Source organism: Fistularia commersonii, chromosome 19 (genome assembly GCF_037954325.1).
Source record: "Fistularia commersonii isolate RoL2024-O1a breed Wild chromosome 19, RoL_Fcom_v1.0, whole genome shotgun sequence".
Taxonomy (NCBI): Eukaryota; Metazoa; Chordata; class Actinopteri; order Syngnathiformes; family Fistulariidae; genus Fistularia; species Fistularia commersonii.
Genome location: NC_141302.1, coordinates 6938708 through 7051672, shown reverse-complemented (window position 1 = coordinate 7051672; position 112965 = coordinate 6938708). Strand labels below are relative to the sequence as shown.

Here is a 112965-nt window from a genome sequence, read left to right as displayed (position 1 = left end):
GAGTTGCCGTGGGTGGACGTGCCCAAAACACCTTTTACCCCGGAAGCATCCTCGCCAGATATTCGAACCCAACAACTCACTCCTCTCCATTGCAATGGAGCTCAACTCCAAGCTCATCCACCAGATATCTGTACTCCTCAAACAAGGTTAAAGACAGCCACCCTGTGAAGAAAACTCATTCAACAGATCAGAGACCTTGTTCTTGGAATCGCCCAAAACTCGAGACCATAGTGTAAGAGTAGGAACACTGGCTGGTGAATTGTAAACTTTCCACTGGCCTGCCTGTCAAATTTACACTCCATCTGACTCGCTCCTAAACAAGACCTTGAAAGCCTTGACAGACTTGACTGCCATCGCCAGCCCAAACCCCGCCGGGTGTGGTCGGGCCACTGGACCACCACAAACACAGGCAAAAGCAGAGAAGCTTTCCTGGAGGTCTCCGCAGCGCGGCGGTCCCCAACATTTTTACGACATGTAGCGGGTTTATGTTGTATTTTCATCGACCGAACTTTGGGGTGGGGTTGATAAATGCCACGACATAAAGCCATACCGTATAAAAGCAAACTCACCGGGCTTCCGGCGGAAGAGGTTCACCTATCACGATAAACCTGTACTTTTAGTAGGACTCCTGGAGTTATCTTTGAAAAGCAGCTTTCCTTTTCTGGGAAGTCGAAGGCTCTTTTTTGTCCCGTCACTGCACCCTTTTCCCACCTTTTCAAAGCATCTCAGCGAAGACGTCTGTTTTATTTCGTCTGTTTCATTTCGGCTAGCAGGTAGGCTAAATGGTTTGCGTTTGTATGTCACGTGACCGAGGCAAGCGTCTTGACAGGTGTCAATAAAGGGAGCGGTCGGATGTATCTGAGGAAGTCCGGCTAAAATAAAATAAAATAAAATAAAATAAAATAAAATAAAATAAAATAAAGTAAAATAAAATAAAATGTGGTCATCAATTGAGTAATTCTATAGTTGGTTGTTGAAATATTATTTCAAGACAATTGCATACTAGAAATGTATGTTAACAATTTGCTGCTATTCAAAATAGGCCATCATTTTCTAACAGGTTATAGATCAGGAATCAGTGTTAATGATTTAGATGTGGATATGATAAAAATGATAATGGTATTTGTATCAGTAAGACCTTATCAGTTCCCATTCTTCTGTAGTTCTCCACCAGCAGCCTGAACTCCCGCTGTCCACACATGGTTTCACAGTGAGAAATTTTAATTGATCAACAAGAAGTGATTTTATTCCCTTAATTTATTGGTGACATTTCAAACTCACACGCTAAATCTGCAGTCATGTTGTTCAGTTAAGAAATGCCCTGGATGTAGCCATGGGAACGAACCAAAGCACTTCATTAAAAGGCAGAATGTAGTGATTGTGAGCAGCCATTGTGTGTAGGAGCATATCTGTTGCTAGCTAACCAGAATGACTGGTCTTTTTCCTCAAGCAAAAGCCATGGTTGTCAGCAAACGCTCCTCTGTTAAATAAAAGCGGCCCTCGGCTTGGACTGGGGACATGTTCTGAGGTGTGTTGGGGCCACACAATCAGTATTCTCCCTGTGTTCAAGGCAGCAGCTCTGAGTTCAGCTTTCCCCTCAAGAATGCAGTTCACTAATAACTCTAACTGAATAGCAACTGCATCGCTTTAAACATTCCTATTATCTTAACTATTGGTGCATTTACCCAATGCAAATGAACAAACCATCTTGAAAGCCGATTGGAAAATTATCTGAAAATAGCTTCCTGATGCAACAACAACCAATGTGGTGTGAGGGCTAAAATAAAAAAGACACACATGGACAGAGAGGAACTGCAGTCAATTGAGGACATGATCTCACTTTACACTTTGGCATTTTGAAATTTCATGTTTTATATAGAAATAATGAATGAGTGATCAAATGAAGCTACGTGACCTGCGAAGAGACGTAACAAGCAACTGTAGAGCAAGCTGGTTAGAAATCATTAGTTTGCCAAAATTGGAATTGAACTTAACCACAGAAAAGCCAAAAAGAGGGTGTTTATTTGTTATGGGAATGAATACGTAAAGAATAACATGTTATAGTTAAATAGTTGCAGCATAAATATTTTAAAATTACATTTAAATTACACGTGAGATGTTTTGGAGATTAGGTCAGAGAAGCCAGACTGAGATAGTTGGGTCATGTACAGAGGAGGGATTGTGAATATATTGGTAGAACGATGGTGAAGTTGGAACTGCCAGGCAGGAGGTCTAGAGGAAGACCAAAGAGAAGATTTATGGATGGAGTGAAAGAGGACATGAAGTTAGTTGTTGGGAGAGAAGAGGACAGAGAGAAAAGGGTTAGATGGAGGAGGTTGATTCACTGTGGTGACCCCTGAAGGAACAAGCTGAAAGTAAAAGAAGAAAAATATGAAGTGATCTTTTAGCTACCTTTCTTCTATCACTGGACCATCAGTTGGACCTTAACCACATGTTATCTTTATTGGCAATTTATTGCAATTCATTTGTTTTATATTTTGAATGTGTTGCAAGAACCTACATTTTACAAAATATTTTTCATTTGAAAAGATCACAATTGCATATTTCTTAATTTGGTCATCAATCATACCTTAATGAAACAGTTACTACAGTGTCCAGGAGTTACAGTTTTTTGAGAAGAAAAAAATAATGTTACACTTTAACAGTGCCAACCTAGATGGATACCTCAATACTTACATATTACTGTTTGTTACAGCCAATTCAAGCCAATTAAACCTTCCGATTTCTAAAACTTCAGAGTTGACTCAATTCTCTTATTATATTGCATTACATTAAAATTACTTATTATAAAATTACAGTGGCTATTACATGGTAATGGAAAGGTGTTTATCAAGTTATTCTCAGACCCATTATTATCGATCTGTTGCACACAACCAGCTCGGGTGAGAAATTGTAGCAAATAGCCACAAAGAAGGGAATAAAACCCACAAACACTGGTATGTCCCTTTAACTTGGGACAAAAGAATTTCTCTTCTGGGTCGCTAAGCATTTCAGCTCCATTTGTCGGATAGAAACTCATTTTCATGCCAGGCACAAACAGAAACAGTGAAAAGACTGAGGGACAGAAAGGGGCTCAGTTGACTAAGTGCCATACAAACATCCCACCCTCTCCCCCTCCTCTCCTGCAGAACACTGCCCCAGTGTTCCACCGTGCCGGACCTACCGAGGGGATCTGCCCACTTGCCCTCCAGTTATTTATCAGCGTATCCTCGAGGTCGCGCAGCAATCGCCCTACATTTGGCACAGCCTTTAAATGGCTACATCAGCAGACAGATAATCAGTGAGATAAAGAGCATCTCGCATGCCAACTCAAGGGGCAGGAGGGTAGTGTATATATAAATGCAGGTCAATGAGCATTCACGGTCCCACAGTCTGCTAGTTCTTCATCAGTGGCTACTTTCAATCTGACCCGCCTGCAGCAGCCATGGCTTTCAGTGGAACCTGGAAGGTGGACCGAAGTGAGAACTATGACAAGTTCATGGAGCAAATGGGTGAGTCTGAGTCGTCGGTGCTTAACGTGCCACCGATGTCATGCATCACCTCAGCACTGTCTATCAGCTGGCCTTACGATGTGGTTTTAGTGTGTGCTTCATGGTTTGACGTAACCTCAGGGAAGTTTTACAGCCGGTGCTAAACCAAGAACTCATCAAGGAGAAAATATTTTTGTGGACTTTGATGCATTGCAGCACCTGTGATCCCTTTCATTCCGAGGTTTATTCCCTCTTCTTTCTTAAAACTTCACAAAGGCATCAACATCATGAAGCGAAAACTGGCTGAGCATGACAACTTGAAGATCACCATTGAGCAGACTGGAAACAAGTTCCATATCAAAGAGTGCAGCACCTTCCGCAGCATAGACATCGATTTCACCCTGGGAACCCCCTTCAACTACAGCCTGGCAGACGGCACAGACGTTTCAGTGAGTGCTCTTTGAAGAGGCCCGGTTCCTCCACTCACTGCTACCGCCAGACATGGTTTGAATATGGAAAATAAGCGTATTAAGACTAATTTTGATGGATTCATTTCTACTGGGGAAAGTTAGCAAACTTCAGTTGGATGCAAAAGTTTCAGTGAATAATCATCACCACATGTACAAGTGGATGAACATAAAACAAATCTTCATTTTCCTCCAGGGTGCGTGGGAGTTGGAAGGCGACACGCTGAAAGGCAAGTTCACCAGGAAAGACAACAACAAGGTCTTGACTACAACTAGAACTCTGGTGGGCGGGGAGCTTGTACAGGTCAGTGGGCCTACATTTGTCTTATCATTTCTAATCTAACTCGAAATATGCTAATTCCTTTTTCTTGAAATTAAAGTCTCCATAACATACGCACATATTGTGTCTCTCCCGCAGAGCTACAACTATGAAGGAGTGGATGCAAAGAGAATCTTCAAGAAGCAGTAACCTTGAGTCTGAAATTTGTATTATTATAAGATGTGATGTAGATTTAAGTGTTGATTTTCTAACACTTTATATACCTCAAGAAAAAGTTTCACAACCAGACCCAAGCAGTCTGCATGAGAACAGAAGGAGAACTAATGGCTTTTGTGGCTGATCAGGCAGGTGGAAAAGTAAAATCCTTTGTATCTGAGAAACGACTAAACCTTTGGAAAGAAACCAAAATGGTGACAGGAAAGTTCCAAAAACAAAAATTATACATTTTCTCACGAGCATTACGCTAAGAGATGCAAAATTGCTTTAACATTTGGTTTGGTTTGTAAAAAAAAATTGAGTTATTTCCTGGATCCCAGAATCAAGATATTATTCATTTCAACAGTACAATAAATGTGATTGGCGCTATCTTGAGCATGGGTTTTCCAAATCTTGAATCAAATTGCGCTAAAGTTGCTTTCAGAATTCAATACAATCCATGATAAGAATTAAGAGAAACGGTCTGTATTAACCATCATTGTTCAAATGAATGAATAAATAAATAAATAAATAAATAAAATATTGCATATAAACTTGTTATGCACCAAAAAACAGTTGGAAATTGCCTTCCTGCCCGATATTATCATAAGTCATCTGAGGAAATAGAGATTAGGCATTATTTTGGTGCTAAAGGGACTATAACCACACTGTACATGTGTATTGCAATGACAATAAACTGAAAAAAAAGTTAACTTTGGCACCTTCAAGCAGCTGTTGTATAAAAAAAAGGGTGTTTTAAATGAGTCATTAAATATGGAGAGTAATTCAATTTGCACTAATGGCACTAGTGGTCTGTAGCAATAAAGGAAATGTTATGTTCGTTTGACTCAGTGTCTCTTTTTGGTTATGGTTTTCATTTTGTGTTTGTATGTTTGTGCATTTGTGTGTGTGTGTGTGTGTGTGTGTGAGAGAGAGAGAGAGAGTGTGTGTGTGTGTAGTCCTGAGGTAGAAATGTGCCAAAACGATGATCATTATCTTATCAAGCAATCACAATCAAGCACACAGGTCGTGGCTTGGAAAGTACAGTAATGGACTATATTATTTCCAAATTACAGTCTTGATTGCAATAAAAGCAAGTCTGTGATGCAGCATTCTAGAAACATACTGGGATCATATGACGAAAGGGTCTTGTGCTCTCATGTGCGGCAGCCAACAGAAACACACTGTGGTGGAAATGGGGTTTTCTCACATGATGGGATTGTGGATATCTGGTGGATAATGATGTTCATTCATTGGCAAAGGGACCTCATGATCTTCCATTGGGCTGCTTAATGTGAGAGGGGCAAAAATTAGGAGCATATGTGTGCATTGAGTTTACAAGGCCTCGGGAGGGCGCTGTGCACATATTTTTATTGGATGCTTCTTGTCTGGACTTGTATGGAAAAGGTTTTTCAATAAACCCGAGGAGGCCGTAGATGACAATTGCAAGGGTTTCATTGAAACTGCTGACTGATACTTGTATTTTGGATTTTATTACATTTAGTATTTTAATAATCCCTTTTGCTATCTTGAGGGAAGCTTTGTGAATATGATTTTGCAAAGTGCTGTATAAATAATGCGGTTTTCATGATATGCATTCATATGAATGCTTATGGTATCAGTTCTAGATACTTATATTCTGCAGTAAGTGAATAGAGGGAGAAAAAATAATTTGAAAAAAAAAAAGGCTTCATATCCACAGAAATCAATGCAAAAGTTATTTTGTCCCTTTGTTCATAAGAGATTGACATGTTTTGATCCTGATTAGTGAAGGTATTTTTATTTCCATTTCAAACAGATGAGATGACTGGCCAAATATCTAAGTAGCAGAGCTGACAAGCACAGCATTAATCACTTTGTTTTCCTCTGCTTATTGTTCTTTTCCAATAATAGCCCCGTTGGTTTTGTTGATTTATGAAGATAAAAAAATTTGAAGGCTTTGTACCCTTTTTTGTATGCTCTCCCTTCACTGTAGGAGCAAAAGGTAGAGGCAAGGGTGCTGGACAGCTGGTCCCAAAGAAGAGAAATACACAGAAAAGTTAATTATTAAACTATTATGATGAATAGAATGTATACAAAGAGGAGTATGACATTAGGGCTGCAAAATAAATCAAAGGGAAGTGAAACAAAGGGTGTCACACGGATCAGAGGAAGGAAGACAATGATCTCTGAGGGGTTTTTTTAAAGCAGCACTGACACACAGGCCCCATGTGTTGCCGGCAGATGAGCTTTTGCCACGCCCAACCGCAAGACCTGGAGAGGCACCTTCAGAGACCAGGAAGCACAGTGTTGCCACAATACCACCACAACAAAGCTGTTTTTCAATCACAGCTCTTCCTTTATGTCGCATACAAATAAAGACAGACTGAGCCACATTAAGCTCTGCAGAGTCTGAGTGACTTGAATAAATTAACAATGTTTCGGGGCGATAATGGAAAATAATGCCATATAATGAAACAGCTACATAGATAGATCTTTACCTGTTGAGTGCAATGATTATTTTAAGGAGTGACAGAGATATACTTTTGTGCACTAACAAACTTTTATGTCTTTTAGATAAATCCCTCCATGTATTTTAAATTGATAGCATCCAGCCACTGTGATACTGCTAGAAATTAAATTTTACTGTCAAACATATAAAACAAATCCTACCCCTTTAAGGTTTGAATGAATCCTGAGTTATTCCTTACATTCATTGATGGAGTCAGAGTTTCCACACGAATAACAGAACGATGCAGAATTCCTAAACCAGGTGTGGGTGTGTCATGCAGATAAAAGTAAAGGGACCCTCTTCTCTTAAGACACACCTGGGCAGCCTGAAATGCCATTCAATGAAGGCCCCTGCTGGGCCCTGAGTGGCATCCCTTTCATGGAGGTATATTCGCACCGAGCACGAGGCTAATCCGGCCGAATCACGATTGCTTTGAACACTGCTTTCCCTTAAATCCATCCAATGAAGACCTCAGGGACCAATCAGATGCTCCCGGACTGCGATGACTCCTCCAAAATTTGGCTTGTGGGCCTATTTCCTGTGTTTGACTGTGTTTAGTAGCTTTTAATGAAAGCTCTATTGATATGTGATTTTTTTTTTAAATGTAAATGTAACTTTTATAAATGCATTATAAAATTCTACCCACCATTCAACCATTTAGTACCATGAGATAGAAATTTCCTAATTCATGCTTTTTCTTCATAATTTCTGGGAAATTATAAATAAGAATTTTCCATTCAACTGTAACATAGCTATATGTTTATTTTTCATTATATATTTACTGATTTAATGATCCAAGGGTTTGCTGGTTTTATACTCATAACCATAACCTAACCCTAACCCTTAGACCACAGAATTGCACATATAAAATACATTAAAATAAAATGAAAAAAAATAAATCACTCTACTGTTAATATTTAGTGTGATTATGATATCAAAAAATGTGCACAAACTTTATTGAGGTTTATTGTTGAATTGTATTGTATGTATTGTATTGTATTGTATTGTATTGTATTGTATTGTATTGTATTGTATTGTTGTACCTTTTTTTTTGTTGTATTCATTTTTCTGGCCAATTTTTTGCCATAGTGAAGTTATGAACCTTATAACAAAAGCATATAATAACTAATAACCACAACATTTCAATAAAGGCATTTCGTCCTCTAATTCAGCTTGATTGACATCAAGACAGCTGTGTCCTTTCTGTTATCTAACTCTTATTACTTATTACTTAATGCTTATACAGGGAACTATTCTGGTTTGACACTTAATGTTGCTTTATGGGACACTGTAATATCAAAATATAGCCATTGGGTGGCAGTGGTAAAATCCTTCCTGTGGAGCCGCTTCCTTTCTATGACATCATCTCTCAGTGAAGTTATCATATGACACACACCCTGTTTGCAAGAATAATTGGGTTTGAACTCAAGTTATTAAGGAAATAACTCTTCCACCCCCACTTTTGGACTCCAAATGTGGCCTGCAGCAGTGTGAAAGAAGAGGACGGGTGGGAGAGTTCTCTTTCAGTGTTTTGATTGCTGTGAGACTGAGGGGGCGCGGGGCTCACATAAGGGAGGTGGATCAGAGAGGAGGTGGGAAATAGTAAGAGGTGAATGGTAGAAGGACAGAAGACCAGAGGAGCCTCTTCCCCCCCTGCTGTGAAATCAAATTCGCTGACACACTCTGAGGTCGGCGGCAAATCCGGAATGTCACATTAGACACGAGGAGTTTCAGGGCTTTGGTTGGGCAACAGTTCTAAGAAGACAACCCTCTGTTGACCATGTTTAGGAAATGACTGTGCAGACATTCACACAGACACATGCAGGCCTTTCACTGATGAGTCACCGGTTACAGGGTGTTGATTACAGTTTGTGAAAATGCCTGCAGAGACTCTGTGGCTATTTCAGATTAATGGCTGGATGCAAGTACATGTTTTCTTGCAGCGTCTACTCACATGGTGTACATCTCCTTTAGACCTAGTCCGTTTTTATTTGAAATGGTCTAGGCTGCATAATAGCTCTACATAGAAACTACTGAAGATAAAATCAGTGGATTATTTTTAATAAATGGGAAAGATTTCCTGGAAAGATGCATTTCTTTTGGGTTTCAATTTTTTTTTCTTTTTTACACTTTGGGCACCACAACAGAAACTCCATTCACTTCCATTCTAATTAAGAGAAAGCAAATGTCTGGGGGCAAGAAAGCTTTTTACCATCATCCAGTAGATCAAGATAGAAATTAATTTGAGAGGTTCTGCAAACAAAACATGAATAAATTATAACATTTTTGGAGGCTGTTGTGGCAAAATGTGAAACTTGATTTTGTGTATGAATGTCCAATTGGCATGTGTCTGTGTGTGTTTAATGGGATTACAATTACATGAATTATGAATTATAGTTTCACCCAGGTGCAGAAAGGATTGCCCATAAATCAGTGGTCTCAATTTCATTCTCCTGTGTGTGCATGTCTGTGTCTTCACACTGACAACATGTTAGGCAACATGTATCCATATTCAATACGGATGAACTGGATTTTTTTTTTTTTTGATGAATGCAAATTTTACCTTGTTTTTTCATGCATGAGCTCAGTCACCATATCATGCCAGGAAATAGTCTGGCCCTTACCTTTCAACTTGACATTTTTCACATTCAGATTTGTGGTTTACCAATGAGATACTGAGGTTCTGCTGAACACTTACTTTTCAGGGATGGCATTTCATGTCAGAGGTTGACAGGTGTATTTCTTTTTACCTTGAGTGTAATTCAGACATATACTTATGGCAATTTATATGTACAATTACTTCTTCCTAAATGTTTTGACTTAGATGGGTTCAAGAGTTATCTCTCATATTTTGTCCCTTTTCTTCATTCTCCACTTTGATTTCATCTGTTCTTTTTTTATTGCTTTACTATAAAAAAAAAAAAATATTATCAGAAAATGAAACAACTACCCAGTTGCCACCCAAGGATGCTTGTCTGGCCTCCAGCTACTGGATGGAGATGGAATCACACTTTTAATTGACTTGTCACAGGGAGAAATACAATTTCTTATTGTTGCCAGCTGGGCAGATGCTCACACACTCGCATGGATTTTTTTTATCCCACGCCCATAGCCACGCTTTTACACACTACTTCACTCTGTTCTGACACTGTTGTGTGAAAACCACCAGCTATGGACAGGTGTGTTTCTTGCGGGAAGTCAGTATGTTGCTTATGTGGGAGCAGAAGAGAGAGAAACTAAATTGGCTGTGGCCTCTGTCTCCGAAGCGGGCGGCCCTTGGGTTAGATGGGCTATTCTTATAGAGGGCAGTGATGGGTCTGACGCTCCCTTGATACGCAAACCACTTTATAGGATCCCACATGGTGTTTTGACGGGCTCCTGGGATCATGAGCGAGGTGTTATCATATGACAAATGTGAGAAAGGAAGAAAAATTGCACTTTCTTTTGAGGTAAGAGGCTATTTTGACAGCAGCAACGCCAAAATCATGTCTGTATTTGGTTTTCAATGTTATCTTTTGTCTTCTTGGAAATAAAACCTTGAAGGCCAATCACTAAAAAAATCGACATCTTCGGTATATTGTGGAGATAGAGAAAATGACAAACATGATCGGGAGTTATTGAATGGCTAATTTAAGTTGTTTTTTTTTCCCAGATTTCTACATCATTTTCTTGGAATTTTCAGATGACCTGCAGCTGCATTTTCAAAAAAACACCAAAATAACATGGTTATCTTTTAGCATTTTCTTGGAATTGATTGTGATTTGAAACTGATTTTCAATGAACGCTCTGTGATTAAATTTCTTCTTTTTTTTTTTTGATAATTTCTTGGAATTTTTAAATTTCAGGGGGCCTTTTAGAAATTGCTGCCACGATTCTTGTCATGGTCTTGTTTGAAAGACTATTAGTGTAGAGTCAATAAATTTAGGTTTGTAACAAAGACAGGCCAGACATTTATTGGTCTCTTGATATATATGGTAATGCTGTGTAGTGAAATTTGCAACACTTGAAAGTCTATATGTCTATAATAGTATAATACTGTTAAACAATGTTATATTTATGTGTCCAAAGATTAATCATCTATCCTCTATCAACCAATTCGGATAGAAAAAAGAAAAATGTAATCATGACACTAGACATGATGTCAATCTTTAATGGCGGATGGCCTGCAACGTCTTCATTTAACATTTTCATAAAACCTTCGCGTCTCGATCACCTTTTTTTTGTTTCTAACAAACAAACATAAAAAAAACCTCTGCAATTCACCGAAATACAGTTTCTCCTTACAGTGGCAGAAATACATAAATATCAACAGTACTGTATGCATTAAGAAAAAGAAAAGAGCACACACATGCCATGAACATGCACAGGACATACAGGTACCAAAACTGTTTACAGAGAGGGGGGTTTCTATGACAAAAGGAGGGATCATCATATTCACGTCTAGGAACTTCTGTACCGTACTGCTGGCAAAATACAAAAAGATCCATTAGTTCAAATGGCATGTTTTTCTCTGGATTTCACAGTGAATTACTTAGTAGGTAAAACAGTATTCATATATTACATACAGTACGTTCCAATCAGTCAGATACAAACACAAAAAGAAGCTAGAAAATTACCAAATGAATATACTTACAATAATACTTACATTGAATTATATGGTGGGCATCTTCTATGAACTTTAAAAACCCATAAAAACACACACACACACACACACACGCACGCCTTATAAATACTTGTTCTAATAAATTTGGTGCCACACGTGGCTTAAAAATGCCTGTAAAAGCAGAAAAAGAAATTACTTGATATGATGTGCATATTATTATTACTATTATTATTCATTACAAACACTAACTTTATGTTCCAACAAGTCCAATAAGATTGTACACACCTGGGCTAAATAAGAGAAGATTTTTATATCTCAAGTTTTGATTGTCACATCACTTTGAAATGTGACGAAACCTCATCAAAGAGCACAACAATCAAGGTTTGTTTTAGTCAGACATGAATGATGATGTTGGCGTCAAAATTTTACAGAAATATGATCACTCGATGATATGTCATACTGCAAGGACATTATTGCAGACCCACAAAGATTACAAAAGTTTTTTGTTGTTTTTTTTTTCCCCCTCCACTCCGATAATTACTATGTAAATTCACGTTTTACAAATCAAATTGGCTCCCTAAAAATAGACAAAAGAGAGATTGCTTAAAGTAAGTATCCTTTCAGAAGCACAGTTGCTCTTTGGAGTGACACCAAAGGAGACATGCAGCAAAAATAATGTCATACTTCATAAGAAATCAGGTTTAGGACTACAAAGCAGTCAAAATGGAATAATTCCACTAGCCTAAATAGCTCTCCAGTGTAAAAAAAAAATGCCTTTGGTCTTTTGTTTCTCTATACTGTGCTACTGTCTGCCTGCTACACAATGAAGGAGCAACTTCTTATTATAGTCGGGCTCAGTTTGCCATGTATCGCAATCTCAGGGGTCGCTCTTGCTTCACCAGTCATGGCTTACTCCAGTCAATACCTTTTTTAAACACATTTGATTACCTCAAATTTTATGATGAACCAGATGCAGTTTTGTCAATCGATGACAAACGCTGCACCGGACCAGACGAGGTGAGACAAAGGAGTAATGTATTTCTTTCTTCTGTTTGAGACACACACAGGCGAATCCGCACAGTATGGCGAAAAGACAAGAGCAAAGCTACATGACTGCTTTGGTATAGCAGGGCGACTCGGGGCTTGTGTCAACACAGTACATTTCTCTGGCATCCTTGGATTAAACTCTCATTTCCATTTTCTTCTCAGAGTTCTTCTGGAAAGGTTTTGGCCAGTTTCTTCAAGTCGAACAGCCTTTGCTTACTGTTATCATGAAATCTGGGTGTGTTTGTGTTCTCACAGCTCAGGCTATTGTTATGCAAACACTTACTAGATAGTTAAGGAATAGTTTTCAGCAGCAGTTTTGTGGCCTCTTTCATGAAGTAGAAAGCTTTTAAAAGAGGAAGGTGGGCCTCGGCAGGTGGGTTTCAAAATATCACAGAGTTGCCACCGAACAGCTTTCTGCTTAAACAACTGAAATTATAGTATAGTAAATTGTGTGTGGTAAAAAAGTCCAAATCAATGATACAAAGGTGCTAACTTGGACATAGAACATCACAAAAATTGGTTGAAGGTTCAGGGATTTTGCGACTTGTAGTGCACAGTATAGTCAAAGGTATCTCAAAATAGATCCAGGGTATAATTTTTTTCCTCTTAATTGCCAAATGATTCCCCAAATATTCATTAAAAAAAACTTTATCAAAACACAAAATCCAGGAAAAGTCCTATATGGACACAAGCCCTTCATGCTTTATCATGTTATAAAACCGGAGAGGCAAACAAAGTGAAAATTGATATTGCGCTACCGTCACACACAGAAGCACAGCATGAACCAATCAAACACATTTCAAACATAGTCTTGATTACAAAAATACATTTTTGTATTTCTTTAAAATATCTAAAAATGTACAACATTGTTTTTTTGCAAAGTCATGCTTCAACATGTATTTAATAATCATAATAACATGAATATGAATGATATACAGAATAGTAATAATTATAGTCATATAATAACATCATCTAGGAGTGCTTTAGCCACACTTCCATACGTCTGGCCTTGCAAAGTGGCTGCATAAGTATGTTTGCATTCCTTTAGTGGGCTGTCTTTTCACTTGCATATACAGAATGCAATGCAGTCAACTGGCAAACTTTGCCCCGTGTGCCTGGTACCTTTCATGAGGTGTCAGAGGAGGTGTAGCTAAAGCGCTGCCGGTAAATCTTGAGTATGTAACGGTATAAAAAAAGAGATGGAGGGACTGGATTGGGGAGGGGGAGTCTCGATGTGTGATGGAGGCAGAGGTCTAGTGTATCCTGAGGCCGGTGTGGCTGCTGCTGCCTATGAGAGGAAAATTGACAAAAAAAAAAGGGGGTGAGGGTGTCATGGTCACTGCATGAGACGCCTTAAAAGACACAAACATGTTGACCCATTAAATACCACACAAAAGGGTAGATTTAAGGCTAGGCATTGCAGGATAAAATTACTCAAATGATAAAAGCGCAAGATTAAATGTCTGCTCAGGTGTAGAAAATCATGCCAGCTGTGCAACTAAAATAAATTGATTGTTTCTTCTAACTTTTGCTTAAATACCTGCATGTCCAAGTATGTGAAAGCAATGTGACACAGTATCTCTGATTTAAACTTAAATCAGAATATAGGACAATGTATATAGAATAATAACCTAATAACATATGAACTGGACATTAGTCGCTGAATATTTAGAAAAATATGAGGTTCTTGATTTTATTGATTCATTAACTTTTAGTTATGACTTACTAATATATTTAATGTTTTCAAATTATTTTGTTCCATACTTATAGTTAGGTCATGAGAGAGATGAGAGATGAGATCAACTTTATTTATCCCGAAGAAAATTGTTGTGCCAGAGTTTCAAGTAAAAACATAACAGTAATAGATAATAGTAGAGAGGAGGAAGAATAAGAAATACAATGAAAATGACATGAAATACATGAAAATGAAATACAATGATACAATGACATGGTTTGTCGATTTATTGTAAACTCTCAGTGATGCATTTCGTCTTCACATATGATCACTTACCGACAGGTACGCTGCTACGAGAGTTTGAATCAGCCCTCCTCTTTTTTTTAATTGGACAAGAGGGGCAATCGGCAACGCCCGTCACAGCCGGCCACGGCCACCATCACACATCAGGAACCTGAGGACACATGGGAAATAGCTTGGCTGATCTGGCTGAACTGCAACTGACTCCTTTTTGTTTTTTAGAAATGTGTTACCGCTACTTCCTGGGAAATTGAAATTGATATTTTTTGCCCTTAATAGTAAAAAAAAAAAAGAATACGAGAAAAAGCAGAAATAGCTATATACTCATTTTAGCTCCCAAGTCTAGGTCAACCTCCAAATACATGGGATACAACACATCCCATAATGGAAGTCCATCTTCTGTTCGGTCCCCACTGTCTCAAAGCTCCCTACTGAACCACTCAGGACATTATATAAGGTTTATCAGTCCGTGCAGTTCTCTGTGACTTGATTCTGACATTCAAAACGAATTGAAGTCCCCCCTTTAAAAAAAGACAGTTCTGCCAGCTTTTGTGAACTATCTCAAGCTCAAGCACAGCTGTGACAAACAAGATGTCAGATGAGACGATCTCTTAAAACCGTGTCAAGCCTCTTCCTGATTATGTCTCCCATGATCTCCTTGCACTCTCTCCACCACTGGCAGACCAAAGTGAAAGGTCACCATCCAGACCTGCTCACCCTACCCCAGATGTATCGCCAAAATTAGATGTCTCTGGGAGACTCTGGTAACTCTGGTGCTGGGGGAGGGTGTAACAATAAACAATTAGTAAACCAAACATGACCTTAAGAGAATGAAAGAGAGAGAGAGAGAGAGACTTCGGCAGGGAAAAAGGGTTGGAAACTGTTTCCTGTTGAGAAGGCAGTGCGTGTTTAGGGGGCACGGCAGGCCCAGCTAATGCCCTGTTGCGCATTCAATCAACGGTGAGGGAATCGATGCACTCTCCAGACGCTTGGCTAAGCTGATGCGACGCATACTTCCAGACCACCCTATTTGTTCTGGCTGGGACACCAAGGTTAAAGATTGGGTTGATCATTGAACATGTCGGTGTGGATTAGGGAAAGGTTTAGTGATTTGTAGGCTTAATGTGTTACATCCAAGAACCCCAGCCTGGGCACATAATGTGAGATAGGTAAACAAGCACTGTTTGGGAATGTGGGAGGTTGCTACCTCTCTCTACAATGTGTGCGCTGCTGTCTCTTTCCTCTCTCTCTCTCTCTCTCTCTCTCTCTCTCTCTCTCTCTCTCTCTCTCTCTCTCTCTCTCTCTCTCTCGCTTTGTAACTCTTCATGTAGAAAATGTTCCTGCCTGGTTTATCACAGAGCATTGATCTTGTGCCGCAAATGAAGAGTAGAGAAACCCCAAATGTAAGCTTTTGACATGCACAGTCAATAGTAAAAATAGTAAAAAATAAATCATACTTCAATCCATTTACTGCAAATGACCCCACTATAATTTAATACAATAAAATATGTAATTTAATACAAGTGAGCACGTTTTGGGAAATGTAATGATTCTTTCCCCAAGTATTACTGGCATCCATTTATGGTATTAAATCCATTAAGAGACCCTTAAATGATATAGGAGTTGGATATTCCATAATGTTGATTATCCAGATTCTGTCAAGACTCTTAGTGAAAAATCATTTCAAACAGATGCATCAGCAGCAGAGTACAGATTGAAGCTCAAACAGCAAAGACGTCATTAAAAAACATGATCTATGAAACAATCATATGACTAATAATCATCAGTTAAGGCAATTGTTAGCCCCGAGTCTAAAGAAATTTGTGAACAAGAACTACCCAGCGATGCAAGCTAGGACATTCATTTCACATTTTTCCCTTACCCTAAGTGCTCAGTGTAAAAAAATAGCTTTTGACATTTCTCACTTTTCAAAACAGAGTACAGGGTACACTTGATATAAAGTTAAGGTGCTAAAACTCATTTGTTTCTCTAAGATCTGTCTACCTGTGCAGCATGGAAAAGGACCCCATCTGAAGCCCCTTTAATCCGGAGGAAAGCCTTTAGGGCCCTGGCTGTGTTTCTCACATACCAGCAATAGCATGTGAAGTTGGGTGGTGATGAATGCAGCTACTGACATGTATCCTGCTCCAGAGACATGGCGACAAATCACAATTTAGCCATACTGTATGCTGTGTGTGTGTTAGTAGGCGGTAAAAGAATAAAGTGCCACTTCCTTATTAATAAAAAGGGCCTCAGCTGGTACTCAGCGCTTAAGGAGTTACACCTATGTTGTACAGGAACCATCGGTTTTGTCAGGCTATTGGTCAAAAAATTGCTTGGGGCAAACAGCCAGATTACACACACAGATACGCACACGTACACGCACACAACGCAAGTATGCATGATAGGGGTACACACACACTACACTCCTTGACCATGTGTTGTCAGATGGAAAATCCGGATTACCTTTCCTTTCAGTTCACTGGGCATTAATGTCCACTATTAGGTTGTCTTTGGAACCAGCCCTGTACCAGAGCATGCATGTCAAATACAATTCAGCTTCACACACATTAAGATGAATGGCCAGCCTAACACTCTTGGTGGAATACAATAACAAAAACCGTACAATATCCAGTCTCTGGTTGAATACTTGTAAACTGTTTGAACTTGCCTAAAATAATGTTTTAAAATTGGGACTTCACTTATCAAACATGATGTCAGGAGATTAGAGAGCCTCATTACCAGGCATGACTAAAGACCTTGGGCACTTCTTGAACAATCCTTTTGGCTGTTCACACACTCAGTTCTAAGTCTCCCACAGATACACCACATATTCTGACCATGACTGGTCCACCTTAATATGATGCCCAGACAACCGCTGATGAACCGTAACTGTACAGCTTAGAGCCTCTTTGATTGTCAATTGTTAAGGGCTGCTGTTACTAGACACCATTAGCGCGACTAAGAATTGACAAATGCTGATTGTAAAAAGCACTTCTGAAGCAGAAAGTGTACAATAGTATTCGGCTCAGACTGCTTTTCTCTGCTTTTCTCTGTCACCTTGATTCAGGCTCATTCTTGCTGAATTCCTGCAAAAATGGTTTCAAAGTGTTTCATGAAAAAAGTAACATACCTGTCACAGTGCACACTGCTATCCATTGAACTGTTTTTCTTGCATAACCGTATCTAGTTTACAAAGAAGTTAGCTAAAAAAAAAACAAGGTCACATACAGCTTGAGTTTACTGGAAAGGCTGTATTACCAGAGGGACAGAGAGACCAGTGTGATATCATAATACAACAGGCCTTATTATTAATCTGTTGATAATAATAGCATCTGTTTAAATATTTTATTTAAACAGACGCTATTAACTATTGTGAGACTTTATTAATTAATGTAGACCAAAAAATATGTAGTATTATTATACTGTGTTGTGTTCACCTTCCTGGCTGCATTACTTTCTCCAGACATATTACACGGTTTGGTGTTATGCCTGCATTCAGGAAATCCAAATTAGTATCATCAGAGGAACAATAAAAATTCTTTGTTGCCAAATCGAATCTCTCTCATGACCAAACAAAAATGGCCAGAATTTAAAGAATAAAAACATAATAATGACGCTTCCCTATAGATTTTTGCAACATTTGTAGTTACTCTCAACGTTAAATAAGTTATTCGGGGCAAGGCACAGTCATAAAGCATTTTGAGATTAACATAAAATGTAATATTTGATGTGCAACCCACAGTTTCCTCAAACACCATTGTTCAGAGGAGTGAGTGGAAATCTTGAAAACACCCACCTAAAACCTGAACAAATAAAGCTGCGGTTGTTGAATGTTGCAGGTGTTGCATGTGTGTACAACTCCTACTCCAGTTGCCTAGAATGATACCAATACTCTAACTGGATGTCTTAGCCTCACTTCAACCTCCATTGAAAGCCGGATGTTGGGATGTTGTTGTTTCGGTGAGGGGGCTTATACCCACTGGGGTAGCCTGACCTGCCAAATGACTTCTTCCTGGTTTGAGAGGAGTAATTATTCCCTCTTCGCCCCTCCCTTCTCTTTATCCCCCTCCGATTGAGACACAAACCAGAAAACAAAAAGCAACAGCCTTTTTTTTTTTCTCATGTTGTATGTTTCAGTTCTGGAATATAAAGACTTCATCTGGGATGATAGATTGGTAGGGTCGTCCGAGGACTAGCACCAATCAGCAGCTTGATGAATGTTAGCCTCCATGCTAGTATTGCCACACACCCACTCCAAACTAACTCCCTGAGGGGTTGAGAGAACATGTTCCTTCCTGTCCTGAGATGTTGGAGGGAGTGTACTGGTGACAGTGTGACTGGCGCCGATTGGAAAAACACACACATACAGACAGACACGCACACGCGCACACACACACACACACACACACACACATATATACACACACAAAGCCAGCCAACAAAGATACACAGAATAGCAGGGGATTTGTTGTGCTCTGTGGTTTTGTTTTTGTGCAAGCACAACAGCGTTCTGAATCACAGAGCGAGACGCACATGTTCTGTGCAGCTCATGCATGGTTATATTCATGTACTTATCAAAACACCACTTATTAGAGGCCAAATACTCTGTTTGCAATCTGCAGCTCCACTAAAATGAATTTTTCTGTCATTTATATCAAATAAAGCCCCATATTAATGATTTTAATAAAGTTTCATAAAAATGTCCCTTCCAGCAGTATTCAGGTATTTCAGCAGTTCATGGAAAAAAAAAAAAATCATATTTACGACCTGAGGAACATCATTCCCTATCTATCATTTTTTCCTATAAGTACCACTATGTACAGCACCATTATGTGAAAGCTGTTGGGAGATTAAAAAATGCATTTCATCCTGTCAGGCTTTGACAAAATGATAAACATTTTCTAATATTTTCTAGCTAGTGCCAGCTCTATAGCAGGAGAAAACTCAGGGTTTATTATGACAATGGCATAGCATCTAGCAACAAATAAAACAATAATAAACCTCAACGTCCGCTCCAAGAAAAACAGATCACAGGTCTCCCACTGGTAGGAAGTTTTGTGGACACATTCATTTCTCTTTATCCAGCAGACAAACTATGTAGCGAAAGAAACATTTCTACATAATTATGTGCCATATTTTTTTTCCCAAAGAAATGACAGTTCACAGTGAATAGGACGTTTCATGGAGCTAATTCAATCAAAATGTCCAAAGTATCAAAGTTTGATCTGAGTTTTCATAAAGTGAAAAAACAAATAAAACCAATATTTGCATTTCCTCGACAATGACAATACACATTTTTGGTCAACAATGGAGAGAATAAATTAAGTATGAAATATTTACTTAATGGAAACCAAAGAGAGGTAAAAGGAAACAATCAGAATTTGGATGAATCGACCATAAAGCTCGATTGTTGTCTGCTGTATGATTAAATAAGCAACCTGATTGCTGTAAGGTTTTGCAAAACTTCATCCTATGAACTAGGCTTTTTTAAACCTCCACCATCAAGCTTTGTTAAATAAATGTCCTGGTTAAATAAAAGCACAAGCAATACACAAATAATCATGTGAAGAAATATCTTTAAAAAGAATTTCATGCATTGTTTCCAGAGGACCACGGGCCTCTACCAAACTCAAGAAAGTGAATTAAAACATTACTTTGTCACACAAAAAGTAAAATGTAACTGTGACTGTCATATTGTCGAAATAGCTCCACCAATACCGTTATCCAGTTTTGAGATTAAACCTAAGAGCTTCTGTGTCTTTAAATGGTACATGAGTGCTAAATGGGCTGAGATGGGCTGACAGTATGTTGCTACAGATGGCTCTCAAGCTATAGCCAGCATCAGCTCCATACCCGTTTAAGAAAATGGGCCTTGTAATGTGTTTCTAAAATCTATTGACGTTACTGGGAAAATACCCCTTCTCCGATTATGCTGACTTACAGCAGATAAAACCTTAATTTATCTTGCCTTAGGTCATCTAAACACAATTTTGCACAACCACCTCATATGCAGCCTTCCTTTATCCTCATTTTTGTATTCATATTTGAATGTAAATTTAAGTTTAAGTTTTTTTGTATTGTGTCGAAAAGCTATGTCCTCCTTTTTCGGAGCAGAAAGTTAATGTGGAAAATATTAAGAATCATGCCAATAATCCTGTTCAGCAATGGTATTGGTGTCATTTAATATGATCAAATTCCCATCTCCAGTTCAGTAATATGTTTAGCCGGACAGGAAGCTTGTGGCTAAATCAATGTCTATTCTGTGTTCAGATTAGATGAGACGGGTTTTTTGTTTATACTCTTGACAGTGACATGATGAAACTTCCAAAAAGCTATGAAATCCTTCTTTTAGGAGGTGAATTAAAGTATTTGGCAAACAAAGAAAAAAAGCAACATTTAAATATCAAAGTCAGGGAGCATTTGAAAGCTCGAATACAGTCTGGAACAGCACTCTTTATGAACTTCAGAAGGTTCAAGGAAAGTTGAGCTTGTGTTTAATTTTAAAAATCCTGTTCATTTCACCAGCCATACACATATCAAATAGACTTTGAGTGACACACAGTGCTGAACTTGGCTGAAGTTACATCACTGTATCGGGAATCATGTAAATCAGTGTTCGATGTAATGGCAAAGGTAATGTGGTAGAGTTAAGAACCATTACTTGTCAAAGTATATTTGGCTTTTATAATTGCTCGGCTCTAGTAGCTATATCTAGTAGCTGTATCTGTCTTCCTAAAGCATTGGAATTGAAGCTTGTTTTCTATTCTGTTTGACTCGCTGCTTTTGATGCATCAGATCAATCGTCAAATCAGTGGGATAAGTCGCCCCTCTGTACCCTCTGATATGAGTGGGGAAAATAATGGCGTTTCCCATTGAATTGCATCTTTCATCTCTTAGGATCCTGAGACAAATACTGGCATCTTTCATTGACCACTTAAGTTTGACACTCCCCCATGGTTTCCAACACGTTAATTCGTTTCACATTATTAAGGCATATCTATGTGTTTGACATAGTCAAGCAGACAAGTAATTACTTTGTAGTTTGACAGTTAGCTGTACGGGGGGTTATTTCAAGGGATTTTTGAGGGGGGAAAGAGTGTGTTCACTGAATAAACACACTGCGATGGGAATGGCATAACCCCAATTATATTCCGGACATTTGTTTGGGAATATCTTTCGTGAATTTCTCTGCTTATTTAAATTGTGTCATAATATTTACGTAAGTATTTTCACAGCATGCCACAATGTACTCTTCTTTGTCAGTGTAGGGCATGGGGCTCTGTGTGTGCAGGCTTGCTTGCGTACATACATACATGTGTGTGTGTGTGTGTGTGTGTGTGTGTGTGTGTGTGTGTGTGTGCGTGTGTTACTCACACATACTTCAGCAGAACTGCCTTGACTTCCATCCCTGAGGAGTTCCATCTGCAGGTGGGAGCCAACGAATCTAAACACACAGTAGCGCACACAAACTGTATGACTATATAAGGTCATGTGCATTTTTGCTTTTAATTCCACTCACTTTTAGATCAGTACCTTTGAATGTATTTCACAGTTACACTGTGACATTTCTTTGACTTTTTGGCACACTATCTACAATTCCAATTCCTTTAAGAATTACCTTTGCAATAGATAAGTTGCTAATATTGATATACAGGCATATGCATGCATGCGTTTGTGTGTATGTGTGTGTGTGTGTGTGTGTGTGTGTGTGTGTGTGTGTGTGTGTGCGCGCGCATGTGTGTATACTGTCAGTGATATCACTGTTTGCTCACAAACTTGACACTCAAAGATGCGCACTTAGCAGATTCCACTTGAGCTTATTTTAAATTCTGACATCATTTCATGTCTTAAGAACCTTTATACTTAAAAGACCCGTCTTGGAATCTGTATTCCACAAATGGAAATAGTGCTGGTAGAAAGAAAGGAGCAAGAGAATAAATAACACAAGGTAGTGTATCCCTTTGAGCTTCCTAAAATAAATTTCTAACCACTTCAGGTCATTGCAAGCCAATCAGTTTCAGTTGACACCAAACAGTCTTCATGAGAAGAATTTCAAGAGATCAATAATGAACTCTTGTGTGAACTCACAGTGGAGCTGTGTAGATTAGAGGACCTCGAGAAACTGGATCACGCTTGGTAGAAAAAAAGGGGTTGAATTAGTGGAGAAGGCGATGGTCAAATGATGATGCAAAACAGCTGAAGCTTTCATTTGCACTGGATCGAACAGCTAATTGGAATCCTTCAAGCGACAGTGCCATAACATAGTTTTCGAAAAAAGATTGATGAATAAAAAAAGCGAACTGGTGAGTGATGTTTTTCTTTTTTCATCTTTGTTTTGGATTATTAATTTAAGAGATGATGAAGGAATTAGTCAACATGGTTTCATTTTGTTTCCAAAAAGTATTGTGAGAGCAGTAAAAGGTCAAGCTTTAGATTTACACACCTCCTGTGCAAACAGCACTCTTGTTCACAGTATAATCAACAAAGTGTTAAAAATGTTTGTCTGACAGAGAAAAAAAAAGAAAAAAGAAAAAAAACAAAACAAACAACATGGCGGTGCTGACACTCAAGTGCATCGGTGGGATGGAGCGGTGAATGATTTCCAGGCTGAGAAGCAGTTTTTGGATGGTGATGTCAGAAGTAGGTGAGGGGACTGTTGTGATTGTGATGGGAGAAAGGAGGAAAGGATAGGAGGGTTACCTGAGCGTGGAGCGAGGAGGGGTAGGTGAAAGCGGGTGGGAGGGCTGGCGACAGCTCCGCCGGGTACAGCGGGTATGATGCCCACACGTCTGGGCTGCTGGGATATAGAGCAGGCACTGTGAGCTCATCTGTGAAAAGAAGAAGAGGAGGAGTGGAGTGAGGAGAGTGGGTAGTGAATGGGTGGGGGGGTTTGGAGAGACAGGGTGGAGGTGATGGCGGTGGATGACGGGAATGCACACTATGTATGACATCTGAGCAAGTTTCCCTTTGTTTATTTTTAAGTAACTAGCATATCAAAGTTTGTTAAGCCCCTCCTCCGAGCCGTTATTGTCCGATCATAGCTAAGCAACCATAATTGGCCCCTCAAGCCATGTTAAATAAGGGCTATCTTCAAAATTACAACAAAAAAGGTCTAGTGAATGAATTTAAGTATGTTTATTTTTAGTCATGTCTATGTAAACAGACTACTTCATACAATGATAAGTATGAAGTTATTTCCTTAAGGAAACCATATTAGTTGGCAGATTAACATAATTATCTCTGTCTAATGCAGCACCTAGCCCATTCAGAAATGCAGATCATTACAGCAGCATCTTACATTTTTACTTATGTATTCTTTATATCTAACTTCCAACTGCTAAGATTCAGAGTTGTGTTATCAGTGTTGTCACTGTTGTCCATGCAGGAAATATGGACGTATAGCCGGTAGGTTCAGCCATTGGACCGTATGCTGGATTTGGGCATCAATGTTGGTTAAAAGCCTCCAAGTCAGAGCACTAAAATTAGACTGTTGCCACACACAAAATCTATCAGACTCGGTTTATATTTCTGCTGGTAAAGCAAATGGTGCAGATGAAACTTATGCCTTAACCTTAAAAATGACAAAAATAAAGTTGTACTGTGAGGAGTAACAGTAATTTAGCTGTTGTGTCTATTGCTGAGCCAGGCAGAGGCTGACCTGAGTAAGACCTTTAAAAGGAAGATTAAGTAGGAAGATTGGGGCTTAGCAAACAAGTATACAACATAAAAGTTGCACTTATCTACTTAAAATCAGAAGGTAATGAGAGGAAACTATCCAAGATGTGATATTTTATACAGAATCAGTGAGTGAGTGTGATACAGTTCCATGGTGTGTCCGTGAGGGGGAAATGTAACAGTGCACAGCGGTACAGTGTGAGTGCACATGTAGAAATGCAGAAGAAAAAACAAAAACAACAGTCAGTGGAACACAGGCTCGCAAGCCACCATCTCCTGGTAAACAATTTATCAAACAACAATCAGAAACATGGCAGATTTAAACATTTCTTATCAGATAATGACAGCAATTTTTCTTTTCTTCAGGTGATTACGTCATGGTTTCATAAATCGTTTCCTTCCATTTTCCACCGGGGCCCCAAGTACACACCCTTTCTCTGGCAAAACAAGATCTAAGATAAGACCAGTTTGGACATTCAGGAATAATGTACAACCGCAGCTGGTCTATGTTCAACTATCAATGACTGATTCTCACAGAATCTCTAACTCCAGAAAAATATTTAACATAAAGGGTAAAAGGTACAGACTTGTATTAGCAAATTCCAAACACACCTTGTACTCAATGGCCTCGTGTCCAAAGAATTAAAACAATTGTTCATGACATTATTAATCATTTATTTTTAAAAGGTCATGTCCGCAGAAAGATAAACGTACATAGCACGTGTTTGGTTTTTTTTCTGTAATTGGGCAGTAAAATCGCAAGCTGTTTATCTGTTTATCTGGAGATCTTCAAACATAACTATCTGGTTATGACAAAAAAATGTATCAACTGTCAGTCTCTTGGCCAAAGGATGTAGTAATCGAGATAGATAAAACGTAAGACAAGCTGGTGGACATATTGATAGAGGACTCACATGGGTCTCTGCTAATAAACTGGGGCCCAGGACTCTGCTGGGAAGGAGGGGGGTTGGGGGTGCCAACCAGCTTGTTCTTGGCCATCTTGGTGTTGGCTTTGGCGAACTCCAGCCGAAGGGTCTGGGGGATCTCTGGATCAAATCGGACCCCCTGTGGTCAAGATAGAGATCAGCAAAAATATGGTTTCCGATTTAGTGTTTCTCTAAATACTAAAGAGAACATTGAAAAAAAAGTTATCTTGTTTAATTACGAGGATTTCAATAATCAAGGTTTTTTAGTGGAAAATTCAGATATTATATGCCTGAAATACAGTCAGTATTCAAAACAAATTATACAGTAAATTTTCCAACCAAGTTCCTTAACATAGAAACACAGTATTCTTCAGGGACAGTTCTGTATTATATTGTCGAGTTTGAGTGTAAATTATCAACTACTCCAGATACCAGTTTGGTATGGTGTGTACCATTGTTAGTATTGACTCAAACTGAAATCAGATACCAAGAATAAATTGACAAAGATAGTGAGTGAATCTTCTTAATGTGCTATTAAGTTTCTGTGGAGCATGAGTGCCTCTGTCTGCCATAATAACACATGCAGACATACTTTAAGCTTCATGCTTTGATGGTTTCGTACCAAAATGCATGTTTGCATTTCTTAAATCCTCACACTTCACTACTCTGTAACAGGCTCTTGTCAAAAGGAGAGAAGTGATCTGCATCTGTGAATTTTTTGAAAGATCAAGAGCTAAGATAATTTTCTGCAAATATTTATTGTCTAAATCTGAAAGTCCGAAATAGTCATAGATGTATGGTTTTGTTGTCTCCCTTCCTTTCCTTTCTTTTCCTTTCCTTATAGCTATGTAGCAATTTGCATTAAAGTCAGATTAGCATTGAGTTTTCTTTCAGGGATAGCTGGATTTCGCTGTAGTCCAGCAAGCTTTGCTTCTTTTATAGTCACCATGACATTTTTCGTGCCCTGCACTGACGCTGTATTTTGCAACTGTATTCTGATGGGAGACATCAAGATGCATTAGTGTTTGCACCACAAAATATAAGTGATCGATGTGTCCCCAATCACCTTGGCAGGCTGTTTAAGAACGGATTATGATTCATTTTGGTAGTTGTTTACATTTCTGCAGTCCACTTGTAATTTTTCATTTTGATTCATTTTGGTAGTTGTTTACATTTCTGCAGTCCACTTGTAATTTTTTTAACCCAAAACATATTACATACAATGTGAAAAGACTATTATCTCATTTCCAACTTTTCTAAAAATGATCCCATTAGGATGTATTCATTCAATGTAAAAATTTTGAGTTACAAAATGCTGATTTTTTATAGAACTTATGGGGTTGGTCATAATTTGGTGAAGCAACAGTACACTAACAATACATTATTTTCCCATCACTGACACACTGATGTCATGAATAGAAAGCAGCTGATACATCCTCTGTCTTGAGTCTGGAAGGACAAAGAATCAGATTAATTTAGACCACCAAGGAATAAATCATTCAGCTTTTACACTTTTCCATTTTCACCTTGTTATGTTGTTTGGAGGGATAAGCAGTTGGAACCGGGCAATAACTAGTGTTGTCATTTCCTATACTTTTCATCTTACAATATTTCAAGATAGAATTTACTGGCAGCGAGAGAACATTTTCAGTTGCTTAGACTTTGAAGCCTGCTGTAAATGGCTCTGTGTGGATTACAGTGTTATTCTGGTTCAGTGCATACGATGACGGATGACACCCGCAATTGGAAATCAGAACGCGATGACACAAACCTGGCAAAAGCATGATGTCATTTACAACATGGGTAGACAAGCCCATGGGCAGACAAGCCGCAAGGTCCTCGCAACGCTCCCTTCATAGCTCTTACTGTAATTTAATATCGTGACATCAAATCCTTTATTCACTGTGACATGCTGCAAGAATCACCTATTAAATGAGGATAGCAAACTCTAGCAAATTGTTAAAATGCCGAAGTCCTCCGAAATACCAGCTGAAATGTTGTTTATCATTCATCATTCATCAAAGCTCCACATGTGCTGCCATCTGAATATTTTTTCTCAAAAAAAAAATTGCTAGGGGGAAAAGACCACGAAATACACAAAAGTCCTCTATTCAGACACAGGGGTACTTTTTGTTTTAAAGTAAAAAAGGCGACAAACATGTTTACCACTGACTTCCTTTGCGGACGCATGGAAAAATGGATCAGAAGGTCAGATCAATGGAGAGGAAAGGCAATCAAGGCTAAAATTCACTGCAGCAGCAAAAGGGTGAGAAGCCGTGAGGATGGGTTTCTCTTCTTGTTCCTGAAGGCTTGTCCAAAGCTGAGCTGAAACAAGCGAGGGATGACTCTTCTCATGAAGGAGAGGAATTAACTAGGATTGTCTTGGCTCAGTGCACTCACTGCCTCTGCCAGTTGAGGCTGCAGAGGTATAATAAGGTACATGGATATAATGAGGCCTTAGCAGAGCTGAGTGTGGGGGCTTTCAGAGGAGTCGAATCCTTAACTTACACTTATTTTTCAAGTTTGTTTGCATTTCTTGTCATCTTCTATATATACTGGTTCTGTTTTAATGGAGCTGAGGCAGGGATGTGATTTTACCTGACGCAATATGCGTTTGAGAGCTGCTATAACGTTACACAGATCCCTACCTTTCCTCACTTTCTCTGTTTTTCCCCATATTTCAATATGCAGATAGATGTTTTGCAAAATCCAACCTATCTCCATATGACCCCGGGGGATGCAGCTTTCCCCGAAAAACAAGAGCATTCTTCAATACTCAGCCCCACTGAGTGATTTTATGGAAACAGTCTCACTATTGTTAGCTCATAATAAGATGATAATTTTTATTCTTTCTTCAACTCGTTGTTCTGTCTTTGATGCACAACAATATCGCAACATCTGAAAGTTGTCAGATTCTGCTGTCATTGTCATGGTCTCGTTTAAGGAGGATGATAATACTGATCTTTTCTGTGACAAAGAGATCAATGAACAAACAAGGAACACCATAAAGGTGGTGTATATCTAGACACTTAAAAACACAGTGAAGGAAATAAATATATGTGTGAGAACCGGTTTTCATTTCATCCTTTATCTATTCTTTGTTTTAAGAGATCTGAAATAAACCCTGAGAGGACGGGTTATGTTTTATATTTGAGTTGGCCTCATCAAGGCTTTCTAACAGGCTACATTCAGAAATAATGAGATTAAAATTAAACCCTAGATCAATATCTTCTATTTATATGTGAAAGAAGAGCCTGTTTTCCGGCACTGGAAGTCATTGACCTTGCAGGATCTATAGCAAAGCTTAAAGAAAAGGCAACATTTACTCCAACAGAAACATTCATATGTGAAGGTTTACAGTTTTCAGGTCACAGGTTTCAGTTTTCAATGCATTTTCTGGCTCTATGGATGCTAAAAGGACAACTGACTTACTCTGGTATTAAATTAATTTGCACTTAATGCAGAGAGCTGCAATTCCAACATCACAAGATATACTAGCGCTGAGTTGTTGCTTGAGAGCAGCACCGAGAGGGCATGACACTTACGTTCAAGGCATTTTTAGCAGCCTCCGCCTCTGATCGACTGTCAAAGCTGACAAACCCCACCGGCTGGGGAGACAAGAAGACAGAACAAAAGCAAGAAACATGGTTAAAGGCTGAAAACTGAGTCGGCATTCCTGTCTGAGTGACACAGACATGTTGTTCTTTTTTTTTTTTTTTTTCCTTTTTTTTTGATAATATGATATTCACCAGCCCCTCCCGTCCCATTCTGTTGCCTGTATTTTAAATTGTGGTGACAGAGTCTAAGAGGGGGAGAGAAATTCGGGCTGGACGCTTACATCGTACCAGCAGAGTTCATCATTCAACTCCCCTATGCCCAAATACGGGCAATATGAGAGTGAGAAAGTGCATGTTAGAGTGAGTGTAAGAGGCAGAGGGAGGGGGGCTGTAAAAGGAGAAGAGATGGAGTAGAAAGACAAATAGAGGGGTCTGGAGAATTAGAGAAGTAAAAGCAATGCAGAGAAAAAAATGTTTTGAGGTTGAAGGTGAGAATGAAAATGAAACAAAACATGACAAAATCCAGAGATAGTTTTGAAGACCTCCCTGAACAGGCCTGTGAGTTAGGAAGTATGTAATATTTTCCCAACAAATCTTTTGTTAGAATTCATAGCATAAGCGGGTGAAATCAAGAAAAAGGAAAAAAGGACATGGGACTGGATGTGAATATAAAAAAAACAAGGTTTTGGGAGTGTATGTGTGTAGGGGATGTGGGGAAGTTGAAAACAAAGTCTCTAAAACATGTTGCTCCCATGGGGTAGCACTGATTCATATGATCTGGAAAAGCAGACAAGGGTTATGGGAATTTTGAACCAGTGGAGAAAGATGGGGGGGGGCTGAAAAAAAAAGTCCAAGTGACGACGTCAGAAGCAAAGGAATATAAATAGAAAGGGTCTGAGATTTGATCTGATCTTGCTATATAAGGAGATGGCTAAGGTCTCTGTCTGGAATGGGGAAGGAGATCGATTGATTTACGCAGCCATTGTCATCACCATTAGCCAGGAGGAAGGCTGCTCAATACAAACAAACCTGAGGAATGTTGTCAAGAACTGCTCCTTTTGAAAATACAAGAGGATGGTACGATGAAAAGATTTACCAAGCGGCTTAAACGGGGATTAGTGAAGTGACAGAAACCTGTAAGCTACATCTTCTAGATTGGAAACATAATAATTTTGAACTCCAGACATGTGATTTAGTCACAGAGTTGATCAATTTAACAACAAATAGTTACGTTATAATTACTTAAGACAGAAATGTCATGGTAATTTTCCTTTTTTGTGTTAAAAGTTGAGTTTTAACAGAGATGCTAACAATTGGATCCTTGGATTCCAGCTTTGGTACAGTTATATCTATCATGCAATAAATGTTGTGTTTTCTGACTGTTAAATACAGAACATTACATGACTACTTCTTGAAGTTGATAAGTTAACTGTTATGAGTATATCTCACACAAACTAAATGCAAAAAATCTTGTTAACTGACTTTCAAGTCACAATGCCATGGGGTTTACAACCAAAAAATGTAAACACAATCTACTTACATTAAATTAAACTCATGTAACTATACGGAATAAGGACAGCTCAATTTCATTTTCATAAATGCATCAACACATTCAGCACTAAAGGTAACATTTAAAAGGAAGCAATGGCACTGGATTTCTGCTGAAGGTATTTTACCTCTTGTGAGACACTTAAATCCTTACTTGTAAGGTGTAAAAGTACTTTAGGAATCAGCAGATTAAATCAAAATAACTAGATCTACATGAAACTATTGCTTAACTCAAAATGCAGACATATATCAACTGAACCATTTTTCAGTCATCTACCCCGGAAGCAAAACTCAACCATCAAAACTACTTTTATCAAAATGCATGCTTTGAGGTATGAAAAATTTCCCCCTTCCGCTGTTCCCATCCCACAAAAATTGTCTGCCTCTGACTATGAGCATAGTATGCAACTGCCATGGGCAAGTTGATATAACACTTTTTCCTTTACTAACTTTTTTCCAATTCCAGGTACTTCAAAAAAGGGTGTGGATGGCTTGTAGTCAACAAACCAAAAAGGAAAAAAAAAGGGAAATTAGGGGAAATGGTAGTTTCATGATGCATAATAGACTTGATCATTACGTCTTAAAGCATACCTGTTTGGAAGTGAGTTTTATCAAGGAGCCTTCATAGCCCTGTAACAAAGAAAACATGTCATGATTTTGGACTGGATTTTGCTACGTGTGTAATAACATATTTTACAGGTTTTAGGGAAGTGATCATTGCAAAACTTATCAGGATGATGCAATATATTCCATAAGAATGATAAAGACTTGGAGGCTCACAAATCTCAAAGAAGCATAGTTAATGAATCATTCATATGACGGCCAAGTGGGCTGAACTCTTATGTCTCACCTGATTAATCAAGATTTACATGATTCAATGCTCAGGCAATAAAGTATTTCTCCAGAGCACATGCCCAAACATTATCTAAGTGGGGGATTACATGCATAGCAATTGTCTCATTATTCACTTTATTCTGCTGCTCCAATGCCATTAAAGCACATTATTCAAGTGCGAAAGTCCAAAATACATGCAAAATCTAAAGTGCATCTACGTTCACCTGACTTAAACTCTAGGACAGTTTGCACTGTGTCAAAGTGAAGTTTCTGAGGTAAGACTAATAGCTTTGTTTTTGTATGCCAGGCAGAGAGCCATATTTCCATGAGACAAACACATATACACATAAGCTTCCCATGGATCAAGTTGTGATTGAACCTCTGCTTTAGGAATACAGGCACTTGAACCTCAGGAGATTTTCCATTGCCGTTTATTTCATCACCATTAATGGAGGTCCCATTGACTGCTGGAAAGAAAAGCTGCTAAGAATAGCAGCAGTCCATCCATTAAAAACATACAAACATACCTTAAATGGTCTGAAGAGAAGATAGAGCTCACGTGGCTTAATATCTAGTGGTAGCCCACTGACAAATAGTGTTCGGACCTGAGAAAGACAAGAAAGAGATCATGTATTTTTCATTAGCCTCGGCAAGTTATTAATAGATATGCATACCTGACAGAGACAGATGAGGTTAGGAGGTTAGTCACTGGATAAAATGAACAAGGATCGTGGCTTTTACTATTTTCTAAGGTCTACTTCAGTTTATAAGAAAGATTTTTTTAAATGCTGAAAAGGGTATCTTTAGTTTCAGCGTATTTTTCAAAAGACGAAACACACACGCACACACGCACGAAAATACCCACACACACGCCTTTCTTCACCTAAGTGTCTTCAGATCTCCTGTGTAATCTGTGGCCTGCTGCATTTTATGGCAAGCAGCTCTACCCTCAGTTTTACATTTGAACTTTTCAACTCTAAACTTGAGCTTGCATTAATGGAGACATACAATGTATAAGTTAGCATTCAAACTAAGAGAATAGGACATTTGATTGTTGTGATACATCCTGAGCCAGAGAGGGTGGAAAACCACCGGGACAGTAAAACAAAGTGGCTTCAAAAGTGTTTTCAGGAAATGAAGATTTCATTATGATGTTTCCTTAGAGAAAACCATAATAATGTATTAACGCTCCAGGTGTGCTACAACCACATCTGAGGTTTAGAAAAAGACCACATTGGCAGTAAATTCCAAGTATGTTAACTCCTAAAAGGTAGGAATGTCATGAAAATAAAGTTGTTGTCATAAAAATAAGACATCACTTCATACATCACTGTTTATCCTGACATAAAACTGATCTGAATCTGGTTTGGATGAATCATAAGTGTAGCTGCTCTACGGATAATGTAAAAGCAGAAAACATACTATGAGGAGTTTGAGATGTGTTTGTGTGAATACAATTCAGTTTTTTGCTGTGTAAAATGTGTTACATGTAATTTTGTGAACAAGCAAGGGAATCACTGTAGACATTTTATAGCAAGAGAGTAGTATCTCTACAGGAGATTGGTATGCCGATCATTAACGCATGCACACACACACACACACACACACACACACACACAAACACAAACAAACAAAAGGAAATGCCAACCCAGAAAACCTACACAATAAACTCAAACAAGGCTGTGTGGATTTGTCCACAAGTGAAGGTGAAATACCTCTAGACTCCTGCCTTCACAGGTGGCTCTTTGCACTACAACTGACTATTGCCTTTTAGGTTAAGAAAGATTTATCAAGATTGAGCAAAGGTTCATGCTATATTTTCTTGATTGCAAATGGACACATAAAGAAGCATATTTGCAAGAAAGGCAAGTATCACATCTAAGAAATTGTGAAGTGGCTTGACTACCAACCACCAATTGAGAGGAGTAAAACTGCAATAGTTAATGCAGATACTTAACTGGCTTGGAAAGTGCAACACATCAAAGTTGTCCATTGTTTAATTTAGCCATTTACAGAACATAATTACTCAACAATTTCAAGAGATTACTTTAGACCTCCTGCATCCTGACGAGAAAACACAGTGTGCACTGCAAGATTGTGATGTTGAGACATCCTGTCAAATCTCATGAAAGCAAATCTGTTTACATTTAGGAGGCAATGAAACGAGGAAATTCAATTTGTTGCAAGTAGGTCTGTCCTTAAGTTGGATCAGTATGCAGGGGTTGTTAATACAGGCATCTCTAACTACTTACTAGAACAACACTGACTGCATATGCCTGCTATTACCACAACAGATTTATTCTTGAATTCAACCAGTTTTACAGGTCATTTGTTAAAAATCCACTGTTTTTGCTGAGTAAGGACAATAAGATACGTATTCCACAAGCACAAATAATCTATACAAAAAAATAAAGAAATCATCCAGAAATTGTCATGGAGAAATCTTGGATTAGAGATGCTTCAGTGAGATCTGAAATCAAACAACAGACTAGACATATACGGTTTGAAATTTTGCTCACTAACATGATTCCAAATTTAGAATGAGCCAATAGGTATATTATTTCAAAGTTTACACTAAACAGATTCATAAAATACCAGATTCACAACTCAAGGGACAAAAGAACTGCTGAACTAACACTACACCTCATTCCCACATGTAACCTGATCTGCACCACTGATGCCAAAGGCAAAGCAACACACAAACAAAGGAGCTTAGCAACTGGGTGAGCAATAGTTGGTGAGCACCAATCTCAGCCATGCAACCAAAACCTTGGCCACTTTCTCACCTTTGCGCTTATCTTATCAAGAGCTGGGTTGAACCCTGCAGGGCTGTCATTGGGATCTGTTTTTGGCTGGTCTGTTAAAATAAACTCAACTGTGGGTCTCCTTTTATGGAGTTAGATTTAAAAAAAAAAAAAAGGGTAGGTATCACCCAGAAATGGTCACGTGACAAATGCTGAGGCAAATACAACTGTAAAACTGATACAGTAACGGTTAAGATTTCAAAAAATTGTACGGAAACTATCATTTTAACAAAGTCACAACTTTTTTTTTTTTAAATTAAAACTAATGGTCTTTACATGGCCACAAACGGACACCATAAAAACTTCAGAAGCAAAAGATTTGATTTTGGATGCTATACTCCCCCATGGATCTTTGACAAGTGACAGATTTGTTTTACTCCTCGGTTTCTTCATTACAAGACGTGTGGAGAAAATGATATTTACTTTTTGAATACCACAGCGATGGATGCGATGGATGTAAAAATGACATCCCGCAAACATTTACACATTTTGTGAAACATTATCTGTAATTGCAGCTGAGTGAAGAAATCAAGAAAGTCATACTCATACTAAATCCCTGTACTGGCAAACTATCTCTATTGTTGGTTTAGCTCTGCCCGACACTCATGAGGCTAACAGACACTTGAGAAGTAAATGAGTGTAAAAGTTAAGACAGAAACACACAACAATAAGTCCTCTACACACTTGGAACAATGGGACATTCTGGGCTATGTCAGATCCTCATCCCTGACGTCAGCTGTTGTGATACATGATCGTTCGCAGTTTGTCAAGTGAGGGGCTGGCTGCATATGTTACAAGATGCTGGATGATTCACAGGCAAATGTGTCGGCACATCACTCTGCAGAAATCTGCTTTCGATTACAGCGTTGGTCTTTATTTACGGTGCTGTCATAGCCTTTGTGAAGCCATGAACAGGTAAAAGTGAGACATCAAGAGATCATGTTGTAAACTCTACAAAAGGTCGAGCCAGAGGCTGAAAACATTCTTAAGATTTATTAAAAAGCAAAGATAAACCTTTCGCCACAGTTTTATTGAGTTTTAGCAGCCAGGTTTCATTGTTTTTTGGTGGGACACATACCAACATTTCCATAGCGCAGAGTGGCTTGGTACAAGCCTTTGAATCATTGACCATTTACGGCATGCTCGCATACCAACATGTGAGCAGACTTGAATCAAAAACAGCAGTCACTACCTACCACAAGCCAGCTGAGTACTTCGCAGCCGACGTACCACTGTAGTTCCCTGGCAACACTTTAGCAGAGCACAGCAGAGTGAGAAGCCTCCGGCAAAAGACATCAGATCCCATTAAGGCCACTACTATAGCAAGTCCCAGGGGCTCAATGCACCCCTAATCAGAGATCCTTGACTCCACAAGCACCAGATGAGGTCATCACCTTATTGATACTCTGTAATTACAGATTGCAGGTTACCTACTGCCACCCCAAGGTTGGGTAAGGAGGTGGAAGGGACATTTTTAACAACACTCTGAATGATTATTTCCTGTGTTGACTGAGCAACAATAAATCAAAAATGGCACAAATTGGATAGGCCTACCATATGTGTAATGCAATCGTTTATAATAAGCCAGAAAAATAACATCAGTCATAGACTGTGGCAAGTTACAATTATTAAGATATTTGTGTGGCATGTTGAAAAAAAATCTGCAATTGTTTTAATCATTACTGTATCCAGTGACAAATTAATCCCAACTGATAGACACGCTTGACTTTGATACAAACAAAACGTTAAAAAAGATCTTTATGTTACTGCTGTAAGACAATCTGTTTAAGAAAGAATGGAATTTTAATGTGACTCATTGCCACAACATCACGTTACTATGGAGCTGCTGCTGCTATTAAGATTTCATAGCCATGTCTACTAAAAGTTCACATTGTTTGACATAATCTAAAATAGCCAATGTTTTGTCTTGGGTGGTTTACATGAAAAATGATTCCTTTGATTCCTAAAATCAATGGAATATTATTTTAATTTTCAGGCCAACGAAAACACCCCACCCCAGTGCACTCAATCACTTAACAGAGGACAGATGTATGTCTCCGGCTTAGTAGCTGTGACTGTCAACAGTTATATGTTGAAAAAGGACAAGGTTTGTCTAAACAAATAGGATAAGTTTTGGCAGTAATGTGCTTACTGGCAGACCAAAAACAATTAAGAAGTTAAGTGTTCAACCTTCAATTTGCTACAATTTAAACCTGACCCCTACTGCTAAAGGCTATTTCCAGGCTAAAAAGAATAAAATAAAAAGGAAATAACAAAAAATTGGCTATCCTAATTCCAATTTACATGATGCACTGACTTCCAAAACTTTATTATGACAAATATCTTTCTTAGATGTGACAGCCATACATTCTAGAAACACAGCAACAACTCTTTCTCGGCAATATTGTAATTGCATTGACTTTTTGACCTTTTATCAAGTTACAGCTGAAAAAATATGGTCAAAAGGATTTCGTGAGAAGAAGACTCTATAATACAACTATATGACATGCATGATCATTCAAAAGGGATGTATTACAGTATACTTAAAATCTCCAAAATTAAATCAAACATTGTAACAAAAGCAGATATCCAGATAACGGCTAATTTCAACTTGCTGCCTTAATATTTTATATATCATAGCGTAGTACATAACAATCTTTAGCCTACCAGTTGTCTTAATTAATCTAAACAAATATCAAAGCATCTTACTCATCATATTTCCAGTGAGTCTGGAGACTTTAAGATATTACACCTATTGTCCAAAATACTTCATTATAATCTGCTGCTCAGTGTGACTCTCAGATTTGCTCTCACTTTAATTGACTGCTTTTTTTTGACCATTCATTCAGGCTGAGATGAGGGACACGACCTTGTTGTGTGTGTGTGTGTGTGTGTGTGTGTGTGTGTGTGTGTGTGTGTGTGTGTGTGTGTGTGTGTGTGTGTGTGTGTTTGTTTCACAGCAAAATTAATAGATAAAGGTCATTCAAGCCAGATGTGGCAGGACATACTTTTGACCTTGTAGCATTAAAAGTGCATTAGCCCATTTCAATGTTGGTGAGGTGTGTGTGGGGGAATCTAGCTGCGGTGTTACCACCTGCATGAAATTTTAAAAAAGAAAAAATAAATTTAATTGCACTATCACAAAGTTCTTTCACCATCTTCTTTCAGATCCACAAACTAGTGTTCACTGTGACCAACAAAAATTGGAGTATACCCCTAAGCCTATGAAAGCTCAGGGCAAGTTGAGTTTTATTGCATCACTTATGCACTGGCAGCACTATAATAAAAAAAAATCTAACTGACAAAGCCCCACTCCATTGCTATCCGAGTTGTCACTGCTCTGTGTTGGCATCACTCTTAATCATGCTTACAAGCTTTTTTTTCCACATCCTCCATGTATCAGAATGTGAAGAGTGAGAGACTGCAGGCTCGAGAGGTGTCAAACAACCATAAATGGATGACTCCATTTGTCTGTTAATCGTCAGAGTTCAACAGGCCAAGTTTCACATTTAGGGTCAGAGTTCGCAGGTTAGGCCCCGTTTATTGCATAGGTCAGGGGTCAGCTAGGGGGTTGAGCACACTCTAAACATCAGCAATGAGCTCTCAAGGAAGTGACTTTTGTTGTTTTTTTTTTCTTCCCCGCTTCTTATTCCCCACAAGTGCTTTTAACCAACAATTACAGCTCTGTAAGACTCTGTAAATGTTCCAACAGGTTAACCTTTAAAAGACATTTAAACAGATGACTTGAGCAAAAGAACTACAAGTCCATTTTACTATGCTTGCCCACTTGCTCAGAGACTCCGGCTTTCCTTCCTCCACTATAGTGTAATGTACCTCGGAAATAACACTCATTTCTTGCTACGCATATGTTCTTTCTATTATATCAACCCAGTCTGACCTCTATTAAAAGCCTTTATGTAGTCTTTTGGACTGCATGTGAAGGAGAAACCCATTCAAAAATAAGAGTTTGACCAAGGTTTTGCCTTTATCAATAGTCGAAAGATTTACATCTGTCTGTCTTCGACTCTGTATCTTAAGATAATTGGCCACATCAAATTGTACTGTTCAGCAAACACACTTTGCTATTTTTTCTCCTTTCCTCCCTTAAAAATAATAGGAATACCTATTGTATGAAAACTAGCAGTTTTGGTGTGGCAGTGTGGTGTGGAGCAATTGTCTTTGGAACCAAACAGTCTTGGTTCGATTCCTGTCTCCGCCTAGTGTATTGACGTGTTGTTGAGCAAGACACTGAACCCCTAACTGCTCCGCTGTTCATCCAGGGATTAATTCCGGATAAATTACTAACCTTAAAGTTTTAGAAATTCAATGGTATAACTTGTTATTAATACCAGCCTTGTCCACTACAGAACTATTTTCATGTTGACTTTGTGTTATTGTCTTGATGGAAATGTTGCCACGGCAAACTTGAAAACTAATATCATCATCACAAAGACTATTCCCTCTTCCTGATACCTGCTCTGAGAATGTAATGTGGTAATGGTCTGGAATACTAGGATGTATAGTCCATCTTTCACCCCTGAAATGGATTCAGTTGTTCTTAGTTTGGGGTTCATGTCCTACTAGGTTGCTCACTTCCTCCATTACCTTATCTGATGAGATTTAGTGAATGGACTTAACATTCCAAAGCACTCATTAATGTGAACTAATCGGCCAAGTCCTTCTCAGGCTTTCCTTGGCTCCTTTTGTTGCTGCTTGCCCAAGAAGACCCCTTCAAGTGTTTGGATTTGGGGTTGGGTGGGCAGAGGGTTAAAGCAGAAGTGCAAGTAAGGTTAAAAAAAAACAACATTAGATGCTCAATCATCCACTGTGTCGCCGTTAAGTCATCTTGGTCTACTGCCACCAGGCTTCTGCTTCTCAGAATTCTTACAGCTGTTCATCCCGGCTTGTCAGTAAAGGCACTTAAAGAGCCCCTTTTATAGACCATTAAAAGATGATAAATGTCATTTCATCAATCTTCTTTATTCAAAAATAAATTCCTAATTTTCTGCTTGTATTGTTCAACCAACCAGAAGAAGATAGTCTATACTTCATTGTACAACAATACTAGGATATAGTGATATTGGAGACATTGGAGCTCATATTATAAGCTCTGACATCTGCTCATGTTGTTAGGTCAGTACTAAATAGTTCAACATCGAGTTCAGACATTAGTATATTTAACTGCATGTTAATTAAGCCAATTGACTCATAAATCTTTGGAAAACAGAGTATCAAAAAATAACATTAAGGATGAAGAGCTCATGGAAAAGAAAGAACAGACAAAAAAAGCAGCGTCCACAAAAGATTGCGTCGAAAATACATACTGCCAGAGAAAAGCCACAACAAAGATCCATTATTTAGAATAATATCACTGACAAGAACATGCAAATAGTAATTTAAGAGTCCCAAACAAGTTTAAACTGAGTATAGAAGAGCATGTATTCAACAACATGGCAGCATAGAAGCATTTTTGTCTTGAAAATAATTGCATCAATATAGATATGTGACCTCTTTGCTCAATAATAAAAAAAAAAGATATTCAAGGTCCTTATCTGAATACTTGAGTCCAAATACATACTGCCAGTCCAGATGCATTTTTCACTGACTTCATTCCCCAGATGTGAAGGGAAAGATAGGGCAGAGGCTACTACTTTGACACAAATATTACTTTTGATATGTGATCAAGTTGCACATCTGAACCTTGCAAGAGCATCACTATTCACTCTCAGACATATCGTATGTATACTGCCGGCAGACTCATACTATCTGTGTGTGGAGTAAGAGCATCACGAGTTCCTTTTGTCACCAGCTGAAACATTTGAGTCGACCGTGGGTGAATGTCTGTCTTGTATCAGTCATGCTGCTATTATTTAAGGAAACAATAGAAGCACTGCATATGTTTTACATTACTTTTCATTGTGTTGGAAAGTTACTACATATGTTGGAGTGACAATGGTTTTACTATTTAAAGTATAACAAGTCAGTCAAACGCTGTTCCAATTATAAGATTAGACAAAGATATGTAATTCAAACAGAAAAGAGTGTTTTCAGTACCTTTGTGTTCTTGAAGAACAGAAAATAGAGGCTTTTTAATTTTCAGTTAAGTGGACTGCAATTAAAGATACACATATATATATCTCACTGTACTCTTAAAAGAGGTAGATCATTCAAGCGAGACATTATATCCACCTACAAATAGACTTTTCTGATTTTGAGGTTGGCTGACCTGCCCTGTCCCTTCGATGGTCGGCCAAAAGACCATGGACACACACAGTTCAATAGTCTGACAAGTTTCTCCTTGTTACTGTTCTGCCTGGCTTGTTCTTAACTTAAGGGGTCTTCCCATGACCATAAACGGTCCTTCTGTTCATGGATCTTAGGGTCATGCTTTTCAATTATGGGCTGATAAGGGACAAGACATTTGTCTACTGGGATTAAACGGGTGTAAGAACAAGCAAAATGAGAGGAGATGGTGGAAGAATTGAAAATGTATTTAGAAAGAAAACACACACACGCACACAATAGTAGTGTGGAGCAAGTTAAGGAGGGAGGGAGTGAAAAAAAAAGGGAGGAAACGGTGAAAGAACAAGATAAAGAGAGAAAAAGGGTGGGACAGATGAAAGGAAAGAGAGGAGGAAATGGAGAGGAAGAGAGATAAAAGTGCCAAGGGAGAAGATGGATGGATGGGGGGTTGAAAAAGAAATTTGAAAATTACTAACTGAAACGTGTGCTCAACATAAAATGGGTATGGAGCCCGGAGCTATATTATATACATGAGCTGGGTAATTATAGCTTGTGAATAAGCAATATTAAATGGAGGTGACAGAATAAGCTCATAAATACAATGTAACAAAGCCAGACAAGATGGATGGCAAAATGTAGCCAAAGCTCAACTTCCTTCACCTGTCTACTCCATCATTTATAAGAAAGCAAATACTGACCCAAGTTCTCAAGTAGTCTACAGAAAATCACAAATAGCTGACTTTTCTCTGTATTTTAGTCGTGAGTAGTTTCATCATTACCTAGGTATAGGTAGACAGATATACCTAAATGTCTGGGGCGGACAATTCTTGATTGTTCCCTTTATTCTCTTCTCCTCACATCAATTTAGTAGCCTCCTTTGCCAGGCGTTCCTGACGCTAAGCCTTGTTGTTGTCTTTTCAAATACCTCTTGTCGCACAGCTGACAAATGACTAAGATAAGATGACAATTCCCCCGGCGCTTTTATAAATAAACTCCAACCTATCAGACGTGTAGATGGAACAAGGTTTTACAACTGTAAGCCTATATCTGGGAGTCTTGTTGAATCCTTTGATATATATGTAATGTTTTTTTTGCCCGATATGATTATCTGCAAGGAAAGTCTAAACTGTCTTCAACAGTTCGTGAGACCTTTTGAACATTTCCCTTCTGCCCATCATGGCCACATTATACCCTCTAAGCTTCCCTCTGATAACATTTCATGTCACAGAGAGTTAATATATCTCGGTGCCCTTTTCATAGATACATTCACCTGTACAAACTACACACATGCCCACACCACCGCACAGGGCAATGTTGCCTCCCTCTACTTGACTGTGCTTCTCCAGCAGTGCAGCTCCCCACCTACATCTCTTCATGGAAAAGGTCAGGTTGACCACATGACCTGCTATTTGAAGAGGACCAGGTGGATACCCAAAGCAGGCCAAGCACAATCCAATAACACCCCAGGGAGATTCACCACATTTGCTGAATTCTGCTTAAGTGATATTTTGTTTCTTAGCAGACCCTTGTCTCACAAGGGTTAAAGCCCTGCTAAGATGAATAATTCCAGGAAACTGCTAATACTTTTTTTTTCTCTTCTCTTTTTAATAGTGTTGTCATAAATTAATTAAGAAGTAATGATGGACTTCTAACCCCTGCAAGTCTGAGTGGGTCTCGACAACAGAAAACACCAGTTAACAACTGTAAAATTGACATCAAAATGCTGAAGTCAAACCTAATAATAAGATTTTTCACTGTCTCCCATCATTCCCTTACCATTTCACAAAAATATCAATACAAAACAACGACTGACCAAATTAAATCCTTTTCTGACACACGAATTTTCTAACAGTACTGGGGATATAGCACATCAATTTGCTAGAGAAACTGACAAGTGATAAAGTATCAAATTGCGTGAGTTTCCCAGAGAGACCCATAGTTAAAGACAAAATCTATTCCATTTCGTCAAGTTTTCATATTTCCTTAGTTGTTTGTGGTGCATGTGGGACATTCTGGGTTTGACGAAAGCTCAATACTCAGCCAAACCGAGAATGAAGAACCAGCTGATTATGCTCATCCGATGACATCTACAGCTTTGTGAACTAATAAATTCAATGTCAACAGATATGCTCCAAGGTTTGTTTTTAGAGTAGTGTGTAATTTTACATCTAGAAACATAATCTTTTAGAATAAATCAGACTCAAATGCCCTCTACTGATGCGGATAACTACTGATAAACACTTCAAGACACTTACTATTATAACAGGAAGAATCCGTTTTAAATCATGGAAAAAAATTCTGCTCTTTTGAAACTAATTTACCATGTAGTGACATGGTAAGTTGGGGTGCAATACAATACCAGGAATACTGATGTTTGAAAAAACAATTTGGCCAGTTTGGTGTCATATATTCCTTCATCTTGAGCCAATGAAATCTCTTTTTGTAATTTCTCATACTGTCTTAATAATAACAAAAGCAACAACAATAATAAGGATGACAATTACATGTATAAAGCACTTTTCACCATGACACTGGATGACAAAATAAGAGGAAATGTATCAGTGTCTAATAAACCCATGTGTGAAGAAGATAAACATAAGCCACTGACACTTTTTTTGAATTTTTTTACAGTAAAACTGACAGCAAACAGACAATACCAATAAATGGCTGATCTATGCAATCATGAACTGTCAATATTGTTGTTCCAAAGTAAGTTAACGAAGGGTGGCTTTGAAAATTCTTATACTGAAACGGTTTAATCCATAACTACATATGGTCTGTCAGTCATGATAACAAAAACATGCCAGGAATTTGTTAGAGTCCATTTCTGTGGCTCGTCTTTTATTCATTTTGAAAAAGCAAGTGAACGTACTCCTTAGAACTATAGATTTCTCCATACATGGTGATGATTTCACAGCTGGTTGACGCATATGGTTGACATTCACCATATATGAGACGGTATGTCATCTACACTAGATCAGTGGCCGTCGAGTGCCATAGTATGTGAAGGCATCCAGAACACCTGATAATAAAGCTTATCAGACCAACTTTCCGAGATTAGATGCCGCTAGGACTGAAACCTGCATACCTTGTCTGCAACAGGACCATGTTTGGTGAGCACCGGTCCGCAGAAGATAAACAGTAAGCATCGTCAAGCTTATTGATGACAGCGTGCGAGATTGAGTCACAAAGCAGGCATGAGAAGCCAAGCTTACTGCTGAGCTTTACTGGTGCAAATCGGTGATCCATTGAGGCACATACTACGCTGTGCGAGGGGAGGGGAATGCCACTTTTGCTTAGCATGTGAGAGTCATACCAGCAAGGTTGTTAAACTTTGGCTCTCATAAGAACATAGTTTATGGTTTCTTTAGTGCTGTTAAGCACAAAGCTGTTTGGCATTTTACAGTTTGTGGTTTAGATTAGGAGGAAGTTTGTGAATGCTTCTGTTTTCCGGATGGATGGAAAAGGGTGAACATAATGAAGTGAAAACAAAACGTGGAAATGTCTAATCAGTAAACCTTATATTCACGACAACCCCTTTTCATAAATCGCTGGGTGAGGGTGAAGTTTTGGCATCGTCACACGTCACATTACTCTTAGTATTGTGTGTGTCAGTGTGTGAACGCTCACACCTATCTGCAGATAGTGAGTGTGATTTCACCTTTCCATGTGTCCTTGTATTTGCGAGTGTGGATGTGAGGCTGTGTCTTACAGACTCCACCAACCTCTCTGCATACAACACACACCATTACTGGAGACATAAAGTACTGCTGTTCGATCTTATGTTAATTCACCCACGTAAAGTGAAGTCCTTGCCAGTCTGGACAGCCTCCAAACATTTCCAGAACCATTAGATTCCTCAGGCCATTACTTTCGTAGTCTCTGTCTACCTTTTATACAACACAATGGACTACTCACATGTAGCTGTGTTGGATGTGAACGGCACTGAATTTTAAACTCTATACAGAAATGGAAATCCACAGATTTATCACATTGACAAGATTTACAACTGACTCAGACATCTCTGAGAAGCTTGCACAATTAATTCAAAATTATTAATAAACTTCTACAATAACTGACAAAATAGCTCTGAGACAAAGCTGAGGTGTGGTCTTCTGTCATCAATTGATGTTGATATTAAAGGATTGCTGCCTAACACCTCTCCATTTGAAATCTGGATCAAAATAACTGAATCAAGGGGCTGAAATTATAAACTTGACAGTGAAGATGGGAAATAAAAACTATGTGACCAAGTTATTGCTTGGTGGGTCTTTCTGCTGGCCGTTTTTTTGAAAACAATACACGTGTAATATGATTCATAATTCCACATAGCCCTGTCTGTGAGCAATGTTTAATTCACAGATTTTCAAGTAATACCACTGCAGTTGTGTGTTGTGCATAGTCACCTTGACACCTAATGTCTTTGGGTAAGTAGAAGATTTTTTTTTCTTATCCCTGTCATGAATTACTTCAACTCTCTATAGCGATAGTAACCTCTACAATGGACCTAATATGGTATTACATCAGGCCGGGGATGTTTGGCTATTCAGTTACAGAGTGAAGAACAGTACACCGAGCCTTAATCCAATTGCTCCAAAAGAAATATGTGATATAATTTGGTATACATTTCTTACATCACTCCAAGGACATGTGGAGTGCTGAAACAACAAGTCTGTCATTTGAAGAGATACATCGCTGCCAAAGAAAATTACACCATGCAGAAAGAACCACTGCAAACTTATTTACTAAGGAGGGGATATTATGGCAGTGGATTCAAATTGTGCAATTTGTGCAGAGGAGAAGGGAAAGAAACTGGGCAATTACCCAGGAAGTCAGATACACTATCCATGGAAAGTAAATGGATTACCTCATAATTCTGGACTGAAAAATGTCATTACTGGATGAGGTCCTATTCACAGAAAAGCTCCTCTCGGATGTAAAGCAGTGGGTCTGATCAGTTATTGCCAACATGTTGCAGCAGCAGTTGTTTGAACTTCAATTGCTCCCTGAGCTTCAGTGAGAACTAATTCACCCAGCCTGAGAAGTCCCTTTACTACTGCTTCTCCCTGCTCTGTGAGGTCTCCCTTTATGAAAGCCACAAATGACTTTCCTTTCAGGATCAATATCATTAAAAACATAACTTACCCTAGAAGAAATCCTTAGTGATTAGAAGCTGAAGGGTTTATTGAAGTAGAAGTTATCATTTGACCAGTATAGGATATAGGAATCAGGATGGGGAAAAGGGGGATCTTGCACTTTATCTATGTGAACAGTGCGAAATCCGTTTCACGTAAAATAATCTATTGCCGAATTCAGCAGAAGTATCATCATTATCATTATCATTATTATTAGTAGTGGTAGTAGTAGTAGTAGTAGTATTAATATTATCGCATGATCGCGTTCGTGGTTCCGGGAGATATCGCGGGAAGACGCGAGCCCAGGTGCGTTACCTACCTCCTCTTCGTGGTTGGTGAATTCACTCGGCTCGTTCTCCTTGTCGATTTTGTTGCTATTCATTCTGAGTGGGACTCTCTTGCCACTTGGACTTCTTCTTTCTTTTTAATGTATTTATCTTCCGGCTCCGTTCACCTCTTTCCTCGCCGGAACCCAAATTTCAGAAGTAGTTCAATTTTCAGAAAACAGATAAGGAAGCGCAGACAGACAACGGTCCGTGCGCGTCGGACTGACCCGGGCTTCCGCTAGTTCGGAGGCATCAACCTGAGCGGTGAGGAGGGATGTTGTTTTTTTTTCTTTCAAAACAGGAAGAAAAGAGAAAGAAAGGAAACTTGGCTAGGAGCGGTGCTTCTGTGCGGTCAGATATTCCTCGGCATTCCCTCGGAAGCGTCTCCTCGGGCTCTTGTTGCTGTAAATGAAATACAGTAAATGTTGGGCGAAGTGCGCCGCCGGCAAAGTTCTCTCCCCATCTCCGCGTGAGGGAGGACGGGAAGGGAGGAGGGAGCAGGGAGGGGTTTCGGGTGGGGTGGAGGCTCTAGGATGCGGCCGTCCGCTGGGGTTTTATCAAGTTTTTATCAAGCGCTGTAGGAGCGCCAGTGGAAAAATCGGTGACAATCACAATCACCATTTTGGAGCAGCTGGATGTTATTTTCGTCCGTAGAACTCCTCAAGCATTCTGACCATGTGTGAGCAGACATGTCCTTATCACGTGGCTCATTATGGGACTATCAGATCCTGAAATGATCGAGGGAGGATTGTTTTTTTTTTTTTTTTTTGTTTTTTCGGAAAAAAAGACTCAAAAACACCACAACCTCACTCACTTATACATATACACACACATATATATAATTGTATTTATTTATGTCCACACATCTGGCCAATCCAGGGTCTCCAACAAACCTGCTTCATGTTTTTGGATGATGGGAGGAAACCCATGAACAAACAGTGAACCTTCATGCTGTGAGGCAGAAGCACTGACAACTGTGCCACTATGCTTCCTGGCAATATAAATATATATTTATTTAAAGAGATGATAAAAGTAATCTTTTTTTTAATATAATTGTAGCTATCTTAACATGATTCTATTCCACCACACTAACATTTGGATTTGGCAGAAGTGGAAATTGCACTAACTCCCCAGCCAGTCGTTGGGCAGAAGGGTATTTTTCGAGCCTGGCAACCAGAAGAATCTGCCACGCTCAAACTTGGATTGTGGTTGCCAGTGTGTGTCAGCTTCAACTGTGATTTGCAGCAGTGACTGACAACAGAAGATCTCCTCAATTTTCAATCATCTCCATTCATAATGCAACCAAAATACATTCAGTAAGAGCAGTTTTTAAGAAAGAGCTGTCATCCACCTCTATACCACTGTCCTCTGTTTAAAACCATTCTTTCTATGGTTTTTTTAGTGTCCAAATATCTTGTCATTATGGAGGAAGAAGGTCTAGCCATGCACAACCCTGTGTATATATCTGCTGATTTCAGTAGAAAATGTTCTTTCAAAGGAGGACAAGCTGGCTGGTTATCAAGTTGAAATTCTCTGCAGCACAGTAAAGATATTTTTGACATTCAAAGCTGTTAATCATTCACATCCCTGCATAACTGAATGCTAAAACTCAATTACTTACATTGCGCCTATAAAGTCAATGATTTAAATCTACAGCGTTGAGTTTTTGCAGACAAAGAGCTGTCCAACATTAAGATACATAATTGAATTTTTGCAAATCCATTGTGTGTATTTTGACTCATGTTAATGTCCACTTGAACAATTGTTCAATCAATATCCTGTACAGCTTACGTACCTAAATTATATTTGTTGTGAGCCAAGCCGGTTAGGGGATAGAAGATTTATGTATCAAATTATAGATGCATAAACCATGTTATACTTGTACTCATGTAACTGTGTGTTTGTGCTCGAATACAATTGAACAATTTTGTCTTGGTTCGATCGTAGTATTTTGGGTTCTATCCAAACAAGGTTGTTTTGTGAAGAAATTCATCTGTCTTTCTTACTAACCACTCCATACAAACGTTTAAAAAGAAAAGCACATCTTGGTTTCGGATTATGGTTACTCTTCAATAGGTGTAACAGTCCACACTCTTATCATCTCTCTGCTGACTCTGACAATCTGAGCGTCTCATAGTTTATTTCAAAACCTTTGAGTGGTTTCTTCTCGGCCGTTATACCCTATAGATTTATAGGGACCAGAGAAGGGTGTGCATTCAAGGATCTGTAGGAGTAAGAACACCTGTAAATTGCCCAAGATTGTAATACGATAACAAATTGAACAAATTGCACTGTGTGCTCAGACAAGACTTTTGGATTTATGACCTTTGGGTAGGTAAACAGTCGGACCCCGGAGCAAAGAAGGTGATGTTACAACAGCAGAGACGTGCAAACACTAAGAAGTTTACCAGCACACCTATTATTGCCCGCGGAACCGGTGGAAAACAGCTTTAAAAGCAGCTATCAGGTGACAAGGCAGCCTTGAATGCTCCCCCATTTCAAAACATTTATTTTGAGCAACTGCCTCACTTTGTATTTCACAATGAAAAGTTCAAGAGCTGACAGTAGCTCGGTAGTGAGGACTTTGACTGTATAGTGTGACATTTATTGCACAGGACAGAAACACAATTCGTGACAGCCATCGGAGAAGAGAGTGAGTCGGTTTTTTTGCTGAACTTGCACCCCAAATGATACTAAACTAAGGCAAAGCAGTCATTGTGGATCGGTCTGAGAGATTTCTGCTCTTTCCCCTCCCCGATAATGTCTATATCAATTACAGCGCATCCGAAGCATACACAATGAAGAAGGGACATGGCAGATTCTTTTATGCTGATATGAAGCAGTTCAGGATGAGGAGTGAGGGAGGAGGGTCTTGGAATCTTCGAAGCAGATAAAAATGGAAATGTTCCCCTTGCTGCTCGACACCCCTGTATCAAAGCTTTCTGTCGGAGTCTGGGGAGCACAGAAGGGGGAGGATGGGTAGGGAGGAGGAGAAGACGAGAGGGGGAGAAAGGGGGAGATGTCCCAGCTGTGTTTGACAGGTCTCAGGGCTGAGCTGTGTGGTCTGATGCTCAGTGAGGGAGGGTGGCCCTCCACAAAAAACACACACACACACAGTGGGGGTGGGGGGCTGGAAGACAGTCTGGTCACGGTGTTCTGGGTAACATGTCAGCAAGCTTTGACGTGGGCCAGCCTTACTTGAAGATATTTATCAGAGTGCTGGTTTCAGGAAAATGCAACACCATCAGCTGTACTGGTTGAGGAGGCCTTATTATTTTAATTTGACTTGACAGGTGAAAAAAGAGAGTGTGTAATAGAAAGCGTGTTGTAGAAGTGACATGCTGAGGGTTGGATGCCCATTATTTTCCTTTATGTGCCCAAGATTAATGGAAAAGATGGGAGAACAGACTAGAATTTGGCTCAAGTTCAGTTTTGTTGACAATGACAGTCATAACAATAACATTTGTAGTGTGCTACAAATGTGCTCACTGCAGCAATTTCATGTGGTAACCATTTGTGGATCCAAGCTTCGTTCTTCATATTTCATGGATGTGACAGTGAAGACATTACTTTCCTCCAAATATAATGTGTTCAGCAATGATTTTCCCTGTCCACAGTTCAGTAGGGAGAAAGGTCTGTCATATTCAATATGATATCAATTTAGATGGTTCAAATATAAAATAAACAGCTCAGCAGCCATAGTTACTGTTTTTCTCAATGGAAACTGAGTTACACTTGACTGATCTATGTTATTGGATGTACTGGCCACCTTATCTCACTCACACATCTCAATCATACTTGACAAAGCATTTCCCCGAAATGACAAATAACTGCCTCATGTTCAAGAGACCGTCTGCTTTTTCAACAACGTCTGCAACAACGAGAGCAACACTAAAGACTGAGACATGAGTCCGATTATCCAATATAATCTTCCTGACCACTGACTCGTGGATAAAAGGCCAGCTTAATATCACCACCGAAAGCTGAATCTCTCATGACACAATACCAATGTATTGATCAGTGTTGAATCCCTGAGGTGCTACCCCGTGCTGTTCTGGCAATCCACTCCATCAAGATGACTCAAAGATGTCTGGGTGCATGTTCTCCCCCCTCGAACACTCTTCTTACTTTACATTCCTGCTGCACACTAATCCTCAGGGTTCCACTCCACGGTTACTAAATTCCTTCAAAACAAGAAAGAAGACGAGGAACAATACGGTCTTATGTGGAGGTCATCTGTGGAAAGAACCCTACAGCAGCTCTGGATTTGGCAGAGCAATACACCTCACCCTTTTGAATGATGCGGGCTCAGTGACTCTCACTGGGCTGAGAGCCAGACCATTCCATTCCTTTGACTTACTGTTACACGGTGATCCTCCAGTTTGCTTTATGCCTTTTGATCCTCTTGCTAGATCACTAATGAGCAATTTATGGTCAGATTGACCCATTTTAATTGGCCGGTAAAGCCCGGTGTCTTGTTTCGGCTTGTTTGGTCTTTTATCAGAGTCTTCTTTGCAACGGAGGCAAATCTCAGTGTAACTTTTACTGTAGGTTCTGTTCAAATCTGGCTGTTAGATTCGGGCTGGCAGATCCAGAAAACAAAATAACAGAATTCTAAACAAAGAAGCACATGAAAAATACATTTGGGTAATATTGCTTATTTTCATGTTTTAATGAATTTATACATGTTTTTTTTTTTTTTTTTAGTTCTACCCGTATCCCTACCTTTTCCTGTTTATGCATGCATTTTTACACATATTTCTGCTTTCTTCTCTCTCTTCACAATTATTAACAAGTTTTTATGTGACCATTTATACATTACAACATTCTTGGCTAGATCATTTAAATATTTCTAAATATATTTCTGAATTTAAAGATTTACACATTGATTTAAAGATATTTTTTCTGTAGCTACATGCTAATGAGGAAGGCAGTCCTACCTCACTTATACTAGTTAAAATCATCTGATCATATGTATGATCTATTACTACTACCTTGCCATTGGCTAGCCATTTAGTTCACTTGGGGTTTTGGATGTATAAGTGATGTTAATAACAGAAGGTTTTGGATAATGGAAGTGCCATTTATTTAATTTGTACTTTGGGTATTCTTTTACAGATAAAACATTTGAATGCGGTTGCATTATCCAAAGAATCTCTTCTTCTTCCCGTGTAAATTCAAAGCATTCACCTCAATCTGTAATCATCCTGATAACATCATGATGCTAACAGAGCACATCTGTTTATGCCAGTAAAGCACTTCTCCTCATGAGAAATAAACGAAAGTTCATATGTGGACCCTTTGGAAGGTTTCTTTAATCTCACTAAAAGGTTGTAAGAGCGAGCACAAATAACAGGCTGACCACGGGAGCGTAAACGTGTTGTTAGTCCTAATTGTATGCACATGTTGGAAGATGTCTGGAAATATCTGCATCTGAGAGGAATCTGCATTATCATGAGTTGTTGATGTTCGTCATCACATTTCCTGTGTTGGACTTGCTCATGGACAGAGAATGTGAGAACTCAAGTGATTAAGTGGGTTGCATTACTGAGTAGTTACGTAGAAACATGCACGCTTATCCTTGAGGGCAAGTACAGAGTGCTGCTGTTGAGTTAAACCAGTCAAGCCACTGAGAGGAAACAAAACAATATCCCCAAATTTGCTATCTGTTTTTAATAAAAAATAAATAAAAAAATAAGGGGGCAGGGACAATGTGACATCACATGCTGAACACAGAATAGTGATTCAGCAGGTAAAAGGAGGATCAAGAAAAGAGCAGAGGAAAGGCTGTCTCTCTGGTCTGAATTCCCCAATGTTGACACAGGTCTACAAAATGAACTGCAATGTTCACTTCCAAGGCTGCTGAGTGGTTCTAATATGTCTGAAAATAGGTCAAAGGGAAGTACCTTCAATAATGTCTATTTTTCGGTGTGGTGTGGATCCAATAAAAGATTAAACTAAAACAAGGTTCCCGAGGGCTTTGTGTTCCTCTCCATTTTTAATCTCAGCTGAACAATGTGTGACAAGAAAAGTGGTTTGAATTTTTTCTGCAGTTTGCTGGCGTAAGTCTTTGTGATGAAATTTCAAAACAATTCAGGAGAACACATTCAATGTAGTAATTATTAATACAAATTATTAACTGTCTTTTCCTCTTCCCGTCTTTCTGAAAATGACCATGTAGTACTGTATTGTGTTGCACATTAAATCCCACATCAGTTTATTCATTTGGAGCAATCGTCTTTGGAATCGAACAATCCTGGTTCAATTCCCGGCTCCTCCTAGTGCGTCGAATTGTTGTTGAGCAAGACATCGAACCCCTAACTGCTCCCCTGGCGCCGATGGACGGCAGCCTACTGCTCATGGGTCATCCATGATGGGTTAATTGCAGAAAATGAACTCCCCCACAAGGGTTGAATAAAGTTCAAATTATTATTATTATTATAAACAACATTGCTTCACACTATTTATAGCACAATCTACCCCTTTCTGTCTAAATTCTTCGGGGTTTATTGCATTATATGCTCAATGAATGTAATGGCAGAATGACTGGAAGTTCTTTACTACCACGGAGAAACAATAATATGAGGCACCATGATACTACTTACACCAGCTGCACACACTTTGACATGTTTAGATGCAAATGTTTTTTCTGATATGCTGTAGAAATTTAGAATTAATATGATGGAAGCTGGACTGCATATTGTGAGAATTTCAGGATGTTAGGAAATGAGTGGAAGGATATTTAGTGCTAAAAATGATTTCCATTGTGCAGGTTTGTCTCTGGATGGTGACCTGATATAGCAGTTGTTGATGTAGCCACGACATACCATATCAGTGTTTTGCAGTTTCATGACAGAAAATCCAAACACAGCCTCCAGCTCAAAGCCCCAACTCACCAACATACTCACAAGATAGCACCGCCGTCCCGGATATTTAACACGTCTCGGATGTGTCAATTTCACATCAGAACATCATTCTTATGTTTACCATCTTCCTTTATTTTCAACTGCAATTACTGTAGGTGATGAAAAATGTAATTTTCTTCTTTTTAAAATCATATTTCTAGAAATGTTTTACTTATTGGTAGAATTGCATCTTTTCAATAGCTTGTTCTGTTTGCATTTGTTACACCAGAATCGCTGAAGGGACGGAAACAACGAGTGCGCATGAACATGGATGACCAACAACAACACAGAGGAGTCTCAGATTGGGAAAGCGTGTTGTTTTCTGGTGAATCTTAAACCTTAATCAACAAGATATCAAGGCTAAGTGATTAAAAAAACAGAAAGAGACTTAAGAACGGAAAGAAGAGAGAATTTAATTCTGTGAATTTGTTTATTGCTTTAATTGGACCTTAAAAGACTTGAGAACATAAGCCCATTTTTTGTTACAGGCACTGGGTAGAAACACATGCAGATTAAAAACACCTGGATTGCAAAGCCAATCTTGGATTTCTGGATATTTCTTCTTTCTGGGGTGGGAACCCCTTAGGAGTTGTGTGTTTATAAAAACTGGCACACCTGCAATATGTGCATTGTGAAAAAAAAATAGGATCCTCTGATTGTTATTCACATTTGTGCGTGTTATGAAAAAGACCCATTACCTAAGCGTTTGGGTTTTATTTGATGAAAATAAAGAGGTGTAGTTTTGTTATTGGACGCTCCCGAAACCCTCTAAATCTTCATCTCCTTTCAGCTGTCCCCTTCAGGGGTCGCAAGCGTGAATCAACCTTCTCCATCTAACCCCATTCTCCGTATCCTCCTCTCCCACACCAACTAACGTTATATTCTCTCTCACTACGTCCATAAATCTTCTTTTTGGTCTTCCTCGAGACCTCCTGCCTGGCAGCTCCAATTCCAGCATCCTCCTACCAATATACTCTCTACCCCTCCTCTGCACATGAACGAACCATCTCAGTCTGGCTTCTCTGACCTTCTCTCCAAAACATCTAACATGCGCCGTCCCTCTGATGGACTCATTCCTGATCCTATCTGTCCTCGTCACTGCCAAAGAGAGCCTCAGAATCTTCAGCTCTGCAACATCGAGCTCTGCCTCCTGTCTTTTTGTCATTGTCGCTGTTTCTGGGCCATACAGCATCGCTGGTCTCACCACTGTCTTGCACACCTTTCCTTTCATTCTGGCTGATGGTTGTCTATTGCATTAGTACCCCTGAAACTTTACTTCACCCATTCCAACCTGCTTGAACACGTTTCTTTACCTCTTTTCCACACTCTCCGTTGCTTTGGTTTCGGCAAAGGTTTTACCTCTGATGCCCTTCCTGACGCAACCCTCAGCATTTATCCGGGCTTGTGACCGGCTCAGGGAGACATTGGCCCGTGCCCCCCTGAGGCTGCATCTCCTGAAACCTTCTCAATAACTACATTTAATTTAAAAGTTGTCTTGTGATCACTAGGTGGTGAGATCTCCATCTACTATTACTACAATAAGCTGCAGGAGTAAAGCAATAGCTCATGCTCTCATCCAATTACTGGAAACCAGCATCAATGAAGGTTAGCCCTATAAAAGTAGCTCCCATATATCAGAACCTCCAGCGCTTTCAGAACAAGCTCTAGTTCTTGCAGTTTGTGCAAAAGAAGGGAAGGGAGAAAATCCAACTGTTCATTTAATTGGAAAAAGACTAACATCAAAGAATTTGTTTAGTTTTGCCTAATTCTTGAAATTCCTTCCTAACTGCCGAGTCAGAGTATGAAGTTCCACGCTCCTGCTCAGCATTGCACGTTTTTGTTTTTTCACACCGCTTACAAACGGCATTTGAAATCACGACACATGATGTAAGAAACCACCCATTAAGAACTGCAAGTGTTAAAACAATTCTCGCAAATTATAGGTATAACTAGAGGTCCCGACATTTTCCAAACCTTACAATTTACAAGTTAACGTAGGATTTAACCAATCAGAAGCCAGCGCTAATTCGGCAGTATTTAAACATAGTGGAGTATAATTAAATAGCGATAAACCCCAATTATCTGCATCTGCATTCTGTACATATATTTACTGACCGAATTAAAACAAAGGACAATCACATTCAATTCACATCTGTCTTTCAGACAAGTTCTATAATATTTCATTATGATTTTCTTTTTCAAAAAAGATAAATGGCCCCAATTTATTCAGCTTCTTTGAACTTCACAGTGTCTGCTTAAGAGGTATATCTTTATGATAGGTCTCTGCAGGACCTGCCTTTGTCTGAAAACTGCAAACTGATGCTTTCTCAGCACGGAGTGTCTTGGAGCAGAGGAGTCGACAATGAGAACCACAGCTTCAAAACTGTTTCTTTTTGTTATGGTCCATTTTTTTCTTTCTGTAAGAGCAGCAGGTACTCTTGTAGTCACCTTAGCTACATTGGATCTGCCATCTAGTTGATTTTTCTCTTACAGCAAAGCTTAAAAAAAGCCAAAGAAACGGAAGAATTGTCTGTATCCTCATTGCTTATCAGTTTCAATTATGTTATAACTCTGGATCAAACCTATTGTCGTAAACTGATTTGCATTTCACATGCGCTGAGATCAGCTAAAACTTTTCAACAGATCACAGATTTTTCTTTTCTAATTTTTTTTTATTAAATTTGCTAAGTACCTTTTCCCAACCCAATTTCCTCAAAAAAATATTTTAGCTATGAGAATTTAACCATCTATGAGCTCCTGCTGCCTACGTTTTGAGAGTTGTTCACTGACATTGTTGAGAATCCCCATTTTAAACCAATGTGTTGAGAATGATCTAATCTAGTATCTTATGAATAAATACTTCATTTGGTGGGGATAAAAGTGCAACTTAGTTAACAGAAATTCACGACGTAAAGGTCAGAGATTTTGACACATCATGTGGGAACAAAATCATCACACCGTTTTGTATAAATGTCCGTCAGAACCAAGAGTTGGAAAGAGTGTACAGCTACATTACCGGCATGGCTAAAAGGCATACTGAGGCATGGGTCCCTGTTGCGATTACATTAATTATTTTCGTGAGAATGCAAGGGAAATCACTGTGGCCTATAGGTCACATTTCACTTTTCAGAGGTAGAGTTGACCTGGATGCAAAGGTCAGCTGTCAGAAAGCTTTTATCCTCCCAAAACAACTGGTGGCCTGTTGGAGCATGACTGACTGGATTCGCCTTCATCAAGACCTGAACTGCTACTCATTCTTTGTTTTCATTTTAGTGGCTAAAATGTCACAGATGAGAGTAATGTGGCTCATTGTGTTCGGTCACGTTTTAGAGCCGGGACCGGTTCCTTCTGCAGTAAAATCTCACACGCTCGTCTTGGTTTAAGATAAATTGTCTCAATAGAGAATGCGGCAAACCGTGGCCGAGTTGTATTGACTTGAGATAATTGTATGAAAAGAAAAGCAAATACAAGCAAAAACAAAAGTCTGCTTCAACTAGAGAGTGGAGCTGTTTCACAACAGAAAGGGAGAGGTATAAATAGCTTCCTCTAAAGATATCTAAATATAGAACAACTTTTGAACTTCCTCTCAAATTCCTGCCATGAGTTGCTATCATCACAGCCATTTTGCCTCTGTACAAACTCTCCACAGATTAAAAGGCCACACTTGCCCCCCGTGAGGTCTTTGTCACTCTGCACATCCGTGCAACTGCGCCCAGCATCTGTCTTGCTTGTCTTATTAAAGTAAACTGACACTTCGGCAACACCCTAAAATAAAATGGTAGCAGAAAAAAAAAAAAAAAGAAGTGAGAACGGAAAAGAGCCTAGACGTGGCCCCGGCTGCACCCCGCTGCTGAAATAATTAGCCCCTGGTTGATGTGGACTCCTTGTGGGACTCCACCATGACATGTTTAAATGAGTATTGGCAGTGTTTGACAGCAGCTGTGAGCCTCCAGCAGGGACACAAACCCTGAATCTCAGTCATACACGAGTCCCATTGACTAAGTTTAGAGGAGACAACTTGAAAATGGGACATCGGAACTTTTGATATCATTTTCAGACAGCAGAGCATTATTGATCATCCGTGATATGCCTGTTCAGCCCGCTCCCAGATTTGCGAGACGCAGATGGGAGCAACCCCCGAGGGGATCAGTGAGGCAGACACAAGGAGGTGGGGGGCGTTATTAAGACCAATCTTATAGTAGATGCAAGTTGCAACCACACCCATGCCAGTTCCAGTAAACTATTCTGTAGAATTCCCAATGAAACCAGGCCACCAATTTGGCAACCCCCAACGGGGGGATAAGAAGTCGGGGGCATGGTAACCGATTGAATCCAAAATAGGAGCAACCACACCCATGGCTTTTGTTCATTATTGCCACAAATAATGGCACAGAAATCAAATTGGAATATATTTTCATCAAAACACACAGAAAGTACCATATTGGATGTAGCTACTATTTAACCCCACCTCCCAAATTCAAATTTCTCCAAATGTAAAGCTTTTAAGCATGAAAAAAAGATTATTAATAAATACATCTCCGATTTGTTGCTTTATTATACTCTTGATTACAAAAAGTGCAGAAGCAGAACAGTTGCTCTCTAGCTCCCCCTCGCTGTCAGAACAAATAAGCAATGTCAAATCCAAACATGCAGGACAGGCTTAAAAGCATTTTTATTGGACTCCGTCTTCCGTTCTTTTATTCATACTTTCAAATAAATATAAAGGAGTGCAGCAGACTTGAAAAAAATGGCACAGGAGTGTTATGTTTTCAAGACAGAAACATATAAATAGTAACAGCTGTGAAACAGCAGGAAAAGTATAAACGCAAGATGGATTACCGGTACATGTTTTAGCTTTTTTTTTAATCATGTCATTTTAAGGCTAGTCATTTAAAGAGGAACTAAAGCAAACTCAAGTGATATATGGGGTCTCTAACCATACAGATGTTTTGCAGTGGGTCCCTGTTAGCTTCTCACCGGGGTGCCACCTGCCCTCCCAGATTTCTTCAGGTGGTGATAGTTAGGCAGGATCTTCATGAGGAAGTCAAGCTGCAGAGTCTGAGACTACAAGACAAAAAAAAAAAACATTACCGGTCAAACGTATCCTCCCATGCTCACAGGCATGAACGAGCACGGGGGGAGACCAACCTGGGGCTTTTCGCTCTGCACCCGCCTGATGCAACCTGACCCGTACACGACGGTGTTTTCTGGCACTACCTCGCACGTGTTAACCTGGCAGCACGCGCCGATGATGCAGCCGCTGGTCAGGATCACGTTTCTCCCGACATCAGCTGGAAGTAAGTGTAGTAGCAGAATATTATGCTTTTTCCTCAGAAGGCTTTATAATGGCAATAAGCTTACTAGCACGTAGGGATTTTTAATGTTATAAGCTATAGGTTTGTAAGGCCAGGGTTTCCTAAACTCTCCAGTCTATTTCTCAGTGTCAAGGGTATTTGACCAGAAATTCAATTTGCCCTGCTTCCCCCTCTAGTGGGCACATACAGTAACACAGACCACGTCATTTAAAAACAGTCTAAATAAAGTAAAATAAAACATTAAAAAATGAACAATTTACTATGAAAGTTGGGAGGTGAAGAAATCATAAATCAAATGTACGACCTTCCTGTTATACAATCACCTCCCTCAATCCTAACCCTATATCATAATGCTTAAAATTACAGTAGCGCAGTATCTAGCGCTATCTCATATACATATAACTGTAAACCCGTAACATAACTGTGTTTTGAATATTAATCCTTGTGGCATATATTGTTTTATTAATATTTTAAACAAGCGCTTGGAAAATTCAATTTCTCACAAATAACACAAACAGTAATACTGGATTGTCTGCAACTGATTTTGAATCAATACTGAATGAGAGATTGACTAAGTTAGGTCTTACCCTTTGACTCAATAACATTGTTGTCACCAATCTTCAAAGCCTGGGAAACTGTTGTAAAGTTAAGGATTTCAAGCAGTTAAATAAACTTTAAACTTAGGGATTCTCAAACCTTGACTATATATATCTGATAAGTATTCACTGCTTTCCTGTTTTTAATTTGTCGCCAATTTATGTATTTGCTTGTGAACTATGAACTATGAAGAAAAAAATCTAACAAAAAAAAAATAAATAAAAATCTAATAAACACCAACAACAACTACAAAAAAAAATAACAAATGGTAAGAACTGTAAATAAATTAATAAATAAAAATATATCTTTACAGCTCCACGCAATCACAAAGGATACCACTTCCAACTTCAAACACATTGTTGGTGCCGATAGTCATGGTCTTGGGCTGAACCCCCTCCATGTTGGGCTTGATGTTCTCTGGATAGCTGGAAAACAAATCATTGAGACAGTGTTGGAGATTTGGGTGATGATGGATTTTTTTATTTTTTTTTATTTTCCACATTTTACCTGTTAATAATGAGCGCCTGCTCCTCGATCAGATTGCCCTCTCCGATGACAATAGGCCCTGCCTCGGCTATGATGCGGGCTTTGGGATGGACAACCGTTCTAGAGCCTATGAAGATAAATTAAAAAAAAACAAAATAAGCAATAACACAGATATATCAAGAGTTGTCCTATTTGTGCAGCCTGTAGCTGGGTTTCCTCACCAATGGTCACATCTCCTCTGATTTCACTCTCCACACAAACAACGGCCCCTGCAGAAATCTTACCACTAGTGACAATAAAAGGAGAATAAACACATCCTCAGTAACATCAGCAATGGTTAATCCAAGCTGTCGGTGAAAATCCAAAGGAACATGGTCAGTTATTACAGCAACATCCATGAAGCCCGGGGGGCTAGGAGGGTGTTGTGATCGTTGATTTTAACCAGATAATAGAAACCTAATTTCTACAGCCTCACAGATCTAACATTTACAGAATCATTATCAAAATAGATGGAGTGCGATCGCATATGTTTAACGTACCCTTTTTGTATTAAGATCTGCTTTTTTGCGTCTGACATCCCTGCGATGATATTAATCCATTCATACGCGATTAGTTCGTCTAGACCGGGTCGATCGCTCGGAGAAGATTGCTTTTGTCTGAAAAGCTTCAACCCGGGATGATTTTGACCTCTACTGTCCAAGAAGAAGTACTGCAACGTTTCTAATGTGTGCATGTAAATTTGACTTTTTACAAATGGTCACAGCTTAAGTATTACAATTGTGCGTACTAACGTAATCGTATTTTGTGTCATTAATAAGAAAATGCATTATCGCCGATTAAGGATTTGCAATTTGTAACTTTTGCATGCATAATCAAAGCAAGTGTCTCTAGATGGTTTAACGTTGACATGTGGTTTTTAAACGATGTCAAATTGACTGCTGCATAACAGCCTTACAACTACATGTTTTTGGTTTCTCTCTCTCTCTCTCTTCTTTTTTTTTTTTTTTTTGGAATTCAATTGATCAGTTTATTACTGTATCACTATTTTATCCCCTGTAGGGGGCGACAAATACCTAGCGTTAAATACAACCACGGATGCAAATAAGTTAATTTATCTGTAAGTGCTTATTGAATGACTCCCGTGATAATGTGAAATTCGTTTTTAGAAAATGCAATTATCTCATTCTCCTTTCATTTTTATTCTTTTCTAACCCATTAAAGTTATTTCTATTCAAATGGAACTGCAAAGACATCAAATTCAACATAACATCAGCTACACACTGCAAACATCAAGTTTAAAATGAGAATTGTGCCATGGAGACAAATGCCTTTGGTGCTAAATCCGATTTTATCGAAATGCTGAACCAGTGAAATTGTTATAATCGAGGAGTGAGGTCTATCCAAACCAGGAAATGAATGATTTCCTTGTTTTCAGAATAAAGCTTTGAGTTCCACTGCGTGTTAGAATTGTTTTATGTTCGTATCTGCGAAAAAAAACCCCACAGCATTTTAAGTTACTGTTCAAATGAGATAACTCATACTGTGTCCCAAAGGAGTCTTTCGACAAACTGCTCAGAGGTGCCAAATTCAATGTATTCAATTGCTTTTGCATGATTAAACAATAAATCCCCACGGGAGCCTTAAATTCCAATCTTACCCAAAAAAATAAATAAATAAATAAAATAAATCGCTTTCTTTTAGAATTTGATCAGAGAAATTACTTGAAAAAGAAAAAGATTAAAGTACAATGATCATGACAAGTACTGCGTTTTTTTTGTTTTTTTTGTTTTTTTTTTGTTTGTTTGTTTGTTTTAAATAGTGTTACAGTATTCATTTATTTTGAGTAAACAATTACCAGAACTGTTTTTTATCTTTAAGTTGGTTTTATAGTCGACCAATTTCTGCTTCGGGCTTTTATTTTTGGAAATTCCTCACCGGAAGTGCTATGACTCACACCCGCTAGCTTGACATCAATTGCGCTTTAGGGAGAGAGAGAGAGAGAGAGAGAGAGAGAGAGAGAGAGAGAGAGAGAGAGAGAGAGACGGTCGAGGCGCCTTGATCCGTAAAGTCAGCCGTGGATGAGAACACCTGAGCCCCGCGCCTGTCACTCACACCTCCGCTTCCGTGAACACCGGGGCGGCGCGCCTCTCCCTAAAGTGAACGCACCCTACATGCGCGGTAGGGAGACTAAGCTGAAGTTGACGGGAAACCCGGGACGTGTTCCGACGCGTGAATGGCCACGGAAGGAGCGCGGCTGTGTTGCGCCGCCGCCAAGCCTTTACGCGCGTTTAGCTTTGCGCGTCAACTTGGAAATATGTAAATGCGTCCAGTGAGAGCGTAACATGGAGCAGTCAGCAACTTTAGAGATAGAGACGTTAAAGGTAAGAATAACCAAAGCTGCTTTTATTTTTACCTTTTTAAAAATTACTTTCTCCCCCCTGCTTCCATACTTATTTTTTATTTTTAATCCAGGAGTTTTGAGATTGATTATCTAAATCATGCATGATCGGCTGATCATTATGGGAAATGTATCCACAGTTTTTTTGTCTGCGTGATAAGCTGCGCAAAGTTAGGAGCCACCGCAACAGGTGTTTCCACTGTTCCGTTTGCAAACAGTCCGAAGGTACAGTGCGGCTCACATTCACACACATTTGTTTTTTTGTGCCAACTTTGCCTTCCAGGAGACAACGGAAAGACAATGTACTGTAAAGCGGCAACTCCCGTTGTGTTTCACATTAATGTAGTCTCACTCCATTAGTCTTTTGTATCTCTTTCCTGGCAGGAATATGATGAATAGCAACTGGCCAGCGCTCGCCCACCTCAGGAAGCCTGCCTGGACTTCTTTACATATCTCTCCCTCGCACTCTGCTTCATATCCTATGCATTTTCCTCTTCAAGAATCACATTAACGTGACAGCCTATGAATATTCTGACTCCATGGGTTCTCATTATCATTCTGGTCTGGCAGAGGAGGCAGTAACCTCTGGGTACAGTATGTGCATCTTCGTGCTGCAGTGCAAAAAAAAAAAAAAAGAGAAGAAAAAAAAAAGGCAGCCTTGTGTCAGAAACCCACACAGCAGAGGTACTGTTCCAGTGCACACACTCAGGTCTGTCAATGGGCTCGCTGCACACACACACACACACACACACACAGTCACATACAAACTCACACATCCAAAACATAGTTCTGGTTATAGGGTTTTGGGATCTTGCTTATCTGAAATAATTCTTGCCCTGAGCTGATACAGTATTTTCCCACTCGAGTTTGTGGGTTTGCCTCCCAGCTCATTTATGTTTAATTTGAGCTATTTAAAATTCAGGCGTGTGATTTTAAAGTGAGTAGACTACACTCAAAAATGGAGGATGTGCATCAGATGCTGAGTGAGGTTGTTTTTTTTTTTTTTTTTTTTTTTGGAGTGATGTTCACTCCGGCACTTCCTCCGTGCATCTCACTTATGAATTCAAATGACGTCTACGGAGGCGGAGGATTGTCCAAAATGGCCCCTTTTGCTCCCCAAGGATTTGCTGGGGATTAGCAAGGAAAAGCTAGTGTAGTGTGGAGAAGTGTCTGTCTGTTTACATCAGCAGTTTGTCGTCTCCCCTGCCAGAAACATCATCAACACAGACGCGGGAACTGACAGAGCTGCAAACACTCGGGACTTCACAGAAAGCTGCCTGGATTAATAAATGATGTCAAGGTCAGAGTTTCATCCACGGATTGTGTAAAAAAAACTGGACAGCGCCTCCGGGTGTGAAGCTCTAACACTGCTTTCCTCCTAATGACCAGCAGGCGGGCAACTGCTTTGGTTGCACAGAAGTCTCAATTCTGAATTAAGTTGGAAATTATGAGGGTGGGCCGGACCTGGTGAGAAGTAGAAAATAAAATGACAAAATTCATAGTTTTCCCAAATATTGATGTGCTGTTTTATATAGTCTCTGCCTTGATATTGAGAAGCATATTGCAGATATTTTCTCGTAAATTGTTGTTGATTTCTTGCCAAATTGTGGGTATTTTTCTTGTGATCAGTTGGGAAATACTTTTTGATATTGCGACAGTATTTTTTAAATTTGTTATGTTTTGTTTTGTTTTTGTAAAACACCCATTTCAGTCCAGCATTTTGCCATGATTTTTCAGTCGCAACAGTGAATTGGCTGGGTAAATTCAACACAGAGCTACTAAATTAGCAACAGATTGTTAAGAGGGGAAAAAAAAAACGAGATAATGAGCCACATCGAAGCAACGCCTTTAAAACTGTATTGCCGTTTTGTCTTTTTAAAAAAATATCCCCAAGCTGACCAACGCTGGCTCTGTTTCCCTAAGTTCTGCTTGTTAAGCAAGGTTAGAATAAGTCTTTGAGTTAATGTGCTGATGAGATGATGCAAAGTCACAATTGGTTTTCATTTTTCATTCTAATTTCAATGGTTAACATTTGAAGTTAGGAACATTTTTAAATTCACATCCCAATGCAATGTTTTGGGGATTTTTGGAAGACTTTTTGACAAGAAAAAGGCACAAACCAATGGGTCCGGCTTCTTTTAGCGCTGTCCTCCTCTGCGCTGTGCATTTTTGTATATGAAAAATATTTTTCATGACAACATCATCAAAGCAAGGTTGCATGTAATAGCAGAAGGAAATTCTCTGTGAAACCCTTCTTCAAAGAGCTTGTGATGTTCATCTTGTTGACTGTGTGCTCTGATTGAGCTGCTTTGACCTTACATTGTGTTATTGGGAAATGTCTGATCCCCGCTGCCAGACTTACAATGGACTCACCTTGTTGAAGGAGGCCCGGTGCCATCCATTAATAAAGAAAAGGCCCAAAACGCGCTGCAGGTGATGCACGCAATCATGAGCTTGCGCTGCTACTGTTAACTCCCCGCGGAAGACGATGGAGCCACAAAAATTGGATTTTACATCTAGGTGGAGCGACTAATGACAGCAGCTCCCTCTCTCGCCTGGCTGATTGTCACATCAACAAAATGTGAAATGGTTACATCAATGCACTGAGTTGCAAATTTGGAAAAGTGACGTGTGTTTAATTGGCTCTCCCGGTAACTGCCGTCTTTTCAAGCATTTCTGTCTCTTTGATTGGCTCCTCTGCCAGACCTAAAAAGGCCCACGGAAAGGTGATTGAATACCGTACGTCAAACTTGTACGGTGATTGCGCCCATCCATTTTCGATGTTGCTGCCTCAGCTATTGTGCGCCGCTCATGTACCGCATGCACGACTACAAGCCTCCCAGTCATTAGTGGATCTCGAATGTTTTCTTCTCTCCCGCTGAGGCGGCCTTGTGGGTTCCGGTGACACCGCAGAGTGAGAGAGTGCTAGCCGATTTGCTGATTAACATTATCAGACATTAATAACATCTCATTTTCTTTCATTAGGGGATCCTTGGCTGCATTTTGCAGCCTCTGCGGCGTGTCACCATTTGATCAAAACAGCATGTAGAATATCACCCTTTACACTAATTGGTGAAGATGAGACACACTGGCAGGGGGAAAGGACTGCTGGGTAATTGCTGACTTTGGCTGGATCCAGCTGTAATGTGTAAAGTTGAAGCTGTGCAAAACCTTCCCCACAAAAAAAGTAAAAGTGACACACACAGAATTCAGCACGGACTTGGGACAGGATTGACAGAATTACTTGTGCAAAGCTAAATATAGCCGTGTGGCAAAGAATTTTGGATTTCATAATCTACAGGGATGATTTTTAAACTTACCATACGTCGGAGAAACACAAGTTACTGTGTAGGAGTTTAGTTTCTATTATTAGAAATGGCATGTAATCAAGACATGGGTTGTAGGTGGTGAACCAGCTGTGGCTTAAGGGGAGATTTCACAGCCCTCTGCACAAAATAATCTGTTGACAGTGAGATTTTTCTTCTGTATACCAGAGTACTTTATTTTCATCAAGAATATATCTTACTAGATCCTCTTTGGCTGAGGAGCATGCATGTTCAAACAAAGATGATCTGAGGGCATTTTCCAGGTCAACAATTATTCTGGGATGAGATTTCTTAAAAGTTTCTTCTCTGGCAAATACCTCCCTTCTGACAGTTCTTTTTTGCCTGTAACTTTGTGTTAATAGAGACTCATTCATGTATAGCTTTGTGCTTTTTTTCTATTTGTTAGAAGTGTCATTCAAAATAATGACATCTTAACTTTTGGCTCTGTCTATTCCGGTTCCCGAAAATAAACCGTAAATCACGGATGCAATTCATTAGGAGGAAAAAGAAGACAAAGAAATATTGCTGTCTCTATTGGAGTCTTGACTCATGCAGCTCCTTCACAAACACACCCTCTGTGCTCAGACTGGTAATACATCCATCCTAAGTGATCCCATCACAAGTGGACAGCCTCCAGTGTGTGTTTACACCTGCCATTATAAATGCATCTGTGAATTGGTCCTCGGTGGCCGCTTTGGATTGGCCACTCCCAACTCTGTATGCAGGTAAACACTCCATGGGATAATTTCCATGGGTAATGACGAACTATATCATTGTATATAAGCGACATATTTACCTGCCACGGGTTACGTGACTATCAAGGGATGCAGATTTACAGACTCCCATGTCATCACTTCATTTTTTTTTTTCTATGGTGAGGTGGTTCGATCCACATATCACTTAATCCTCCTCTGAATTTAAAAGTCTCTTTGAAAAAATACCAACATGTTTTCAGTGGCTAGGTCCGCAGCAAGAGAGGCAGGCAAAATCGACTAGAGTGTTGGTTTTTTAACAGAAACACACTTTTCCTCACCTGCAAATAGATATCGATAAATATATAATAAGGACTGAATCTCTACTTTATTTTCCAATACAGCCTGGGATGTTCCACATATTTAATAAGCAGTCACTGCTGTGCTAATACATATTTTTAGCCGCTTTATCTGCAGTAACTGGGTTTAGATGAGCCACACGTGTGTTTTTACCTCCATTGAAATAGGGCCACGCTCAGAATGTTGTCAAGGTTATCACATGCCTTTAAGTCCGCATTGGGTTCACGGATGAACTTATGAGCTGTCTTCTTGTGATCGGGTCACTTGGGGAGAATCCCGTTGGTCTGAGTGGGGTCTTAGACAGGCTCCAGTGGACACAGTGGCTGAGGTGAAATGGGATTTATATATTCATTCATTTATTTATAAGCCGGTGATTACCCAGCGAATAAGTAGCCAACAAGGCTATTTATCAACCCACCCTTGAAGTAAGCATTAAGCCACTACAAAAGTGTTGTTTGTCACCTGCTTTTTCCTTTGTAATTAAAAATAACGGGTAAAGCGAAAGTTGTCTCGTATTTACCCCTACAGTTAAGGTTGTTCTCAAAGGAATTACAAAAAGAATGGCAACTCTTTTTTTAAAATTCCATTTTGTGCCACAAGCTACTAAAAGCAGAGAGAGCAGCTTATCTTCCAGTAAGAAACAAAAGGAGGAGAATAGAAGATGTACTGACACCAACGAAAGTCCGTTTCTTTCATTCTTGAAATAATAATGATAAATAATAATGATTCCGTTATTGTCCATGTCTCAGTACAAGCAGTACAGCTGTGGCTGATTCAAAAAGAAAATAGTTATATTCACAGCTTCATTTTGTTCAATGCAAGTCAATTATTTTTTGGTAGTCTGCCAGAGAATGAGGGGAAGCTACTGACTGTGCAGCCTATTAGACACCAGGTTCAAATTGAGGTAATGCCTTACGGTGGGATACATTACATTATAAATTGTCTGTTTTTACACGATGGCATTCTAAATCAGTCCAGGACTTATTTACTTTTACTTTTACGATCCATTCAAACACATAGGGTCTAACAGTTAAAAAGCCTTTTAGAAAAGAAGTCACGATGCATCATCGAGCTTAAAGGCGTCTTAATTTTGTTGGAGGCAGTCAACTTGGATTTAAAGGTCTAAAATTTAACGGAATTTTCAAGACAAAAAATGTGAAGAAAAAATGTTTTTTAGCTGCTTAATAGAAGAATAGATGAAAATCGAAATCTTTCATTCTTTCTTCCTCTAATTAACAGCTACTACATAGAAACCTGAGACCCGTAAACTGAAAAGGCATGTTGTTTTCCCTCGTAGTTATAAATACAGAGACCTTCCATCTCCTCTCGTGAGAAGTCCAGAGTTAGTTGGCAGTCGAAAAAACGTTTTGAAAAGATGTGCCTCATCATGTGATACCCTGATGAATAGTGCCGAAGTCAAAACGTTTTGGTGTTAATCCATGCTCAGATAAAGGATTTTTGTCCATCACCAGTGCCTCAGGTGCCTTTTTTCAACTGCCAACCAACGCTATGACTAAGTTGGATTTTTTTTTCCCCCCGAGGAGATCTAAGATTTTCACCTAGTGTAACACTTCCCATCTTTTTCTTCATTCTTTGCCCTGATTTTGACTTTGGAATGTGTCCCCTGGCATCTCCTGTTTTAGTTTCATTCTCCTCAGTCTCTGCCCAGATCACCTTTAGTCAGCATTACATTTGGATATAAGTTCTATCCTAGTTCACTGTGAAACAGGCGCCTGCAGCAGACATCCTCCACTCCAGCAGATCTCAGTGGGATTGAATACATAGCATGACCTGCATGTTCAGCTGCTTTTGTAATCAATAGTTTTGTTTCTCAAAAGCTATAGTTCTTTGTCAAACATGCAACAGTGGACACAGGAGTCATTCCAGATGGATTTGAGGGTCACAAGTGACTGACACTTTGAAACAAAACATTGACAAGATGCCAGCTACTATGCACTCCTCATTTTCTTCATGAAAACCCAGGTTTTAGGGTGCATGGATGGACCAGGTAATATATGCATTAAAACTCTGCAAGGAAATCACAGAACCGCTAGTGATGGAAACAGTGGGTTGCCATAGAAATTACAAGTGCCAAGGTTTCCCCTAGCAACAGTGGATTGAAAATAGACTGGATCTGTCCAACAGGGGATGCCTATTGGCTAAAAGACTGTTTATATCCATTTTGGCATCTTTTTCTGACTCTTCTGAAAGCTTTAGTCTGACTTATATTCTAGGTAAGTATATTGTTGTTACTTACAGAGCATGTAAGCCGTGATAAATAATTTCTAGTTTCACAGAACTTGTATGTACAGTGTCCAACTCAATGCCTTGTGGAAAGTAGCGGTTATGAGATCACGTTGTAGTACTGCACAATCGTACACTCAGTGTGTAATACATTGTCCCTCAGCTGTATCCTTTGTAAAATTGGAATCGTTGACATTTCTAGGACAGTCATATGGGTCATTTGTTTTGCTTCAAAGGCCGCAATATTGATTTGTGAGACATCTGCTACCACTGGCACGCGTGACGTACGCTACTGATCCAAGGAAACAGTTAAAGAGTGGCTGGAACTGTATGGAAGTAGCAGAGCTGTGGGAGAGGCCATGTTTGAAGCTGGGTCACGATGATATCCACACGATACTGGTTGAGACTCTGTATCTCATGTTCCACGCCGAGTGGGTTACATCCATCAGCAGTGGAGACCCACTGATAGAGTGGAGTCATTTATTCTATCCTGAAAGGAAGCTGAAATCACCGCTGTCACACACAACCTCGGTGAAGAGTACAAAACCCGGATAATAAAAGGCAGCAGGCGCTCCTAGTTGAGTCCAACAGTTTGAAGACAACAGCAAAAATAAGTGTTTTCAAAATGGAAAAATGAAGAAATAGTCACAGAAGACAGTTAAAGGGTTGGATTTTTCAGTTTGGAATCAGAATGAATGCGATTTTTTATTGACTCCTGTGCAAGGAGTAGACTGTAAGGCCCAGTGGCCTTATAGGCAAAATTTGAGTCACACATCTGAGGAAAATGCTACAGAAGTGAGAATTTTTAAAGGTTAGAATGTGAATTTTAATAAGGCCCTGTATGACGTCAGTGCTATTGAAACAAGGTTTGTACTTGCAGATTCCAGTGCAGTTGTTATTATTTCTTTTCTTTTCTTTTACTTATAACATGATGACAGTTAGTTTCCAATTTCCTGCAAATAAATAGGTTTGACATCATTGTTTCTGAAGGAACTGGTTTGCAACTTGGGCCGCTCTTCCCGTTGCGAAATGGATCTCTATTATAAATTCTGCGAAAAACTGAAGCTAAAGTTATGTTCAAAGCACACATGTCGAAAGACACATGACGTGTCTGTGCTCTGAGTCACCATATGATTAGAATAAATTGCTTTTGAACCAAAGCTGGAAAAAAATGTGCCATTTCAGCCCCGAAGCTCATTATTAGTTTCATTATCATCGTTCCTGTTAAGTATATTCCCTGCATGATGGCCCTTTTCTTTTTAATAACTGGAAGGAGTGGTTATCATAGCAGTTTCTTAACACTGTTCCTGAAATTCATTAAAAGCAAATCATTGGCGATCTATCGGCATAGATATGCACAGACCAAAAGATTCAGTTGTGGACAAATGTACAAATACAAGTAAGTCCATTTCTATGAATTCCTCAACACTCTCAGATGAATGCCTATTTCTGGAAGCAGCCTTTTACTTGCTCCACACCACATGCTGCCTGACACATTGTTACACAATTTTGCTAAACAGGATTGGGGTCCCTTGGGGCTTTATAATACAAAAAAGAAAAAAAAAATCATTCCTGAGAGGAATTGATTTGTTGCGACAATGATAAATAGAATCACAGTTGGTGGTTTTGTGTCTAAGCAATTATAAAGTGTTGCTCCTGCTGTAAGTTATTCTTTATGACCTCGTGAGTTCAGCTGAACTTATGTAATTAGCCCCAACCAATTTTTAAGGCTCGATTTTGAATTTTATTTCCTCTAGTAAATGCTTCAAGAGCCAATGAGCCGTGATTACATACAGTTCATTTATTATTGTGACACCTGCTGACTGTGACACACGGTATTGACCAGATGACCATGAAAAAAGCTTGTGGATCTTGATTTGTGTGGCTGCTACAAAGACGACTGGCCACAGGTATGTCAGTATGAATGTGTTTCAGTGATTGATCCTTGTAAGACCACAAATGATGGAAGTTGCTCCTGTTAAGAATGAGATATCCTAACATCATTGGATAAGATAAAATATTCTCCTGCTGCAGGTTTTATCTTGGTTCATGCAGCATGGTGCTTTGCTGTAGTCATTTTCTATGCAGGAGAGTGGGAAGGCAGGGCGCCGCAGTCTGAATTTATCCCAGCAACAACTGAGCTGAACAGTTCAGAGCTCAGCCAGGCTCGCGCCGTGTGATGGGAGTTTCATACCGTCACCCTGCGGACACTGCCGGCTGGAGAAAACCAACTTCTTGCCTTTGCCTGGATGACTGCACTTGACAGACATCATCCCCTCTGATCTCAGATCAGAGTTCACATGGAGCATGTTCGCAGCCGTCGGGAGGCACTTAGTTACTCATCCAGACTAGAAAACCTTTCTCTGGCCCCCATAAATTGCTACGTTCAGCTTCTTTCAGTGCTTCAGTTTTCCTGAAGGGGTGCATTTTACTCTTATGTTTTAAAAATGTAGGACTGTATAATGACCTATGGGGTAAAATAACATTCATTAAATAATGATACAATAGGGGTAAAATGTACGAAAAATGCTAACTTATTGAATAGGAATACAAAAACTGCAATACGTTTTTTTTTTTTCTGAGTCTGCCATATTTATAAATATTTATGCTTGTTTTTTTTTTAAGTACTTAATTGGTATATGAATTGGTACATTAATTGGTACATTTCTTATGTGAGTGTCATACAATGATAACATTTTTCTATGAGAATGATAGGTTTTACAAAACAATTTTTAGGCCCACCAACAGACAGAACTCTCAATAGCTTACAATCCCCCTAAAGGTCTGTATATGGATCATCTTCATATTCCACCCACTCCATGCACACACCTAGTCCAGAATATGAGGCAAAAACTTCATGAATGTTGATTGCATGCGCCAGTAAGTCAGTAGTTCAAGTCTAATCGCAGCATCAACGGTTAGAAAGACGATGGAGTGTATCCATCAAGAAGTATCACACTCGAGGGTTCCACCAATATGGTATCGCCGCATTTGTTTATGGTTTCGTCGGGGTTATCATTTATTTATGTACTTCTCCATTTTTAAGCTTGACCACGGCGAACTCGGTTTTTATTATAATTAGGACTGATAATGAGGAAACAGAGTGTCATGATTGTTTGATAGAGTCTATTCTTCCCAGACGTGCACAGAATCCATGTGCAGGAAATGAAAATGGGCTGGTTGAGTTGACTGGAGGAAATACTGTGCACTTTACAGCATAGTCATGCCACTGCAGCATTTCCACCACGTTCATATTCATGAGTATTGAAAGAGAGATAGAATTCAAGTCATTTGGATATGTAGCCCACCTTAATGGATTGGATAAGTAATCAAGACGTTACTGAAGTCTGGAGTGAGGCTTTTTGATTCAGTGTTGGATGAAATATTTAGTAATGTTCAAAGGCAGGTAATTAGACAAAGAAAAGGAAAAAATGTAGACATAGAAATATGTTTTGTTTTGTTGGATCTGCATGATCGGAAGTGATAAAATTGGAGTTAAAATATAGATTGTATAAATAAATAAATCTAAATATACATAGAAACCATGGATTATCTTTTAAATAATGTAATTAGACTGATATTTCATCAACCCCATTTGCACAACCCTGACAACAGGGAGGAGAGCTGATTTGTAAACTCAATTTCACCGAACTATATGTGAACACCAGTTCTAACTCAGATGAATAATTAAATTAATAATTACAGCCAACGTCACAATATTGGTAGCGTGATAGATTTTGTCAATGAAGAGAATGGCATATTACACACCCTGGTATAAGACTGAAAAGATTGTCTCTTCCTCTATTCCTATCAGCTGTTCCCTTCAGGGGTCACCACAGCTAATCATCTGCCTCCATCTAATCAATAAAAAGGTGGCACATTGACTCAAAAACATTTTTGAATATTGTCTAGATTTGTGTTCAGTGTCTGTATCTCTTTAGAAGGAACAACTTTAGATGGCAGGTTACAAATCTGAAATGGATCCAATGGCTACCACTGAGTTGTTGTGAGCAGTTCAGGTTGAAGTTGAAGTTAGCAGTCCAGGAGGAGGGGCAATGTTTGGACGTTTGCTGCTTGTTGACCCTGCAGTATTGACATTGGCAGTATTGGCTGTTCTGGGCTAGCCAGGTTGAAAAGAGCAGAAACAGAAGGGTTTCTGTTAAAAGCGGTCTTTCTCTGTGCCCTGAGGGAACATGGAAGGACTCTATCTCTTCCTCTGTCCTCTCTGGTAAGTTAATGGCTCAGCTGTGCACTACTTTACTTGGTTGCTTTTGTTGTTTTGTTTTTGCTTGCAGACCTGGTACCTCAGGGAAGTAGCTGGTCTCCTGTAGATGAGAAATGTTTGTTTTTCCTGTTTATCGAGCAGGTTGCATTGGATAGCGGGAAGAAAGTAGAGCTTGTTTCCAGCTGTGCTCTTCACCCGGAGATCGACAGGTAGAGGAAGTGGCTTAAACCCTTGTTTTGTAGGTTTCGTCATGTCATCGCGGTTTCCAATTTATTTTGTCCAACAAGTGCTTCAACCTGTTCCTGGTCCGCTCCCTTAGCCTGGATTATGTATACTTCTGCCAGAGACAAAGATGCTACATTTTTTTGTGTCAAGTAGCAGCACCACCACTAGTTGCGTGGGACTAAAACGCCACTGCGCTGAGGTTTTCAAGTGCATTTGACAATCAAGGGTGACATGTAACAGATTATTCGGGAGTTGGAGCCAAAAATTATTGAACCATTTCATTAACTCAAATCACCAAGTTCAAATTTTTAGAGGAGATTAGAAGAACGCAAGAAGATACGACCACATCATTTGACATGGAACTATAAATTACCCCTTGAAGTCAAAGTGGGTGGGAAGTTCTGAGTCACCCAAGGATTTCTGTTGTTGCAATGCCATGTGATTCAAACTGAGAGCCCTGTAACCCAATGGGAACCCCTTTGAAGCCACAGCAAACAGTCTCCTCCACTGAAATACTTTACCAGGTCTTTTTACCACAACCTTATAACACCACTTCTTTTGTCTTCATTAACAGTTAAAAGAAAATAATAAACAGGCCAGGCTTTCCTGGCTTAAGAACAGGTGACTAACTTGGTCATTAAAGACTGTCACATTTATTCTCAATCAGAAAAGAAATTATTCTCACAGCATGTTTGGCATCATTAGCCATCTGCACTCCAAAACTGTTCAGAGTTTTGCTGCATTTTACTGAATGTGAGAGCCCTTCTGCATTTTATCCTGACGCTTCAATCAGCAGTCACACGAGTGAACATCAGTGACCCAGTTCCATTGGCAGCCTTACATGCCCATGTGTTATTTTGTCCACCATATTTGACAGATGGAGGAGGCTGTGGATCTGCAGGCATTCCTTTCCTTATTCACTCTTTTCTCCCCCCTTCAACTGGTATCATCTTATTGCCGCTGAGCTCACACTGTATTCCCCCTTTCAAGAAAAATTAATCATTTTAAAAGATTTGGCCATTCCTAAAGTTCTGCAAAGTCTCGGGTACATTTATTGTGATTTTTGCAGCCCAAACGCAACTTTTTAAAATTTTGCATTGGCGTTTATTTACTCCTCTGATTTGACTAATCCTATTTCTGAGTAGCATTACTCAAACTAAAAGTTCCAGTGAATATTTGCCAACTGCATTTTTAACATTTGGAATATTTATGAGATTTTTTTTCTTTTCCTTTTTTTTTTTCTGAAGTTTAATTTCCATGAAATATTGAAGGAAGGGGCCACTAAACTTCTTGCCTGTCAAACGCAAAAGTGCTTTTCAGTCAATGAAAATGAGGGATTGTTTACAAAAATGGTTTAAACAGCTATTTATTTGAAGTCAACTGAGCAGTTATGCACTTAGCAAATCGTCAATGTTTCATTTAAAATCCATTTTGTATAGACCTATATTTTTAAAATCACTGTCATTGTCTCTAATATTTTTGGCCTGATTTAATGATAATAATGTATCCTTTATTAATCCCTGTGGGGAAATCCAGTCTCTGCAATAACCCATCATGGAGGACCCATGAGCAGTAGGCTGCCGTCCATCGGCGCCGGGGGAGCATTTAGGGCTTCAGTGCCTTGCTCAAAAACACTTCGACACACTGGGAGGAGCCGGGAATCGAAACCGGGAATGTTCGGTTACAAAGACAATCGTGCCACCTCCTGTGCCACACCGCCCCCAATTTCACATACAAACTGAAAAAAGCTGTATAATTTGCATGGGGTTAAATCATTTTGGATATGTTGCATTGTTGGAATCACTACAAACACTGCTGCCCAACGCAGCTTGTTGAGACTTTAAGGTGGATCTGTATTGTTTGGTGTGCAATGCAATTAGAATTCTGAGAGGCCTTAATTCTCCACTTCTCTATCCCCTATGTCTCCAGAGTGCCTGGAATTAACTGAGGGACCACAGCTTCTTTTTTGGTGCATGTGTAAAATGATATCCTTACAGGTGTACTTTTGACCACCTTAGCATCATATATTTGAAAAGCATTTCCATTCTATTGACATAATAATACTTGCATATCACAGGATTGTTTGAAACGTCTGCTTCTGCTATTCATTGTATTATAACTATGAATGCTCCAAGTACGTCTGGTTATGGAAAAAGGAAGAAAAAAAAAAGTCATGTTGCTTCGGCCTCCTGTGGCAACCGTTTCCATTAGTTTCTTATTCGACATTCTATAACCTGTAAAAACTGTGTTCAGTGCACAGCTTGTGAACCTGCATAACGCTTATTAGTGCTAACATCATGAAAAGGGGAGCAGTGGACAGGTTTTGCCACAGGAAGCTTTCATTCCATGTAACACTGTGATTGAAGGCTTGCAGTTTGACCAAATGTCAAAAAGTAATTGGAAAACCAAACCTGTAAGATGTTATTAAGTCCATACCGGCTTGTCTTTGTTTATAACAACACAGTATAGATGTCAAGAATCTTGCTTTCCGAAGCTGAAATTAATTCAATGAATTACTATGATTAGCACGTAAGTTTCCCTTTTTTAGCAGCTGATCTCCTTCTTAGATAGATGTATGTCTTCCTTTCGACTATTCGCAAACTTTTAATTCAGGAGTTTTGACTCACGGTCGTCCACTCCAGTAATAAAATGAAATGCGCTGCCTTTTTTTCCTGTTGTTTTCAGATCGGGCATGGAATTGGTATCTCCTTAATAAAATGAAGTCACCCAAATGACCTTGTCTTTTAGGAACAGAGCTTGATGGATTACTCTGTTCCTGGTTCAATTTCTAAAAGTATGTCGGGTTGGTGTAGCCAAGGTATACCACTAAAGGAGTTGCAAATAAAGTAACAGCAATTCCTTAAAACATATATATACAACCCTTATTCAAAGCAACAAACATCAATTCCCAGTGCATCATCCTAGAATAGGTCCTTGTCACTCAGTTTAATTGCAAAGCACGGTTGTGTCAGCTAGTAATATCTTTTTCTTTCAGCTTTTATTACTTGGTAGTGAGGGCAGAGGGAATCATGCATTTCACTACTTGACTTTCAATCAAAAATCGATAACTAATTGATAATTGATGTACCTCTGCCATGCATAAGAGATTTCACTATTGACAGCAAATATATAATTGACTGTCCATGTTTCTCTATGTTGAATAGCAAAAAAACAGCCTGTCAGAAAATGAAAATAGCTGGTATTAACCTTAAAAGTCTATCATGCTTAAGTGAGCACGGCTAATGTTGTCACTGTTTTGGTAATTCATCCCCCTCACTGTGAGTAGTTGGCAAGCTAAACACGGGGTCTTGTCTTGGGGCTTTTATTTGATGACTGACAAATAGCCTCAGCTCCAGGTATATGGGTTAGTTATTGATCTGCAGTCCTATTTCAGAACACAGCAGGAAGGTCCACTGGGCTTCAACTTTTAAAATGCTCACCTTCCAAGAGAAACATATTCTCTTTCTCTCAGTCCTCGATATAAAGCCAAAACAACGGTGAACCGAGCACAAGTTCCAGAACTGCCACAGTTAAGTTTTCAAAAATCTGGCTTTGACTCCGTACTGAATTGATTTATGTTTTGATTTTTTTTCCTTAGCATTCTTATTTTCACTGTATATCAATTTAAAGTAAACTGTGTAAAGATCTGTTTTTGCATGCTTAACCTTTTTGTCCCAACATGGTGTAGCCTACGACTTATAAAGTGAGGCCAAAAATGTTGACCATCCCTTTAAAGTCTCACATTTCAAGGAGAAATATTTAGAATTGCATTATTAAGCAGTATCAAAATATTTGTTTTCCCTTTGGTTCTTTGTGATCGTTGATTTTCGCGGGCTTCTGAATGAAATAAATATAATTAAAGAGGGAATCGAATGAGAAAAGGTGAAGCATTGAGATTTCTGCACTGATGCATTAATCATCCTATTAAAATGTGAGATCCATCCAAACTCTTTATCCCATACCCATTACCAAGTAACACCGCTTTTCAACAGATTGTTGAATAACATGCTTTGCTTCCAGCTTGCAAGGTGAAAAACACTTACAAAATGTGATTGCTTCTGTGGAGTGAGTCCTTCCTTGACAGCGAGCTAACACACACACACACACATCCCTATGCGTTTCTGTGCTTGTGTGTCAGATTACCCAGGAGCAGTTTATTCTTGCCTCCCAGTCCCTCCACCTCCAGCGACCGGGGTGTGCTGTCTACCCAGTTGGTCTCTACGGCTGGAGGAAAAGATGCCTTTACTTCTTCCTGCTGCTGCTCCTGGTCACTATGATCGTTAACCTGGCCCTCACGGTCTGGATCATAAAGGTCATGCATTTCTCAGTGGTGAGTAAAAAGCAAAGCATCTCACAAACTGAAGTTAACTCGAGAGGGAAGGCAGAAGTTATGACCCTTGAACTGGGCGGTAGTTACTGTTAATATAAAAATGTTTTATATGGACAATTTTGAAGTGAAAAGTGGCACTTCAGCTGTCACAGTAAAATTATTTCACTAATGTTCTAATGAGTTTCCCTAGATAGATGTCAGAAAAGAGAAAAAAAAAAAAAAAGAGGGGTGATGGCTCTTTTTTGTGATGAGCCATCTAAAATCTATTAATATTACCTTTTTAATTAAACTTAAAAAAAAAAACAGCAGATTGAAATATTGAACAAGCTGGAATCACAGTATAAGGAGTATAATATAAATATAAAACAATTAAAATTTACATTATTATCATGTCATCATGACCCTCACATCACTAAGTGGCAATTAAAATGATGACTATGCAATTTATGAGCTCATCACCAAAATAAAATTTACAGGATTTAGTTAATGTGCTGATTTTTCTGTCATTTTATTGGTGGCGCGATTGCAAGGTCTAACACGAACCTCAATCTTAGAGAACTTTTTCATGTGGACTGCATCTCTCTTGCTGTGTGCCTCAAGTAAACAAGAACTAGTAACGAATTAGAAAGATGCTCAGCAATAGCGAAGTGTGTATCTCAGAACCCAGTACACAGATGCAGTGAGTCCCTGTGACATTTTCAGGGACAATGCACACAATTTACCATTTTGTCAACAAACTCCTGACGGCAACGTCCCCCCTCCGTGACAGATGCATCCCAGGACTATTGCTATCACTCTCCTACTCCTTTGCCGCTCATAAATCTTTGTCATGAGTCAAAGACCTTATCATTTAAGTTGGTGTGGCTCCAGAAAATGTACTTCACTCCTCCCCATTCTCTTATGACTTTGGTGAAATGGTCAAGAACAGACACCCCCCCCCCACCCTTTTATTTTAGCAATAGAGACTTTCCTGTGGTATCTGGCAGCCTTTTAAGTAAACTGTATTAAGAACAGTTACTCAGCCTATTGCTGACAGGTACAAAGTTGGGGCGATATTTGTCACTTATTGGCCGAACAGTAAACCTTACTGAAAGGCCCCCCAAAAAAATAACATTTTGGCCCCACAGCAGTTGCCTGGGAACATTCAGAAGGTGTAGGACTATTACAGCTGGACGACTGGATGAAAATAGCAGTAAATAATTAACCTTTAGAGCTTGCAATAATTCAGAGCTTGTACTGATAGAAACTGGCAGGTGGAAGCAAACATATTTTGAAGTTATTGTTTCATGAATTTATACATTGATTAGACCTAGAAATTCCACCCTTGTTATTTTGCCTAATAGTGTAATGGATAGAATTTTATTGATTGATCAATTCAGAGCAATTACTGTTGAAATGAGGATTTTTATGACATTTTCATGACAGGCTATGCAGCATTTTCTCGTCAATACTCCAGTCCTTCAATGTCAGCGATAAAAAAAATAATTTCTTCTTTCCATCGGGCTTCATCCACATCAAAATCGCAGCAGAATCTTTTAACCATTTAGTTGTAGTTTTGTGTCAAAAACCACATGAATAAATCTATAAAAGCCTCTATTCATCTTTTCAATCCATTTCCTCTCAGCATACCTTCTGCATGCACACCTCAGTGATTGATAGTGATGAATGAGAGGCTGGATTTATTCCTTTTAAGCTTATTTAATTTTAATGGTAAAATTAGTCATGTGTGAACATTAATTTTGGTTCCAGTATTACATATTAACCTTCATCTTATCCTGCTCAGGACTGCTTAGTAAAATAATAACTCTGATTATTTTGGTTAATATTGAAATTAAACATGGTCTTTATGAATATAATATTGTATAATTGCTTTTCTTCATTTGACTGTAAGACCGAAATGTGTCCAAAATGCTGAATTGGTTTTGTTTTTGCTTACAATCACTTTGCTTCAGTTAAAATGAGAAGATCTGTTTCCAACACTGAATCTACTGTCTTGTTTTCATCATCAACATGAGCCCAAATTTAAACTGAAGATAAAATTTGCTTTCATACGATTTGACTCCCTCAACCATCTTTGACACACCGTCCTCTGCATTTAATGGAAGTCTAGGACAAAGTAGATTTATAAAGCTTCAGAGGAGGCAGATCCACATCATTCAAACAATCCATCTTATTGAGGCAACCAGACTGACCTTGGCTGCTCGTTTTGGCTCTGCCTATTCTTTTGTAGCCCAAAGAACAAAATCTGCCCGTTGTCATTTTCTAGCACTCTGCCAGTATCTGTCCCCTCCTCTCACTCGCTGATTCCAACTGGCTGATCCGGGCCTTCAGCGTGTCACGATTGGATTATTGTAACTCCCACCTGCTTTTTTGACAGACTGCAGCATGACTCTTCACACCCACCGCATCATTGATCCTCCACTTCAGCAAAGACGGAACTTTAAATTCTTACTAGTGACTTACAAAAAAGAAACCCCACCCGTTGGCTCAGCTTCTTTGACCCTGTCATCCCGTATGTTCTTATTCTTCCGTCCCACACCATTTATTATGGAACCTCCCTTACTGTACTCTGTACTTCTCATTACTCTAGTTCCATCTATTTATGCTGTGTGCTTGATTTGACTATCTCAACATCCCCCAAGGCCAATCCGTTCACACAGTCTCACAAAGCCGCCCTCGAGCTTCCCTGCGCCCTTTGTATTGTGGCAAACTGTAATCTTGTCCAATTTCAGTTGAATTCTATCTACCTCCAACATCAGTCCTGGATAAATGTGACGCATAAAATATGCAAGAATTTGTATAATAATTTTATTCAGTAGCGGCGGTATAAAGCTTCCACAGCGTGATGCTTTTTCTTTACGCAAAAAGATTCAATGCTATTTTCATGGGAATTACAATCGGTAAAAGCTTTTGTGTGAATGTTTAGGATTTGAAATGGCGAAAACTCAATCAAGACTATGAAATAAATGGTTTAAGATTTGGGTTGGACTTGGAACTTACAGCTGAATCTAAAATGGTCTTAAAAGAGATATTGAAGAGATGATCTAGTTTCAACTGTGTCCTGGTCTTCTTTTATCTCCTTCTTTCATTTATTCCTCAATTTGCTGATATGACAATCACTTTACAATCTAGCAGGTTGACCTGCTAGATTTCAAAAATGGTGAAAACAATGGTCTACAGGAAAATATTGAGAATATGCTTTGAAATCTTAAATATGTATATGTAAATTTGCCCCAAACTACCAAAAGTAAGAAAGGCAAAAAACAACAATCATAAGAATGATGATGAATCCCCCCATATCTGCAAGAAAGTGTGAGTGGAAACTACTATTATAAAGCCCCAACGCTCACTTCCTCAGTATGATCTGCAAGGTAAAACTCTATTAAAACAATAATTTACACTCTCCTATGGCCCCGAATAGCAACAGTGACTCACTGTTACCCATGAAGTTTTAATAGCTGTGAAAGGTCTTGCAGTCAAGTCCGAGACGAGCCTCTATCGTATCAGAGCTCACGCAAAAGTCACAATAGAAAAAGGGTCAAGAAAGTTGGCATTAGGGCACAGACCACACCTGCGACCTGTGAAAAGTCAACAACAAAAACTTCTCGGTAAACGTCAATAGAACAGAGAATGGCATTTAACAAAGAACAAGTATTATCAGGAGAGGAGACAGGCTGGTGCCAACTTGTTCCAACGTAAAATGATCCTCTTACAATAATCCCTTTCAAGTTGTCGACAGGTCCTCACAATTACAAGCTTTAAGAGTAGACAACCCCACATTTACGGCTATTGGCATTAATTCATTTTTCTGGTTTCCTGCAGAAAAGCACTTCTAAGCACCAAAAAACTTTTTTTTTAAATCACTGAAATAAAGACATTGTTTAGTGCATCACTTGTAATGTAAGTACTCCAAATATCAAGACCCGTTGCCAGATTTAACCTGCAAAGCTGCAAAACAGAGAAATTCTTATATTTTTGTGAACGCTGTACCAAAAGCAGTTAAGAACATTTGCATTTACCCGTGCTGAACCACAACCTGCTACCCTTCTACATGTTGTTATTGTCCAATATCATAAAAGCTCATATCATACCTGTAAACATTTCAATACCAAAGTAAAACAAACGCCTTCTTTGTTACAGCGGTATTCATGTCTTGCGACAAATGCAGTACAAAGTCATCCCGTATAAATCCGACGGATCGTAATTTTCATGAACCCTCTCAATATTCAGATTTGCAGCTGCCACATTTGTCCCGTTTGCCTCTGACTGTATGCGGCTTGTCATCCTGACTTCAGTGACTGTCTGTGGCACTGTCACCTCCGTGTCATGTCCCGCTTTGTCCCTGTCACTCAGCCGAGTCCACCGTAGTTTCCGCACGTCCCTCGGTGCATTGGCAGCAGGATTCTATCATAATTTGAAAATAAAGTGAGAATATTGTTAAGTTTGTTATGTGACTTGAGAACATTAGCACGGCCTCCTTATCACTGATGCATTTCTGATTATCTTTCAGGACGGAATGGGAAAACTTCATCTGAATGACAATGCGATACGCCTGGAGGGAATTTCTGAGTTTCTTTTGCCACTCTATGTGAATGAAATCCAGTCCAGAAGGGTAAGTTGCTTTATCTGCTCTTCTCGGTATTTTGGGCTTTTTAAAAATCCCCAGTCACACAACCACACAAGGAATAACACTGACTAGGATGCATGTGAATCGGTCTCCTGCCAAAGATGTAAGACGAGCTCATACGGACCCCTTCGTTTTGATCAATTAACAAGAAAAGCAAACCCGATCGATCGACAGCGAAAGCCAACTTCCCTCCGAGCTCAGGCTTCACGAGACTTCGATGTAACCTTATATTTGTTTCTGGATAGGAGAGATTACACTTTCTCACCATCCAGCGCTCCTCTCCTCTCCTCATTTCCTGTCATCCTCCACCAGTGCACTATCGCAGCCTTGCATCGGCAGGAGATGGGTAATAGGCTGCCTATCGGCTCCTCTCAGGCCACATGCAACCTTACAGGAGATTACAGATGATTACAGAGGGACCATAGTCCCCCCCGCTGGATTTCCAATCAAGCTCACATGATAAATTCCCCTCATGTACTTCCTTTATCCTCTTTCTCCTCTTTGATGTTTAGTAGATTAACCAACACATCTCCAGTGCAAAGTTGATCCAAATTTTTTTCTCCTACACAAGTCACAGAGCTCAGTTGTATCATCCCCGTATCGATGATTAGGCATGGTACAGAAAAGCAATTTCAAGCAGCGGAAGCTGGGGTTCCATGTATATTTGATTTCTTTTCTTTCTTTCATTTTTTTTTTTTTTTTTCTAAGAGAAGTCAATGGAAGCAGCGCATCGGTAGTGGGTACAATTTGCCACACCAGATTGAGAAACAACTCGGAATTGCCCACTCGTGCTCTTTGATGTTCTAGTTTAAGCTAAGTGTTAACTTAAGTACAATATTCATGCACATGGAAACAGCAAACAACTCAGGGCCATAAGAGACGTCCATACTAAACTCTGAAGGAAGTCAATATTTCATTCTCTTTGCGATTCAGCCTCCAGACATTTTTACTGTCCTGTTTCAGAGAAGTAGTGCATTGGCCTTCTTATCTTCCGGTGCCAGAGATTTTTGCTGGACAAAAATCTCCATGGGTCACTCAATATTTTTCACCTGAGGAAATACGTCAAGCGCTGTGAGAGCAGGGATTACGGTTATCCAATGAGTTTTCACCACAGTGCACACTGCTATTCCTTAGTCAGATAAACACCAGTGATCAATAAACCATTACCACAAACAGCAGTGAACACTGTAGTGCACCAGAGGTATTGTAAATTTCAATGCACTACTTGTTTTTGTTTGTTCAGAGTCCAATCCAAGTTGCTAACGAAGCTGAACTCATAGAAGCTTTCATTTTGGTTCTCACGGATCAATCGATGCTTTGAAACGTCGTCGGGGGCTGAAACCATAATCCTTGAATACCAATTGGAACTGGCTTCAACAGCCTTTGTTGGGAGCAAGTCTGATGGCTGGCAGCAAATTACGAGCTAGTAATATCCTCAAATCAACGCTCTGAGTAGCATGTGTTGAAATGGATAACTTTGCACAAGCTGTTCATTCTACTGAAAACATATTCACTAGGCATTCTCTGTGAAGTTTTTTTGCCTTCCCTGACGCACAACAACTTTTTCAAGTCACCAATTTAAAGAAAAATATGCTGGTAGTCACAATTTAGTGACATTCATGTCCGTTGTTATGATGTAGGTTCTAAATCAATTCCTATCCAAACTGTTTTGCTCTGGTATCAGCTCAATATAATACAAATTGAAAATAAATATCCGTCTTACTGACAAATTAAGGGCATCACATTCACCTCAGCTTGTAGCTGTGATATTTTTTTATAATCAGACAATCCCTTTGTTTCATTGGCAAAAGAAGATAAACTTTGTTACTCTGAGATATTTTGAATTATTGCAGAGAGACATGTTGCCACAAAATAGCTGGGGAAAGAAAACAGAGGAAAACTATGAAACGTCCATCTGATTAGTAAATATCATCTTACAGAAATGTATTACTTAAAATTTTAAGCAAAAATAATTAGTACCCATATGGCATTTTGATACTAATGATATTCAATATAAGATCTCAATGAACTTTTGAAGTGAAACAAGTTTTTCTCAACCATTCACCTGTGTGCAAAAAAGCAGGCTGTTTAATATGAAAAGCGATGTGTCTCATCTTATCAAGCGCTTTTACATCTTGCTGTTTCAAAGTGCTTTACACCAGAGAGCATTCACTCATTCACACACACACACACACACACAGACGACAGCAGAGTTGCCATTCATGCCGCTAACTATGCAATTAACTTGGGGGGTAGGGGAGCTGTCAGCACCTTGCCCAAGGATACTTCGGCATGCAGACAGGATACACCCCCTCCTGCCTCCTGAGTCACAGCCTCCTCCTATATCTATGCAATGTCATAAAAAGTGAGTCAACCTACCCAAATACTTGGGTAAGAGAGAAAAAAAAAAATCAGAGGAACCACCAATCTTGCATCAAATTTGGTATTTTTGAACAGCATCATTGTTTGTTCTGTGGTGGACTATAGGGCCTTGCCAGACTTCTATGTTGGAAGGTTCAAGTGTGATTTGGACTGCAGCTGCCCATCATTATAATCAGTTTGTGCGTTTTTTGCTGCTAATGGTAGCCCCCTTTTTACCGAAGTGTTCAGCTACTCCTGTGCCTAACCGTCTGTCAAAGCTGACAGGCAGATAAATAGAAAATTCGGTACATTTTTATGTCCCTCAACCGCAGGTCTTTACCTATGCACCCCAATTGCCCTTCGGGTACAAATAAAGTTTTGCTGTCTGTCTGAATGCCTTTTCTATTCATTCATCCGTTCCTCTGCTTGTCAGATTTCGCAGATGGCACACAGTTGTGAGTTGTAGCAAAAAGTGCAATATGAGCAAGGGTTATTATGGCAGAGCAAGGTAATAATGTGTTCCAGAAATCTAGTTTACACTTTAAATTTCAAGCTTATGATTGCTACACAACTACTTTAATTTTCAGCATGTGAAATCAGTTTGGCTCTCAAAACATCACTCTGAAAGCAAAAAAAAAAAAAAAAAACGGCTGTAATTTCAAGCATTTTACAATGCTTGTTCGACAGAAAACTTCACCTGCCAGAGGACCGTTGCATTTCAAATTCAAGTGTTTGTGCAACCAAATGTTTTAACTCTTCAACTCTTCTCCCTGAAACACTTCAAAACAAAGTGGTACCAAATAGACCTTGTCCAAAGACAAATTTGCTTTTGAACTTTTATTGCAGTTGTAGCTGATGGTGAAACATCCCAGTGATGGAGGCACTGGAGTAAAGCTATTCAATAATAGCTTGAAAAAAAAAACTCAAGGAAACGCCGATACAGTCCACTTTTATCCAAACACTTGGGCATGTGGGGGGCATTTTTTGTTGACAAAATACAAGGTTTGTAGAGCCTCCTCTCTACAAATCAACTTCCTCAATTCTCACTCCCCAACCCACTTGTTCCATCCCACCCCATTCAAGCTTCATCAGTTATGACTCACCACACATAGAAGTTCAACTTTAAGCAATAAACAAACAGCAAATCATTTTAATCATCGGTAACCAATTAAGAGATTTACATCAGTCTGCTACATTTATTGTTTTTACATTCTATGTTTGTTTTTTTTTGGAATTCATTTGTAATATTTAAATTGCTATCAGATCAGCTTATACTTTCAAGAAAAAGCAAATACATGTTCATTCAGAGGGATAAATGAAGAAAGACCATCTGTTTCGGCTGTTTTCAGAAGTGATATTTCATCTTATTGAGACAATGCGCTGTTTAATGATTGATTGTCCGCAAACATTTGAAAAGTATTCACACAGGCGAAAGTCCACAGTTCAGTGATTTGTCTTCGAATTACTTCTGTTTTGTGTTTGTATTAGAGTAATAACTGCTGCTGCTTGAGGATACAGCTCACATTTATTTTGTTCATGAGCCACATTGTGTTTTAGAGCAGTTATGCAAGAGAAACACGCTGTATTGGGTTTTTCTATTTGTGAATTTTTGCAACTTCTCAATCCAAATGATATGAAAACAAATATATCCTTTTATTCAAGAAAAGCCAAGAGCTGATTTCATTGATTACTTCTCTTGCTCTTGAAGTTTTAGTTGCAGCCTTGGCTCTGGATTCAATTGGATATAGTTAACATCAGATAATTTAAACCGATAGCATAAAAAGAAGCATAAAAGGGGGCACAAGGCCAAGGATGTATCTACATTTTCTGGGTGACCCAGCTCTTCCTGGATTTCTCTGATATCCTCTTGAGTCATCTATCATCCCTACAGAAACCCTCAACATATTAGTGAGAGCTCAAGGTCAAACTTTAACTCTGGAATTTCAGTTGAGATTCTTTATCTGAGAATCTTCGAGCGGCCATAGAAAGTCTGCAGTGTTGTTACACTGACATGTCTTAATTTTTCATTTTGTTAAAATAGTATATACTTGTCTTGGTAAACGAATGATTAAAATATGAATTTCTGTCTTATAGGACAACACCGTGCATAGATACGGTTTATCAAATCTCTCTCGTTCAGACTGTTGGCTCTCGTTATCGTCTCCTGAGAATCTGACTGATGTATAAATAGCATCGGACGCAGGTGTATCTCTATTGGAGTGAAACTCATAAAGATGCTATAACCAGTTCAGAATTTAAATCCACAGAAGAAGGATTAAACCATGCCCATGTTTAATTCTGATGATTTAAAGGCAAAGCCTATTTTCTTTTTTTTTTCCTTTTTTTTTTTTAAGAAACTGCAGCATGAGAGCATCAGCGATCAGAACATCTAGCAAGCCCATCAAACAAGCTGGTTTTGCTAGAACCAATTTAATTTAGCTAACAGTATTACACTGAAATACTGGGGCATTTAATCAAAAATGTTAGACATGCCTGGAAACACATTTCTGATAATATATTTGAATAGGGAAATTGAGACACAATAAATTGCTTCTTTTTTTAGCTTGGGACACGTTTTTTCATCATATTTATATGCTCAGCTCATCTCTATATGTAATTGAAAATCTGGTCCAACAATAAGATATAAATAAAGTCGTGAATATATTTCAATGCAGATACTTGGTTTGGATTAAAGTTGGAGTAAAACACTATGGTTGTGTTTTATTCATCCTCACAGGATGACAGTAGCATCATACTGTAGATGACTGCATTGTTTTAAATTATATCATTGATGCAGGCTGTCGAGATTTTGCTTTTAGGCGGCGATTTTATTCATTGCATGCAGGGCAGCATCCCTCAGCCTTACAGCAGCCATGGTAATTTTTCAGTTTGATGGGGCCCAGTGCACCTACAACAACAAGCTCCTTTTTATGTGCGTTCACTCTGATCTGCACTTGACCTTCCTTAACAGGCGCCGTGGCTAAAAAGCCTTTCATGTGATCCCAAAGAAGTGTTGGCGAGCATGACAGCATCGCATTCCTGGCCACTTGGGAAACCATTTAGATTCTATAAACTGTTTAAATGGATACTTAATAGAATGAAGAATTCAGATTCCCCCTGATTCGGTTCATGATTCACGTTTTTAACGGATGAGAGCATGTGGGGAACGAAAGGGAGTCAAATCAGCTCTGCAGAGTCATAACGCATGTCCAAACATGGGTTTATCTTTTACAATCTAGTTTATTAGGAAAGTGTGACATCAATTCAGCCTATAAAACCTCACCACATAGTACGTGTCACATATAAATGTTAAACAAAATGACGATAAACAATAACTTTTATTTTACGAATGCAAACTACAATAAACCTAATGTAGCTTGAGGCGTACGAGGTTTACCGCATCAACTTTTTTTTATCCTTACTCCGCGTCGATTTATTTTGTGAGGCATCTAACAAGCTGTAACATAAACTTGATCAATACAGTAGATCTACTCAACAGAGGTTAAATAAACATTCTTCTTACTTTTAAGTGGTGCAGTTTTAGTGAACTTTGACACACATAATCTGTGCAGACAGCACTGACCTTTTTAGGAGACGCTGATGTGAGTGATGCTGTGTAGCTTCCAGTCAGATGATAGGGAGGGATGTATGATCCACGCATGTTCTTTTCCGTGACCTGACATGTCAGGTGAATGCAGCTGGACTTAAATGTTAGTCAGCAGCAGGAAATGAGCTCTATTTTTAGAAACTTAAAGAGCAAAGAAAGTCAACACAGTAGCAAACAAACTGAACTAAAAGGGCCAAGGGAGAGTTGGTCCAAAATGTGACTCTAAAATAATCTGTGATGAAACTGTTTAAAACTGAATTTTGTCATTTGAAATGGTTAAATCTGTTATGACACACTGCAAAATGGACCAAGTGCTGCCAGGTGTCCAGACTTCTTCTCCATTTGGCTTTTCCCTTCAGCGGTCGCCACAGCAAATCAACCTTCTCCATCTAACCCCATTTTCTGTATCCTCCTCTCTCACACCAAGACCTTCATATCCTCTCTCACTACGTCCATAAATCTTCTCCTTCGTTTTCCTCGAGACCTCCTGTCTGGCAGCTCCAATTCCATAATCTGTCTACCAATATATTCACTCTCTCTCCTCTGTACATGACCGAACCATCTCAGTCCGGCTTCTCTGACCTTCTATCCAAAACACCTAACATGAGCCATCCGTCTGATGGACTCATTCCTGATCTAATCCATCCTGGTCACTCCCAAAGAGAACCTTAACATTTTCATCTCTGCGACCTCTAGCTCTGCCTCCTGTCTTTTTGTTGGAACTGTGTCTAGGCCATACAGCCTCGCTGGTCTCACCACTGTCTTGTACAGCTTTCCTTTTATTCTGGCTGTTAGTCTTCTACCCTTGCCTCTCTTTCATTTTCCACATTCATCAGCTCAACAAAGAACTCTTTCCATCTTCCCATCACTCTTCGCGCCTCTGTCAATACATTTTCCTTGCTATCCTTAATCACCCGGACCCGTTGTACATCCTTTCCATCGCTATTTCTCTGTTTCACCATCCTGTATAGATCATTCTCACCCTCTTACTGTCCAACCGCGCATACAAGTCATCGTACGCCCTTTGTTTTGCCTTTGCTACCTCTATCTTTACCTTACGTTGTCTCTCCCTCTACTCCTGTCTGTTCTCTTCAATCCTCTGTGTCCCATTTTCTCTTTGCTAACCACTTTCTCTGTAAATACTTCTGCATTTACTCATTCCACCACCAAGTCTCCTTATCAACTTTTCTTCCAGATGACACACAAAGTACTCTCCTTCCTGTCTCCCTGATACAGTAGCACTAGCTGTAGTAGTCCAATCACCTGGAAGCTCTCCCTGACCACCCAGAGCCTTTCTCAACGCCTCCCTGAAAACCATACAACACCCCTCCTTTTTAAGGTTCCACCACTTTTTCCTCTACTCTGCCTTTGTCCTCTTAATCTTCCTTGTCACCAGAGTCATCCTACAAACCACCATCCTATGCTGTCTGGCTACACTCTCATCTACAACTACCTTGCCGTCTCTGATCTCTTTCAGGTTACCTCGTCTATACAAGATGTAGTCTACCTGGGTGCTCCTACCGCCACTCTTATAAGTTACCCTATGTTCCTGTCTTTTCTGGAAAAAAGTGTTCACCATTTCCATCCTTTTTGCAAAATCTACCACCATCTGTCTCTGTGCATTCCTATCCTGTATACTAAATCTACCCATCACTTCTTTATCCCTCTATTGCCTGCACCAACATGCCCATTGAAGTCTGCACCAATTACGACTCAGCTCTCGGAATATTCTGCATCACTTAATCTAGCTCATTCCAGAACTTCTCCTCAAACTCATTCAACCTGCAGGGCATAGCCACTAACAACATTGAGCATCACACCTTCAATTTCCAATTTCAGACACACAAGTCTATCTGACATTCTTTTCACCTCTAGGACGTTCCTTACGAACTCCTCCAAGATAACTCCTACTCCATTTCTCTTCTCGTCAGTACAACTTAAAGACTGCTCCTAAGCTCCTAGCCTTACTACCTTTCCACCTGGTCTCCTGGACACACAGTACATCCACCTTCCTTCTCTGTATCATGTCGACCAACTCTCTACCTTTTCCTGTCATAGTCCCAATATTCAAAGTCCCTACTCTCAGTCCAAGATCTCTTGCCTTTCCTCATCTCTCTGCACGTCACAGGGGTGGGCTCAGGCAGGGAACCACACCTCAGAGCAGGAATCTGGATTTAAAGTGTTTTATTGAGTTGAAACGGCAGGTAGGGTGTTGTTGGTCAGCCCCTGGCCCCGAGACAGAGTTGCACAGGGCTGGGTTCCACCAGGACAGGTTCCAGGCAGGGTGACAGCAGGAAGGACTGGTTCTCACCAGGACGGGTCCCAGGCAGGATCTCAGGCTGGATCAGATGTTACACCTGCCGGCTGGGTCCGGTCATAACAGAGTAGGGGTCCAGTCATGGCAGGAGTCTGTGACATCCACAATCCTCTGGCACCAGAGCCGAATGTGCCGCTGCCCTTTATAGGGATCTTGATTAGCGGCACCTGGCGCCGATTGCGAATTAATCCCAGCCGTGTCTCCTCTCGGCTGCCGAGAGGAGATCCTGACACTGCGTCCGAACACTCCTTCCTCCTCTCCTTCTTTGACCTACAGTAGCCCAGTTTCCATTGGTTTCCTGTAGGTCATTGGTACCAATGGCGGTCATTGTTAACCCGGGCCACGACCAATCCGGTTTGATCTGGTTATTATGAGTGATTCGCATCTTTGGTTTTGGCAAAAGTTTTATGCCGGGTGTCCTTCCTGACTCAACTCTCTGCATTTATCCGGGCTTGGGACCAGCTCAGGGAGACACTGGCCTGTGCCGCCCAGAGGCTGCATTAGGTCAGGTGTCCAGACTAATACACATTAAATATTCCTTTTCAGATTTGTCTTTATTTTCCCAATAATGTGTCCTAACTCTGGGTAGGGGGCAAATGGCTTGTGTGTTTGGAAAAATTAGCAGTGCCCTTTCATAAAAGGCATGAGCGTTCTCCATTTTTGCTGCTTACAGAGCATATGAGGAAATAAACAAGAAGGGTTACCACATACCTGTTTAGAGCAGGTCAAGAACTTGTGATATTGATAAAAGGTAAATATGATGCAGTGCAAAGTAAACCTCCTCAGCAAGTAACTGATGTCACAAAGAAACTTTGTCACTCCCACTCCTTTGCTGGAGATATGACAAATGGTGGCACACAAAATCATTAAGTATGCATGGATAACTTAATGGCTGATGGCATTCCTTCATTGATTGAACTGTATAATTGCTGTATTGAATTAGGAATAGCAACAAAACGCTACTATGAAAAACCAGGACCAAGCATCATCTGCATTTTCAAGCAGCAGCTGCTGGCAGGGGTAATTGCCACTCTGGCATTATTGGCATCCACAAATTCTGGATAGGAAAAAGTCTACCAAATGGACCTTTGAATAAATCTTTAACGTGTTGCATCCAAGCAACATCATACTGGAAACTTTCCACGACACTGAACTTCTTAGGTCTTCGGCAGTCACCCATCAAGTGTGAAGCTGAAAGGATGAAAGGATTTTGAGATATCAAAGTTGACACTCACATGTGCACTTAGCAAGAGTTTTCTGTAGAAATGTGGCCATGGCTCTATTTTTGTGAAGTATCATCCACTTGTTTTGCCTCCCAACCCACTCAATGGTCAAAATAGACTCTGACATTCTTAGCCTTTTCATTTCCCTTCCAGTCAGTACTTATTGTGGTTGAAAGATTAATGTAGGTGGTAGAAAAGCAGCGGATCTTGTTTGATTCAAAGCCTCCCTTTATAAAAGGGGTGTCATTAAGAAGGACGGTGATTGGAAAGATATTGGTAAGAGTATAAACAGTCTGCAAATCATTTACTCACTTTCCCTGAGAAAAATTGAGAAATTATGAGGATATGAATTGTCAGGAGTATATTCATCATGAAATGTAATTTCTCATCTAACTGTTACACCACTCAAAGTATATCAGTTTTTCCTTTCCCAAACCTTAGTTCATGAGCCATTAGTGAGAGATGAAGCAGCAAAACGGGGTTTATTGGGTATCTATTGGTACAGGCATTCCGTAGCATGTTACATAAAAACAAACAAACAAAAAAAAAACAATTGTGCGTCATTTTCTGGAACGCATCGAACATGGCGAAGATTACCAATTATCTTTCACAACAGAACCATCAGGAGGTGTTTTATGATCCACAGTCATTTCAGTATGCACGCAGAGACAGGTACAATTTATCAAATGTCAAACAGCCATAACCTTGCGAAATGTAAAACTGCCTGAGAGCGGAAGAGTTCCATAGCTGAACGTGTGCGGTAAAAACAAGGAGATGCCAATGCTGATCGGGATGGAAAACAGGCATCGGCTTCAACCCCTTTCACAAGTCAATTCCAACATTTGAGAACATAACTCTTCAAATGAGCTTCTATTTCAAGTAATGTATCCCTGCTTGGAAACATTCACTCAACTAGTTTGATGGATTATAACAAAAACATGTAAATACATTTTCTCTTACATTAAGATATTATGTATTTATTTATGCCGTGATATCTATCTTAGGTTATCTCAAGCTCTTTACATGTTTTTTTTTTAACTAAAGCAGACAAGATTGTCTTCTATTACACAAAGTAAAATCTAAAGCTCCATCATCCTCAAGTGACAAAAGTAACCTCCAACTGCCCGCCAGAAACCAATGTTACTTAAAAGCAGGAGTTTCGAAGGGCAATTTCAAAGGATTTTGAACTCACTATATTTCTCACATCACTGACACAAAATGCAAACGTTTCTATTCAAGGTTTGACATAAGAATGGTCATATCACTGCATAACTGTTAAGGCCATCAGAAGGTTTCTCAATAGGACAAGTACTTTTCTTTCTCCATGTATAGATGTGGATACTCTGTTCAACTTAAAGACTGCAATTTTTTTTTTTTTTTTTCTGAAAGAATTGTCCAGAAACATGGCAGACAAATATTTATTAAACGCAGAACGAGAGGTGCACTCTTCGGTTTTAAAGGATCCAGCAAGACCTTTGCAGGGCAAAGCAGAGAGGGCAACTTACTAAGCTGTTTGAGCCTTTTTCAAGTTTAGGTCATTATGTTCAGCCTTCTCAAAACAGAGCCTCGAGTTTACCCTTCAATAACCCCTTAATTCCAGCTTTAAATATACATACAAACCTCCTACTTTATCACTGAATAAACATTGACATCTACCCCCCTACCAACCTGTCAAATGCTGAGAAACTCCATTCTAGACAGCGATAAGACACTCTGCATGGAGATATATATGTATGTATATATGAAAAAAAAAACTCTGGAACAGTGCTGCACAAACTTTTTTGGCTGCAGGGCCACATTTAGTTTTTTTCAAACTGAGTGGGACCCGACCTTGGTAGATTTGTTGCCATTTTTGTCATCAAAATCCGATGGCGGATATTCTCAGGACAGCGTCAGGTGGTCGTCGGGTGAGCCGGGCTCTGGATTTGCGTCTAACTTCGCACTAGTTGCGGCTTTTCGGATGACAAGTTGCTAGCATAGTTAGCATGCTAAATGTTGCATTCTCTTTTGGTGGCAAACCTTTGCTGACCAACGAGTCGCTTGTCTCGAGGTCGTGATTCACTCGGAAAATTATTCTGCGGTCCACTCTTTGTTTAAATGAGCTCTATAAATCTACGGTATTGTAGTTGATGTGAATTTGCCAGATTGAACAATGCTGTGGGCTGTATGCGGCCCACGGACAGTGCTTTTCCTACCGCTGCTCCAGAACTTTTAATACATCCATAAAAGTACTGAGTAGTAGTACTTTTTTTTGCAGTCTATCCTGCAGGATAGCAAAAATCTCTGCGCTAGCACATAAGTGCATCTATGGAAATGCCCCTCCATAACTTGCTCAACCTTCAAATGTCCACACATAACCTGCAATTCAGCAACAACAACCATCTGCATCCCCCCTCAGGACCAAACTCTGCACTGATCATGCCTTGTGCTCAGCTGCATCCTCCCTGTGGAGACCCCCCACCATCTTTTCATCCCACCCTCGTACTGACACCACAAAATATTGATAGTTTTTAAAAGGGATCTGAAAACGTCCCTCTTTAACTGGTACTTTTCTTTGCTGAGCTTATCTGCCATTGTTTTAATGCCTAAGTTTTAAAATTGAACAACTGGTTGTTGTTCAGTGGTCTGTTTTCATTTGACTTTAATGTTAAGAGTAAATTGAGATTTGCAGATAACAAATTTAATGTAACATCGTATTGCTGTAAAACACTATTGCTGTTTTGAGAATGATGTTGGAGCAGTCATATAAGGTTTTGTGAGCTTTAAAACAAGTAATTCTTGAAAACAAAAAGGTCACAACAAGTCACTGCTGGGTTTTTGGAAATGTGGCACCAGAATTTATGTTTAGCTCAAAAGTGGCTGCTTATGTCTTGACAAACTGGGGAATGCAACAATTTTTATAGCTATGACAAGGGGGGAAAGGAAGAAAATTAAAGTCAGCAGGAGGCGAGGACAGGAGAGCTTAAGAAGACGCTGTAAGTGGGCTGATCTGGAAAGATTGACCCTTGTGCAAGTAACTTGAAGAAAAATGTTTTATCAAAAAAAGAATGAAAGTACTTCTTTTTTGTACACAGTACAAGTACAAGTACACAGGGGAATAAGATGGTCTCAATCGTTGCTTTTACTTAACCGACTTTTTTTCTATCTGAAAAGAATCAGAAAAAGTTTGGAAAAAAAATGCAGCTGGGAATTAAATCATTGCTGTGGTTCACGATCTATCTGTAATCACTCAAAACCCATCTGAGACATCATTACTTTATTTGTTTTTAGTGATTTATCAAGCTGCAAAAATAATTTACAATACCTACACTTATTAATGCTTTTTACATACTTAATAATGGACTTACTTATTATTTAAGGAAATGTATTTCGATCTGAGACTTATTGCAACATTGCAATATTGCAACAAAGTGATCAGCCATGTTTTCAGCCTATAATGAGTTAACCATGAGAGGAAGCAGTGATCGAGTTGTTTCGGGCTGACTTGGAGTCAGCCCGAAACAACTGACGTGATAGGACAATAAAACGTGTCGGCCAACTCAACCTGAACACACTTCAAGTCTGAGAACTGCAATGATGGAGGTGCCTGAGCACTTATCTTGAGGTGATTTAGATCCCCCCCCCCCCCCCTCATCTTGAACACTCCCATACCAGACGTCTTCCTTCAAAACTTCAGCTCAAACTGGATTGATCTCTTTTTGATCTATCTTCCCATGATTTCTGATGAAAATGGGAAGAGGAAGTGGTGAAGGAGGATCGCTCACGCTCCCTACTCAGACCTGATTGACAGTCCATGAATGGAAAATCCTAATATAGCACATTTCCCCTCTTTGTCTTTTCTCTCTCTGTCACTCTCCTTTCCAATCAATGCTTCCCCCTAGGATAGCTTGTTGGTTTTGCGCTCAGAAAAGAACGTGACGCTCAACGCCCGGAATGACCAGGGCCAACTGACAGGCCAGCTCACAGTGGGTGAGTCACAATGTAATATTGAAGAATAAACTCTTGTTGGGGTGCGTCATCACTGGCTGGGGCACGCTCACAAGGTGATTTAAATTGGGTGCAGTGGTTGCGTGTATATTTACTCATTTGTCTATTTCTGCTAAAAGTGCTGTTTGGTTCTGAGTGATAATTCGCTCAGGTTTATGATTTATTGCATCATTTTATTTATCGATTAGTATTGAAATAGTCTCTATGCCTGTATGGCTTGGATCCTAACCACTGATATACTTTTTGAAAGGGCAATGGATTATTCTAATTATCATCAACTTCAACCATCAATCTCTCAAAATTAACTAAGTAATTTACATGATAATGAACAGTGGATCTGCTCATCAAAGGTAATAGCTATTGATCTCGATCAACAAGAGTTGAGGGCTGATGTTGATTTGACAAGACTTGTGACGTGACTCTTTTTGGTCATGAGTGACCTTCTTGCGTTAATTAATGTGTGCTTTTCTATGAAGTGCATTTTGTCTGAAATGAGATGAAACTTGGTGAGAATAATTAAATTCTCTAGTCACAGCGGCTCGTGGATTATTGTGAGAGAGTGGGGAGAGTGAGAAAGGGAGATTTTAAAGTTTCTCCATGCACATTTGGAAGAACACCAAAGTCTGTGGTACATGAATTAATATTCTTCACCAGCAGAACAGATTACTGATTTGCCTCCATTCATTGTAAAAGCATGACTGATCCAGCTTTGTTGGGCGCTTTTCATTTGCAGAGCAGCCACTCTGCAAATGTATTTTAGATCACTAATAGACTTACATGCCCAAACGGTTTCCAGAAGCTGATAAACGTGAGCCAAAAAAACATAAGGGGACCTTTATTCGACATCAGTATCTACAAAAAAAAAAAAAAAAAAAAAAAAAAAGTTAGTGTTGCAAACTAATAAAACTTTTTTGGGTGGAATTTGTTCCGTTGCAGCCTCATAGTGTCTGGCAAGTCTGTCCTCTGGTGAGTTTGGTGAGTTTACTGTTTCAGATACTAAAACTATTGGATGGACTCTGTTCATGATCGCTCAAGGATGAATTCTAATGGCTTTGACTTTTGCTTTAGTGCAACAATTAATTTTGACCTTTTAGGCTGAGTGTGTGTGACAGGTGGACCCAAGTGCAAAAAATAGAAACGCTTCTGGCACACAGAAACTGCAGGACTTGATATTGTTCTGGGGAAATAAACAGCTAAATTAAGTGAATGAAAAAAAAAAAACTCAACTAATCAAGTTAAAATAGGTGCAAGGAGCTGATAAGTTTGTTTCTTATAGAGAAAGAAATACTGGGGCAGGGCTGATGCAGACTCAGGTGAATACTGGGTTTGGGGCAGCCCATCATACAGACAGGAAACTAAAAAACAAATACAAGACATAAACACACACTGATGGAAAACTTCTAAAAAGTGGAACAGGAACCAATTCAAGTGTCAAAACAAAACTATCACAAAAAAAATCACCTAAACTTAAAAATAAATGTAATGAAATTCTTTTGGGTCATATCAAAACACAAACTCACACTCAGACACACCTTTATTTCTTGAAAATAAAGAAAGCAGACGGTATTTTATGATGTTTTAATTTTGCATCTTTTATCTAAAAGATGCACTCTGACTTTGAATTCAAGTCATTTTTACAGTCAGAGCAGTCATTCACATGGCTCAAGACATACATGTGAAATTCAATAAAATGTGATTGATTTGTCGGATTTTCATTTTCCTTATCCCCCCCGTCACCTCACGCCGTAATCATGCATTTTGAGTTAACTCCAACACAAATATAGCACGGAGGGCAATTCAATTCCCCCCAAATGGATGAAGCGTGTACATACAGTCTTGCCTCTCTTCAGGTCCGGAGGCAGTGGAGGCCCAGTGTCAGAGGTTACAGGTGCGAAGCACAGATGGAAGTAGACTGCTCTTCACCGCAGATGAGGAGGAGGTCATCATGACAACAGAGAGATTCACTGTTACCGGTAAAAATCTTCCACGGTCTCACCTGCTAAATGTTTTATATGTGAGTGAGGAAAAACAACAGCAGTGTCTGAAAAAAATCAGTTTCTATCACTGAACAATGAACTTTAGCGCTGGGTGTCATGGTCATGGAAGCCATTTATTTCCAGGAGAGCTCAAGCATCATCTGAAAACCACGGCCATAAATGTCTGTGACATTTCCCTGGTCATTCCGCAAAATATAAAGGACTGCATAGTTGTTGTCTCTGTCATACTCAGCGCAAGTTAATGAAACAGGTGACACAACATTCATCTCCTCCAGCAAAAATCTGCTTTATTATGTGATTTGTCATCTTCCTGACTCACAAGTTAGACGTTTTCTACAAGGATGCAAATCGAAGGTCTCAAGGATGGTTTATTGTTACTCTAAAAAGTGTTGGCGCACCACTCTTTTGCATCGTAAAAGAAAGAACACAATAAAATAAATAAAGCAACACAATAAAACAGCTGAGTTAATCTTGTCGAATAACTATCCTTTCATGAATTGTAAACGTGCATTCAATCGGCAGGCTCGGAAGGCGCGGTGTTCGGACATTCGGTGGAAACCCCTCTGATCTGGACAAAGGCTTCTGAAGACCTGAAGTAAGTTCATATTCATAATAAGATTTACTGGAAGTCACCTAAGCTGAATGTCAGTTGCCAATTAAGATGAGGATCTTAAGATAATTCTGAATGTTTCGTGACATCGTCGATGACAAGAAAAAAAAAAAAAAAACGGGGAATAGCTTTTTACCTCTATCGTTATTCTCAAGCATTTGGACATCCACCAGTTGGCTCATTATTGCACTAATTTAGAACAAAATTCAACCATTATTATTCATTTTTCAGCCTATGGGTGAGCTCATTTGGTCGCTGCACTCCGGAGCAGTCAGAGATCGATTAAAGCATTAAGAGAGCGCAGACAAAGTAGGAAATTGGAGATACATTTTAGACCCGCGCACTCACATTCGGCGATCCTCACACCGCTGCCTGTGGTGTCGAGCCCCGTGTCACTCCATTAACAAGCTATAACCCATGTGGTTTGTTGTCCACCTTACTGTTCCTGGAGGGAGGACCGGGATCAAAGTTGGCAGAAAAAGCAGTGTTCTGGCAGCTAATTCCTGCAGAGTGAGAGGAATACAGATGAGGCTCACTTTAAAGCAAGCGCACGTACGCGCGTGCGGACTCGCACACAGGCTCGACTCAGAGGTGACCATCTGCAAACTGGCCAAAATCGTAAGAAGGAGCTCACACACGGAAAGTATTTTTCTGGAACAGGAATCCGAGTACCCAGTGATTTATACGCACATTCCATCAAACCAACACATTCCCACTGGTCTTGCTGATATGGATGACACACTAGAAAACACTGCATATTTAAAAACCCGGTCATCATACATCACCATCATAACTGGCTTCCCTCAGCAAATTACTGCTATCTTCCGTAAAACAAATGCTCCTTTTATCTAATTTATTATCCTTTTTTTTTTTTTTTTTTTTTTACCTTGTCAAAGATTTCCACACTAAGGCTGAAAGAAAAATAATGGGAAGATAGTGTCGTTATCTGCCGGGGGTTCTTACCCTAATTCTGTGGCCAAGAAAACAGCCATTAACGCGCTGGCGTGTCACTCTTAAACTCCAGCAAATGTGTTTCAGGAAACTTAATTGGGTTGTACATTTTAATCCCCGTTTCCATCTTGACTGGCTTTTGATCCCGTTCAACCTGCTGCCTGTGAATGTAAAGTCATTGCGATGTAGCAGGGGAGGGGTCAAAGGTCATCAAGACACCTCAGGAGATGAGATTATAGTTCGCTTTGTTCTTCGTTGTTTCATTGCACGATCATCGGAAAGTTCGATCCGGCGTTGATGAGATGATCTTCATCTTTTCCTTTTTGACGCTGATCCCTTGTTTGTCCTTTGCCTTTCCACCTCAGTGGATCCTTAAACTTTGCAACTTTCTCCGAAACGGTGGTTCACCGAAGTGCAGATGTCAAAAGACGGAAGAGGGGGAAATTAAAGACAAAAAAAGATGTGTGCATGAGATATTTTCACTTTCACCCTTTTAAAAGTTGAAAAATTTGACACATCATTTAATATCCAGGCTGAAAACTCACTTAGGAGCCAGGATATTCCTAGTCTTTCCTATTTTAATACATCATTCTTTATTGTAGTGGAACTAAATCCTATTTTGGAAGTTTGTTGATTAATAATCACAAGCTATTATCTTCTCCAAAGCAGCCTCCAAGACTCATCTTTTCCTCATCTGTCGCGTGGAGGTCAGACAGAAGTTATCCGCTAATGTTATTTTTATCTTCCTCCGAAAAGTTTTCAAATTCAGTGTGACTGCGTCGAGTTTCTGGAGTTATTTCCAACAAGGGGATAAACATACATTGTTGAAATGGATTACAGCGCAACAGTGCAAGTAATAACCCTGTATATTAACATATTCCACACTTCAGGAGGAAAACAGAAACACAAATTAGATCCCAAACTCTCTCAAGCTGATTCAATTGTGATGTCATTCTCTTTATTGTCACTATAATACACAGATGGTGTCAGGGACAGGCAATAAGAACAAAAAGAAAAAGAAAACAAATTTTTTTCCCCCCATTTTGCATATTTGAAGTTGAAATATGAAGAGTAAACCTGAACTTTCCCTATTAGTCCCAAGCCTTGTGTCATTGGTAAATGTCACATTTCAAAACACAAGTCTGCTAAAGCATTTGTGGCGATGAACTCTACCTCAGAAAAGGTGTAGAAAATCCTTTCTCCTTTAGAGCATAAACACAATGGGATCGTAAGTACGGTAATAGAAGCCAAAAATTGCTCCTGTTCAGAAGAAGGAAGCACACAAACTAATAACGCAATATTTTAGTAATATCTCTCTCTTTTGCTTATGGACACAACAAGACAACTCAGAGATCGTTCGGCAAACTTTCTACCCCAGACATCACCACTTTATTTTAAAAATGCAAAATAGAGGTGAAGTTTTTCTCCTTACGGATGTCTTTATTTGTTACTTTTTCACTCCAAAAGGATACATTGGTAGCCAACAGCAAACACTGTCTGGCTGCATAAGGAGCAAATGCTGGGCTGTCAGCTGGGCTCCGCTCTGATTGGACAACAGCAATTATAGCATAGAATTGCTGGCATGACTGGAGAGTACATGGTGTATCTCTGCTTGCGGATTAATCCGCACACCTTTTTTTAATTTGATTTATAAAGACTCGGTCCAGAGCAGAAAATCAGCAACTGCTATTACTGACCCGCACTCCGTGCATGGGCTCCATTATCGCTACTAGAGCAGATATTTTTTCATAAATCATCCGCACACTACATCCCTATGTGAGCGGAAACAAGACTGTTGATGGATTACACATGTGTAAATGTAATTTATCATCCCATGTGACATTTTACCATGTAATTAGGGTGTCAAGAAATAACGAAAAAAATATTCTCAGTATAATGGACTTTTTAATGTTTTTAGGGAGAGAAAAAACAGGACGTTCTATATAATTAGATCGAGAAAGAACACCGTCTTTTCTTCGCTTTTCCAAATATGCTGTTTAACACCCGCCCCTGCGAAGTGTACAATGGTTTGTGGTAGAAAGCAAATAAAAAAGCACAATGCAGATTGTCAGGGCACCTTCACAAGCTCCAATTTCTTGGTGTAAAGTGGCGTACGCACTTTCTCTTTTTCACCGTGTATTGTTTGCATCTGTAGCTCTAGGACTTTTCATCATTCTTCTCCCTAAGCGCGTGACATCTCTTTGCAAACTACAAACTGCTCTAGATGATAAGGATAGGGCTTGGCTCACGTCCATGCCCCCCTCACCACCACACACACATACACACACACTTTTTTTTTCCCCTTCAAGAAAGATAGTTATCTTTGTGATGTGTTTTCTCTGCAAGCCAACAGTAATCTGGGAGAAGAACAGAGTAAAAACCAAATCAAAGGAACCCACCTGAGATGTCCCATTTCTTTGAAGCACCTGTTCTTCTCCCCGGGAGCTTTATCTGTGTACACTAGCACTCAAGTTTGTCTTTATTTGTCATCACGATGCTGCCTCGGAATAATTGAATATACCACGTAGCTCAACTGCCATTTAACTGTGTACTTGAAATATGGAACCCCTTAACTTTTCTCAGTTTCATTAACTTTAAATTGAGTTGCAAACCAGGGATGTTAATGTACAGGTTATCATAAGGATGTCCCCCCTCTGCGCTATTGTCCGATGCAGTTTAATACTGGAGAAATGTAAAAAAATCATATAAGCTAAAGGATTACAGTATGCAAAACATGTGCTTTAATAAATAAAACATTACAGATGGGCTTCAAACTATTTTCTCCGAGCAACACTAATCTGCTGTGGAGATTTCAATTTGATCTCCCAATCTCAGTCAGCCGAGGAGCTTTGCCCCTTTCCAGCCGTGGATGTTAAAATTAAAATAAACAGAAAGCATAATGTTGGAATACATTTTCTGAGCTAATTTGTTATGCTATGTTTCATATCCTAAACTAAAACGTGCAAAGGTTCTCATTACAGCTTGTTTTATTCATGTGACACAAAAGAAGTATATCCATTCTGGACAGACGGTTGGATAAGTAGTGATATAATAATTTCCTAGCAAGAACATTAAGGTAGTATTATCTCATGTGTATGTGAAATGATTTAAATAGACGACTTTTGCCCGAGTACAGAGAGTGCCCTCCGTTTTGAGAGTTGAGAAATGGACTTTTCAGTCTGCTTCCTTCCCAGTTCAGTTTGTTCATGTGTTGAAAATCTGAATAACTCCATTCACAGTCCATGAAATGGAGGGGGGGGTAAGAGGGGGAAAGTGTATAGCCGGAACAACGTGTGAGCTGACAGACAGGCTGAGGGTACGGACTGTTTTTCCAAACTATATGTAAGTTGTTGTTTTTTTTATCCCCCTAAGGTTCACGAAGGTAGGCTTAGTGAAAAGCAATTGGTTATATAGTTCCGAGAGTTTTTTGGTCTTTTGTGTAAGTTTTTTTTTTTTTTTTTTTTCATCAGATAAAAGCCTCGGGCACCCAACGTTAACTCTGGTATACTTGATTTACGATCTAAAACCTAACTGTCTTATTTTCGTAATTATGTTAATTTTATTGTATATTGTATATTGTACACAGTAGCAAAATTTAATATAGAGTAAAAAAAACAGAAAAATAATATTATGTTGCGTTTACTCAAATTACCTAATTTTACATATTTCTATGGCTCTTGTCTAGCAGTGGACAGCAGCTTGCATTTACTAAAGCTTTTAAAAACCCATATTATGCTTTCTCACTATCTGCATATTTCACCCTCTTTATCTTCTTTATTCTTAATCTGAAGTGTGTGGCATCTCCCCTTGTTTTTGTCAATTGCTTTTATTTCTCCTATTTTTGTGTACATCGAAATTGGAGGTACCGGGACACACGTACCGGTACTATGAACATTTTTGCTGGCGACGAACCGGATTCTGATGTATCTAAAACCTCAGCAGTGAGTGTGTGCATGTGTGTGTGTGCCGCCTAACTGAACTTTCAAGGAGAGAGTGGTTGATGTCTGTGAAACAAGTGGAGTTTGGTTTTAAGAAATGAAAGGATGTGTCGATGTGTCATTTCCTGCTCTCATCTGAGCTTCAATACTTTAAGTCTTGGCTGTTGTTGGCTGTTGATGAGCTCACCTTGCTGTGACTTCTGTAGTTTGATCAGCTCAGTTTCCCCCTGCAGAGTGTCTGAGGACAGATTTGAGGTAAAGAAGTGTTGAATCCCCAGCTGACTGCCCACTCAGCCACATCCCATCCCGAAGGATGACATCACAGTTTCTGATATCCCGGATTAGCCGAGAAAAGCATTACCAGCAAATTGGATGTAAAACCCGAGACATATTTACGAAATGTTACATTCATAGATTTGTTAATTTACAAGTAATTGGACACCAGACAGAAGGCATCATCTTGCATCACCAGCTCTGAAATGCATATATATATATATACACACACACACACACACACACACATATGTATATATATATGTATATATATATACATATATATGTATACTTATATGTATACATAAATATATATGTATACTATATATATACACATATATATGTATACTTATATACATATATGTGTATATGTATATATATGTATGTATACTTATATGTATGTATACAAATATATATATACTATTTATATATATGTGTACATATATATATATCGGCGGTTGTGCGCGTGCGTGTAGATATATACAGGCAGCAGAACAAGTATTTGATGCACTGCTGAGTTTTCGGCTTTTCCCACTTACTATGCATGTAGAGGTCTGTATTTTTTATCATAGGTATTCTTCAACTGTGAGTGACAGAATCTAAAACAAAAATCCAGAAAATCACATCTCCTTTCGGCTTTTCCCTTCAGGGGTCGCAACAGCGAATCAACCTTCCCCATCTAACCCTATTCTCTGTATCCTCCTCTCTCACACTGACTACCTTCATATCCTCTCTCGCTACGTCCATAAATCTTCTCCTTGGTCGTCCTCGAGACCTCCTGCCTGGCAGCTGCAATTCCAGCATCCGTCTACCAATATACTCACTATCCCTGCTCTGTACATGACCGAACTATCTCAGTCTGGCTTCTCTGACCTTCTCTCCAAAATATCTGTCATGTGCTGTTCCTCTGATAGACTCATTCCTGATCCTATCCATCCTGGTCACTCCCAAAGAGAACCTCAGCATCTTCATCTCTGCGACCTCTAGCTCTGCCTCCTGTCTTTTCATCATTGTTACTGTTTCTCGGCAATACAGCATCGCTGGTCTCACCACTGTGTTTTACAACTTTCCTTTCATTCTGGCTGATAGTCTTCTATCACATAGTACCCCTGAAAACTTTTCTCCACCCATTCCAACCTGCTCGAACCCGTCTCTTCACCTCTTTTCCACACTCTATGTTGCTCTGGACTGTTGACCCCAAGTACCTGAAATCCTCCAACTTCCCGATCTCCACTCCCTGCAGCCTCACCGTTCCACCTGAGTTCCTCTCATTCACACACATATACTCTGTCTCGCTGTGACTAACTTTCATTCCTCTTCTTTCCAGCACATACCTTCACCTCTCTAGATTTTCCTTAACCTGTTCTCTGCTCTCACTACAGATCACAATGTCATCTGCAAACACAGAAAATCACATTGTATGGTTTTTAAATAATCAATTAGCTTTTTTTATAGCATGACATTAGTATTTGATCACCTACCAACCAGTAAGAATTGCAGTGTGTGTGTGTGTGTGTGTGTGTGTGTGTGTGTGTGTGTGTGTGTGTGTGTGTGTGTGTGTGTGAGCGTGATTCTATATACTTAAAATATGAAGCCTAACTACAACTTTCTCCACTGGTAGACTATACACACACACACACACACACACACACACACACACACTCACACACACATATATATATATATATATATATATTTATATGTGACTATGCAGGCAAACATAAACACTAGTCCATCGTATCCAAAGAAAATGCTTCTATTCTTGTGAGTTTCTTGAGATGAAGCAGCAACAGAAGGAGGTCAGGTCTCACTCATGTCTCAAACCTTTCCTTTTTCTCCAGAATGTAAATCAAGCTGATCCTTAAAGACACGGGGGAATTTCTCGAGAAACGTTTCACATTTACCAGCAGACAGACAGGCTGCGAAGGCGTTCTGTTTTCTTTGCAGTGCAAACTTCAACCGCTGCGTTTCCAGGCTGAGCATCAGAAAATAAGACAGATGCTTTCAGTTTTCTTTTCTCTGCCACTTCTGCGTCCCCGCTGGTGAGCACGGGGAGGCCGGCAGCAGAGCCCTGCTCTCGAGTTGATCCAAGCAGCTCCTGGGACACGTTGTGCAGCAGCGCCAACGTCCAAACAAGAGTGACAGGTTCATTAAGAAGATAAAGACAGAAGAGAACAACTCTTCTCTTTCTAGTTAACTCCGGTCCGACTTTTCCACAGTTGATAGGGCAAATGTGTTTGCAAGCGGTTGCTTATTTACACATCCATCAGACATGGAGCTACTCCCCAGGGAAATGTCTGGCTCTTTAGCTGCGTACTCATACTTTCTGAATGTCTGCAGACCTTGCGTCCCGACTAAAACGTAAGCTTTTCTGGAAAAATCCTCAGAGGGTGCAAAACTTTAAATATATCCAGTGTGTGCTGAGGAAACAAAAAGCTGCTTAAATTTCACCACAGTTGAGAGCTGTCATCGCTTCCCAAATTGATGTAGATTTTTGCCAGACATTGTGATAATAAAATGAATTTATGGCTGCGGTGAGGCAGACTTGGTAAACATGTCAAGGCGCAATCTCTTACTCATCTCATTGTCTGACGACAGATCGTAGACACGTGTAAATGAAAGCAACTGCAACGGCTGCATTAATGCAGGTTTTTTTCAACCTCCCATCCCAACCCTTACAAAAAAAAAATGAAGATCCTGTCTTGATTATTTTTCTGGTTTTTTTTGCTGCTTCCTGTGTAGTATTTTTTTTATTTCTATTTCATATATTGATGCCTCAAAGGTTTTTTTCTTATGGTTGTGCTTTGAATTGATGAGAGAGCAAGACCGAAGTTGATTGAGCCGAGCAGCGTCACCAGACGCCAGAGAAGATGCTGTCAACTCATACATCAAATACATCTGTGGCTATTCGTTCTTCATAATTCTTGTCATAATTCTTGTTGTAACGATTTTGAGAATCATCACTTGGATGACTAAAAGTCTCCATAGATGTTCCATAGTCTATGCTGTTTTCAATTTCTTGTCTGCATATAGTGGGAGGGGGGATTGTTGTGTTCCTCCTAAAGACAATCCACAAAAATGTCTTAAAAGCGTCAGAATTTGACATGTAACAAACTGTATGAAAACCCATCCTACATGAATAATAGTCTGCCTGTTGCAATTGCCCTCTTTTTCTTTTTTTACTGCCTGATTGACTGCCTGTTTCAGGGATAGTAGATAAGTAAATTTGCCGTGAAGCAAATATAATGAGCCGAAAATGATGATTCTCTGGGTTCACACAGAAAAAAAAGCACATTTCAGAATAATTTATCCAAACCTTTATTCTACTCATGTATTTTTTTTTTCTGGCTTGAGCACTGTTAATTTGTTTTCGAACCGCAGATGAGAGCAATAAGGGCTCCTGAACACAAAGCGCGACAGGAAATGAATTGTTTCATTTCCCAGAGTCGTCAGAATTATGATACTTTGCAGACTGACATGGGCGCAACTGTAGTTTCAGACTTGTTTATGCTGAAGCTCCTTGTCAGTCAAGCTTAGGGAGTCCGAGCACAGCCACAGCGCAGTCTCGGCTGCAGAGAGGCCGCTGTTGTGTTGAATGTAGTGCTCATCGACATAGTGTGTGAGTGTGACCTATAAAAATAAACTTGACTTTCACCTCCAGTATCCTCACACAGGCAGAGGAGATGTGCAGTAACAACCTCATCCACAGTGACATCAACTATGACCATAAGCACATTTAGTCGGGCGCACAGCTCTGAGATACAGTGACCTTTAAGCAGACGGAAAGGTCATCCATCCGGCAGGAAAAGCTGGTCAGATTTCCCAGCGTAGGGGAGAGGGCTTGTCATAAACAGTCTTTATGACTGCAAATATCACAAAGGTTATTTGATGGCGGGTAGATATCAGTGTTTGGTTGGAGCTGGAGCCCCGGTGGAAGTGCCTCTGTGCTGTTTATTCACTGAGACTCTTCATTAACAGACTAATAATCATAGATTTTCACGATATTAAGAAACAAAACAACCATGTGGGACTTCAAAAGTCTCAGATTAATATATTTTATTCATGTCTGAGCAGCGGCGGTCTGCACTTCAGGGGTCACTTAGATTTTGAATATTTTTGCAGAAATACATTTATGTCTGGAAATTCTCTGGAAATTTATTGCACTCTGCTTAAAATTATATTTGGACTGGATCCCTGGCCTGTTTAGTAGTTAATTCAGTGAAATTATGAAACTGAATACAAAATGAGTGAATAAATGAAAGCGTATTCCATTTGTATGTCTGGATCATCTTGGCAGTATCAGGAAAAAAATGAATGCTACAAAATTTAGCAGCGCATTTTTGTGCATTGATATCAGTTGAATTGAAGTTTTATAAAACTCACATGTCAGGGAAAGCATAGATATTATTGCGCCCTTATTTTTAAGTTTAATCTCATTTTTATTTAAATGGTTTATGCAGTGCATTATGATTTCAAATACTGAATCATTTAAGCATGTTTGTCTACTAATTTTCCAATGATTTCCAGGTCATTTCCTTGTAACTCCTTTCATAACTAAATTTCCTGCTAATGTTTACCTATTTTCTTCTTGATTTCATCAGTTGTTTTTAGGTCAGTTGACTCAGCACACCAGTGATTTGAAAAAACGTGGAGTGAACATGAATACAAAAAAAAGGAAAAAAAGATAAAGACCTGAGTAGGAAAAAAAGAAAAAATATAACAACCTCTAAATTAGCACAGGATCGTTTGACTCAATGACATTTCTAAAATGATCTGAACAAAAATTTAAATCAGCTATGACAGACTCTGATAGACTAAATTGATGTTCAATAGTTCTCTTAAACATAGTATAAAAGACAGCAGCAAAGAAAAGTAACTCAATTCTCAACCTCATTTATTTGAAATAGTACAACTAATTGAGACTATCTTGCAACAGATTTTTGTCTTTTCTCCTGTATAATTTGTTTCAGTTTCTGTCACAGAGAGAAGAACCTCCTTGGAAACAGATTGTTCCTGTTTTTCAAGCATGTTTTGTTTACCAATCATTTAGAAATGTCCAGAAAATTCCTGATCCCCAATATATTGTTTAAAATAATAACATAGTTGTCCCATCACCCAATCCAATCATAGATACAATTAAGCTGATTGGGAATAATGAAAAAAAAAAATCACAATTTGGCTTTGCAGCATACTAAATTTCTGGAGTTCCTGACACTAGGTCCCGACGTATTCATCACAATTACATTTATCTGAAAATAACTGAAGAGTGGCTGCTGTAGTTCAAAGTATCTCATTGAAGATAAAAGTAACTGCTTATAAAAGTCAGCAGTAAGGTGACATTGGACTTAACGCTGCTCAGGAATTGGACCGTGAGCTTTCTATACACGGACACGGAAGTCATCTGTGAGATATAAAACCCAAGAGGCATTTTAATTTAATTTATCTCATTTATTGCTTTACTTTGGACTGCGCGAAACAAGCACTCAGGAAAATTGCCTTTTTCTTCTGGCAGAATTTCCCGGCTTGTGTGCGATTCGGATGATGACAGAGGTGCAATTTATTTTCTCAGCTATTTTTCGTAGTTTTGTCTTGTCTGTGTTAGTGTGGCATAACATTTGGGTGGTCCTGCAACCTTTTCTCAAGGAAATGTCCAGTTCGTTTTAGAAATCCTTTTTATATGGCCAAAAAACATGCGGTATTATTTTGTAGTCAATAACTAGGTATTTCCACAAAATACTTTTTTTTTTTCTCTTCCACTTCCAATTAAACTAGATGAATCAATGTGTAGTCATGATCCTCCAGCTAAAACCATGAATATACATGCAAGGCAGCAGCTGCTGTCTGAAAAAATCCAAGAAAAAGAATGCCGAGCATCCTGCTTAAAGTCTCCTCAGGAACTGAGAACACACGGCTGCAACACAGAGCGAGGTGGCAGCAGGTAGAAAGAGGTGTCGCCCCTATACGTGCCCATTTTTGCACCAAACCATTTAAATCCATTTTCTCTCAGCATATTCTAAATATTAAACCAGTCCAGAACTAAAAAGCATGCTGCGCATATATTAACCACAAATGGACTACTTCAAACTGGCATGGGTCTTTTAACATTGGCAAGGCCAGGCCATCAAATGTGTGCAGTAAACAAAATGCAACCCGTAGCAGGGTTACAGTAATCTAACATTCATATTGAAACAAACTCCCGGTTGGGTTATTGAATTAGTGAGGCGAGACCCTTGTAAGTGGTGCAGTTATCAACCAAAAATATATCCACAGCAAAATTAAACCTATAACTGGCTTAATCTTGCTCAAGCCTATTAATCGGATAGATACCCGCCTTAATGTGTGTGCTCATGAACGGTCTTCTTCGAGAAAATGCTATTAAGCGACGCACGATTACAAATGGTTTGCAGGCACTTTGGCCTGAAAACATTTTGAAGGTCAAACTATCAGACAGTTTTGGCTTCAGTGAATTTGACGCTTTAAAAAGTAGTTCAATGTGCGGAACAATCGAGCAGTAATCGTTGGTTAATTGCAATCACGCTAAATCCCTGAAATCATTGTGTTATGGAGGTGAACAAATACCCCGGCCCTATAATCGCATCATGTCAGATGCCGCTCATAACACCTCATCGCTTCTTTTAATAACTGGCTTAACATCAAAATCGATTTGCTTATTGCTCAGAAGCAAAATTATAGGTTGATAACATCATGTTTACAAAAGTATCTATATTTAGTAGATTTTTATCTTATTAAGAAACAAAATGATTACAATATCAGTATTGACAAGATGCTGTCTCTGTCTGTCTCTTTCTCCATCTCCACTGCTGATTTAGATATCATTCTTCGATAGAGAGGGGAGTCATACCGCTCACAGATGACTATACCACAGGAGTTGGACATCTATTAATTCATTGTTACTAATTCATACTAAATAGATTCAGAAAATCAATTATACGGGCTGATAATGGAAAAAAAAAAGTTTGCATTCAATAAGATAAAATGAAAACCCAGCACAAGCAATGACATGAATCAGACATGTCTGGATAATATTCTATGTTTACTCGAGGGGTGTCTTCGGTATATTTAAACAGCTTTCAGGAAAGACACTAAGCAGGATATCAGGAAGGCAAATAAAAAAACTACCAAATGCACATCTTCTTCTCTCTTCCTGCAGGTCTCGTTTCACAGATCCCATCCAAATTGTGTGTACCGGAAAGCAGATTTTAAAGTCAAAGAAGCCATTCAAATGCAGATGAAATTGGAAATTCATTTGACTTCAGCCCCCAACCCCCCTTATTCCAATAGCATATAATCCGAAATGTGTGCCACTTTCAGAGGGTACAGAGATTTAAGCGATTTCAGGACGTCTCCTTTAAGTCTCCCATTTAAAATTCATTGAAAACAGATTTGGGGGAAGATGGGGGGAGAAAATCAATTTGAAACAGTTATGAGTTATGAAAACAAATTATACATTGATTGGCTCTTGCACTTATCTCTCGACGTGTAAACAAATAGTCCACAGGAGGAAAATGCAAATAACATTAGCTCCAGTGTTGCTGAAGGTCAAAATCAGCTGATACAATTATGGGCTGCAGAGGAGTTTAACTGAGGGTTTAACTGGTGCCAGAATACATACAAAAATATCAATGGGCTTTTTTTTTTCTCAAATGCGATTCATTCTGACTCTATTTTTAAATACGCCACTGCTTTGAGTTTGTTATAAATATGATTGAATACCATGAACCTGCCCTAAATAAGTAATTACACAGGGATTTTCATAAACTATGAACTGAATAACAATCAATTTAACCTTGGCATCTTCTAACCTCAGTGATGTGCTATTAAATCATGCTGAAAGGCAAGGTTTTAATAATGCAAAGATCCTGAAAGTATAAACAGAATAAATCAATCAGTTAATGCTCCAAATCTCATAACTTGTGCTTTTTTTCTTCTTACGGTCAGGTTGGAGTCTCCAACCCGGACCCTGACCATGGAGGCTCCCAGAGGGGTGGAGGTCAGTGCGGCCAAGGGGTCTCTGAGGGTCAGCAGTAGAAAGGACCTGCAGCTGGAGTCCACGGAGGGAGAGGTGAGCTGGAGTTCAAAATAAATAGAGAAATAAATAGCATGATCATCTGTCATCATTTTAACATCCCTGACAAGAATATACCCAGCAGAGCCCAAACAGTTGCCCTGAAACCATCCATTAACTACTCAAATTATTTCTCATTTCTCATTTATCTTTGTGGGTAGGTGACATACTGTGGCATCCATGTGTATTCCACATTTTGAATTTTTGCACGTTCATAGCAATTACTATATTTTATTTCCTTGTAAGAGAAGGCGCTTGAGAGACCACCTTTCTAAACACAAATGATTTATAAAATGGTCGGTTTTCAAATCCAGAACAAGTCCGAATTTAATATTTTTCCAAGCCGACAGTGATAAACAGACCTCAAATCTGTCAACATTTTTAACAATGGGAGAGAATCAGATCTTTTGAGGTTAAAGTGTGAATTAAGTCACAAGTTCTTGGTGTCAATGAGTTACCCGTTCGTGGTGGTGCGTCAAAGCGGAGGCCCACAGAGCAACACAAGAAGGATTACAAAGACATTTCAAGGGTTCTCTTTTTGTCTCCGTTTCATTAACATTTATTCATAAAACGGTGCGGAGGCGCAGTGGTTAGCAATTCTGCCTCACAGCAAGAGGGTCTCTGATTTGATTGACAGGAGGCCTTTCCTCCAGGTTCTCCGGTTTCCTCCCACAGTCAAAAAAGCATGCAGGTGGTGCAAACAGAATGCACAAACGTGTGAATGAGAAAGTGAATAGTGAATAGTTGTACGTGATACGTGTGACGTGTGAATGACAGACGGAATGGTGCCGGTTTAGCGGTATAGATAATGAATCAATGAATGGATGAACAGAAATATGCATTGAAACAGGTGGAGGGATAATTACAGTTGTTTTTTGTTTTTTTTCTCAGATACTTCTAGACGCCAACAGCATTCAGCTGAGTCGACTGCCACTCGGTGTCTACACGCCGTCGCCCAGCCAAGCCTTGCAAGAACAAGCCGTGTACGAGCTGTGCGTCTGCCCCAGCGGCAAAATCTACCTCTCCCCGGCAGACATCAGCTCCACCTGCCAGGCAATGAGCAACATCTGCCTGTGGAGCTGACCTGGGACTGGCGTCCCGGACACTGCGCTGGAAAGCTGCTGAGTTTGAGAGGGGACCTAGAACTGGGCACGGAGTTCCGGTTTGGCGTCAGAATGTGCTTCCCGCCGCCATCCAGGGACGATCGGTGCCACCAAGCAGCCCTGAAAGTAGGAAAATCTCATTCAAGCAGAAACATTTTCAGTCAGAGGACACACCTTTTATTTTTCTACTCGTTCCTTTTTTTGTGCAGATGCATTGGCAGTGTTCGGGATGAGGAAAGAACAAATGGGGATGAAATAAATAAATAAAATAAAACCGGTGCCTTCAGCTGTGAAAGGTGTCAAGTTGTGACAAGTCCTGAAACTGTGTTCAGTCGGATAGCAAGGGGGTTTTGAAGTCACGATGACAGGGAGTGATGTAAGCACAAGTTTGTTTTTTTTTTCTTTCACCCCTCGAAGTCCACATTTGAGACTTTCTTGCATTTTCGATATCTCAATATATATTTTCCCTTATTATTTCTCCCCCACACCTGTGGTTGTTCGAATTGAAATTAAACATGATTTTACGTGGAAAAAAATTGTACCTGAAGGGAAACTTTGATATCAAGTCCAACAAGATCAACCTGAATGTTCACATTTACGCTGACATGTTCATTTTTTTACTTTTTCTTGACGACATTGATACTTTCACAAAACAGAAGAAAAACCTGATCTCATCACATGTTCACTGAAAGTCTTGGCAAGCATATTGATCAAATTGATGCTCAAAAATCCAATTTCAGTTCATACGAGAGAGAATTATTAAGGAGCATCTTATTTTGAGAAATCTTCAGTACATTTCACTGACTGCATTTCCTTATTACAAGTGAAAGCACCATGTTTAATTCAATAATCAAACAATAACAAAACCAATCATACCGAAGATTTCGTGACTTCAGATGTTCTCTTAGTAAAATTAAGAATTAAGATGATTCTCTGTTTTGAATAAGCTGTCATAATATTTTTTGACCGGCAATATGATGAACATACTGGATGAGACTGCAATTTTTGAACATTGTATATCAAGCTGTAACTGAGTTTTGATCATACCTAAACAGTTTCTCCAGTTTTTGACTAAATTCGATTTCCTAAAAAAGAGAAAGTCAAATTGAGGCCTATTGCGTGGCTCCTCGACATCTTTCAGTCATCGATATCATCCAAAGAGGCTTTTACATGGATCTTGTG

The 112965-nt window shown here is 39.4% G+C and overlaps 4 protein-coding genes across 12 annotated transcripts; 2 read left to right on the top strand and 2 right to left on the bottom strand.

The window, feature by feature from the left end:
• Nucleotides 1-3305: 3305 nt before the first annotated feature.
• Nucleotides 3306-5274, top strand: LOC147223613 (fatty acid-binding protein, intestinal-like). The gene is made up of 4 exons (XM_086165988.1): nt 3306-3512; nt 3768-3940; nt 4155-4262; nt 4377-5274. The coding sequence occupies exons 1-4, from the start codon at nt 3446-3448 to the stop codon at nt 4425-4427; spliced, it is 399 nt and encodes a 132-aa protein (XP_086022114.1). The 5' UTR covers nt 3306-3445; the 3' UTR covers nt 4428-5274.
• A 5784-nt stretch (nt 5275-11058) lies between these two features.
• On the bottom strand, nt 11059-46111 carry rbpms (RNA binding protein, mRNA processing factor). 6 transcript variants are annotated; one of them, XM_086166429.1, is made up of 10 exons: nt 45594-46111; nt 31620-31697; nt 30850-30888; nt 28699-28761; nt 25142-25292; nt 23253-23380; nt 22641-22684; nt 21927-21996; nt 14586-14703; nt 11059-13862 (listed from the first exon to the last, which is right to left on the bottom strand). In XM_086166429.1, the coding sequence occupies exons 1-9, from the start codon at nt 45654-45656 to the stop codon at nt 14689-14691; spliced, it is 651 nt and encodes a 216-aa protein (XP_086022555.1). In that variant the 5' UTR covers nt 45657-46111; the 3' UTR covers nt 11059-13862; nt 14586-14688. The 6 variants fall into 6 exon arrangements, with proteins under 6 accessions (XP_086022555.1, XP_086022556.1, XP_086022557.1 ...); XM_086166430.1 differs by having other exon boundaries at nt 21933-21996; XM_086166431.1 differs by lacking the exon at nt 22641-22684.
• A 9045-nt stretch (nt 46112-55156) lies between these two features.
• Nucleotides 55157-59571, bottom strand: dctn6 (dynactin subunit 6). Its single transcript, XM_086165796.1, has 7 exons — nt 59443-59571; nt 59125-59189; nt 58925-59030; nt 58754-58842; nt 58408-58455; nt 57654-57796; nt 55157-57569 (listed from the first exon to the last, which is right to left on the bottom strand). The coding sequence occupies exons 1-7, from the start codon at nt 59478-59480 to the stop codon at nt 57471-57473; spliced, it is 588 nt and encodes a 195-aa protein (XP_086021922.1). The 5' UTR covers nt 59481-59571; the 3' UTR covers nt 55157-57470.
• Nucleotides 59572-60990: 1419 nt separating this feature from the next.
• Nucleotides 60991-112319, top strand: LOC147223610 (zeta-sarcoglycan-like). Of its 4 annotated transcripts, none has more exons than XR_015107546.1 (9): nt 60991-61284; nt 76512-76703; nt 81214-81315; nt 94720-94807; nt 96676-96798; nt 97345-97417; nt 110554-110677; nt 111572-111909; nt 111993-112319. XR_015107546.1 is itself a non-coding variant. In XM_086165347.1 (9 exons), exons 3-9 carry the CDS (start codon nt 76647-76649, stop codon nt 111761-111763), a joined length of 759 nt encoding a protein of 252 aa, XP_086021473.1. In that variant the 5' UTR covers nt 72040-72151; nt 72290-72357; nt 76512-76646; the 3' UTR covers nt 111764-112319. The 4 variants fall into 4 exon arrangements, 3 of the variants coding, with proteins under 3 accessions (XP_086021472.1, XP_086021473.1, XP_086021474.1); XM_086165347.1 differs by lacking the exon at nt 60991-61284 and adding exons at nt 72040-72151; nt 72290-72357 and having other exon boundaries at nt 111572-112319; XM_086165348.1 differs by lacking the exon at nt 60991-61284 and adding exons at nt 72094-72151; nt 72287-72357 and having other exon boundaries at nt 111572-112319.
• The last annotated feature ends 646 nt before the right edge of the window (nt 112320-112965 follow it).

Excerpts from the sequence above, each read along its gene's own strand:
- LOC147223613 (XM_086165988.1), top strand. The coding sequence starts at position 3,446 with ATGGCTTTCAGTGGAACCTGGAAGGTGGACCGAAGTGAGAACTATGAC. Across the intron at positions 3,941-4,154 it reads CAGACGGCACAGACGTTTCA|GGTGCGTGGGAGTTGGAAGG; the intron begins GTGAGTGCTCTT and ends ATTTTCCTCCAG. Across the intron at positions 4,263-4,376 it reads TGGGCGGGGAGCTTGTACAG|AGCTACAACTATGAAGGAGT; the intron begins GTCAGTGGGCCT and ends TCTCTCCCGCAG.
- rbpms (XM_086166429.1), bottom strand. The coding sequence starts at position 45,656 with ATGAATAGCAACAAAATCGACAAGGAGAACGAGCCGAGTGAATTCACC. Across the intron at positions 25,293-28,698 it reads CTGCTAAAAATGCCTTGAAC|GGGGTCCGATTTGATCCAGA; the intron begins GTAAGTGTCATG and ends TCTTGACCACAG. Across the intron at positions 21,997-22,640 it reads CTAATCTACACAGCTCCACT|ATTCGTTGGCTCCCACCTGC; the intron begins GTGAGTTCACAC and ends CTGTGTGTTTAG.
- dctn6 (XM_086165796.1), bottom strand. The coding sequence starts at position 59,480 with ATGTCAGACGCAAAAAAGCAGATCTTAATACAAAAAGG. Across the intron at positions 59,031-59,124 it reads CAGAGGAGATGTGACCATTG|GCTCTAGAACGGTTGTCCAT; the intron begins GTGAGGAAACCC and ends TTATCTTCATAG. Across the intron at positions 58,843-58,924 it reads CAGGCGCTCATTATTAACAG|CTATCCAGAGAACATCAAGC; the intron begins GTAAAATGTGGA and ends TTTGTTTTCCAG.
- LOC147223610 (XM_086165346.1), top strand. The coding sequence starts at position 61,246 with ATGGAGCAGTCAGCAACTTTAGAGATAGAGACGTTAAAG. Across the intron at positions 61,285-76,511 it reads TAGAGATAGAGACGTTAAAG|ATTACCCAGGAGCAGTTTAT; the intron begins GTAAGAATAACC and ends CTTGTGTGTCAG. Across the intron at positions 81,316-94,719 it reads ATGAAATCCAGTCCAGAAGG|GATAGCTTGTTGGTTTTGCG; the intron begins GTAAGTTGCTTT and ends GCTTCCCCCTAG.